This window comes from Gobio gobio, assembly GCF_949357685.1.
Source record: "Gobio gobio genome assembly, chromosome: 16".
In the NCBI taxonomy this organism is placed as follows: Eukaryota; Metazoa; Chordata; class Actinopteri; order Cypriniformes; family Gobionidae; genus Gobio; species Gobio gobio.
In genome coordinates this window covers 52255889-52375888 of record NC_137109.1, presented here as the reverse complement: position 1 = coordinate 52375888, position 120000 = coordinate 52255889, and the positions used below count along the sequence as shown (strand labels likewise).

Genomic DNA, 120000 nt, shown 5'->3' with positions numbered 1-120000 from the left:
CTTATAACTCAAATATGAAATAAAACACTTTTGAAAGAACAATTTTGACATTGAAAGCGAAATAACATCATCTCTGACGATATTTTATTTGTTTAACCGGAGAGAGATTTTACACCTACCGTTCTCCTCAACAGCTTAGGGAGAAAATGGCCGACTGAGGAGAAAATGGCGGACTCTATAATTGACCCTATAGTCACCTGTAGGTGTCCCCATATCCCTGTAGGTGTCCTCATATCCCTGGATGCACTTAAACATTATATTCATGGAAATTATAAAATGAACAAACATTTTGGCACAATTCATAACAATTTTCTTTTCCCTGTTACACCAATATATTATTACAGTATCAACTGAGGGTGCTCTTGCATTTGAGGGTGCTTAGACAATGGCAAACGGCCATTTCTGCGTCTTTCTCTGGCACTTTAAAGCCTTCTTTATGCTTCTTTATTCACACCACACGCGAATAGAGCGTCAAAATCGCGTCTACCGCGTCTAGTTGGACGTTTGAACATTTTGAATCCATTCGCTTTAAACAACTACATTCTCACCTGAAAAAAAGTCTTAAAACTACATTTTGTAACACAATAGTTGTTATGAAGGATTGTCAGTACATAATAATGTACTGTGATTGGTGAGTTTTCTGACTGACAGCTTAAAACCCTACTTTAGGCGCCACCTGTAGACAGATCCTCTCAAAGAGAAAATGCTTTGTTGTACATTCGCAGATAAATGTGTTTTAGGATCATGCCGTAAAAGCGCCGTCACGTTGTTTACATAGGCAGCCGGAATGGCGCTAATGACATTACGGCCGCGAGTTCGAGCCCCGCTCAGAACGTGGTTCTGGCATGATGATAAATAAGCCTACATTACATTATATAGTTAATCCTAAATAGATTTAATTGCGGGTATAACAGCTTAGTATGTTTGTACTGTTATTTGTCTATTGTTATCATAATTACACATTATTCTTGTGTACTGCTATTAGTATTATTCTTGTGTATTGTTATTTACTATTTTTGTATGTATATTTTCAGAACCACACAAACTTGCACCATTTATGGTGGAGAATAAATGTTAAAGAAGAAACATCAGAGTCGTTATTGCATTCTAACTGGATGTGCATTAGTGATTGCAACCAATTACAACAAGCCAAACTACGTACTCCAGAACAATAGTAGTATTTTTACTATGCATTTTCTATGCAGGGTTTCTCATCACGTCACTTTACCATGTGACAGCAGCGAGCAGGCTCCTGATTGGTTAACGCGGCGTGAATTGACGCCAAAGTTCAGATTTTTCAACTCGGGCGTCAGACGCGAATTCGCTTCAAACGCATGAATGCACAAAAAGCACCACTCGCGCATAATGCGTAAATCGCGCAATACGCTCAATTCGCATCCAATTCGCGTCATTCGCGTGAACTGGACGCGCAAATGAGGCGCAATCGTGTCTATCCAGACGTGCATCAACGCGCCTTTCCATTGACTTAACATTGAAATAACTCGCGCCAGACGCTCTATTCGCGTTTGGTGTGAACGCGGCATTAAACCTTGTTTATACTCGACGCATCCGCAAGAGCGCGAGGGTGCGAACGGCAAAAATTATGTCATCGCAGAGCGGACGAGGCGCGCGCGCAGTCAGACGAAAGTATAAACAAGGCTAATGATGCCTTCACGTGCTATCGGAATTATCGTAAATACGGGTTTCCTAGGTAAAAATTGCACATGATCGCCCTCTGGGGGGTATTCCAGAAAGCAGGTTATGTGACATACCTGGGTGTGTTTAAGAATAAGTTAGCGGATAACTTCAACTACGCCATGAAGAAGATTCCAAAAACGGAGGTAACTTTCAGGGTATGTAAGTAACCATGGCAACTCACTCTCTGAACATCACCTGCTCCGGAGCGGCTCATGATCCAGGGTTAGTTTGCTTAAGAGGTATTCAGATGTGTTTTATATAATTAATATAGTTATTAATATAACCAAATTTGTTTCAGTTATATAATATACAATGGTATATAATAATTCTAAAGAATTAAAAATACGTTTAAATGTTAATTCAATTAAAATATATTTATTATTTATTTTATTGTCATCCAAATGTGAGGCTCTGACCGATCCCAGACGAGGAATAGGGTCTGATATAGACAAACCATCGCCATATTTACAACACAAATACACATTTATATACTTTAACCTCAAATGCTCGACTTCGTGTTGTTCTTCTTCGTGGCGTATGATGTCATCACGTCGGAAAGGTCACATGACGTAGGTGGAAGTGCCGCCCCAGTGCCGATAAACTCCATCTCATGTTCTCCATTTTTAAATCATCAACGTCATTGTTGTTTTACCGTTATTTGTGTAAAGGGCGTTTGATTTAGTCTTTGTACATTCACTTTAACACTGGGTCGGCACTTCCACCTACGTCATGTGACCTTTCTGACGTGATGACATCATACGCCGTGAAGAAGAACAACACTGAAGTCGCCCATCTGAGGTTAAAGTATATAAATGTGTGTGTGTGTTGTAAATGTGGCGATGGTTTGTCTAGATCAGACTCTATTCCTCGTCTGGGATCGGAGCCTCTGAAGCTCTTCCTCTGAAACTGCAGTGATTTGGACCTTCAGCCGTTGGTTCCCATTGAAGTCCATTATGAGCAGAAAAATCCTGGAATGTTTTCCTCAAATTTATTTCTTTCCAACTGAAGAAAGAAAGAAATGAACATCTTGAATGAGATGGGGGTGAGGAAACGATCAGGAGATTTTACATTTTAAATTGAACTAATCCTTTAAGCCCTGTGTATTCACTCTTACTTTGTGAAGTTATACTGCATTTCTGAGTTATGCTTGTTTCCTGTGTCTTGGTTATTTTATTTTTTATTCTCTGCCCGTTTTCTGGATGACCTTTTTTGTTTGTGTTTGACCTCTCAGGAGATGGCTGGAGAACTAACAAACACCACCGCATTAACATCGACGTTTACACTGACGATAACATACAAAGAACTGAGGTTAAATACATGTGGAGTAATTAGTGTGAAACAGCCAAGAGACTAACTAGGGAGAGACAAAAAAGTGAAAACAAAACTACAACATACATGGAGTGTGTCGTGTGTTCCTGTGGAGAAACAATGATTGACAGAGTCAGTCAATTATACCCTAAAGCACACTATGAGCACCAAGTTAAGTCATCTTAGCAATTTCAGTACAGTCTACATGAGCAGCAAGTTAAGTGAACTCAAATATACAAGACCTCATTACTCCAGAGGGAATGAGTTTACTCAATCGAGTACAGTCTTACTGGCTCACGACATCAGGAGAGATATGTCTGTTCCTCTTTCACTATTAGCTCTTTCAAAGGTCAACCGTTGTAACTGCCAGCGACTTTATCGGCTCCTACAATGACAATTAAACCAGTTTTGTTTTAACAAATTGTTGAATGTCTTTATGAATCATCTAGGTAAATTAAAGACAAGTTGCTATATATTCTACCAGTACCAAGATAACGGCAATTACAGTGCTATACTCGGCAGTGCAATTGCAGGAATTCAAATTCATCACTTTGAATATTGAGAGTGAGAGGACAGAGAGGCAGAGAGATACAATTTCTACACTGGAAACAGGATTTGAACATACACCGATCAGGCATGATTAACTTTATGACCACCTTCTTAAAGGGTTAGTTCACCCAAAAATGAAAATTGTGTCATTAATGACTGAGCCTCATGTGGTTGGACACCCGTCAGACCTCCGTTCATCTTCAGACACAAATGAAGATATTTTAGTGTAAATCTGATGCTCTGAAAGGCCTCCATTGGCTCAACTTTACACTCTCAAGACCCTTAAAAGACACTAAAGACTAAAGTTACAAAGTCCATCTCACTACAGCGGCTCTACAATAACTTTATGAATCAGCGAGAATAGTTTTTGTGCGCAAAAAAACCCTAAATAACGACTTATATAGTGATGACGATTTCAAAACAAGGCATCATGAAGCTTCGAAGCGTTATGAATCAGTGAGTCGATTCAGCGGTTCAGAGCGTTATGAATCAGTGAGTCGATTCAGCAGTTTGAATCGCCAAATTTCAGCAGTTTGGCGGTTTGACACGCGATCCGAATCATGATTCGACTCACTGATTCCAAACGCTTCGAAGCTTCATGATGCCTTGTTTTGAAATCGTCATCACTATATAAGTCGTTATTTAGGGTATTTTTGCGCACAAAAACTATTCTCGTCTTCATAAAGTTATTGTAGAGCCGCTGTAGTGAGATGGACTTTGTAACTTTAGTCTTTAGTGTCTTTTAAGGGTCTTGAGAGTGTAAAGTTGAGCCAATGGAGGCCTTTCAGAGCATCAGATTTACACTAAAATATCTTCATTTGTGTCTGAAGATGAACGGAGGTCTGACAGGTGTCCAACCACATGAGGGCAAGTAATTAATGACAGAATTTTCATTTTTGGCTGAACTAACCCTTTAATATCGTGTTGGTCGGCGCCGCAAAGTCAACGCCGCAAACTCGTTGTTGTGCTCCTCAAACTCATTCCTGAAGCATTTGTGCTTTGTGGCGGCGCATTATCTGCTGAAAGAGCCACAGCCTCAGGGAAAACCGTCTCCATGAAAGGCTGGACATGGGCTCAACAATGCTGAGGTAGGTGAGACGTGTCAAAGTCACATCCACATGGATGGAGGACCCAAGGTTTCCCAGCAGAACATTGCCCAAAGCATCACTGCCTCCGCCGCCACCCCTTCTTCCAATAATGCACCTGGTGCCATGTGTTCCCCAGGTAAGCCACACACACACACTGGTCCTTCATGACCCTGTGGCCGGTTCTCCACTGGTCCTTCATGACCCTGTGGCCGGTTCTCCACTGGTCCTTCATGACCCTGTGGCCGGTTCTCCACTGGTCCTCCATGACCCTGTGGCCGGTTCTCCACTGGTCCTTCATGACCCTGTGGCCGGTTCTCCACTGGTTCTTCATGACCCTGTGGCCGGTTCTCCACTGGTCCTTCATGACCCTGTGGCCGGTTCTCCACTGGTCCTCCATGACCCTGTGGCCGGTTCTCCACTGGTCCTTCATGACCCTGTGGCCGGTTCTCCACTGGTCCTCCATGACCCTGTGGCCGGTTCTCCACTGGTCCTCCATGACCCTGTGGCCGGTTCTCCACTGGTCCTCCATGACCCTGTGGCCGGTTCTCCACTGGTCCTTCATGACCCTGTGGCCGGTTCTCCACTGGTCCTTCATGACCCTGTGGCCGGTTCTCCACTGGTCCTCCATGACCCTGTGGCCGGTTCTCCACTGGTCCTCCATGACCCTGTGGCCGGTTCTCCACTGGTCCTCCATGACCCTGTGGCCGGTTCTCCACTGGTCCTTCATGACCCTGTGGCCGGTTCTCCACTGGTCCTTCATGACCCTGTGGCCGGTTCTCCACTGGTCCTTCATGACCCTGTGGCCGGTTCTCCACTGGTCCTTCATGACCCTGTGGCCGGTTCTCCACTGGTCCTTCATGACCCTGTGGCCGGTTCTCCACTGGTCCTCCATGACCCTGTGGCCGGTTCTCCACTGGTCCTTCATGACCCTGTGGCCGGTTCTCCACTGGTCCTCCATGACCCTGTGGCCGGTTCTCCACTGGTCCTTCATGACCCTGTGGCCGGTTCTCCACTGGTCCTTCATGACCCTGTGGCCGGTTCTCCACTGGTCCTCCATGACCCTGTGGCCGGTTCTCCACTGGTCCTTCATGACCCTGTGGCCGGTTCTCCACTGGTCCTTCATGACCCTGTGGCCGGTTCTCCACTGGTCCTTCATGACCCTGTGGCCGGTTCTCCACTGGTCCTTCATGACCCTGTGGCCGGTTCTCCACTGGTCCTTCATGACCCTGTGGCCGGTTCTCCACTGGTCCTTCATGACCCTGTGGCCGGTTCTCCACTGGTCCTCCATGACCCTGTGGCCGGTTCTCCACTGGTCCTTCATGACCCTGTGGCCGGTTCTCCACTGGTCCTCCATGACCCTGTGGCCGGTTCTCCACTGGTCCTTCATGACCCTGTGGCCGGTTCTCCACTGGTCCTTCATGACCCTGTGGCCGGTTCTCCACTGGTCCTCCATGACCCTGTGGCCGGTTCTCCACTGGTCCTTCATGACCCTGTGGCCGGTTCTCCACTGGTCCTCCATGACCCTGTGGCCGGTTCTCCACTGGTCCTCCATGACCCTGTGGCCGGTTCTCCACTGGTCCTTCATGACCCTGTGGCCGGTTCTCCACTGGTCCTCCATGACCCTGTGGCCGGTTCTCCACTGGTCCTTCATGACCCTGTGGCCGGTTCTCCACTGGTCCTCCATGACCCTGTGGCCGGTTCTCCACTGGTCCTTCATGACCCTGTGGCCGGTTCTCCACTGGTCCTTCATGACCCTGTGGCCGGTTCTCCACTGGTCCTCCATGACCCTGTGGCCGGTTCTCCACTGGTCCTTCATGACCCTGTGGCCGGTTCTCCACTGGTCCTTCATGACCCTGTGGCCGGTTCTCCACTGGTCCTCCATGACCCTGTGGCCGGTTCTCCACTGGTCCTCCATGACCCTGTGGCCGGTTCTCCACTGGTCCTTCATGACCCTGTGGCCGGTTCTCCACTGGTCCTCCATGACCCTGTGGCCGGTTCTCCACTGGTCCTCCATGACCCTGTGGCCGGTTCTCCACTGGTCCTTCATGACCCTGTGGCCGGTTCTCCACTGGTCCTCCATGACCCTGTGGCCGGTTCTCCACTGGTCCTCCATGACCCTGTGGCCGGTTCTCCACTGGTCCTTCATGACCCTGTGGCCGGTTCTCCACTGGTCCTCCATGACCCTGTGGCCGGTTCTCCACTGGTCCTCCATGACCCTGTGGCCGGTTCTCCACTGGTCCTTCATGACCCTGTGGCCGGTTCTCCACTGGTCCTCCATGACCCTGTGGCCGGTTCTCCACTGGTCCTTCATGACCCTGTGGCCGGTTCTCCACTGGTCCTCCATGACCCTGTGGCCGGTTCTCCACTGGTCCTCCATGACCCTGTGGCCGGTTCTCCACTGGTCCTCCATGACCCTGTGGCCGGTTCTCCACTGGTCCTTCATGACCCTGTGGCCGGTTCTCCACTGGTCCTCCATGACCCTGTGGCCGGTTCTCCACTGGTCCTCCATGACCCTGTGGCCGGTTCTCCACTGGTCCTCCATGACCCTGTGGCCGGTTCTCCACTGGTCCTTCATGACCCTGTGGCCGGTTCTCCACTGGTCCTTCATGACCCTGTGGCCGGTTCTCCACTGGTCCTCCATGACCCTGTGGCCGGTTCTCCACTGGTCCTTCATGACCCTGTGGCCGGTTCTCCACTGGTCCTTCATGACCCTGTGGCCGGTTCTCCACTGGTCCTCCATGACCCTGTGGCCGGTTCTCCACTGGTCCTTCATGACCCTGTGGCCGGTTCTCCACTGGTCCTTCATGACCCTGTGGCCGGTTCTCCACTGGTCCTTCATGACCTGTGCCCGGTTCTCCACTGGTCCTTCATGACCCTGTGGCCGGTTCTCCACTGGTCCTTCATGACCCTGTGGCCGGTTCTCCACTGGTCCTTCATGACCCTGTGGCCGGTTCTCCACTGGTCCTTCATGACCCTGTGGCCGGTTCTCCACTGGTCCTTCATGACCCTGTGGCCGGTTCTCCACTGGTCCTTCATGACCCTGTGGCCGGTTCTCCACTGGTCCTTCATGACCCTGTGGCCGGTTCTCCACTGGTCCTTCATGACCCTGTGGCCGGTTCTCCACTGGTCCTTCATGACCCTGTGGCCGGTTCTCCACTGGTCCTTCATGACCCTGTGGCCGGTTCTCCACTGGTCCTTCCTTGGAGCACTTTTGATAGAGACTGACCACTGCAGACCGGGAACACCCCACAAGAGCTGCAGTTTTGGAGATGTTCTGAATGCATAATTATAAATCTCCCACTGCTTTACTCAGTCAAGGTGTTCCCCAGGGTTCTGTTCTCGGGCCACTATTATTATTACATACATCATGCCTCTTGAGCCCTGTTTCCACTGAAAACAGGAACTTTTTTCCCCCAGACCTGCTACTGTCTGTGTTTCCACTGCGTTCTAAAGTACCGTGAAGATTAGGCAAATTAGTCCAGAGACGTGGGACTGCGCGCGACTACTCCTCCCAGTCAGCGACAGACAGGAATCACTTTTGCGCGACACTGTCTGCAACAATAACAAGTGGAGGAGATTCAAGCAGCACTGCTTTTGCTGGTTATGTATTGGTTTACTAAAGAGGTAATTAACAAAATGGCGGAAAAGAGACGAGCACTGATACTAAAGCGTATTCTGAAAGCTCGTAAAGCTAGATTTAAAATAAGACAACGTATGTTGGTGTCACCGGGTGAAAACCTGGTAAATCCAAAAAGATTCCTCATTGGTTCTAAATCTGGCTCTGTTGAGTGTTGGCCATAACGAGCGCCAGCTGAAGCAAATCAGCTGTGCTTCATTGAAGCATGTGCTCAGGAAAAGGAGCATAAAAAGGCAGTGTTTGCGCAGTGTGGGAGGACGGGTAGGCAGCAGTGTGTGTTCTGACAGCGGCGGTGAAAGAGGAAGGCTGAAGGTTTAATGCCGGATCGGAGTTCTACTGTGAGATTCCCCGAGGCATGCTCATTTAGTGAGTTTTCTGAAGAAACCACGAACAGCAACGTAATGAAGTAAGTGAGAGAGGAAACCACTGCAGGATATTGAGTGACTCACCGAGGAAAAGTTAAGTGCACCCTTCATTTGATTACCCGTTGAGAAAACCACAGTTGAAGATTGACCATCACCAGAGTGCAACTAACCTTTGTTTGTGGGCAGTGTGTGTGATCTTGTTGACAGAACGAAGCGTAGTAACTGGAACAGCTGGGAGGATCGTTGCTGTGTTCACGCTGATCTTCTGAAAACGTTATTCCTCGAGTCATCCACCCTACAGAGAGAAGAGAAACGAGTCGATTAATCACTGTGGAGATGAAGTGAGTTTGCAGTGTCTGAAAGAGTGAAGTGCACACGTGTGAAGATTTATAAGAGTGATTTATGCACAAGTGTGGTGAGATCAAACGACTGCGTTTCTCTCTGAAACTTTGATGGATGAATATTGACTTATGACTGTGAAGATCCCTTCAAATTGATCTGTCTCAAGCTGTGTCCAGGTTCCCACTTGAGTGTACGGTGTGGAGGGAAAGAGCTCAACGCACCCCGAGGACCACACTCCACGAGCACTGTCTGTCCCTCAGAAGAGGTGAGGAAGCCGCTGTCATTCGATCGGCTGTTCTATGAACACGTCCACAAGCCGAGTCTGAGCACCGTCACTGTCTGTCCCTCAGAAGAGGTGAGGAAGCTGCTGTCATTCGATCGGCTGTCCTAAGAACACTTTCACGGGCCAAATACTTACCTGCTCTGTCCGTGGGGAAAGTTGAAGGCGAGAAGAAGCCTCTGTCCGTCCTACAAGCACCTTCTGACGGGTCAAAGAAATTACTGTCCCACCCACGAGTCAGTAGAGAAGAGGAATATCCCCCAGTTCCTCTTCCCAAATCGGGTTCCAGCCACGAACATTCTCAGCACTGTTTTTATTGTTTTAAATTAATAAACAAAACTTACCTTTGAAAGTCATTCTGTTGTCCGCCTCTTGGTATCCTCAGGTGTCTGCTCCTCCGGAGTGTGGTAATCGTCCCTCGGCCCTAACATCGGTTACATTATGATCAGCTATTACGGACATTGACCGTGCGATGGCGGAGACGAACGCATGTCATCGGACAGAAAGAGCAAGACTGATATTTACTGAACGCAGAACGAACCTTGCAAAAGACTTAAATATGCCGGTTGAAATAAAATGCTGCATGAGCTCAACCAATCTCATGTTCAGCGCCCAGTTCAGTTGCTCTTGTAAGTACTTGCCAATATTTCAGTAATAGAGAATGGGAACGTGACGTCAGCAACGCAATGCATTCGTGGTCTTTAGGACCCTGCACTACATTAGAGAATGAGTAGTAGTGGAGGTGGACTTTAAAACTTGTATTATACAGTTAAAAACACATTTGAATGGTCACCGCTTGCTGTGTTATGAACTGCCATAGCCGCTCTTTTACAACCTGCGTGGAAAACATATCTCAAATCACGCGCAATATTTCAGTTTACCAGCTTGGAAATAACAAGAGTAAGTGAAAGTAATGCTACCTTCACGTGCTATCGAAAATTTGACAATTCCCACTTCTGAAGTCGTGATTACGAGCTCATCCCATTCATATTTCGAAAGTGGAGGGCGTTCATGTGCAATTTTTACCAAGGAAACTCCTATTCACGATAATTCAGAGAGCACGTGAAGGCAGCATAACACTCGGAAATAAACAACTTAGCCAAAATGTGTCTTTATAATTTGTATTTATTATTTATAACAGATATATTACAGATGAATATTTTCTGAACCGCTTGAATGTGCTCACACCATAAATAATGCATGAAACGCGTCTGGAAATGCTTCATTGTTCAGCTTCTCTCAGTAGAACGAAATCTTGTACTTGTTCCATTTAAGTCCAGTAAAACTTTTTAGTACTGTAGGCTAAAGCGCTTTCAAATACAAATCATTTCAAAGCTGCATTACGAGCCATAATCTGTTATCCTTTAATGCACGTTAAGGAATTAGGGCGATATGATAGGCTATGTTGATTGAATAAATGATCCACTGGCTGAGATCAAGCTATAAGTATATTTACTATTTTATATATCAGATACAGACTTTTTAGTTAGGCTATTAAAAAATAAACTGCAAAAGACAAACCAATGTGTGGTGCGATAGAAGGCGGCCGTCTGATTTCTCATTGTATGAAACGTGATTAATATGTGCAATGTCCTGGCCGCACGACTGAGCGCTCATGTACGTAAGAGATTCAAATATTAGTCCATTTATTATAAGTGAGTGCAAGCAAGAGTTCATAAAAAGTATTAAAGTAAATACAGTCGTTTTTTCCACTGGTGATTCGCATTTGTTATCATTGTACGCTCCTGAGCATGTCCTAAAACATGGCGGCGACTACCCATAATGCAATGCGCAATGACGTAGTTTCCCAGACTCTATACAAGTCTAGAGGTGTTTCTCAATGTCAAGGATCCTTCCTCTGCAGGACTGGTCCTTCCAAGTCACTTCCTTCAGAGGCTAGGCGAGGCTCCTCTTTAGCATTCGGAGAACACGTAAATGGAACAGGCTAGCAAGTGCACGTCAGCCTCATTACGTCAGTGAAAAGGTCCGTTAGCCATCAATAACGTAATTTGTATAATGGTTGTAATTTGTACTGGCATTTAAAAGTTAAATTTTACTTACATTTACTACGGTTATTACTAATGTTTGGTAACGTAAATACTTACACTTGAAAGCAAATTGCCCCGTTAACACTCCGCCAACGTCCGATATTTTGTATTTTTTGAACAAGATAGCAAAGCTGCGCGCATAGGATTGTGGGTGATTTGAGAACGCTAAGTGCGCGAAGTCTACTCGTATGCATCCTTTCCTGTATATGGCATATCTTTCGAACGAAGGATTCAGACCTTGGTTGAAATTCCGAGGATCCTCGACATTGGAACAGCCCTTCGACGGACGTCGATGACGTAGCATCCTCGGAATTCTGGCTTCAGAGGATCCTTCCTTGACATTGAGAAACGCCTTAGATCTTTAAAATGCATCCAAATAAAAGCAGAGCACAGCCGCACGGTGCTCTGCAGTGGCCAAAAAGGATATAAACCGTGAATTCTGAAGTGATTGAAAACTCAGATGTGGATTCAGACAGCACCACACGACCTTGGTGTTTGTCAAACAGTAATACAGTTAGGTAATTCGGCTGGAGATTTTTACACGGGTGGTGGGAGAAAAACACTGATATTCTGCATTAAGACGACAATAAAATCACTGACTAGCCCCTGTAAATGATGAAGACACCTTACAACCGCAGGACAAACAATTACCGTCCGAATAGTGCTTACGAACCCCGATTGGCCGGCCATCGGTCTCGTTCACTCACCGGAGCTCAATCTTCTAAAACGCCGCGCGAGTGGGGTTTGAAGAGAGTGATGTGGCCTGCGTCTGAGCAGTGCGCCCTGATGCAGCCCTGAATGAGACGCACAGAAATACTGCAAAATAAAAACACGACTTTTCGTCTCGTCTCATTTTCGTCAACGAAAATGAAGAGACATTTTAGCATAGTTTTTATTTTGTGAACCACATTTAGTCTCGTTTTTATTCGTCATCGTCACATGACCAGCATTTCCGTTGCGTCTCGTCTCGTTTTCGTCACGTTATAAAGGTTCGTTGACGAAGATATTTAGTCATACTTTTCGTTGACGAAAACAAAACTAGCCGTTCGGAGGGGGAAATATTTAATACTTCATTTAGACCCTGCGGTCGAAACACACCGAGTACCAGCCCAAAGTTCCTCTATCCTGGGGAAAGTTCTTGTGGTGGAAACGTGGCTTTGGACATATTATTCGTCATCATTGTTTCCACTATCACTGTTATGCTGATGATATTCAAATATATACAGCTTGCCTTGCCGACCAAACTGTCTTCACCAATCACATCGCTATCTGCCAGCTAATCTCCCGTGTACAATACATTCAAAATTCTGCTGCGAGAATATTAAAGGTCCCGTTTTTCGTGTTTTTTTGAAGCTTTGATTGTGTTTACAGTGTGCAATATAACATGTGTTCATGTTTCGCGTGTAAAAAAACACAGTATTTTTCACACGATTTACATATCTGTATACTGCTGTTTCCACTGTCCTCAAAACGGCTTGAAAGATTTCCCTGTTCTATGAAGTCCCTCCTTCAGAAACACGTAACGAGTTCTGATTGGGCCAGCGGTTCCCGTGTTGTGATTGGACAGCAGCTTAGCGCACGCAGAGCGCACGTTACCGGAAAGGTCGCGCCTCTCACCATAACGGGGATGCATGCGCTCAATGATCTCTAAGTGCAGCGGCCCTGGGAAAGCCAAGCAAAGGTGACTTGACTCCGGGATGAAAATAACAGCGTCTCCACGACATGGCGACAAACAAACTATACGAACGCAAACGAACGTAACACTTCCTATTCTCCACACGGGAGCAACAAGACCACGCCCCCTTTTTCGTGTGTTCTTGTGGGCGGAGTTTAGTCGACATACTGCTCTACTGACGTCATTAAAGCAGGAAATACCAGGATGTAGAACAAACCGGCCGCTCGCTGTAGGCTTTGAAAGGGAACTTCTGTTAAATTAAATATCTCGCTTGGCATTGAACTTTGAGCTTTATAATTTTACAGGTATTATAAATGCTCTAACAGCAACATTACACACTAACTAAAGTTTGAAAAATGGGATCACGAAGAACAGGACCTTTAACACACGCTAAACGATCTGCTCATATTACCCCGATTTTATTTAACCTCCATTGGCTTCGGGTGTCTACTTACAAAATTCTTCAGCTTGCTTTTAAATCACTCAATGGTCTCGCTCCACCTTATCTCTCTGATCTACTGTCTCCTTATGTTCCGCCTCCATCTCTTCAATCTTCTGGATGTGAACTTCTTACTGTACCCATAGTTTGTCATCAATGGGCGGCAGGTCCTTTCCCGTCATTGCACCTAAACTCTGGATCTCTCTAGCATTGGCACTAAGGACTGTAACCTCACTCTGTGTGTTTAGATCACAACTCAAAACCTACTTGTTTACCCAATACTATCAGTCATAATGTACTCCTAACGCTATTCTACCAGCTGTTTTCTCTGAATATTTATGTTCTGTGTTCCTATGTTGAATCTACTATGCATTTTTATTGACACTTGATTTTTTGACCCTTAATAACTATGTGCTGTATCTGTGTTTTCAGTTCGTAATTGTACCGACTGCATCTCATTTCTATCTCCAGACTGGGCAAATGTCTCCCATCCATTTAACTGATTAATAAACTATGAAATTACTGTTTATGATTATGTGAATCCACTGTCTATTCTGTTACTGCTTGTAAAGTGTCCTTGAGCTTGGGAAAGGCGCTATATAAGTTAAACATATTAATATTAAAAGAGTTTTTGCAAATGTGCTCATTGAATGCATTTTGTGTGAAAGCAATGAAAAGTATTGGTCCGAACTAGACTTGTGTTCCTCTGAATGTGTGGAGAGTTTTGAACATGTGGCTTCAGTGTTGACTGATGCTTGTTATCAATTGAAAAAACCCATAAATTCTGACCTCGTATGATAACGTTCACAGCTGTATTTGCATCAGGGCTGTGATATATACACGTGCACTGCACTGGACAGGTGTCTGGGAGCTGAGAAGTACTTTACACTCATCAACTCTACATTTACAGGTGATCGTTCACAGGTAAGACATGGTACAATATTTCACACGCGACTTCAAACAAGCTGTCTTGGTTCTCATTTTATATTAGGTATATTCTTTCAAATTTGTGATGTAAATGATTCAAACATTATATAATTCCATGAAGTAGAAGTTATTATATATTTATTATGAGCAGTGATGTGGGTAAGGCATTACAAGTGACGTGACTTATGTAATCCGATTACTTTTTTCAAGTAACTAGTAAAGCAATGCATTAGATAACAAAATATCGGTTACTTTTTCAAATACAGAAGTCACTTTGTTTTCCCATGTATTGACTGACAGCTCTCCTGTCCTCACGTTGAGAGAATCGTGAGTGCAGAGGCTGTCTGTGTTTTCACTGTCAAACGCTAGGAGGTGTTATTACACATCTTCTGAAAGAGTAAATGTCCTGATCAAAACACAGGTGAAGAGCAGAAACAAGCGATAGAAGCATGGGCATCAGAAGAAAAAAAGATGTGGGTGGGTCCTCCCCCAGAACCTTTTTACTGGAGTAGATGCCACTTACATCAAGTGCAAATAACCCGCCTTGTTTACTAAACGTCTGGTTTTGCCAGACAAATTATGGAAGACACCTTATTTTTATAGCGGCAATTGTGTAGGGTTAAAGCACATGGCAGAAAGCTTTGACACACATCGACCTGAGGTTCGAATCTGCCTTTTGCCTAACTCACTCTACTCTCTTTCCCCATCACATATTAGATTAAAAAGCATTTATTATCAATAAAAATTAAGAATATATTTGAAAAATGAAAATAATTCCTCTAACTTGTGTTTAATAAAGAAGCGTTTATCGGATAGGGGTAGGTGAACAGACATGCGCTGAATTGGAGATGGTAAAAGTGAGTGGGTCCAATATCATTGGTCTTAAAAAGTGAGTGGGTCTTGTCTCGCTCACATACAATGGCTCCGACGCCCATGGATATAAGCATTGCTTATGCACATGCAAAATAATGTGATCATTAAACAGCTAAATCAAAATGATATAGGACTGTGAAGCTTTGGGGTGTTGATGGACTCCATCTCCTCCATCTGTGTTTTGACCATTGCTCTGAATCCAATCCCCGAAATTACATAAAAAAGGTAAAATTCCTCCCGTCAGATCAATTTGAATAAATCTTGCATACATGATACAGACAAAACTCTTTTTTCCAGTGTTTGTTGCCATCTAGTGTAAACAGCCCAAACTGTCTGCAGGGTGCTAGAGCACACAGGGCCTGATTTACACACTTTCTCAGACAATATATACTTACATGTAATGTATTTATGTAACTCCGAAGGGTTTCCTGTAAAATGACTCCAGTATTGTGTATTTAGAGATACTGTATGTGTGTATGGGAAGCTTTTCAATTTGGGTCGGACAAATCCAGGCGGAAATCCCCAAAAGTGCTCCCAGAGCTCTGTTCCTTCTTTGATACATTGCATGTTGGGATAGACTTTTGTGAAAATGCAAATGGACATCGGTCTCATCTTCTCGTGACTGTTTGGTGATATTCCACAGATACTGTGACGGAAGGGGATGATGGGTTTCCGCATGCTCATCATCTTTGCTCTGCTACAGATCAGTCTACAGTACGCTGAGGTGAATTCTACCACAGAGGATCTCTCTAACATTCATAGCAATGGTATGTTCATCTCCGGTTCTTGTGTTTCAAAGTTCTGCTCTCCTAAACTAAACTATAATCCATGTGTGAGGCTATACTTAATTATAATTATTGTAAATAATCATTATATAATCAGTCTTGGGTTTGTGTAATTCATTTGGATTTGTCTTGCAGACTCTTCTAATCACCATCGTGCTCGCCGCTTTCCCAGCTTTGCTCGTGGACATCAAATACGTGCGAAAAATAAGCACCAGACCATTCTCGACTCAAGCACTTACTTGGAGTTGTCAGAAGATCCAGTTCCAATTTCTATTGAAGAAGAAGATTATTACATTTGTGTAAGTGGGACATGTGATAATGTTAAGATAGAAACGATTAAAGGTTCAGCAGCACAGTGCAAAGATGCTGATAAGGTATCTGGATATCTAGTGAATAAAGACAACTTTGAAATTTTAGAGTGGAACACATGGGGAGATATACATAATGGCCAGATTCCATTTAAGCCAGCAATGATTTGTAACAAATTCTACATTACTAAAGAAAAACAAGGTTTCGCTTCAGTGATAAAACGCTTTTTTAGAAAGACAGACATTAAAACTGAAATTCTCACCCTATACAATGACATAAAATCGCAGTATTTAGAAATTGATCATTATGAAACCGACAAAGAGGAACTGTTTAGCACGTCAGAAGTGATAAAACAGTTCAAAGCTGAAAACAGGAACTGTGAAATAGCCAAACATGTGGTGAAGTTGGATCAAGGCAGCGACAGATCCCGCTCTTTCCTAAAGGGCCATACGCTTACATCTGGAAGGACGAAAGAGTTTTCGGTCTCTGGAAAAATTCCAAAACTTGAAATTGGTTTAGGTGCAAAATATTCTGTGAAATATGAAGAGAGCCGCTTGACTTCTGAAACGACATCCCAACTTGATAAGGTCCAGCACTCAGTGAGTATGGAGATACAGGTTCCACCCAATCAGTCTTGCTCTGTTAAGATTTTAAGCGAAACCATTATAGTTCAAGTCCCGTACTCTGGTCATCTCTTCCGAGAATACGGGAGCGGTGAAGTACGCACGGCCGATATTACTGACATGTATGATCATCAGGAAGTGGCAGAACTCCTAACATCTGTGAATCCCTGCACAGCCCTGGAAGACGGGACACAATGTTGAAATGCATGAAACCTGCGCAACTTCTGAAAAATGGCATGTTGCCATGTGTGTGTTCATACCAGATTATCAAAAAAAGTTGAACAAAAATGCTTGCTTTCAAAATTATTTCAATAATAACCATTAAATTTTAACATGCTAAAAGTGTTGTTTTATTTTTTATACAGATTTCCTTTTTATTTCTACAAGCAGTTAACAACTAGAAGAGCACTTTTAAAACTACTTACCATAACCAGTTATTCTAATGAAAAACTATTCAATTACAAGAGGTTCAAGAGGTTCCCTTCCCAGTGGAGGTCAGGACAATACTTTTTTGGAAGAGTTATACATTTCCAGCTGTGCAAGCATTAATACTACTTGCTAAAAGAAAAGAAAAAAAATTCAAAAGAGTCATCAAAGATGAGTTTAGGGTTCAGGGTTTTACTTTCTACTACCACTACGGTAACACTTTCTATGAAGCTCACGCTTATAATGATTTATAGCCCCATTTATATTCATAAATAAGTATTACTAATCTATAAATATATTTATAAAGACTCATTAAGACTGTATTATAAGAACGGTTATAGTAGTTACATTAATAGTTTTGCTGCGCATGCTCATAATTCATTATACACTGATTTATCAGTATTTAATAGTCAGTCGTATGAATCCATGAATGTATATAAAGAGAGTGTTATTATATTATACACTCTAAAAAAAAAAGCAGTTCTTCAGAGGTTCTTCAGCGGTTCTTCAGAGGTTTTTCTGAAGCTTCAGAGGTTCTTCAGAGGTTCTTCAGAGGTTCTTCAGCGGTTCTTCAGCGGTTCTTCAGAGGTTCTTCAGCGGTTCTTCAGCGGTTCTTCAGAGGTTCTTCAGCGGTTCTTCAGCGGTTCTTCAGCGGTTCTTCAGAGGTTTTTCTGAAGCTTCAGAGGTTCTTCAGCGGTTCTTCAGCGGTTCTTCAGAGGTTCTTCAGCGGTTCTTCAGAGGTTCTTCAGCGGTTCTTCAGCGGTTCTTCAGCGGTTCTTCAGCGGTTCTTCAGAGGTTCTTCAGCGGTTCTTCAGCGGTTCTTCAGAGGTTCTTCAGCGGTTCTTCAGAGGTTCTTCAGTGGTTCTTCAGCGGTTCTTCAGAGGTTCTTCAGAGGTTCTTCAGAGGTTCTTCAGCGGTTCTTCAGAGGTTCTTCAGTGGTTCTTCAGCGGTTCTTCAGAGGTTCTTCAGCGGTTCTTCAGAGGTTCTTCAGAGGTTCTTCAGCAGTTCTTCAGAGGTTCTTCAGCGGTTCTTCAGAGGTTCTTCAGCGGTTCTTCAGTGGTTCTTCAGCGGTTCTTCAGAGGTTCTTCAGCGGTTCTTCAGAGGTTCTTCAGCGGTTCTTCAGCGATTCTTCAGAGGTTCTTCAGCGGTTCTTCAGAGGTTCTTCAGCGGTTCTTCAGAGGTTCTTCAGAGGTTCTTCAGAGGTTCTTCAGCGATTCTTCAGCGGTTCTTCAGAGGTTCTTCAGAGGTTCTTCAGAGGTTCTTCAACGGTTCTTCAGAGGTTCTTTGACTAAGATGCTATATAGCACCTCTGAAGAACCGCTGAAGAACCACTGAAGCACCAAAATTGGTGCTATATAGCACTAAAAAAGGTTCCCCTATGATTACGAGCCAAGAACCATTTTTGGTGCCATATAGAACCTTTTTTTTTAGAGTGTAGTACAATGACTTTTCAGTAATTCAGATGTATTTCTGCCAAATAAGTGAATATATTGTTATAAATAGGCGTGTTGTGTTCTTTTAAATACTTATTGTGAGTGATAAAACAGTTACTAACCTCTATAAATGCCTCATTGATGGTATTAAAGGGTCATAACACCCAGTCTCATGTTAATCTTGAGTATCTCTAGAGTAGTGTTGATCCTTCATATCTCCCAAGAGTCTTTAGTTTATCATATTTATAAAAGACAGACACACGATTCCGATACATGTTTGAGTTTTTTTCCTCTGCCACTTTGCCTTAGGAGCAATGAGCCAGGGACATGAACTGCAGCACAAGATGAAGCAATCACCTTCACCTCGACCAGAAGAGGTGGCAATAAATAAAACCATCTTTATGGGCAGAAAAGCCTGTAACAAATGTGGGTAACACTACTAATGATCCATCATTAATAAATAACTATGCAGGAAGTAATGCAGGACTAACGAGTACAACATGAACTCTTCAGCTAACTAATACAGAAATATGGAAATAAGTAATATGGAATTTAGGAGACAGTTCCTTGTTAAATAATCAATTATTACTGAATAAGATTACATTACATTTGGACATTATCCTGCTGAGATACAGCTGATAAAAGACAAAAACATATACATAATATATTTTATTATTTTACATTTCTTTCTAATTTGACATGCAATAACTTGGGAATTAAATGTTTTGTTGAAGTTCCCCTACATGAATCATATTTTGTGGTGATGTCATAAAGTAATCAAATGTTTCAGTATTTGGAACCAAGCTAGCCTTTTTGTTTAGCTTTTGAAACTCAGAAGGCGTTTTTAAAATTGTTGTTTTCTGAGTGACATTCACGAAACTCATAACTGCAAAACGGTAACAAGGAGAGTCAAAAGGTAGGTATCGTTTGATTGAAAACTTTTAAAATTTTTAGAAAATTACATTTTGAAAAATTGTCTGCTCTGCGCAAAACTTCACCAAATTAGCTGAGCATGTGCGCCATATTATTCTAAAGAAGCGTGCAAACTTTTACGCAGATCGGGCCATCAGTAGAGGTACTACAGTTTAAAAGGTTAAAAGAAAACACCACATTTCCATGATAAATGAGCTGAAAATGCAAAAAATTATCTTTGCTCTCTCTGATGTGCATGTCAAAACGCTTGATAAAGTTTTTGTAACCAGCAGATCAAAAATCAAGTTCTCAGACCCTATAGTTTATTTTTGATAGGCTTTTTTATGCCCTTTTTAGGCCCTCTGTTATTAGGGGTTCATGCACGAAGTGCTGAAACCCTATTGTAATTGCTAAATTTCCCATGATGCATCATTCTCCATCTAAAACATAGATGTCCATAATAAAGGCTAGATGTCTCGTCCGCGCTGCTGGCCAATGGAGGTCGGCGTCCACACCTGGCGGCCATCTTGTCACAGTCAGCTCGCTCACTCATTGTGTTTTAATGGTGTGTGTACTTTTTAAATAACAATAACTTGCTCAATGTTCTACCGATTTTCAAACTGTTTGGTTTGTTATACACGTCAGAGATGTAGTTATGACGCTGCAAACTTATGAATAATTATTCATAATTTGTTCAAGCATCCATAATTATAGCCACGTTAATAATGTTTGTAAGAAACCAAACCATTTGTAAACCCTCAAGATTCCAGCGAGATAAGAGTATTTGTGTTCAGATCACTCGCCTTACATCAGGAGCCCGCCAGAAAGCTTGCCTGTGACAAGATGGCCGCCGCTGATGATGTTAGAGACTCCGCCCTAAGACATCTAGCCTTTATTATGTATATCTATGGTACTCACACCGACTACCGGCGTCACCGAGGCACGCCCCGATCGGCCTGACGGGGGCGCTACAGCGAGCAAAAGTACGAAATGGCTCATAACTCCTAAACTGTAATCCTTGGCTCAATCCTTTTGGAATCCTTGGCTCAAGGCTGACAAAATACCCAAAAACTTTGGGTATTTTGGCTTTTTCCAAAAACCTACTTTTGCGAACTAGTCCTAGGTTTTTGGCCAGACCGGAACGAAACCAGCGCGGCAAGATTCTCTGGAGTCTGAATGTCAACAGTTATCAATAAAAAGTGCAAATTTAGGTTCACGGTCCCTAAGGGCCGCCAAAACGTTTGAGGTGGGAGGAGCCACTTTTACTTAATTGGCCATAACTCGTCAACGGAACGGCATATTTCCACCAAACTCAGCACGCCTACATAAGAGCTCGTTCTGTGGTCCCATGAAAAAGGATGCAGCGACTGGCCAAAATGGAAAATTTCTATAACGGTATTTCTATGGAAAATCCCATTATACGGCTGAAAGCGGTCCTCTTCCGGCCTGATTTGCATACTTTTTATATATATATATATACATATATATAAATTTACAAATCTTTCTAATGTGACATGCAATAACTCAGGAATGAAATAAGGTAGGAGGAACATTCTTGCGCTCCAGGGCAAAGCGCACCGCTTATATAAGCGCATCTCTATGCACCGGATTGGCTCGCCCCATTGTTGTTTTCATCTCGACTCCGACATCCATTGGTAGAGCTTTAAAGGAACACTCCACTTTTTTTGAAAATAGGCTCATTTTACAAGTCCCTTAGAGTTAAATAGTTGAGTTTTACCGTTTTTGAATCCATTCAGCCGATCTTTGTGTCTGGCGATAGCACTTTTAGCATAGCTTAGCATACATCATTGATTCTGATCAGCCCATTAGCATCTCATTCAAAAAATGACCAAAGACACTTTCAATATTTTTCCTATTTAAAACTTGACTCTTCTACAGTTTCATTGTGTGCTAAGACCAACTGAAAATGAAAAGTTGCGATTTTCTACACCTATATGGCTAGGAACTACTTTCTCATTCCTGCGTAATAGTTGCGGATCTTCGCGGCCGTACCATGGCTGCAGCGGCACAATGATTGGTTGGTATTCTGTGAAACATGGTGGTAGTTACACCTTCAGCTTACTATCACAGCCCTTTACAACACACAGAACCATGGCTAATCACAGCTAAATACACAACACAATTTGTCGGCTGCAAGCCTGAAACTTTCTCTGCAACTACACAAACTTAGTGCCGGTCACATTGAAAGTTACATAGCTGGGCTACTTTCAGACGCTGTAATATCATTGCCAGGGTACGGCCGCGAAGATCCGCGACTATTACGCAGGAATGAGAAAGTAGTTCCTAGCCATACTCAGCAGAGTTTCTAAGCTTTAAAATGATATCTAATTCTTGTTATTCCATTCAGAGATAACACTTGAGTTATTAGTGATGCATTTTATGACCATGTTGAGAGTAAAAAAAGACACTTGCTCACATCTCAGACACGTTAATGTTGTGATTAGTAATAAATTATTAATTCTTTATCATCTGTCATAGTTACATATTAGTTCTTAGTGATGCCAATCTCAGTAATTATTGATTACCTAATAAGGAACTATCACCTAAAGTCGATATTACTTACTGATTAGTTCAGCTTGTTTTTATATTAGTTAATAGTAGTAGCTGAAGTGTTAATGTAGTACTCATTAGTCCTGCATTACTTCCTGCATAGTTACTTATTAATGACAGACCATTATTCTAAGTGTTGCCCAAATTTCAATATCCGAAACAGAAATGCTAGGAGTAAAAACCAGATCCAAAGTGTGATCTTGGATATGTGTGGGTCTCTGCACCCACTGTGTAAAATTTAGACAGTAAGGTTACAGTAATCTCTGGGAAATGCCTTTGTGGGGCAGCAAATATGAATGAGAGAGAATGCGGCAAAAAGCTCGGCAGCCACGATATCCCAATGTAGCTTTCAGTCTAATTGCAAGACTGCTCCGCTTGCCACAACGCCTATGCGTTTCCTCGCGGGGTAACAAGATGCAGATAGTCAGGGATATCCAACAGGAACGGTGGAGGATATGAACAAGACTAGAGACATCCGAGCAGTGGTGTAATAATACTTTGTTGCAGTACCCAAATCAGAAAAAGTTGGGACAGTATGGAAAATGAAAAAAAAAAAAGTGATTTCTAAATTTACTTTGACTTGTATTTAATTGCAGACAATATGAACACAAAATATTTCATGTTTTGTCTGGTCAACTTCATGTCATTTGTAAATATGCATCCTTTCCTGTCATTCAGACCTGCAACACATTTCAAAAAAATTTGGGACAGGAGCAATTTAGGGCTAGTAATGAGGTAAAATGGTTAAATAATGATGTGATTTGAAACAGGTGATGTCAACAGGTGATTGTAATTATGATTTGGTACAAAAGCAGCATCCAAGAAAGGTCTAATCCTTTAGGAGCAAAGATGGGCCGAGGATCGCCAGTTTGCCAACAAATACGTGAGAAAATTATTGAAATGTTTAAAAACAATGTTCCTCAAAGAAAGATAGGAAGAGCTTTGGATTTTTCACATTCAACAGTGCATAACATAATTAAAAGATTCAAGGAATCTGGAGGAATTTCAGTGCGTAAAGGACAAGGGCGCAAGCCTAAGCTGAACAACCGTGATCTCCGATCCCTCAGGCGGCACTGCATCAAGAATCGTCATCATCTAGAAGCGATATCACCACATGGGCTCAGGACTACTTTGGCAAACCTTTGTCAAGTACCACAATACGTAGTTACATCCACAAATGCCAGTTCAAACTGTACTGTGCCAAAAGGAAGCCCTATGTTAACAGTGTCCAGAAGCGCCGTCGACTTCTCTGGGCTCGAGGCATCTGGGATGGACCATCACACAGAGGAAACGTGTACTGTGGTCAGATGAAGCAGTATTTCAGGTATTTTTTGGGAGGAATGGACGCCGTGTGCTCCGGACCAAAGAAGAAAAGGATCATCCAGACTGTTACCAGCAACACGTCCAAAAGCCAGGGTCTGTCATGGTATGGGGTTGTGTCAGTGCCCTTGGCAAAGGTAACTTGCACTTCTGTGAAGGCACCATTAATGCTGAAAGTACATCGAGATTTTGGAGCATAATTCTGCACACATTACAAAGTCCTGGCTGCAGAGGAAGAGGGTACGGGTACTTGACTGGCCTGCCTGCAGTCCCGACCTGTCTCCAATAGAGAATGTGTGGAAGACCCCGAACTGTTGCCCACCTTAAGACTTGTTTGCAGGAAGAATGGGACAAAATTACACCTGAAACACTTCATCACTTGGTGTCTTCAGTCCCTAAACGTCTTTTAAGTGTTGTGAAAAGGAATGGCAACATTACAAAGTGGTAAATGCTTTACTGTCCCAACTTTTTCTGAAATGTGTTGCAGGTCTGAATGACAGGAAAGGATGCATATTTACAAATGACATGAAGTTGACCAGACAAAACATGAAATATTTTGTGTTCATATTGTCTGCAATGAAATACAAGTCAAAGTAAATTTAGAAATCACTTCTTTTTTTTTTTTTTGCGTTTTCCATACTGTCCCAACTTTTTCTGATTTGGGGTTTTATTTGTTGCAGAGTATTTTGTGGGAAAATCTGTACTTTACTTGCGTTTTTATATTTCTGTCAACTTTTACTTTAACTTCACTGCATTTACTAAATAGAATGTATACTTTTACTCCGATACATTTCCCTGAGGCATTTTTGTTACTTACAACAAAATAAAGTCGGAAGAACACAGACTGCAAACAAGTGCTCGCACAGCCGCGGTTGATTTCATTTACTGGGTTAGGATAGCGGCCTCTAGAGGCCAAATAAAAACTCACTGATGTATCGTGGAGTTTGTTTTGACACGTGAAGAAGCTGCATGCTTAAAACATAGACAACAAAATGGCATGTTATACAGTAAATTACAGTAGATGTTTTCATATCACTATAAAGCATGGGCGTCAGAGCCATTGTATGAGCCACTTTTTACGATCAATGATATTGGACCCACTCACTTTTATCGTCTCTAATCCAGCACATGTCTGTTCACCTACCCCTAACCGATACACACTTATTATTAAACACATGTTAGACGCTTTATTTCCACTTTTCTAATATTTTCTTCATTTTAATTGAAAATAAATGCCTTTTCGATCTGATATGTGATGGGAAAAGGGAGTAGAGTGAGTTCGGTAAAAGGCGGATTCAAACTGCGGGTCGATTTGTGTCAAAACTTGTCTTATCCCTACACTATTAGTGGAGAACAGCAGTGTGTTAGCCGAGGCTGAGAGGACGCTAACATTATTAGTAGCTCAAGGGTTAAAACAATGCGACAAAAACACACGCAAAGCTGACCCGACTGTTTAGTGACGATTGTTACCATCTATTTGCATTCGTGTATATCCATTTGTTTGTTTTTATACATTGGTTATCCAGCGAAGTTGCATATTTAAACTGTATCCTCATCATGGAGCCGACAGAAAATCAGAAATGCATTCAATTTCAGTTCTTTAAATCATTAATATAACTTGATTTGAGGTCAAAAATACTTCCGAAAAATACAATTTGCTGTCAGAAACCCTCCTCAGAACAGATTCTGTCACAATATACTTTATTATATTGAAATTTTGTAACTTTTTAAAAATCATTAATATAACTTGATTTGAGGTCAGAATTAATTCTGTAATTCAAATAAAACTAAATTTAAGAAAGAGTTCAAATTGAACACAATCTTGCTGCTCAAACTGTGTATAGAACATTTTTTACTAATATTTTTTGCTCCTTTTGTATTTTGCATTTACTAGTATTTTTATTTTCAATACTCGAGTACATTTAACGTCAAAAAATACTTAAGTACAAAAAATATCACATACTTTAAAACTTTTACTCAAGTACTATTCTAAACAGTGACTTTAACTTCTACCAAAGTCATTTTCTGGTAAGATATCTATACTTTTACTCAAGTATGGCTTTCAAGTACTTTATCTGCTGGTCGTATATAAGTATATGACTTCTATAATATACCATTTATAATATAATATAATATAACATTTTCTTTTTTCCACGTTACGTTACAATGCAATGTATTATGACTAGAATATGTGCGTGTGTTGGGTATTTGTTCAGGTGTATATTTACACATTCTTGGAGAATGGAGCAGACTTTATTCAGATGATATCAGTGAACAAAAGCATTGATTTTTATTTGCCCTTTGCCCTTCATTTTGCAATAATTCTTCCAATAATTTTCCTCCATGACTGAACCAGTGAGTCATGTTCTTCAGGATTACCGCTGTGTGTTAGGAGGAGTATAGCTGAGTTGACTATATAAGTGAGAGCCATGAGAAGGTTCTTTACAGATCTTTACTGCTATCGTCGGTGAAACAGCTGTGTCTTCTACAACATTTTCTGGTAAGGTGATGATTTATTAATCTGGATAAAATCTAGACAACAACCATTTAACAGCTATATGTACTTAAAAACAAATTTAAAAAAGAAATGAGTACATTTTGCCAATTGTATTAATACTTTTGTAACATTAGATCTAAAAACATGTTACTTCATTAAAATAAAAAAGACTGGTGAGCCAAGAAATAAAATTAGTACTAAAATGTAGAAATAGTATGCATGTGAGACTTAAAGGGTTAGTTCACCCAAAAATGTAAATTGTGTCATTAATGACTGACCCTCATGTGGTTGGACACCCGTCAGACCTCCGTTCATCTTCAGACACAAATGAAGATATTTTAGTGTAAATCTGATGCTCTGAAAGGCCTCCATTTGCTCAACTTTACACTCTCAAGACCCTTAAAAGACACTAAAGACTAAAGTTACAAAGTCCATCTCACTACAGCGGCTCTACAATAACGTAATGAATCGGCGAAAATAGTTTTTGTGTGCAAAAAACCCCTAAATAACGACTAATATAGTGATGACGATTTCAAAACACGGCATCATGAAGCTTCGAAGCGTTATGAATCAGTGAGTCGATTCAGCAGTTTGGATCGCCAAATTTCAGCAGTTTGGCGGTTTGACACGCGATCCGAAATCATGATTCGACTCACTGATTCATAACGCTTCGAAGCTTCATGATTCCGTGTTTTGAAATCGTCATCACTATATAAGTCGTTATTTAGGGTTTTCTTGCGCACAAAAACTATTCTCGTCGCTTCATAAAATTATTGTAGAGCCGCTGTAGTGAGATGGACTTTGTAACTTTAGTCTTTAGTGTCTTTTAAGGGTCTTGAGAGTGTAAAGTTGAGCCAATGGAGGCCTTTCAGAGCATCAGATTTACACTAAAATATCTTCATTTGTGTCTGAAGATGAACGGAGGTCTGACGGGTGTCCAACCACATGAGGCTCAGTCATTAATCACACAATTTACATTTTTGGGTGAACTAACCCTTTAATAAATGAATGTATATACATTCCTAATCATATAACAAAAGCAACAATGAACTATGTATTTTGTTTGTTTTTTCAGAATTTTAATCTACTTCTACACTGCCAAAAATATGGAAGTAACCAACACTGAAATCGTCAATACATTGGACGTTATGTGTTGTCCTGCAAAAACACAGCAAATAACAAAGCTCAATGTCTCCACCTGTAAGGATGACGAGGAAATACTCAAAGCTCAAGGTTATAAGTCCATCAATGTTAACCTCAATCAAGGTACTAGTGGACACCAGGTCTTTCTTTGGTTCAAGAAAGAGAGTGACACCAGACCTGTGACCAGGATCGAGTTTTCATTCAGTGACAAGATGAAAAGGGGTCTGCTTGAAGCTGGGTATGAGCAGGTCAACAGGGATCTGAATGCAGGAGTTGCTGGAGATCACATCTTTCTGTGGTACTTCTACGACAGCGATAAAAATAAACATGCCATTCCTATTGTGGACCTCAAGGTGAGCAAAGACGCCAAAGAAGAACCTGCTCTTATGCGAGGTGGCTGGGAGAGACTGGGCTGTGATCTGAACCGTAATGCAGGAGGAAACGTCATCTACCTGTGGGTGAAGAGAGAGAAGCCCAGCTACATACAAGATATCGAAGCAACTGCTGACTTCGGTAAGGTCATGTTTGAACAGGGCTACACCTGTGTGGGTGAAGACACCAATCGTGGCGCTGGTGGTGACAACGTCTTCCTCTGGTATCGCCGCACAACCGATAAGAAACAGGCTCTCACTGCTCTTAATATATCCATCTCCCACCTGGAGGAAGCAAAGCTTCAGAAAGAAGGCTATACAATGCTCCATGTTAATCTCAATGAAGGAACCAGTGGAACCAATGGAAAAGATGTCTACGCATGGTACAAGAAAGGAGGAAGTGGGCCACCGATCCAAGCCATGGTTCTGCTGATCAACTGTGAGGCCTGGAAAGAGTATCAGAAAGCTGGTATCAACTTCATCCAAAAAAATCTGAATGAGGGCAACGACGGCTGCATAATGCACCTAGCCTATAAGTAACAACACAGAATCGTGCTGCCATCACAGGATCTTTTTCAGTTATCTAACTGGCAGCACTTTATGGCAACTGTAAGCACAATTATATCTAACAAATGATTTTAATGTCACTCTATAAAGCATTTTGTGACCGTGGCTGTTGTAATACACTCACACACATTTCATTTGGCCTTTGTGTTTATGTTGTAATGCTTTATTATGAAATAAAATCAACTTTAACCACAACGAATGCTTTGGGTAGGTTTTTACACCTGTGTTTGGGATACATCTAGCTATACGTTATACTGTACCCTCATTACATACTCATATTTCAGGGTCATAATACCCTCACACTAAAGAAATTCACAAATTAATTAAAGGTTTTTAGTCTTCTTTGATGCGCATTCCACAAATGTATGATAGTATCACCAGGAAAGCTGTTTAAAATATGATCTTCTTCATTGTTAGGTACCTGATGTTAGTAAATTAGGTGTTTCTGTTGCTTTACCCTGGCGAAAACAATTATGCTAAGTATACTTGCAGCCAGACTAATTATCAGTATATATACTTCAAGTGTGTTAATGATTAGTTCACTTGAAGTGTGCTATTTTGGATCAACTAATTTTGTACTAAGTATATTTTAGTTGTAATTAAGTTGTGTTAAAGCATAATTTTAAATGTATTTAGTGTACTTTTATGTGCTAAATTGGAACAACTTCAAGTATACTTAGTACACTTTAAGTATAGGGACTAATTACTTGATTAGTGATGTTAAAGTGTACTTTATTTGTGTTTTAAGTACATTACAAATGAATTACCAGTGTCTTCAGAACACACGTGCAATATTGAATATATTATTCTTCAGCTTTATTTACGTACTTTATTTATTAATTTACCTTTGGCTTATTCCAAATACTAAAAAATACACACTTTGTAGTCAATAACAATATAATTTGTTATTACTTAGCTATACTATATACTTTGAATTACATAATGTCGCACAATACAGTATTTTAAATGTGCTACATTTAATGAATTACTTAGGAAACATTTTCCCAATGTTGAATGCTTCAAGGCCATTAAAATGAATCAAATGTAACAACGTAACTAATGAAGAGACATTATTCATTGACAAGCCCAACGGTTGTTATTTTAACTTATTTAACCAATGCCATACTGACACTCTACACACAAATATAAATGACTCTCTGGCTGTGTCTCATTTCGAAGGCTGCATACATTTGTATCACATGCATCACATATTAGGTTGAAATAACCTACAACATCTCCAGGGCGTTGAACACAATATGACTAATAAGTCAAAGTCCAAATCACAGTCTTTGCTTAATTGACATAAGTGCCAATGTAGAACATTATATAGAAACTGTGTCTATTCCTCGTTTAGTGAGGTCAAACATTAAATCTACTGTAGGATCTAGGAAAAATCTAATTGTGATTAAACCAGAAAATCTCAATATTAGTGAACAAAAACAATTTCTAAAACTAGGTCTTCTGAACATTAGATCGCTCACACCTAAGGCGGTTATTGTAAATGAAATGGTCACAGATAATAGTTTCGATGTACTTTGCCTTACTGAAACCTGGCTTAAGCCAAATGATTATTTCGGTCTTAATGAGTCTACTCCACCAGGATACTGTTATAAGCATGAGCCCCGTCTGATTGGTCGTGGCGGCGGTGTTGCAACAATCTATAGAGATATTCTTAATGTTACTCAGAAAACAGGTCACAGGTTTAATTCATTTGAAGTACTAGTGCTAAATGTTACGCTCTTAGATGTAAGAAAGAAATCCGTATTATCTCTAGCCTTGGCTACTGTGTATAGACCTCCAGGGCCCTATGCTGATTTCCTAAAAGAGTTTGCAGACTTTCTCTCAGATCTATTGGTCAACGTCGATAAAGCATTAATTGTTGGAGATTTTAACATACACGTAGATAACACAAATGATGCATTAGGGGCTGCGTTTACAGATCTATTAAACTCCTTTGGGGTCAAGCAAAACGTCACTGGTCCCACTCATCGTCTTAATCACACACTAGATTTAATTATATCACATGGAACCAACCCAACCGACATAGATATTATACCGCAAAGTGATGATGTCACTGACCATTACATGGTAACTTGCATACTGCGTACTGCTGAAATCTGTCATGTTGCGCCACGTTATCGACCAGGCAGAACAATCCTTCCAACCACTATAGATAGATTCTCAAATACCTTACCTGATCTGGCTCAGCTGCTCAGTGAACCCAAACAAACAGATGAACTAGAGGAAATGACTAGCAGTATGAGCACCATTTTCTCTAGTACATTAGAAATTGTTGCACCAATTAGATTAAAAAAGGTTAGAGAGAAAACTAAAGCACCATGGTACAACAGTGCTACACATGTTATCAAGAGAGAAACTCGTAACCTAGAGCGTAAATGGAAACAAACTAATTTAGAGGTCTTTAGAATCGCGTGGAAAGATAGTATGTCACGTTATAAAAAGGCCCTAAAAGCAGCCAGGGCTGAGCATCTCCGCAAACTAATAGAAAATAACCAAAATAACCCAAGGTTTTTATTTAACACTGTGGCTAGACTAACAAATAAACAAGCATCGCCTGAACAAAATATTCCGTTACAGTTTAGTAGTAATGATTTTATGAACTTCTTCACTGAAAAAATAGAAAGCATCAGAAACAAAATTGTAAATGTACAATCTTTAATGATGTCTTATGATTCAACCGCAACTATCGCCCCTCAAGAACTACTACACCGCTTTACAACTATAGGACAGGAAGAGCTAAATAAACTTATCATTGCATCTAAACCAACAACATGTTTATTAGATCCAATACCCACTAAACTACTGAAAGAGTTGTTACCTATAGTGGAAGAGCCTCTTCTCAATATTATTAACTCGTCTTTATCTTTAGGTCATGTTCCAAGAATATTCAAGTTGACAGTCATAAAACCTCTCATTAAGAAGCCACAATTAGATCATAATAACCTAGCAAATTACAGACCAATTTCAAATCTTCCATTTATGTCTAAAATACTAGAAAAAGTTGTGTCCGCTCAATTGTGCGCTTTCTTGCAAGAAAATGATATCTATGAAAAATTTCAATCAGGATTCAGGCCGCATCATAGCACAGAAACTGCACTCGTTAAAATCACAAATGATTTACTTCTAGCTTCTGACCAAGGCTGTATCTCAATACTAGTTCTACTCGATCTTAGTGCTGCGTTTGATACTATAGATCATAAAATACTATTAGATCGACTTCAAAATTACACTGGTGTTCAGGGACAGGCATTAAACTGGTTTAGATCGTACTTATCAGACCGCTACCATTTTGTCTGTCTAAATGGGGAAAAATCAAAGATAAGGTCAGTAGACTATGGGGTGCCGCAAGGATCCGTGCTAGGCCCTCTGCTATTCTCAATATATATGCTGCCACTTGGTAATATTATAAGAAAACATGGAATTAATTTTCATTGTTATGCTGATGACACTCAATTATATATTTCATCACGACCAGATGAAAACGCTAAATTATCTAAACTGACAGCGTGTGTTGAAGATATTAAATACTGGATGACGTGTCATTTTCTGCTATTAAACACGACAACATCAGCAAAAAGCAGTAATGACATGTAGACATGACATGTAAATAAATAATCATACATTTCTCACTGAACACTGTGGAGCCGTTGCACTTCACTAGAGCACCCTCAGTGATTTGATTCTGGAACCGGGCCTGACGTTCGCTACTAGCTACTAGGGGTTGAACGACTTTTGAATTTTTAAAGTCGACATTTATGTGATGGAAGTCGACTACTCACTGATGACGTCATTAATGAACAAATAACCCTGAACCTTGAGCTGAGATGCGAACACGGGTTTTCTTTTGCACAGGACAGCTATGGTATATGACACAGCGCTGCCCATAAGGTTATTGCTCTTACTACATAAAAGCTTCTGTATCAGTGCTTTTATCTATTGGTCATTATATTTCTCACAGATTTCTACTTGTTCTGAATCAGATACAGATAAAGCAGCACAATAAAGATTACATGTATGAAATTGAATGCATTAGTGATAGAGCGATTGCGTGTGAATTAATTCTACCTGCCAGCGTCTCTCTAACAGTGAAGCTGTGAGTTTTAGTTACTATGAAATATATGTTAGAACTTTTCAGTTTCTAAGCCATTTCATTGATAAATCACAGAACAGTGTTGAGAATGCATTTCTGTGCTACTGAATGATTGTGTGTGAGGCGCGAGATCTCCGCGTGATGTGTGTGCGTTACAATGGATGCAGCAGGCATTAGTTTAGAACGGTGATTAACTTACCTGTGTAATAAGCATGCATTCTCCAGACCAATTTTGAGCATCCACATGGTATAATCAAACATATCTTGTGGAAAGCTCTGGGCGTAGGCATTTGTCATTTTAACTGTTGCAAACGTGTGTGCGTGTCAGGAAATGGCTTATCCTGTTGCGCCCTCTATAGGCCAGCGACTAGTCAAGCTTAAAGCATCATGGCAGAGCATTAAAGGGTAACTAAACCCCAGCTCAGCTTAACTCCACCCACTGGCAGTATTTGAAAAATGCTGGAAAAGTGGGCAGAGCCCAGGGGAGACGGAGGGCATGAACCGAGGGCGGGCTGAGCGGAGGGCGTGCACCTGAGACTCGCAGTGACGGATTGATTGACAGCTGTCAGACTCGCGAACTGCAAAGATGGAGAATGACTGGAGTGACACCAGTAGCTTTGCAACAGAGCGGTCATTCTCCTACTTTCACATGAAGTGGAGGCGGGTGAATTGTCTGTAGACACAGAACCGAAGCCTTATCAATGCGAGCCCCTGCCCTGCGTTAACTCCCGATGCCGAAGCAGTAGCGCAAGAGAGAATGACCAAATCTATGAACAGTCAATAAGCAGTGCAAGACCAATAAGTTCAAACCTAATAACCTATTATAAACAGAGTACCTCAAATAAAAGTTAGACTAAATACGCCAACACGTTACGGTATTGTTCGTTACCACGGCAATCACTTGCGTGTCAGGGTTTGAAAGTGCGTACTCAATTATTTGTACACATGACGGGCGGCAATAATGTTGCAAGAAAAGCCTGACGTGTACCAACAACTGCATTATTTAACCGCATTTTCTTCATTACAATGTTAAAGCACGTGTCAAGTGAGTTTCATTCATAATGTTTCTACTGCCGATCACATGAGAGTCCATACTGGAGTGAAGCCGGTCTCATCATGTGATCAATGTGGGCGTGGTTAGCTCACACAGGGGTGTGGATAGTGAGCCTTTGGAAGAACCATCATATGTCATGATGACCCACAACATCCTATAGGAAAATTCAACTGCAGTTGCCACCGTTCAACCTCAAGATGGCAGCACTCAGACAGTTTTACATATAGAACTAAAACACTTTATACCCAAATGTCAGAGCATTTACTCGAATCAATGAACAGCATTATTAAAGGCCAAGGCTTACAGATCATTAACAGAAAAAAAAATTGGGTTTAGGGTTTAGTTACCCTTTAAAATCGACTAGTCCAGATCGATGAGAATTGCTGTGTGCAGACAAGGACGATCTAAAAACGGAAACGTGAAGTCAGAAGTCAGTGCATTGTGTTTGCATATTATCACAGATGGAGTGAAATGCAATATTTGTCAAATACAGCTGCTCGAGTCGCTCGCGGCACTTTAATGGCATCGGCGCTATCTCAAGTTGGACAATTTCTTACTGGAATGCACTGCTTAACGTCAGCCGCCAATCAGTCTGTGCTGCTGAATGAAGTCGAACAAGCCTTTTGGGAACACAGGAATACGATAGAGAGACCAACTCAATGACATCTGCAATGCTTAATGGGACAAGGCAGTCCCTGTAGAGCTTTTTTTGGAATTATTTGCTTGCCAGATTCTTGAGCATCATGGGTTTTTCTCCAGGAATTCTGCTGTTAAAGACTAAACGGTGCAAACTGATGGTTTCAAAAGCATAAAACAGTTAACCAGTAGCAGTCTTTAAATGGTTCATAATTTAAAATTCCCTATGGAGAACATGAAGTTCTCAACTTCTGGAACCCTATGGTTTTATGTTATATGGGACTTGCAAAAGTACACTAGGACTATCAGGTTCACCAGTGGCAGAATGAGGCAGTTTTTCCAAAACCAGTTAAAAGAGACAAGGAAAAACGACAAGTCAGATACAAACAATGATTGATGTCAGTTTTATTGAGAAACTTTCTTTTGCCCTTGAACCAGTACGGGACCAAGTGTGGCCTTGCCTTCCCATTGAACGCCTAGAGAGAAGACAAGTTAGAGCGCTTAAAACAATCAAAAGCAACCGTAAGAGCAAAAGTTACTAACCTCCATAGGGAGAAGCAGCAGTTCCACCATCAGGACCACATGTTGAGTCACAGCAACCACAAACTTGGTCATTTGCGTCAGCAGCAAACCACCTGCAACAAGACAAAGACACAACCTTCAACATGAGCAAAGCTAGCTCAAATAAAGTGCAACATACCCATTGGCGAAGGAACAGGATTTAAGCTGAGCGTCACTGGGGGCAGAAGCAATAGTTGCCTTCAGAACACATGTTATGTAAATCTGCAAAGGATGACAGACAAGTCAGAAAACCGAAGCAGATGGAAGGAGAAGTCGAATTAACGCATGATATTCGTAGTACATACAGAAGGACTGTGGCTCTCCTGGAACATGAATGCCTCCAGCTGGAACTGGATCTTATCAACCTGGGACCGAGGCATGAAGCGGGAGCTGGAAGCTGTAGCCTTGGCATCCACAAAGCACCTGATGACAGTCACCACAAAGAGTAACCCATCAAAATTCTCAACTCTGGGAGTCATGGGTAAGGTCTAGTTGGTTGACATTAAGGATAAAAGGGTAAAAAGAGCAAACAAAACAGCCCTATAGCGTCAAGGGCCTTGACCTTACCCATGATTTTCAATGAAGGAATATCTCGGAAGGGAGTTCACATCAGGCACTTGAGTGGCCACACAGCTGTCCACAAACACGCGCAGAGGAACATGATTGTACTGCTTCACAGATGCCTCGATGTTAATAACGCCACCCAGGAAATAGGAGTATGAAGGCCTCTGGTAGGACCAATCGTCTACAAAAAAGAAGGAACACCCCTAGGAAGAGCCACATTTGCAAGGTCGGAGGTCCAAAGAAAGTGCACTTACCCAACATGAGCTTCAGGGAGAACATCAAGACTTCTTCACCAACCTTGGTTGAGGCATAAGGGACCCATGTCGGCCTCAAGGCATCACTGCTTACATTTTGAAGCCTGCAGTTCATGAAAGTGCCCATTAAATGGTCTCCCAGTTGCACAAGCAGCAGACAGAAAGTCACAGAGACCAATTACCTTTGATAATGGCATTGAACGCCAACAATTGCACCATCGGCCCGGGTAATCGGAGTACCTGCAAGAGCCTCAGGGGTGTAGGTAAGAGAGAAGGTGTAGACAAGCTCATCCTCGTTCATCTGCAAAAGATCGTCATTACCAAGAGGGTCATCCCAAAGACTTTAGATATACGTAGACAGTGCACTCATTGCAATGTTTGGGACAAAGTAAATTGTGCAATACGGCGGAATGCGCAGCTTCCATTTTACAGTCAATGTTTTGGAGACACACACTTAGGATTGGACATTGGCTTTATCAGAGCACAAAAGTTATCGTTCTTGTTTCCCAAGTACCATTCGTATGGGATAATGCACATCAGATGTTGGATTGAAGTGTTATTTAAAAGGCAAGTAGTTTGAAAATTCAGGAGTTCCCTTATTCAAATAGAGATTGTGTCTTAGCTGCCCTGGCATTGAAAACATGACAACCAAATGAACAGACTTTCCTTGAAAGAGACTTTAACTATTCTCTACCAGAACCTATTAAGATGTAAGAGTTCTTACCATCTGCACGCTGTTGCAGTCCTGTAATTCATACTCAAAGATGAGCACCCTAGACTCAGAGTCCTGACCAACAACAGGACATCCACCTAAAGAAAGACCAGTTGGCTGGATCAACTGACCATTGCTAAACAAGTCCTGCTGGACTTCTACAAGGACCCTGTTCTCTCCGCATTGAACCGCTACGCTGCTGGGAGTCACGGGTTGCCTCAACTGGAAGTCCACCGCCAACTCTCTCTGCTCCTCAGGCACGATGGGAAACCTCCAGTCCAAAGGCTTCACTGGACCCTGCAACAGCTGCTTCTCCTGAAGGCCAAAAGGCTCCTGTGCAAGGCCTCTGGAGGAAGGACCCAATGGACTCTGAAACTGAGAAGCCTCTTGCAAATGGTTCCAGTGCCCTGGAGCAGGACTTCTGGAAGCTGAATCTGATTTCGGCCAACTGCTTCTTGGACTTTGACTGCGTATCAAACTTCCCCATGCATCAGGCAGATCAAATGCAACAATCACAACCACCACTAACACACATTTAAGGAACTCCATCCTAGCAAACTTTGACACAAATGCCACAACACACACCAGTGCTTGGCTTGGACATTTTGTACAGATTTGAATGAAGGTGGCTCCTCCCCTTTGATTACCTTTGATTCTCCTCTGGACCTGTAGAGTTTATGCATCTCTGGGACCCCCAGCTCTGCACATTTTGTATGGCTGCGTTTACACTGGCACAAAAAATCTGATTTTTTTTACTCACATCTGACCCAGATCAAAATGTGTTGCACACGTGTAAACACAAAAAAAATTCTGAGCCACTCCCAAATGTGGCTTTATCTGAGAATTATTCCCAAAAACACTGCTAAGAATTGAAAAAATTCTTGACTCAAAGCTGTACTTTAAAGTTAGTTATCAAGCATCTCAGTCATATTTTAAGTGAAGTGTAGGACTAAATCTTATGTGTCAGTCTTAGAGTTGATTTACGACACTTTGCTGTGCCACAAACAGGATTTTGGATGATGTCATAGGCATGAACCAATCACTGAATAGATGTCCTGAATATTCTCAGATAAATTCTCATTGAATTGTGGAATTAAGGGGAGTTTGCATTCAACACACAATAAAGAATTTCAAGAGAATACATTATGATATTCACATTGGAAATGAAAGATAAACACTTTTTCCACCATGTCTTACAAATTACAATTTTTAAACCGGTGTACTGTTAACTCACCTGCCTATATATAGGCTAGATTTAATGATATAATACAAAATAATACAGAATTGGTGGGAGGAAAAAGCTCTACTTTTTGCAGAATCATTTGAACAGCGGAATCTTTTTTTGATAAATGGCAACATGAACCAGCGTTGAAAAAGATGATGCTTTTTCAAAAAATGTTGTCCTTCCTCTCCTGAAAGATTTGTGCATGTCTCTGTCTCCTCAGTGCCATCACAAGCCCCTACTGGCCACTCCTAACCACTAGAGACCTCTCGAGCCGTCTTAAATAACTGGGAGAGGAAGAGTGATTCTTAGCTTTAAGACATTTGATAACTTGCTTTTATACTTAAGTTTGAAATTAGGAGTACATTTCATGAATTCTCAGCACTTAAGACTAAATGTGAGAAGCTTGATAAATACGGGCCCGGGCTAAGATTATTCCTAGTGATTTGTCTGTTACTTCTGCTGTCAATCCTACTAGAAATGAATGCGTTTTACAGTCACTCCTAAAACGCTAAAACAAACTTGAGTTTAAAAGCAAGTTATCAAATGTCTTAAAGCTAAGAATCACTCTTCCTCTCCCAGTTATTTAAGACGGCTCGAGAGGTCTCTAGTGGTTAGGAGTGGCCAGTAGGGGCTTGTGATGGCACTGAGGAGACAGAGACATGTGCAAATCTTTCAGGAGAGGAAGGACAACATTTTTTGAAATATTTGACGACGAGCAGTTTGGACTGAGCAAGCATCATCTTTTTCAACGCTGGTTAATGTTACCATTTAGCAAAAAAAGATTCCGCTGTTCGAATGATTCGGCAAAAAGTATCGCTTCTTCCTCCCACCAATTCTGTATTATTTTGGATTATATCATAAAATCTAGCCTATATATAGGCAGGTCCGTTAACAGCACACCGGTTTAAAAAATTTAATTTGTAAGACATGGTGGAAAAAGTGTTTATCTTTAATTTCCAATGTGAATATCATAATGTATTCTCTTGAAAATTCGTAATTGCGTGTTGAACGCAAACTCCCCTTAATTCCACCATTCAATGTGAATTTATCTGAGAATATTCAGGACATCTATTCAGTGATTGGTTCATGCCTATGACATCATCCAAAATCCACAGCAAAGTGTCGTAAATCAACTCTAAGACTGACACTTAAGATTTAGTCCTACACTTCACTTAAAATATAACTGAGATGCTTGATAACTAACTTTTAAGCGCAGCTTTGAGCCAAGAAATTTTTCAATTCTTAGCAGTGTTTTTGGGAATAATTCTCAGATGCTTGATAAATACGGGCCCAGACGTCCAAATATTGGATATGCATCTGATTTAAAACCACATTTGGGAGTGGCTCAGAATTTTTTGGTGTTTACACGTGTGCAACACATTTTGATCTGGGTCAGATGTGAGTAAACAAAATCAGATTTTTTGTGCCAGTGTAAACGCAGCCATACAAAATGTGCAGAGCTGGGGGTCCCAGAGATGCATAAACTCTACAGGTCCAGAGGAGAATCAAAGGTAATCAAAGGGGAGGAGCCACCTTCATTCAAATCTGTACAAAATGGCCAAGCCAAGCACTGGTGTGTGTTGTGGCATTTGTGTCAAAGTTTGCTAGGATGGAGTTCCTTAAATGTGTGTTAGTGGTGGTTGTGATTGTTGCATTTGATCTGCCTGATGCATGGGGAAGTTTGATACGCAGTCAAAGTCCAAGAAGCAGTTGGCCGAAATCAGATCCAGCTTCCAGAAGTCCTGCTCCAGGGCACTGGAACCATTTGCAAGAGGCTTCTCAGTTTCAGAGTCCATTGGGTCCTTCCTCCAGAGGCCTTGCACAGGAGCCTTTTGGCCTTCAGGAGAAGCAGCTGTTGCAGGGTCCAGTGAAGCCTTTGGACTGGAGGTTTCCCATCGTGCCTGAGGAGCAGAGAGAGTTGGCGGTGGACTTCCAGTTGAGGCAACCCGTGACTCCCAGCAGCGTAGCGGTTCAATGCGGAGAGAACAGGGTCCTTGTAGAAGTCCAGCAGGACTTGTTTAGCAATGGTCAGTTGATCCAGCCAACTGGTCTTTCTTTAGGTGGATGTCCTGTTGTTGGTCAGGACTCTGAGTCTAGGGTGCTCATCTTTGAGTATGAATTACAGGACTGCAACAGCGTGCAGATGGTAAGAACTCTTACATCTTAATAGGTTGTTTGTTGTGGCAGAGAATAGTTAAAGTCTCTTTCAAGGAAAGTCAGTTCACTTGGTTGTCATGTTTGCAATGCCAGGGCAGCTAAGACAAAATCTCTATTTGAATGAGGGAAATCCTGAATTTTCAAACTACTTGCCTTTTAAATAACACTTCAATCCAACATCTGATGTGCATTATCCCATACGAATGGTACTTGGGAAACAAGAACGATAACTTTTGTGCTCTGATAAAGCCAATGTCCAATCCTAAGTGTGTGTCTCCAAAACATTGACTGTCAAATGGAAGCTGCGCTTATGTGAAGAGCTATGCTCTTTAGGAGTCATTCCACCATATTGCACAATTTACTTTGTCCCAAACATTGCAATGAGTGCACTGTCTACGTATATCTAAAGTCTTTGGGATGACCCTCTTGGTAATGACAATCTTTTGCAGATGAACGAGGATGAGCTTGTCTACACCTTCTCTCTTACCTACACCCCTGAGGCTCTTGCAGGTACTCCGATTACCCGGGCCGATGGTGCAATTGTTGGCGTTCAATGCCATTATCAAAGGTAATTTGGTCTCTGTGACTTTCTGTCTGCTGCTTGTGCAACTGGGAGACCATTTAATGGGCACTTTCATGAACTGCAGGCTTCAAAATGTAAGCAGTGATGCCTTGAGGCCGACATGGGTCCCTTATGCCTCTACCAAGGTTGGTGAAGAAGTCTTGATGTTCTCCCTGAAGCTCATGTTGGGTAAGTGCACTTTCTTTGGACCTTCGACCTTGCAAATGTGGCTCTTCCTAGGGGTGTTCCTCCTTTTTTGTAGACGACTGGTCCTACCAGAGGCCTTCATACTCCTATTTCCTGGGTGGTGTTATTAACATCGAGGCATCTGTGAAGCAGTACAATCATGTGCCTCTGCGTGTGTTTGTGGACCGCTGTGTGGCCACTCAAGTGCCTGATGTGAACTCCCTTCCGAGATATTCCTTCATTGAAAATCATGGGTAAGGTCAAGGCCCTTGATGCTATAGGGCGGTTTTGTTTGCTCTTTTTAACCTTTATCATTGAGAGTCATGGGTAAGGTTTAGTTGGTTGACATTAGAATATTGATGGGTTACTTTTTGTGGTGACTGTCATCAGGTGCTTTGTGGATGCCAAGGCTACAGCTTCCAGCTCCCGCTTCATGCCTCGGTCCCAGGTTGATAAGATCCAGTTCCAGCTGGAGGCATTCATGTTCCAGGAGAGCCACAGTCCTTCTGTATGTACTACGAATCTCATGAGTTAATTCGACTTCTCCTCCCATCTGGTTTGGTTTTCTGACTTGTCTGTCATCCTTTGCAGATTTACATAACATGTGTTCTGAAGGCAACTATTGCTTCTGCCCCCAGTGACGCTCAGCTTAAATCCTGTTCCTTCGCCAATGGGTACGTTGCACTTTATTTGAGCTAGCTTTGCTCATGTTGAAGGTTGTGTCTTTGTCTTGTTGCAGGTGGTTTGCTGCTGACGCAAATGACCAAGTTTGCGGTTGCTGTGACTCAACATGTGGTCCTGATGGTGGAACTGCTGCTTCTCCCTATGGAGGTTTGTAACTTTTGCTCTTACGGTTGCTTTTGACTGTTTTAAGCGCTCTAACTTGTCTCCTCTCTCTAGGCATTCAGTGGGAAGGCAAGGCCACACTTGGTCCCGTACTGGTTCAAGGGCAAAAGAAAGTTTCTCAATAAAACCGACATCAATCCTTCCTTGTATCTGACTTGTCATTTTCTCTCATGTCTGTTTTAACTGCGTTTGGAAAAACTGCCTCATTCTGCCACTGGTGAACCTGATAGTCCTAGTGTATTTTTGCAAGTCCCATATAACATAAAACCATAGGGTTCCAGAAGTTAAGAACTAAATTTTGTCCTTAGAGAATTTAAAATTATGAACCATTTAAAGACTGCTACTGGTTAACTGTGTTTTATGCTTTTGAAACCATCAGTTTGTGCTGTTTTTAGTCTTTAGAAAAACACCCATGATGCTCAAGAATTTGGCAAGCAAATCATTCCAAAAAAAGCTCTACAGGGATTACCTTGTCCCATTAAGCACTGCAGATATCATTGAGTCTGTCTCTCTATCATATTCCTGTGTTCCCAAAAGGCTTGTTCGACATTTAGCAGCGCACAGACCGATTGGTGGCTGACGTTAAGCAGTGCATTCCAGTTAGAAATTTTGTCCAACTTGAAAGAGCGCTGATGCCATTAAAGTGCCGCGAGCGACTCGAGCAGCTGTATTTGACAAATATTGCATTTCGCTCCATCTGTGATAAGATGCAAACACAATGCTCTGACTTCACGAAACTCGTCCTTGACTGCACGCAGCAATTCTCATCAATCGGTTGACTGTCTGGACTAGTCGATTTTTAAAGGGTAACTAAACCCTAAACCAACTTTTTTTTATTTTTTAGTTAATGATTTGCCAGACTTGGGCTTTATTAATGCTGTTCATTGATTCGAGTAAATGTTCTGACATTTGGGTATAGTGTTTTAGTTCTATAATATATAGTGTAAAACCGTCTGAGTGCTGCCCTCTTCAGGTTGGGCGACTTAACGGTGGCGACTGCAGTTGAATTTTCCTATTGGATGTTGTGGGTCATCGTGACCTATGATGGTTCTTCCAAAGGCTCACTATCCACACCCCTGCGTGAGCTCACCACGCCCACATTGATCACATGATGAGAACGGCTTCACTCCAGTATGAACTCTCATGTGATCGGAAGTAGAAACATTATGAATGAAACTCACTTGACACTATCATTGTAAAGAAGAAAATACGGTTAAATAATGCAGTTGTCGGTACACGTCAGGCTTTTCTTGCGATATTGCCGCCCGTCATGTGTACAGATAATTTTCATACATGAGACTCACTTTCAAACCCTGACACGCAAGAGGTTGCCGTGGTAACGAACAATACCATAACGTGCTGGCGTATATAGTCTAACTTTCATTTGAGGAAATATGTTTATCATAGGTTATTAGGTTTGAACTTATTGGTCCTGCGCTGCTTATTGATTCAGTTAATTTGAATGAAATACATTGCATGTATTTGATCTTTTAGTGGCTTTCAGTATAAGGAAAGGATTTGACTGTCCATAGATAAGGTCAGGTGTCTCATTCTCTCTTGCGCTACTGCTTCACTAGCATCGTCGGTATCGGGAGTTAACGCAGTTTGAGCCAGCGGCTCGCATTGATAAGGCTTCGGTTCTGTGTCTACAGACAATTCACCCGCCTCCACTTCATGTGAAAGTAGGAGAATGACCGCTCTGTTGCAAAGCTACTGGCGTCACTCCAGTTATTCTCCATCTTTGCGACTCACGAGTCTGACAGCTGTCAATCAATCCGTCACTGCGGGTCTCAGGTGCACGCCCTCCGCTCAGCCCCGCCCTCGGTTCATGCCCTCCGTCTCCCCTGGGCTCTGCCCACTTTTCCAGCATTTTTCAAATACTGCCAGTGGGTAGAGTTAAGCTGAGCTGGGGTTTAGTTAGCCTTTAATGCTCTGCCATGATGCTTTAAGCTTGACTAGTCGCTGGCCTATAGAGGGCGCAACAGGATAAGCCATTTCCTGACACGCACACACGTTTGCAACAGTTAAAATGACAAATGCCTACTCCCAGAGCTCTCCACAAGATATGTTTGATTATACCATGTGGATGCTCAAAATTGGTCGGGAGAATGCATGCTTATTACACAGGTAAGTTAATCACCGTTCTAAACTAATGCCTGCTGCTGCATCCATTGTAACGCACACACATCACACGGAGATCTCGCGCCTCACACACAATCATTCAGTAGCACAGAAATGCATTCTCAACACTATTGCCATACTACTGCAAATGGAAAACAATCAAATAATTAGATTTAATGTGGACTGTCTGACCTTGCCTTACCTTGCAGTGTCTGATAACGCACTTACTCTTCTGGAGCCACCAGACTCTGATCCGCCAGTGAATACTCTTTATTAAAATCATAGACTTGACATGTCCTGTCAAAACTATCAATACAAGTTTTATTGAATACGGCAGAGGGAAGGCACTTCTGCCGATGATGAGACTGTGTCGCTGGACTCCAGAAGGCTTGAGGTATCATGGCAATTTTGTGGAAATATCAAAAATTTTTGTCCATAATGGATAAGAAGTCAGCGATGTGGCGCTAATAGAATATCATATGCTATATTTTCTAGCAGGATCCAGACACTGTGAAGCCTGATAAGCATCCTGGTAACATAGTGAGTATTGCCTTAAGCAAATCTTCGTTATACACAAATCCAGCTGTGCTAATTGATAGGTGTTTTACAGAATTCACAAACTGTCAGACGTCTCTACACAATGCATCTTAAGAGACAGATTGTGCTAGCAGAAGTCAAGATCGAAGCAAGACATGGACCTTGAGATGGAAATGAAATGCAAGACATTGAGGAAACTGGACTTGGAAATCCAAAACCTAGAAGTGACTTCAGTTTACACTGTAACCATGACTGGAACACAATGTATTAATCATCTTTATGTTTTCTCTCCAAAGCTCCAAGCTGACAAGTGATGACAGCAAAATAAAATAAATAAATAAAAAACCCAAACACATTGTGGTCTCCTGCCTTTGTCATGAATCGCCAGTACACTACATAGTTAAGATAACCACAGTGTGTGCTACCAATGCCAAATAAAATGCATGTACACATGAAAGAGTGACATACATTATCCTTTATTAAAGGATAGACTAAATCAAAACAAAATTTAGATACTTGAAAACTGAAATAATGTGCTATGTATTGTTCTCTGACACTTCATAATAACATTGGGCATACTTGGATGAATGACAGTATATCTAGTATTTTAATGCAGGGTAATTAAAAAGATGCAACAAATTTAAATATTTTGGTCTAAATGTAAGTTTTATGTATTTGAATTGCATTACAATTTTCCATCCATTTGGATTGAATAGTTTTAACATAAACAAACTAATGAACTTAATGTGATTCATATTTGTTTATGTTAAAACTATGTAATCCAAATAGATGGAAAATTGTAATGTAATTCAAATACATAAAACTTACATTTAGACCAAAATATTTTTTTGAGTGTAGGATGTTAATATTCTTCCTCCATCTCCTCTTCATCTGTCAGTGGTGCTGGAGTTTGGCTGGCCTGAGTAGAAGTCAAATGTTAATGTCATTCCCCTGATTAATAAATGTAACCGGTGGGATCAGAGAATATTTCATTATGTGAAAAGAGCACAGACCCTTTACACATTTCTGGATTTCAGAAGCTGAAGTCGTCATAGTTGGGTTAACTCTTATAGCGGTGAATGAGAGAATACATTAAATATATATGTGTGTGTGTGTCCCCATTTGCTCAAATAGCAAAAGAAAAACTCTACAATAGTGATTTCACAACTTTCAAAAAGAGGGAAAAAATAGAGTGAAATTAATAGCGGAAGTGAAAAGAGAAAAATATGTTATTTTTCCCATCACTCCTATAGACGCTGTATTAGAAACATCCTCACAGCAGCGGGAACTTGTTTTTTGTAATTTGATGCACAAGTAATATAATACAAAGTATTAGAGTTATAAATGTACATACCTAAAAAAAGGAAAATACAAAAAAACGTTGCAGGATTTACGATATTGATGACCATTAAAACACGTCATCACAGTGAAAAGGGTCTATGTGGGAAAAGCTTCTGCACATTGAATGATTTTTGTTTAATATGTCAAATGTTTGTAAAGTCATTAAACCTTCACCCATGAACATTTTATGCTTAAAGCTTTACCTGATTGAATTATGTCACGTGTTGGAGGCATCTGTGGAGAACACCCTCCATCTGGAGACCAACTCCAAACCTACGTCTGTCTGGAACTGACAAGAGTCCTTCCAAGGGGCCAAGATAAAGTCGTGATTCACCTTTATACGAAGGTGTATGAGACGCAAAGTGTGGGCTGGAACACAGGGTTTCAGCCAATACTGCAGAGGCTGCATATGTAGGTCCAGCAGAATTACTGATGAAGCTGTTGAATTTTGAGGTTTTCATGAGCTTGGCCTGCATTTGGGCTGAATCAAGAACTGCTCCCAGGAAGGCAGATCACGAGCTGGAAGACGGTGAGCTCTTGGCTAAGTTGGAGTTGGAGCCAAGTCCTGAGTCCCAGGCATCCCAAATGGCTGAGGAGCAAGAGATCTGTGAGTGTCTAACTCTAGGTAATTCAGGATGCACACTCCCTTCTGTCTCAGAGGGCCGAATCCATGCACTTTGTGAAAGTCCACGGTGCCAGAGACAGACCGAATGGCAGGACAGTGAACTGGCCACCCCCATTGAGCGTGAATCATCTTGGCAGGCTGGATACAATCTCGGCAACACAATACAGTGAACCTATAGGGAACTCGGAAATCAACATTACCCAATAAATTCTAAGACTAATTGGAGGTTGTTTTAAATATTAAGCATATCAATACATATTCCCAATACTAGGGATGTGCAAGAGTTCTCTGAAGTGACACCAATGACCAATAAATGTAAACAATAAATCGACCAAGATTGAGAGATTTTGCAGAAATTTAAATTTCATTAACAACTATAAATTGGGGCCCCTTTTTAAAATTGTATAATTATGACAACTTTAAGAACAACAATTTTGTTGTGGTTACGAAAATGTTTGAAAACTTAAGAATTTGTATTTGCACAAAAAATTATTAGAATTGAATATAAAATATTTTTTTAAAACTTTCCTTAACTAAAGAACATAAGACAAAACTTAAGAATATTTACATTAATGCATTTGGCAGACGCTTTTATCCAAAGCGACATACAGTGGCCTTATTACAGGGACAATCCCCCTGGAGCAACATGGAGTAAAGTGCCTTGCTCAGGGACACACTGGGGGTGACCACTGGGATCGAACCAGCAACCTTCTGCATATCAGATCCATGGTTTAACCCACTGGACCACCAACTCATATATAAATATAAATTCCTGAAAAGAATTTCTTAATCTGTCAACCTCCAACCTCCAATTTTACTTTAATCCCTGAAGGTGAGATGTCGAACTTGTTGGGTAAATTAAAATATTAAGCATGTATTAGCTTTCCTGTAGCTCAAACAGTAGAGCATGGCACTAGCAACACCAAGGTCATGGGTTCGATTCCCAGGGAAAGCAAGAACTGACAAAATGTAAAATGTGTACCTTGAATGCAATGTAAGTCGCTTTGGATAAAACGTCTGCCAAATGCATAAATGTAAATGTATATATACATGGATAGCAGCGGGACACCTAAACTTGAGAGCCTTCCCGAACCAAAACTGTCGGATAATTTAAATTAGTTCTAAGACAGAAGAAGGACCATTTTGTTTTAGCAGTTCACACGCAAGGCAGCCTCGGATGGCTGTGTTTGACCGTGGCTCTTTCTTGCAAGAAAAATAAATCTTTATAAAGACAATTGGATTAAGGTTTGTCTCTTATTAGTGATGTCAATGAATACATTTTTGCCGTAACAGAGCCTGATTACAAAAACAAAAGTCTCACCATTAAAAGCCATGTCTCAAACACTTCAACATAAATCAGACCAGGCCACCTTCTTCCATTGGTCCGTGGTCCAGTTCTGATGCTCAGTGACACTGTTGGTGCTTTGGGCGGGGTCAGGGGTCAGCATGGGCACTGGTCAGCGGCTGTGCCGCCCCATACACAACAAACTGAGATGCTCTGTGTATTCTGACCAATTCAATTGACCAATTAGAGCAGAGTAGACCAATCACAACAGACTGAATTAAATTCGGAAAGTCATCCTTATACTAACACCATGATGGAACAGTGTGCATTCATACAACAATGCAAAAAAGATTTACTTATGGTACTTTCCCCCCTCATATCCCCCTGAGACGAGAGAATTATGCATTTTATTTCTGGAAAAAAAATTTGGCCAGAGGCTAAAGACTACAGCCACAAGATGGAGCTGTTCCTCATGTTATCAACCCGTCCATAGGGGAGAAATCTCACACACAGACTGTAAGACACAGACGGCCGCACGGACATTCATAACGGAGCGGTGCAGAGCAAAGTGAGTGTTTCAACTTTTCAATGAATTCCTGTGATAGTTTAGCTTCCATATGCGATCTGAAAACGTGCCAGACTGGCGCTTAACGTTCCCTCAGCTCTTCGTGATGAAGGAAATCTGACTCTGCTGCATCTGTGACGCGACTTTCGTTCGGCTCACTCACACTTTATTGAAAAGACACGTTCAGTTTTTAATTGTAGTGTTTATTCTCTAAATGAACAAAATGATTGTATTACTATGAAGATCAAAACGACGGTGTACGGAGTGGCCTTGTAGGGCAGCGAAGCAGTGCATTCTGGGAGTTGTTGTCTTTCATCCACATGAGACAAAAATACATTTTCTGTCTTTTCTCAGTCTAGAAGGCACCAAATTCAAAAATAATTTCACATTTCTACTGCATAAATGACCCAGTTTAAATACAAAGCTTAATGATAAATCACTGAAGTAACCCTTTAAGTAAATATGTCTTTACAACTTTCACCAGTAACGGAGTAATATTTTACCAGTGGTATCTATACTTTCACTCTAGAAATGGAGTCGTGTACATTGTCCACCTCTGCACAAACTTGTACCTTGTACTTGTAAGTTTTCAAGGAGTGGCTGCTCAGGTGAAGGTTCATGTTCTCAGGCTGCTGGCATTTGAAGACAGATAACTTTACTGAAACAGTAGACATGTAAGTACATTTTTTGAATAGATTTATTCATCATTAATAACATTCAATGTATAATAGATTTAAAAGTAAAAGTAAGGCTACAAAACCTCAGTTTGTGATTGTTTCGTGGTCTCAGTGGGTCGCTGACACTGTCAGTTTTTTTTTTCAAGAATCGTTAGGACTTCAGCTGGATTTTCCTAAATTTCACACATCACAGTATATTTGCCATTAGCTGATTTTAGTTCTTTTTTGGAGTGTTTGACTGCTCGTTTATTCTCCTGTCTACTTTATCTCTATCTCTATCTGTATATCTAACTAGTTTACTTTTCCTAATTATATTCCCAATTTCCTAAACAGACTTTGCTAATTGTTGTTTGAATACAATCCAACAGTTGTTCTTACTAAGACTTTTTTAGTAAACTTTACTTAATGTCCAATAATTTGTTGAACTTACTTAAAACAATTAAGTAATCTGAACTATTTGCATGCTATGCCTTCGTTACTTAGAAAACTCAAGTAAACATAACTTGACTGGTTTGAGCACCATTTGGCCAAAGCAAAAAAAACAAGCGGGCGGGCAAAGTGTTTTTGCGGCGGGGCAATTTTTTTATAGACTTTTCACTCATTTCCTCCAACTTCCTCTCACCATAATTGTGATTAGTGTTCCCTTTGGATGGGGACTTGAAACTTCATTCATATTATAGTAATTCACTTTCTATTAATGCAGCAATGCAACAAGAAATCATAGTTGTATGATTTCAAAAGAAGGGAAGTTATATATATCTTTATCTTTGAAGTATATATAAATAACTATATATCATGTCAAATGATGATCTTTTTAAAAAAAATGTGCTAATATTTATGGCTTAACCTTTTAATTGTGTTGATATTATCCCTCTATATTTGTGACAATATCATTCGATCATGCATGAGTGAGTCACACACACACTTCAACATTCAGCATGCAAAACACAACAATGGTAACAAGGATTTGTTTTGTTTTTTGGAATTATTAATAAGACCTTTACTATTTTATTTGCTGTCGTTATTGTGGTTATACTGACAAAAGACAAATAGTAAAATAAAGCCAAAAATAGTCAAACGAAGCAATTAATTTATTCTTGCCGCAATGCACTCTAGGAGTACACTTCCTCAGATCACAGATAGAATTAAGTTGACAAAACTAAAACAGTTTAAGTAAGAGTAACTTAATGCAATTAAGTAATACTTACTTAATTGAATTAAGGCAACGAGTTTGCACAATTTAATTAAGTAAACTGAACAGATTCGTTTTTACAGTGTTCTTTTTATCGTGAATGATTTCCACACAGATTTTCAATCCACAACCTGTAGAATTAACTGACATCCGTCAGGCATTGCTTCAGATGATATATTGTGCCATTTGAAGAAATATGTAATTTTCTCTTTGCACAGTTCCTCCTGCTCTAATCATGGAGACTGCAGATCTTTTATGTAATTCGCTCTTCCGCTGGATAGAGAACCGAAAGGAATGTGCAGAAAAGCTGTTGGAAATGGCGAAAGAGCTGGAAAATGTTCATCAGGGCTGCAACGTGGCTCAGGTGGTTGGAGCTGCCACATCTGTGGCCTCATTCACCGCAGGAGCGGTTGCCACAATCATGACCGGGGGACTGGCCAGCCCTCTTTTGTTGGCCGCAGCAGTGGGCACTCTAGCGGGCCCTGCTGTCAGCATCACCTCCACATTGGCAGAGGCAGGTATCTCCAGAAGTACCTTTAATAAAGCTATTGAATTAATTAAAGAAGATGAGAAGGTTGGGATGAGCATTCAGAAGCAACTGCAAGATCTGAAGGACAGGTGTGGAGAAACACCGCTCGGGGCTCATGCTGATGAGCTGGAATGTGAGGTGGTCACTCGACTCATGTGGGCTCTGGCCAGAAGGAATAAGACTCTGGTACCCCTAGACTTTCTCAGACATTTCAACAGGGCCACGTTCTTTCGTCACATAACACCAGGTGGACTGGCTGAAGCCGAGGCCACGCGCTTTATTTCCCACGCCCTGAGACTCGTTAGTTTTGCTGTGATCACAAGTAGCCTGAAGGTATCCGCCAAAGAAGTGGTGAAGAACATTGGAAGCATTGGCATTAAAGCTGCTGCTAAAGCAGGATCAAGGGTAACGGCTTTGTTTTCGCAAGCATTCAATTTTTAAGAAAATTTTCGCCGCATTGCCCAGTGATTTTGTGATTGTGACTTTCTTTCTAGGTACTGGGTGTGATTGGTTTTGGCATGGGGCTGTACGACTTGATTGTGACGAGTGAAGAAATGGTAAAGGGCAAGCGGGTCACGGAGGCCAGCAAGTTCTTACGGGATTCAGCCAGGGAAATACTGGAAGGCCAACAAAAGCTCAAGGAACAGCTGGATACAATGCAGTATGAGATTTTATTTTCTACACATTTTTAATTTCCACTAATTTCTTGGCCAAAGCCAACATACACTCACCTAAAGGATTATTAGGAACACCTGTTCAATTTCTCATTAATGCAATTATCTAATCAACCAATCACATGGCAGTTGCTTCAATGCATTTATGGGCTACAACAGCAGAAGACCCCACCGGGTACCACTCATCTCCACTACAAATAGGAAAAAGAGGCGACAATTTGCATGAGCTCACCAAAATTGGACAGTTGAAGACTGGAAAAATGTTGCCTGGTCTGATGAGTCTGGATTTCTGTTGAGACGTTCAGATGGTAGAGTCAGAATTTGGCGTAAACAGAATGAGAACATGGATCCATCATGCCTTGTTTCCACTGTGCAGGCTGGTGGTGGTGGTGTAATGGTGTGGGGGATGTTTTCTTGGCACACTTTAGGCCCCTTAGTGCCAATTGGGCATGGTTTAAATGCCACGGCCTACCTGAGCATTGTTTCTGCCCATGTCCATCCCTTTATGAGCACCATGTCCCCATCCTCTGATGGCTACTTCCAGCAGGATAATGCACCGTCACAAAGCTCCAATCATTTCAAATTGGTTTCTTGAACATGACAATGAGTTCACTGGACTAAAATGGCCCCACAGTCTCCAGATCTCAACCCAATAGAGCATCTTTGGGATGTGGTGGAACGGGAGCTTCATGCCCTGGATGTGCATCCCACAAATCTCCATCAACTGCAGATGCTCTCCTATCAATATGGGCCGACATTTCTAAAGAATGCTTTCAGCACCTTGTGGAATCAATGCCATGTAGAATTAAGGCAGTTCTGAAGGTGAAAGGGGTCAAACACAGTATTAGTGTGTGTTCCTAATAATCCTTGTATTTGTCTGAGATTGTACAGTATTGAAAATGCAAACAATAACAAAGGTACTGACTGACTGAACAACTTTTCTCCTTTACAGGGAAATCATCCAAAAATTGTTCCAACTGAAGAACCTCATCAAGGACTTGGGGGGATATTCTCTCAGCATGAATGAGAAAGGACAGAATATAATGGCGTATATCATGGGAACATGTACAGACAACACGGTTCTCTCCTGGCTTCAGGATCCAACTCATCATACTGAAATTTTAAATCTTCTACGATTTTTTCTGGAGAATTTGAGTGACATTTTTGAGGATTTACGAAAGGCTGATGTAAGTCACATAGACCTTACGTTTGTGGCTCATGGCTCAATTGTCGACCACTTTATGCCAGCAGGTGGCCTGGCACCTGCACCTACCATTCGAGACACCATTCTTTACTCTCCGTGGAACTGCAGTATTGATTCCCGTGCTGCGTTTGCAATTGCTCAAAGGTTCATTAGAGTGGAAGACAGAGAGTTTGGCAATACAGCTGCCAATAGGGTTTACTGTGATCCGAACCCTTTGCCTGATCGCTGGAATAGCATGCGAGGATCTCTCCACAACATCCCAGTGATCCATCTATCCCCTGTGACCCCTGGAGAGAATGCATGGGCCCTTTTGCAGCATCTCCGAGTGAATAGAGGCATGGAAATAGATAACTATGTTATTATTCCATATCTTGTCCCACAAAATTTGGTTAACGCATTTGGAAAGATCCCTCTGTTCATATTCATATTTGCTGCATCATATATACTCAGGGTGCTTGGTAAAACAGCTACTGTACATCTGGCTGCTTGTTTGAACCGAGAAGAAAGTACACCAAGGCCAGAAGAGTGGCGAACACAGTATGCCTACACAAGTGATGGAACATTTATGACTGTGAACATAGATAACAGGAACATGAACTCTACGTTATTCAGTGCCTTGAGGTCAATGTTTGACAGAAACCGTATATAAATCACCTGAACAGAATCTGGGTCATTCTTGATATGTTGTACCATGACCTGAGCGAAGACCAGCCAATTTTGTTCATGTCGGAAGAATTTAGATAAAATAAGTGACAGTTTAGGTATTTTTATCCCATCATATTTACTACTGACTCGTTTCAACCGCAACATAAAGATAAATAACAAATGACATACAGAGTATTGTGCTATGATAATTCTAACGGTAACATTGTGGGAAAAAAGTTGGTTTGTATTTAAACATGAAATATTTCTGCTAAATAAATACAGCATTACTCATTATGGCAATTAAAAAATCGGACAAAATGCTGCTTTAAAAATAACTGCAGACAGATCTGCCATATATCAAGTTTATTAGTTTTTTGAAATCTACTAAAATATTTGAGGAAGTCATAAAAAGCTTGATTTTTTTCTGCGTGTTTCTGTGTAAAACTTATGGGTTTCACTTGTATCCAGCATAATTAATAATCTACTGTTAATAATCTGCATTATATAATCATTTTGTGTTTATCTTTTTTATCCATTACTTTGTGTCTTAAACCCTTTCATGATAACATTTACACATTCATAAAGAAATGATAAATCATTTGCTAACTAATATTTTACTAATAGTATGGTTAACACATTAACAGGATATAGTTTTTTTTAATTCATTGTTACTGTAATTAACAAATTATTATTTTTTAAGTAGCTCATATGTAAAGACTTATAATGATTTTTCATCCTTTGTTAACAACTTGTTAAATCTACATAACTGATTTATTTTAAAGGAGTTGTTAATGTTCATCAAAAAATTATTAATTCACAGTAAATAAATGCTCATGTATAAATTAAATTGATGCAAATGTATGGCTTAATTAGTGTCTCTTATAGGAACATGTAATGGTATTATAATGGTACGATTAAAAGGACATAATTAGGTGTCCTCTTTATTCTTTTAATTATATTTTAAATCAATTTTAATCAATGCCGTGATTATTATATGATGATTTTTTGCAAATCCTTTTTATGTAAAGCCCTTTGAATTACCATTGTGAATGACATGTACCATATTAATAAACTTGCCTTGCTTTGACTTTTGTGTGACAATCTGAAGTGAGAAATAATTAGCCCTAATAAAACATTTGTTAAGGATCCATTGCTTTAAAACTTAAAGGGTTAGTTCAGCCAAAACTGTAAATTGTGTGATTAATGACTGAGCCTCATGTGGTTGGACACCCGTCAGACCTCCGTTCATCTTCAGACACAAATGAAGATATTTTAGTGTAAATCTGATGCTCTGAAAGGCCTCCATTGGCTCAACTTTACACTCTCAAGACCCTTAAGTAAATATTAAATAATAGTAAATAAAATAATGTGTGAAAGTAAAACAAGTAACAGGGTATCTGCAAGTTTCACCAAGTCAAATGTAAGACTTTTTAAGACCTTTTCAAGACCATTATTAATTAAATTTAAGACCTATATCACGCAATTAAAAAAAAACGTACAAAAGGAAATGCAGAATCACAAAATAACTTGCAACGCAAATTAATTTATTCAAATTGAACAAAGTATTAGTAAACTTGCACTTCCTCATAGCTCAATCCCACCAGGATTAATATACACACACACTACCGGTCAAAAGTTTGAGAACGGTAAGACTTTTAAATGTTTTTACATTCTGCTCAACAATGCTGCATTTATGTTATAAAAAATACAAAAAAATCTGTAATATTGTGACAGTTGTGTTGTGACTGTTCTCTATGTGAATATATAGTAAAGTGTCATTTATTCCTGTGATCAAAGCTGAATTTATCATCATTACTCCAGTCTTCAGTGTCACATGATCCTTCACTAATCATTCTCACATGAGGATCTGATGATCAACAAACATCTATGATTATTATCAGTGTTGAACACAGTTGTGTAAAACCTTTTTTTAGGATTCTTTGATGGATAGAAAGTTCAAAAGAACAGCATTTATCTGAAATAGAAAGTAAAAAAATGATTTCTGAAGGATTATGTGACTCTAAAGTCTGGAGTAATGATGCTGAAAACTCAGCGTTGAATCACCGAAATAAATTGCATTTTAAAATATATTGAAACATAAAATAGTTATTTTAAATTGTAAAAAAAAAAAAAAAAATCACAATAATACTTTTTTTGCTGTATTTTGGATCAAATAAATGCAGCCTTGGTGAGCAGAAGAGACTTCTCTAAAAGCATTTTTAAAATCTTACCGTTCTCAAACTTTTGGCCGGTAGTGTGTGTGTGTATCTACATTTTTTGTGAGATCAAAGTGACTGATTTTGTGGTGGTCATTTTCAGAAATGTGCATGTTTTTTTCCATTATTAGGATGCCACATTTACCATATCATTATGTTAAATGCACAATAGTCACACATGGCAATAAAACAAAAAAAATGCATGAATGTTGTTTGACAAAAGGACAAATAAATACAACTTAAATATAATGATACAAACAGTGCTTGTTTAGGTAGGCTACTGTTTGATTTTTCCCGTTGTTTGATTAATATTAAAGGGTTAGTTCACCCAAAAATGTAAATTGTGTCATTAATGACTGAGCCTCATGTGGTTGGACACCCGTCAGACCTCCGTTCATCTTCAGACACAAATGAAGATATTTTAGTGTAAATCTGATGCTCTGAAAGGCCTCCATTGGCTCAACTTTACACTCTCAAGACCCTTAAAAGACTCTAAAGACTAAAGTTACAAAGTCCATCTCACTACAGCGGCTCTACAATAACTTTATGAAGACGAGAATAGTTTCTGTGCGCAAAAAAACCCTAAATAACGACTTTATAGCGATGACGATTTCACAACACGGCCTCATGAAGCTTCTAAGCGTTATGAATCAGTGAGTCTATTCAGCGGTTTGAATCGCCAAATTTCAGCAGTTTGGCGGTTTGATACGCGATCCGAATCATGATTCGACTCACTGATTCATAACGCTTCGAAGCTTCATGAGGCCGTGTTTTGAAATCGTCATCACTATATAAGTCGTTATTTAGGGTTTTTTTGCGCACAAAAACTATTCTCGCCGATTCATAAAGTTATTGTAGAGCCGCTGTAGTGAGATGGACTTTGGTGTCTTTTAAGGGTCTTGAGAGTGTTAAGTTGAGCCAATGGAGGTGTAGAAAAGGCCCCAAAGTAATGTTAGTGTTGCTATTATTTAGTACAGTTGACCATAACGTGCTTTAGGTTTCACTTTCACTCCCGTTTATTCAGTGCGTGTAATAGGGTAGCAAAAGCGCGCGCTGGTTTGTATACTATATCAGACGTCACGCAGTTAGTATTCAGTATGATAGAGATCATCGGTCGGTTGGATTATTGTGAGTGACATTTTCCTCAGAGTGTGCGTGAATGAAAGAAGTAAGTAAATCTGCTGCATTACTCAGAGATATTGTATTTCTTTGTCAGCTGTTATTTGATATTCGATATGGATGAGAGTTAGGAGTGTAAAGGGTCGCTACACGATCGTTGTGTTAATTATATCCACGTTCGCACGTTACTTTCTAGCTTCGGTCCATCCGACTGCGTCGGGTTAAATGGGTTTAGACACGTTTATTTCATTCAATACTTGATGTGATGAATGTTAAGTATTCTGTAGTTTAATAAAATATTAAGTGATGTTAGATATCATTATCTGGACCGCTATTGATGCTTTAAAGTATATCATAGACGACAGTAAGTTCTATCTACATTATTTGTAACTTAATGCATGGTAGAAAATCTGATAAGTGTTTGAATCCTTTCTCTCTGCTTACATTTAGAGTTTAAGAGATATAGTCATATTCTGACTACTGTTTATTTTATGTTTGTAATGTGTATTAGTGTTTAAGGAAGAATGAGTGTATGCATATGTTTCCTTTATTCATTTGTATTCGTTCTATCTTTATAGAAACCACACTCGAAATTATACTCACCTTTAAATTCACTTATACAAGAAAGAAGAAGGAATAAACAGAATAAAAAGAACTATCTCTCCTCTCTTCATTTCATACTCTGGAGATTTGGCCCTTAAGTGGTGTTCTGGCCGACACACCTGAGTGAACCTGGTAATAAACCCAGAATTAGCACCTAGACTGAACGTCTACCCATTATCTTCACTTCAGGAGGCCTTTCAGATCTTCAGATTTACACTAAAATATCTTCATTTGTGTCTGAAGATGAACGGAGGTCTGACGGGTGTCCTGTCCAACCACATGAGGGTCAGTCATTAATGACACAATTTTCATTTTTGGGTGAACTAACCCTTTAACGACACATACAGGAGTGGGTATAGGCTAGGCTATATTGGGTTGCTTTCACTTTAAGACCTACAGTAGGCTAATGAGCCTAGAGATTCGGGCGAGCGCTGAAGCGGCAAACGCGTGCACAGAACCATAGTTGCCAAGTCCGCATATAACACGCGACTTTGGGCTTCTTTTTTCAATAATAACCAACTGCAGAACCGCAGAACCCATATACGTCACTCACAACAGTCTGAGAGCAACAGCGCCACGCCACAGTGACGTCACTCACAACAGTCTGAGGACCGGAAGTGGGCGGAGTTAACGAAAACTAAACAATCGGCATGGCGGAAAAAGAGAATACGGTAAACAGTTGTTTTTGTGTTGTGGTTTTAATCTATCAAGTTTATTTGTGTTGTGTATTTGATCCATAGTTGTTGTATTAACACTTTATACAGCACGTGGCTCTAATCTTTTTTTAAACGAGCTTTACGATGTCTCTCGCATCTGTTGATATGGTCTTGCTTTAAGTTACATATTTATTGTTTGTGATTTTACTTTGTTGTTGGCGCTGTATTTTTTATTTAATTACCTTTTCTGATACTGACCAATGTGTTTTATGTGGATTTTTTTCGAATTTATAGAGGCACATTACGATTTGGAGAGGCTCAGCTTTACTTCATTTTCATCAATGCAAGACATTCTGCAACAGTTTTCACTGCCCAATGTTTTTAAACTGACCAGATGGCACTAGTTGAATGCACACCTTCAAATTCACTTCAAAAAGCAGCTGTCCATGAAGGTATGAATGTTTTGAGTGGCAAGAAATAGTATTTATTTGTTATCCCTTTAGAATTAGTTGGTTTTCTGCATGATTTGGTCAAAAATGTCATCTCATCTTCAAAGTTTCAAGTAGATATATTTATATATAAGCACAATGTGCTTAAGCCAAAAAAATACAAACAATATTTCATGTGTCTGAATATGTCCTATTAAAATCAAATCAAATACACAACCAAACATGTGATATGAATTGCCAAATATAGATATTGTTCATTTGGATGACGTTCTGAAAGTTTCTTTTATATTCTGAATTTGCAGTAAGTGGTCATTTTTGCTTGAGAACAATGAAACTTGTCTCTCTTGTACAATTTTTATGGTTACATTATATATAATATTTCTGTTTGATTATGTTGCAGTAAATTGACAAGCAGACTCACCCCAGCACAGGACAATGGAGGCTGATCAAAAACAAGGTTAGTTTTAAAAGGCTCTCATAAAGACATAAGCTACTTATACAGATAGTGTGTTGTTATATCTGTCACATCTTTTCCAGGAATAACTTAATAATGTTCTATTGTTTTAGACTGTTCCACAACAGTTGGTCGGCTCTATTGACTGTGGGATATTCATGTTAATAGTAAGACATTTTTTTAAAAATAAGAGCTTCTCTTCATTAGGATGAAAAACATGAGGGCTTTTCACACTTGAAATAGTAAACCCCGGGTATACAGAATCCTGGGTTATCTCGTTTCACACTGATCATCATTTACCTGAGATGAACAATTAATCCTGGGTATTCATACACTGCCGTTCCACACTGTACTGTACTAAGCCATAGGATAACATCCTTATTTGCAGTTTCACTGATTGGACGAACACTGCACACAATATGTTTACATAAATGCTCAAGCTTTGCATGTCCTCGTATTACAAGTTTATCCTGAATGGACATTTCAGACTATAAAATAATTAAAATGGTCTCTTCTTCACTGCAATTGTTGCGTTTTCTGTCAGCATTTGACGTTTTTCCTCTCCAACGGTGAATTTATTATTTATATAGAATGCACAGTGTTTCAGTGACTGTCCAAAGCACGTAAATATAAAAGTGTGAAATGTTACTTTACCCGGGGTTAAAAGTGTGTTTAGAACGACGATAAGCACAGTGTGAAAGCTTGCCTTTGATTTCTGTATACATTTTGAACTGAAAATGGTTAATTAATTTGATTTGTGACAGGGTATGATTTGTCACAAATATAGACATGAGGAAAATTGAATTTCAAAACTTTTTTACAAACTATTATACATGCTACATCCTTCAACACACGAGATTGTTAAAAAACTTCCAACATTTCATCCCATTTTTTGTACCCTTCTCTCATGAAGGAGCCACGGATCACAGAAGACCTCTGCACTGCAGGCGAACTACCAAACGTTTTCAGAGGTTTCGTGGAGGAGCCGTGCTTTCTGAAATTGAAAGAGGAAGACCAGGAAAAAGCCCTTCAACTTTCACAGGCTGAAATGGTTGACCAACAACTTGCCAAAGAGCCTTTAGTATTTTTTAAGTGTTTGGACTAAAGGAGTCTCAGAATTAATTGTATATTTATGGAGATTTCATTTGATTTAATTTGTCATGTACCTGCTGTGCAATAACTTTGAACCTAGTTCAATATATTCTCTTTGGTCTGATTGTGTATTTTTTAAAGCAAACCCCAGCTAGTATATGATGCCTTTGGGGAAGTAAATAATTTGTGTGTTGTTTTAGGATTTGATTCATCTGAATCTGCTTGAATTATGCATTCCAGTGTAGAATTGTGTAATGTGTATTATGTACTATGAAAAAAGGTTCATTCTGAAATGCTTGAGTAAAAAATATTTTGTCATATAAATAAATGTTCAAATGCTCAATCTTTGTTTTCATTTTTAGTGTTTTAAGCTTTATGTTCAATTGATCTAATATAATCTTTAAAGACATAATATAAATAGAAACTTTTTACTTTAAAAATCCTTAACAAAACGTTGCAATGGGGTTTATATATATATATATATAAACTTACATTTTATATATATATATTAATTTACATTACATATATAACTTGCGTTATAAATATATTCAATGTGTAATGTGTGTATTTTTATGATTTAACTATGTACTATTAATGAAAAGTGAGTATATCTATCTATCTATACCTCTCTACAATTAGAACGTATTAATAAAATACTTGACATTATTAACATGGTTTGAAACGCTCCAATGTATGATTGCTCCATGAGCATTGAGCAATGTATACGAAGATAAATCAGCTCCGCCCACTTCCGGCATGAGATCGTGGTGTGGTGCTGTTGCTCTCAGACTGTTGTGAGTGACGTCACTGTGGCGTGGTGCTGTTGCTCTCAGACTGTTGTGAGTGACGTCACTGTGGCGTGGTGCTGTTGCTCTCAGACTGTTGTGAGTGACGTATATGGTTCTGCGGTTCTGCAGTTGGTCGTGTCTCTCTTTTTTTGGCAAGTCGCGTTAAAAAATCACGAGTCGCGGGTTGCGTTTTTTTGGGCTTATTTTAAAAAATGTGGTTGCTTTTTAGGAAAATATAATAAGCAACTTCGTTTCTTTACACTTATAGTCACTGTTTTGCCCAATACATTGACTGACTCTGTCTTCTCGCAGCCATTCAGTGCAACAATACTAGTGCTGTAGTAATCCGTCCTTTTATATCCCGCCTCCTTCTCCCCCTCATTGAAGAAAAATCGCATTCAACGTGCAGGTATGTGACGTTATAAATGCACGTAATGATTGTTAGTAGACTTAAATAGACGTATACATTTTTTTTTACAAACAATGCCACCAGCAGAGAGATGTACAGAGATGGAGAGGAAACAGGGAGGAGAGGCTCCTAATTTAATTAAAAATATATATTTTTGTAATATATTTAAAATTACAGGCTATTATAAAAAAACAAGTAGGCTATAATAATAATAACAGTAGGTATGGTTCGAATTTATTTTATTATAAATATGTGGCTATATTGCAGCGCTTCCATAGTGCTTGCCTGTGTCCCAATGTGCATACTATATCCATCCTAAATAGTGTGTGACATTAGTACTTTTCAATACTATTTAGGGCAGATAGTGTGCACATTGAGATGTAGGGATTATCTTTTTCACAGTTTGCAGTGTGTGTGTTCACTAATTACTGCCCCTAATATGTGAGCACTAATTTCGACTATGGGTTCCCATAATTGGCCTTCATGTCACTTTTCCTCTTTTTCCATCTCCTCTTCTGTTCACAGCTGATTGGAGGATATTGCGTGTCCTTTATTGCAATTTGATGATTTTTGTAAAATCACATATGTTTTTGCTTTTCAAACTCCGAGAAGTTTCAGTTTAATATGTTGCAGGCTCATTTATTGATAAAAATTTTGGGCTTGTTTTGGAAGCTGTGGTTGCTTATTTGTCTCGCGAGAGTTGGCAACACTGCACAGAACCAGTCTGACATCGGCCCGTGTGTCAGTAGCGAATGAGTTCGGGGTTTACATTGCTTTTTAAACCCTTTTTTACTGCTATCATACTTTTATATGGTCGTTATGCGAGATGGCAGGTAAGAAAGATTCGCCTTCGCTTTCACAATCGCGGAACTGGAAGAAATGGAGAACTGAAGCTGAAGAATAAAATCCGTTTGATGTGTCTGTGGTGCAGTCGGAAAGAGACTAGCGCCAATATAACACGAAAGCTGATTGGCTGCAATATAAGATGCCTGTTGGTCTCTCTCTAGCGAAAAAACGAACTACAACACACACACAGACACACACACACACACACACACACACACACACACACACACACACACACACACACACACACACACACACACACACACACACACACACACACACACACACACACACAGTTGTGTGTAAGAATTACGTTTTAGTGACGCAATTGCGCAAAATAACCGCTGAATTGTTTTATTTTTAACTGGTTCATTGAAACGAACTGTCTGAACGAACCTTTTGCCTAAATTAAACAGACTCCCAATCATTATTAGTGAGCGAGAGATAAATGAATGAAGTCTGTTGAACTGAAAAGGGCTCATAAAGAGGAGTCGATTCACCTCGATGGAAAGAATCGACTCTCAATTATCAATGTTCGATTCCCAGCCCTACTCGATCCAGTTCAGTCAGATATCTCTCTCAGACAGATCCAGAGCTGTATTACTCTATCCAGAGCTGTATTTACTCTATCCAGAGCTGTATTACTCTATCCAGAGCTGTATTTACTCTATCCAGAGCTGTATTTACTCTATCCAGAGCTGTATTTACTCTATCCAGAGCTGTATTTACTCTATCCAGAGCTGTATTTACTCTTCTCAAGGTGAGTATGTTTCTAATAAAGAGCGTTTGAGGCTCATGGCCATTCTTTTTCAAACAGATGCATTTGTTGGTAACTTAGTAAGCAAGTCAACAGGACAGACATAGCCGCTTAATGAACAGATGAAAAAAGGATTTCTGGCGAAGTGACTGGAAAAGTATTGTAATGTAAGAAAGACAAACAAAGGAGCTTTTTGTCGAAAGCTTTAGTGCAGAACGCTGAACATACGGCACTTCCTGAACTCTCCTCGTTAACCCCATAAATGCTGAAGAAAACATCACAGCTATTACACACAGACGTGCAAGTCTCTGTACTTTTATTTTATAAAACATATTCAATCAACTAACACAAACTATGCATCATTTGAAAGCTAAAACACTCAAGATTCATGTTCTGAACTTTTTTAGTTGTTGCAATAAATACACCAGATAGGAAAGGGTTAAATTAAATGCTGAAGGACTTGTAAGTACATGAACATAATAACCGCAGTACTCATCTTTCATACAGTGCAGATCTGGGGTCCGTTCTTCGCTTATTACATCTGAGAGGATTTGACAGATCCCAGATCTTCTTATCGTGATAACTGATGTCTGGCTAATTCGGTTCTTCAAACAAATTTGCGGATTGGATTAAAATATAAGTTATCTAAGATTACTGCGCGTTCTTTTTTAGAGATTTTTTAATTTTGGCGCTATTTTTTTCTCTAAATAATGTTGATATGGCAGCTAGTAAATACACTAAGTTTCATCATTCTGGCATGTGTGGAAAGGGTTAAAACATGCGCGTTACAACTAACCCCACGTTAGGTTGTGCCCCGCGGAAGGAAAAGGGTTAGAGGAAAGGGTTAAAATGAAATGTAAACTGTGAAGCGGTTCGGAATACTCTTGGTCAGGAAGGAAGAAGGCGGGGTCGGCGTGACTGGGACTTGCAACTTTATTAAACAGTCTTTCTCATAAACAAACATAAATCACGCACGAGGGCGCCTCAATCATCAATGGTTCACTCTTCTCTCTTTTAGTTGATCTCTCTTGTACAGCACAGTCACTCAGGTCTTGTTTGGCAGCTCACGTGGCAAGTCCCAGTCGGTCTCTCTCTCCCCACTCTCTCCCAGCAGCCGCTTATATGCGGTCTCTCCACGCCAATTACTGCAATCAGAGACAGGTGTTCGTCATTTGCACTTGACCTACTTACCGACCGCTCGGCTCCGCCCTCTCTCTCCCGCTACAGACCTCGCGGGACCACGCCCACCCCGCCACATACCCCCACCGCCCGTCTCAGGCCGGGGAGCCATCCGGCCTGCAGCCTCCCCCCCCCCCCTCCTGGAGAGGAAGTCAGCCACAGCCATCTGAGCACCCGGCCTGTGGACCACCTTGAACTTAAAGGGTTGTAACGCCAGATACCAACGGGTGATCCGCGCGTTGGTATCTTTCATGCGGTGGAGCCACTGCAAGGGGGCGTGATCCGAACAGAGGGTGAACTCCCGCCCGAGGAGGTAATAGCGAAGGGTGAGAACGGCCCACCTGATGGCCAAACACTCCTTCTCTATGGTGCTGTACATCGTCTCTCTCTTAGAGAGCTTGCGACTGATGTACAGCACCGGCCGCTCTTCACCCTCCACCTCCTGGGACAGGACTGCGCCCAACCCCCTGTCCGAGGCGTCAGTCTGTAGGGAAAAAGGGAGAGAAAAGTTAGGAGCTTGTAGGAGCGGTCCACCACACAGAGCAGCCTTTATCTGGGTAAAAGCCTGCTGGCACCGCTCCGTCCACTGAACTGTATCTGGCACCTCCTTTTTAGTTAGATCAGTCAGCGGGCTGGCGAGCTCCGAATAATTAGGCACAAACCTCCTGTAATACCCCGCCAGCCCCAGGAACTGTCTAACCTCCTTTTTGGTCTTGGGTCTCGGACAGGTCGCAACGGCTGCGGTCTTATCAATTTGGGGACGCACCTGCCCATGACCCAAGTGGAAGCCCAGATATCTTACCTCCACCCGCCCAATCGCACACTTCTTTGGGTTGGCCGTGAGCCCCGCCCTTCTCAGCGTCTTCAGGACAGCTCGCAAGTGCTGCATATGACGCTGCCAGTCCGCACTATAGATGATGATATCATCTAGATAGGCAGCGGCATATGCAGCATGCGGCCGGAGAATTCTGTCCATCAGACGCTGGAAGGTCGCAGGAGCCCCGAACAAGCCGAAAGGAAGGGTGATAAATTGGTGTAATCCAAACGGCGTGGTGAAAGCTGTTTTTTCTTTGGATAGAGGAGACAAGGGGATCTGCCAATATCCCTTTGTTAAGTCCAGTGTCGAATAAAAACGAGCAGTTCCTAGCCGATCAAGCAATTCGTCAACCCTTGGCATTGGATAAGCATCGAATTTTGACACCGCGTTTACCTTACGGTAGTCCACGCAGAACCGGACCGAGCCGTCAGGTTTAGGGACTAAAACAATCGGGCTCGCCCAGTCACTGTTGGACTCTTCTATTACCCCCATGTCTAGCATAGCTTCTAATTCTGCCTGAACGACTTTTTTCTTGTGTTCAGGTAAGCGATAAGGCCGGCTGCGAACAACCACGCCCGGCTCCGTCTCAACGTGGTGCTGAATGAGGTCGGTCCGGCCGGGTAGGGGCGAGAAGACGTCAGCAAATTCTGCTTGTAAACGACTTACGTCAGTGAGCTGCGAGGGTGAGAGGTGGTCTCCTCCCGAGGCCAGAGCGATAGATTGAGGCTTTTGGACCGCCTCCGGCCCGAGATCCTCCTCTCCGCTCACTACCGTCGCAAGCATCACTGACTCCGCCTCAGACCATTTTTTGAGGAGGTTGAGGTGATAGATTTGACGTGCCCCGTCCCTATCTGACCGCACGACCTCATAGTTGAGCTCGCCAACTCGCCGTGTGACCTCAAAGGGCCCTTGCCACTTCGCGAGTAATTTAGAACTCGACGTAGGGAGTAATACAAGGACTTTATCTCCCGGTGAAAATTGACGCAGTCTAGTGCCTCTGTTGTAGAGCTGTCGTTGTCTGTCCTGAGCCTGCAACAAATTCTCCATTGACAGCCGCCCCAAAGTGTGGAGTTTTGTTCTCAGGTCCAGGACATACTGAATTTCATTTTTACTCGCCGAAGGTCCGTCCTCCCAAGCCTCCCTAAGGACATCCAGCACCCCCCGAGGCTGGCGTCCATAGAGAAGCTCGAAGGGGGAAAACCCCGTGGAGGCTTGCGGGACCTCGCGAACAGCGAACAACAGAGGCTCTAGCCACCTATCCCAATTTTTGGCGTCCTCGTGAACGAACTTACGAATCATGGATTTCAATGTGCGATTAAATCGTTCCACCAGACCATCTGTTTGTGGGTGATAGACGCTGGTGCGAACCGATTTAATGCCCAATAATTCATACAGTTCGCGAATCGTTCGTGACATGAACGCCGTGCCCTGATCGGTGAGAATCTCTTTCGGGATTCCCACCCGGGAGATTAAGGAAAACAGTGCGCTCGCGACACTTTTCGCCGAAATAGTGCGGAGCGGAACTGCCTCCGGGTATCGTGTTGCATAGTCCACCAGAACCAATGCAAAGCGATGCCCACGTGCTGACCGTTCCAATGGCCCGATGAGGTCCATGCCAATTCGTTCGAAGGGGACCTGCATCAACGGGAGCGGGCACAATGGTGCTTTTGGGGTGGCCGGTGGATTCACCAACTGACATTCACGACAAGACGCACACCACCTGCGTACATTCTCGTGGATGCCCGGCCAGAAAAATCGGGCCATTAGACGGTTAAGTGTCGCCGCTGTTCCTAAATGCCCGGCCATAGGATTCGCGTGAGCCGCCTGGAAAAGCATTTCCCGACGGCTTTTAGGCACTAACAACTGGGTTGTATCTTGTTTTGTCTGAGCGTCTTGGGTCACTCGATACAACCTATCTTTTAAAACAGAAAAATAAGGATAAGAGAGCGGCTGGTCCGGATGGAGGAGATGGCCGTCGATGGAACGGACCTGAGTAAACGCATGTTTAAGCGTCTCATCCTGGGACTGCTCCAGGGGAAAATCATCGCGGTCTGTGAGGCTGGGTAGCTCAAGACCGCTCTGTTCCCCTGGAAGAGCACCCAGAGGTCCCGAATCCACCTCTCCCACCTGAGCAACCGTCTCTTTCCTTTTTTTACACTTTCCCCAAGAGGCATCCACACACAAGTGCCCCAATAGTTTATTAAATCCTGGCCAATTAGTACCCAAAATTAGTGGATGCCGGAGGTGCGGGTTAACTGCAACCTCAACACTATGCGTTTTACCCCGAAATTGAATATCCACGGGCAACAACGGATAGTCCACCACTTCCCCGTGCACACACCGTACCTTAACCACGCGGCCGTTAACCAACGCCTTAGGTTGAATCAAGCTTTGATGGATGGAGGTCTGGTTACACCCTGAATCCACCAGAGCTTGATAAGTACCCCCCTTGATACTCACGGGTATCTGGTACAGGCCAGCTTGATCGGGGGCAGCTTGCGGCGCGTCGGGGACCCGGATCAATGTCCCCACCTCCATCACCGGACACCGATCGATAAAATGTCCGGGATCCCCACAACGCCAACAAGCCGGCCCAGACTTCCCCGCCACTCTAGTGGCTGGCAGCGGTTCCCCAAATTGGCGCGGAGAGAGCGCCGACGCGGACGTGGTGGGGAACGGGTCGCTGGTGGCTCCCCCTCCTCTAGCTGATGGTCGTGGTACTGCCGGAACCTCCGCGGGCAGCCCTGTCCTCCACCTCGGTGCTGGCCTGGGCGGAAACCCGCTGCGCGACCTGGGAAGAGGGACAGGCTTGGAGAGAAGAGGGGGGGAAGGAGAAGAGAGAGAGAGAGAGAGAGAAGCCGAAGGAAGGGGCTCGCCGACCCCGTGGCACGCCACCATGTGGTCCTCCGCCAACTGGATGGCCTGGGACAGCGACGTCGGGCGGTGGCACTGGACCCACTGCGCGGTCTTCTGGGGAAGCCGCGCGACGAACTGCTCCAGCACCACACGGTCGATGATTCCCTCGACGTCGCCTCCGCCGGCCATCAGCCACTTGCGGCACGAGTCCCGGAGCTGGTGCGCGAAGGTGAAGGGTCGGCCGGACTCGCCGAGGGTCAGGCTTCGGAAGCGCTGCCGCTGTTGCTCTGGGCTCCGGCCGACCCGCTGCAGGATGGCGCGCTTCAGGTCTTCGTAGTCCAGGAGATTCTGGACTGGCAGTTGGTGTGCGGCTACCTGCGCTTCTCCTGACAACAGCGGCAGGAGCCGCATTGGCCAGTCCGTCCGGGGCCACCCCCGGGACTCGGCGGACCTCTCGAAGAGGTCGATGAACGCCTCCGGATCATCCTCGGGGCCCATCTTCGAGAGGTGGATGGTGGCGGCCGAGTCGGTTGTAGACGGGGGGGTGGCCGGAATCTCCCGGACCATCCAGCTCCGGAACAGCTCGCGGTCTTCATGCTGGGCAAGAATGAGGGCCTCAAAACGTTTGTCCTGCTCGGCCCTCACGGCCAGCAGATCTTCGTGGGTCTGTTGGTGAAGACCAGCGAGCGATGACACCAGGTCCGCAAGCTGCGTCTTTGGCGGGGTCTGCATGGCGGCGGCTCTCTTCTTCCTTCCCGGGTTCCGGCACCAGTGTGAAGCGGTTCGGAATACTCTTGGTCAGGAAGGAAGAAGGCGGGGTCGGCGTGACTGGGACTTGCAACTTTATTAAACAGTCTTTCTCATAAACAAACATAAATCACGCACGAGGGCGCCTCAATCATCAATGGTTCACTCTTCTCTCTTTTAGTTGATCTCTCTTGTACAGCACAGTCACTCAGGTCTTGTTTGGCAGCTCACGTGGCAAGTCCCAGTCGGTCTCTCTCTCCCCACTCTCTCCCAGCAGCCGCTTATATGCGGTCTCTCCACGCCAATTACTGCAATCAGAGACAGGTGTTCGTCATTTGCACTTGACCTACTTACCGACCGCTCGGCTCCGCCCTCTCTCTCCCGCTACAGACCTCGCGGGACCACGCCCACCCCGCCACATAAACATGAACATAATAACCGCAATACTCATCTTTCATCTTCTATCGTGCAGATATGGGGTCTGTTCTTCGTACCTCGCTTATTACATCTGAGAGGATTTGACAGATCCCAGATCTTCTTATCGTGATAACTGATGTCTGGCTAATTTGGTTCTTCAAACGAATTTGCGGATTGGATTAAAATATCTGGATTAAGTTATCTAAGATCGCATTCGTGTGTTCCCTGAAGAGGGCAGATGCATCGAAACCACGATCAGCAATGCAGCGATTGGCTGGCGTCAAGACAACGTAATGACATCATATAATTAAAAAAGCCACCTGGCATTGACAAATTACACAAAAACCCTCCACGAATTTCTGGAGCTTTATAAGGAACCAGCCAAACGACCAAACCAACATAAACGTTATGATAAATGTTTTTTTAAAACATGAGTCACAATTATTTATATTCACGATTGTATATGTACTCTGAATGAATGACCTTACCGCTGTCTGATTCGCCCATGTACCCTCATTCTCCATTACTCCACTACTCCAAAAACCAGCCAACAAGCTTAAAGTTAACCCTAGAGCTCTTTACTTGTGTGGCACTGAACTTACTGGGAAACGGTAATGAATAATTAAGTAACTCATAAGCATTAAATTACAAAATAAAGACTTAATATTCTTATGTACAAATTTTATAGTATAAAATATATATATAGTATAGTATATATTTCATACTATATAGTAGGCTACTATTTATACTATATTGCATGGGGCAGAAGCAAAAAAATGTGGGCGGGTCCTTTCACAGAAACATTTTACTGGAGTAGATACAATTTACATTACATACAAATATATCGGCTTGTTTACTAAACGTCTTGTTGAGGCAGACAAAACTACGAAAAACTCAAAATCTTTTGCAGCAACAATAGTGTAGGGTTGAGATGCATGGTGTCAAGTTTTGACGCAAATCGACCCGCGGTTCGAATCCGCCTTTTGCCGAACTCGCTCTACTCCTTTTTCCCCATCACATTTCAGATCGGAAAGGCATTTATTTTCAATGAAAATGAAGAAAATATTAGAAAAGTGGAAATAAAGCTTCTAACGTGTTTAATCAGTGTTTATCAGGGTGTGTAAACAGACATGTGCTCAATTAGAGACGATAAAAGTGAGTGGGTCCAATATCATTGGTCTTAAAGGTCCCATGGCATGGCATTTTTCTATTATTTTATAATGTTTCCTGAGGTGTACTTATATTGTTAGTATGAGTTTTACATCATAAAATGTCATAATTTAGAAATAAAAGGCATTTTTTCAATACTGATGTTTGCCCTGTGGCTGAATGCCCTGTTTCAAGAGGCGTGTCTGCTGTGAGACTTCAGTAAAAACGGCCACTGTTGTGATTGGCTGACAGGGGGGAGGGGGCGTGGTTTAACGAGGTCTACGAGGCACGAGCTGCTGCCAGAGAGACGGATGGACCGGAGTTCACTTCACATCAGTTCTTCTGTCAGTCTCAGTTCAGTGTGAACTGTTGTAGTTACAGCATATACTTCAGGTTATTAGTCTATTTCTAGTCGGAGGGGCTGTCACTCATGTCAGAAAGTTAGTAACTTGAGTAAATTATGGATCAGCACTGACTGGAGACGCGAACCGTTTAGAACGATTCAGTCCGATTTGGTGAACTGATTCGGTTCACTAAAAAGAACCAGTTCAAAAGAAAGATCGTTCGCGAACCGGACATCACTAACGTACCAGAGACGGAGATCAGCGATTGCTAACAAAATTATTTATAGTAACTACTGAGTTATGAGAGCGCTGTCAGTCAGCGCGAGTTTATTGTGTTTGTATCTGAGAGTTCTGAATAAACACAAGTCCCAGTCACACCGAGTCCGTCTTCATCATTATTACCAACTTTGTAACACATGCAATGTACCATTACAGCTGTCGAGATGAACGAGTTACGAGTAAGTGTTGATTATAGCATTATTTTTAGATATGTTCCTATCATATGAAAAGCGTCAGTGACGCGCATTGAGTCCACAGCGCAAACAAAGACACAACAGCAGTAATCGAATGTAATCAAGTTTATTGTGGGGCTAGCTGGCTAGCCCGGATATGCTCACGCTTACCCCCCTTCTGCTTAATCTCACCCGCGTTTGGCTCCTCCGCTGTGGGCCAGATGCAGTACTGGGGGTCGAGGATGTTGAAGGCCGACCGGTCAGTGCAGCCCGAGCTTCGGCGTGTGTGAGGTTTATCTCTAAAGAGATGTGAGTCTGCTGATGTTGGGCAGAAACGACTGTATGCACGTTTTAGAACAGATAGACGCGACGAGGACGTACAAAAACACTGACTCACAAGATATAAAACACGAAAACACCGTTCTGTCGGGAGAGAGAGAAGCCGCTGAGTGTGCAAGAATAATAAATAATTAGCTACACATCAGAAATCACTGATCACAGATCAGAAGGAACTGAAAAAAGACTTCTGTTTTCATTTATACATCCAAACACTGAGAAACTGCCAGCATTCACTCGTTCACAACCCATGATCTCTGGAGCGTTTGCATGGGCGTGCCAGATTCTCTGGGCGGAGGAAAGGGAGGAAACCGTTCCTGCTTGGACGTCAAACCAGGAGACTTCAGGATTGGCTCGTCTGGCCTTTCATTTTCTCAAAGGCAGAGAAAGACAGCCAGAACTCGGGTTTACACCGATCAACATTTCTATCCACTTGGGGACAATATTCAGGCTAGGGGAACTCATATTGATGTTGAAAAACCTCATAAAATTGAAAATTTCATGCCATGGGACCTTTAAAAAGTGTGTGGGTCGATGTCATCTCCTGGCGAAACGCGGGATTTCATTCAATGCACGGCGCGACTCTCACAGTGCATTATGGGTATTCTCTAGCCATCGAGCATACATCGGTTGTAAACTCGTTATTGCGGTGCATTGTGGGATTGAATGAGTGCACTCAATAACGCCCACTATGGTTTCGGACAGCACTAAATGGCTGTTCCCTCAAATAGTGCCCACAGCTGAATCAATCATCCATCCATCTTCCGACCCGCACTGGTCCAGCGCAATATCATGCATACAGGTATACATTCCTTTTTAAAATGATTATTATATTGTTTGAAGAACACATGTTTACAGTCTGGGACAAACTGTGCTTTTGGTCAATATGGCTAATGTTGCCCTTCATGACGACTGTGAGGGGGGGAATGTTTTTATAACTCATTCGTTTACATTATATAAAGTAGGGCTGGACGATTTGGGAAAAATATCTAATTGCGATTATTCTGGTTAAAATTATGTGATTTGCGATATGAATGTGATTTTTTTACAAATGAAAAGTGTGTGTGTATAACATTTTGTGTTTATATATTAATATGACTAATAATAATTATGATTATTATTATTATTGTGAAATAAAATATTTCACAAAATAAGAAATATTACTGTTACAATAACATTTTCATCAGTATTTAAGAATATACTACTACTACTAATAATAATATTTATATTTTACAGAAAATTTATTTTAAAATAAAAACTGCTCGGTTACCTGTTAATATGCAGACAGCCTGAATAAAAATCATTAGAAAGGTCTAAGGATTTATTGTAAATTATTATAAAATCTGTGCTTTTTATCTGTGATATCAATTTCTTAAAGTCTATGTCTTTCATATGAAATATGCGCCTCTTATGCATCCACTGTGGGGAAGAAAACGCCTGTATATTTAAGAAAAACATATGGATTGTCATATAAATTTATTTAGAGAGAAGTATTTTTCTCATTTGTTACCAAAAAGTTTCATTCATACTGGAGGCCAGAGGGCGCCCTCGAGCAGAAACTCCACATTTGCGTTAGAGAAGTTATCCTTTGTTTTCAGGAAATCCCTAATGTGAAGCTAAGCTAGCGCTGTAGCTGAATAAAAGGAAGATAGAAACGCTTTGACTGATTAAACATGAAGACAATAAACACACGACTGCGACAAGATATGGTGTATTTGAGTTCTTCAAGCCTTCTCAGGTATTTTAATAATAATAAAGCAGTGCTGATTGACATAGACTTTATCACTGCCTATAAAATAAAGCGTTGTCTGCCTCATTCTGTGATAAGAAGCCGCATCAGCTCACAAACACTCGACTGACGATATCAAGTGAGTTAAAACATGTTATTAAACGTATTTTGTTGGACAACAGGTTTATGAACACTTCACATTACTAGTTTGTGAAGTTGTTTGACACGTGTTGTTTTTTCAAACGCACGTTATAAGAGCCGCTCTTCACTGACACGCTGGGCATTTATTTATTTAATTAAAATCGTAGCCTTTGCGCTTTTTTAATCGCACATAAGCCAAATCGCGATTGCGGTTCGATTTCGATTAATCGTGCAGCCCTAATATAAAGCCTTAAAGTTCTGCATAATTAAGGGCGTGGCCACTTTGAGTGACAGGTGGATTGCCGTTTGTCTGCTGTCTGTTAGTCATCACCTCAGCTCCGCCCACGTCCCGCCTCTTCGCCCATTTTCTGTTATCCAGGAGTGACTCTGACAAGATCGACCCGACTTTACGCTTCAGAACTGCTCTTCAGATCCTATGAGTGACGTCACGCACACTACGCCCATATTATTTTACCGTCTATGGTTTACACACACACACCTTAGCACAGCTCGCCTCGCAGACTGTATATATAGAGACAAAGCGTATTTAGGCCACGCCCACACCGGGGAGGGAAGCAATCAAACGCTCTCCATTGAGTTTGTATTGCGTGAAGCGCCTCCCTGTCATTTCAGACTTATAACAAAAAACAGTACAATGTCTAAAAGCTGATATGTGACAGGGTGAACAGCAAACAAGCTAATAAACACAGAAGCTTTTATAAGCTGTCGACCCAAAAAAAAAAATATTTGTTCATCTTTGTTAACGTTAGTTAATATAAATCCAGCTGTTCATGGTTTGTTCATGTTAGTTCACACTGCATTAACTAATGTTAACAAGATTTTAATAATGCATTAGTAAATGTTGAAATTAACATGAACAAAGATTAATAAACGCTTTATAAGTGCAGTTCATTATTAGTTAATGTTAACTAATGTAGTTAACTAATATTAACTAATGACCATTATTCTAAAGTGTTACCAAATAAAAATCATCATCCTATAGGCTACAGAACTGATAGTATTTCATTTCTAAAGTGCATGCATGTTCTTCTTTAGGCTACAAAAAGAAGCATTTCGGCTTTGTCACAAGTTAGTCTGTTTCCTCTCATCCGATCCAACACGTGAGAAGCTGAGCTGAACAAACGCTCACTATCTACGCTTGTACAGGACGGAGAGGTGAGCTCGCGCAACTTCAGCTCGCGCAACTTCAGCTCGCGCAACTTCAGCTCGCCCAACTTCAGCTCGCTCAACTTCAGCTCTCTCAAATTCAGCTCGCGCAACTTCAGCTCGCTCAACTTCACTCGCGCAACTTCAGCTCGCCCAACTTCAGCTCGCTCAACTTCAGCTCTCTCAAATTCAGCTCGCGCAACTTCAGCTCGCTCAACTTCACTCGCGCAACTTCAGCTCGCTCAACTTCAGCTCGCTCAACTTCAGCTCGCTCAACTACAGCTCGCTCAACTTCACCTCGCGCAACTTCACCTCGCGCAACTTCAGCTCGCTCAAATTCAGCTCGCTCAACTTCAGCTCGCGCAACTTCAGCTCGCTCAACTTCAGCTCGCGCAACTACAGCTCGCTCAACTACAGCTCGCTCAACTTCACCTCGCGCAACTTCACCTCGCGCAACTTCAGCTCGCTCAACTACAGCTCGCTCAACTACAGCTCGCTCAACTACAGCTCGCTCAACTTCAGCTCGCTCAACTACAGCTCGCTCAACTTCAGCTCGCTCAACTACAGCTCGCTCAACTACAGCTCGCTCAACTTCACCTCGCGCAACTTCACCTCGCGCAACTTCAGCTCGCTCAAATTCAGCTCGCTCAACTTCAGCTCGCGCAACTTCAGCTCGCTCAACTTCAGCTCGCGCAACTTCAGCTCGCGCAACTTCAGCTCGCCCAACTTCAGCTCGCTCAACTTCAGCTCGCTCAAATTCAGCTCGCGCAACTTCAGCTCGCTCAAATTCAGCTCGCTCAACTTCAGCTCGCTCAACTTCAGCTCGCTCAACTTCAGCTCGCTCAAATTCAGCTCGCTCAACTTCAGCTCGCTAAAATTCAGCTCGCGCAACTTCACCTCGCGCAACTTCACCTCGCGCAACTTCACCTCGCGCAACTTCAGCTCGCGCAACTTCAGCTCGCTCAAATTCAGCTCGCTCAACTTCAGCTCGCGCAACTTCAGCTCGCTCAACTTCAGCTCGCTCAACTTCAGCTCGCTCAAATTCAGCTCGCTCAAATTCAGCTCGCGCAACTTCAGCTCGCGCAACTTCAGCTCGCTCAAATTCAGCTCGCTCAAATTCAGCTCGCTCAAATTCAGCTCGCTCAACTTCAGCTCGCGCAACTTCAGCTCGCTCAAATTCAGCTCGCTCAACTTCAGCTCGCGCAACTTCAGCTCGCTCAAATTCAGCTCGCTCAAATTCAGCTCGCGCAACTTCAGCTCGCTCAACTTCAGCTCGCTCAACTTCAGCTCGCGCAACTTCAGCTCGCTCAACTTCAGCTCGCGCAACTTCAGCTCGCTCAACTTCAGCTCGCGCAACTTCAGCTCGCGCAACTTCAGCTCGCTCAACTTCAGCTCGCTCAACTTCAGCTCGCCCAAATTCAGCTCGCCCAACTTCAGCTCGCGCAACTTCAGCTCGCGCAACTTCAGCTCGCGCAACTTCAGCTCGCCCAACTTCAGCTCGCCCAACTTCAGCTCGCGCAACTTCAGCTCGCTCAACTTCAGCTCGCCCAACTTCAGCTCGCCCAACTTCAGCTCGCCCAACTTCAGCTCGCCCAACTTCAGCTCGCGCAACTTCAGCTCGCGCAACTTCAGCTGCCGCAACTTCAGCTCGCTCAACTTCAGCTCGCTCAACTTCAGCTCGCTCAACTTCAGCTCGCTCAACTTCAGCTCGCTCAACTTCAGCTCGCTCAACTTCAGCTCGCGCAACTTCAGCTCGCTCAACTTCAGCTCGCTCAACTTCAGCTCGCGCAACTTCAGCTCGCTCAACTTCAGCTCGCGCAACTTCAGCTGCCGCAACTTCAGCTCGCTCGCGCAACTTCAGCTCTCTCAACTTCAGCTCGCGCAACTTCAGCTCGCGCAACTTCAGCTCGCGCAACTTCAGCTGCCGCAACTTCAGCTCGCTCAACTTCAGCTCGCTCAACTTCAGCTCGCTCAACTTCAGCTCGCTCAACTTCAGCTCGCGCAACTTCAGCTCGCGCAACTTCAGCTCGCTCAACTTCACTCGCTCAACTTCAGCTCGCTCAACTTCAGCTCGCTCAACTTCAGCTCGCGCAACTTCACCTCGCGCAACTTCAGCTCGCTCAACTTCAGCTCGCTCAACTTCAGCTCGCTCAACTTCAGCTCTCTCAACTTCAGCTCGCGCAACTTCAGCTCGCTCAACTTCAGCTCGCTCAACTTCAGCTCGCTCAACTTCAGCTCGCGCAACTTCAGCTCGCTCAACTTCAGCTCTCTCAACTTCAGCTCTCTCAACTTCAGCTCGCCCAACTTCAGCTCGCCCAACTTCAGCTCGCCCAACTTCAGCTCGCGCAAATTCAGCTCGCTCAAATTCAGCTCGCTCAACTTCAGCTCGCGCAAATTCAGCTCGCTCAACTTCAGCTCGCTCAAATTCAGCTCGCTCAACTTCAGCTCGCTCAAATTCAGCTCGCTCAAATTCAGCTCGCGCAAATTCAGCTCGAGCAACTTCAGCTCGCGCAACTTCAGCTCGCGCAACTTCAGCTCGCGCAACTTCAGCTCGCTCAAATTCAGTTCGCTCAACTTCAGCTCGCTCAAATTCAGCTCGCTCAACTTCAGCTCGCGCAACTTCAGCTCGCTCAACTTCAGCTCGCCCAACTTCAGCTCGCTCAACTTCAGCTCGCTCAAATTCAGCTCGCTCAAATTCAGCTCGCGCAAATTCAGCTCGCTCAACTTCAGCTCGCTCAACTTCAGCTCGCTCAACTTCAGCTCGCTCAACTTCAGCTCGCGCAACTTCAGCTCGCGCAACTTCAGCTCGCGCAACTTCAGCTCGCGCAACTTCAGCTCGCGCAACTTCAGCTCGCTCAACTTCAGCTCGCGCAACTTCAGCTGCCGCAACTTCAGCTCGCTCAACTTCAGCTCGAGCAACTTCAGCTCGCGCAACTTCAGCTCGCTCAACTTCAGCTCGCGCAACTTCAGCTGCCGCAACTTCAGCTCGCTCAACTTCAGCTCGATCAACTTCAGCTCGCTCAACTTCAGCTCGCTCAACTTCAGCTGCCGCAACTTCAGCTCAATCAACTTCAGCTCGCTCAACTTCAGCTCGCGCAACTTCAGCTCGCTCAACTTCAGCTCGCGCAACTTCAGCTGCCGCAACTTCAGCTCGCGCAACTTCAGCTCGCGCAACTTCAGCTCGCTCATCTTCAGCTCGCTCAACTTCAGCTCGCGCAACTTCAGCTCACTCAACTTCACTCGCGCAACTTCAGCTCGCTCAACTTCAGCTTCCGCAACTTCAGCTCGCTCGCGCAACTTCAGCTCGCGCAACTTCAGCTCGCGCAACTTCAGCTCGCTCAACTTCAGCTGCCGCAACTTCAGCTCGCTCGCGCAACTTCAGCTCTCTCAACTTCAGCTCGCGCAACTTCAGCTCGCGCAACTTCAGCTCGCGCAACTTCAGCTGCCGCAACTTCAGCTCGCTCAACTTCAGCTCGCTCAACTTCAGCTCGCTCAACTTCAGCTCGCGCAACTTCAGCTCGCGCAACTTCAGCTCGCTCAACTTCACTCGCTCAACTTCAGCTCGCTCAACTTCAGCTCGCTCAACTTCAGCTCGCGCAACTTCACCTCGCGCAACTTCAGCTCGCTCAACTTCAGCTCGCTCAACTTCAGCTCGCTCAACTTCAGCTCTCTCAACTTCAGCTCTCTCAACTTCAGCTCGCGCAACTTCAGCTCGCTCAACTTCAGCTCGCTCAACTTCAGCTCGCTCAACTTCAGCTCGCGCAACTTCAGCTCGCTCAACTTCAGCTCTCTCAACTTCAGCTCTCTCAACTTCAGCTCGCCCAACTTCAGCTCGCCCAACTTCAGCTCGCCCAACTTCAGCTCGCGCAAATTCAGCTCGCTCAAATTCAGCTCGCTCAAATTCAGCTCGCGCAAATTCAGCTCGCTCAACTTCAGCTCGCTCAAATTCAGCTCGCTCAACTTCAGCTCGCTCAAATTCAGCTCGCTCAAATTCAGCTCGCGCAAATTCAGCTCGCGCAACTTCAGCTCGCTCAAATTCAGCTCGCTCAACTTCAGCTCGCTCAAATTCAGCTCGCTCAACTTCAGCTCGCGCAACTTCAGCTCGCTCAACTTCAGCTCGCCCAACTTCAGCTCGCTCAACTTCAGCTCGCTCAAATTCAGCTCGCTCAAATTCAGCTCGCGCAAATTCAGCTCGCTCAACTTCAGCTCGCTCAACTTCAGCTCGCTCAACTTCAGCTCGCTCAACTTCAGCTCGCGCAACTTCAGCTCGCGCAACTTCAGCTCGCGCAACTTCAGCTCGCGCAACTTCAGCTCGCGCAACTTCAGCTCGCTCAACTTCAGCTCGCGCAACTTCAGCTGCCGCAACTTCAGCTCGCTCAACTTCAGCTCGAGCAACTTCAGCTCGCGCAACTTCAGCTCGCTCAACTTCAGCTCGCGCAACTTCAGCTGCCGCAACTTCAGCTCGCTCAACTTCAGCTCGATCAACTTCAGCTCGCTCAACTTCAGCTCGCTCAACTTCAGCTGCCGCAACTTCAGCTCAATCAACTTCAGCTCGCTCAACTTCAGCTCGCGCAACTTCAGCTCGCTCAACTTCAGCTCGCGCAACTTCAGCTGCCGCAACTTCAGCTCGCGCAACTTCAGCTCGCTCATCTTCAGCTCGCTCAACTTCAGCTCGCGCAACTTCAGCTCACTCAACTTCACTCGCGCAACTTCAGCTCGCTCAACTTCAGCTTCCGCAACTTCAGCTCGCTCGCGCAACTTCAGCTCGCGCAACTTCAGCTCGCGCAACTTCAGCTCGCTCAACTTCAGCTGCCGCAACTTCAGCTCGCTCGCGCAACTTCAGCTCGCGCAACTTCAGCTCGCGCAACTTCAGCTCGCGCAACTTCAGCTCGCTCAACTTCACTCGCTCAACTTCAGCTCGCTCAACTTCAGCTCGCTCAACTTCAGCTCGCGCAACTTCAGCTCACTCAACTTCACTCGCGCAACTTCAGCTCGCTCAACTTCAGCTTCCGCAACTTCAGCTCGCTCAACTTCAGCTTCCGCAACTTCAGCTCGCTCAACTTCAGCTCGCGCAGGAAAGCGGCTCTTCATTCCCTTCAGCGTATCTCGTCTCTTCCCTCAGTTCTCCAGTTTCCGTTTGTAACACACAAGTTACATGTTCGCGAATGATTGCGATATAGCCGTATGTGCACTCGGGCGCACGTCCGGAAAAATCGGCAGAAAAATACAAAGAAAACCGGCCAAAAACCGGAACCGGCCCGTCAACCGGTGCATCCCTAGTCAACAGCTTATAAAAACTTCTGCGTTTTTGGTTCTGCGTTTTGTTTAGCTTGTTTGCTGTTCACCCGGTCACATATCAGCTTTTAGACATTGTTCTGTTGTTTGTTATAAGTCATAAATGACAAGGAGACGCTTCACACAATACAAAGTCAATGGAGACGGTTGGATTGTTTCCCCTCGGTGGGCGTGGTCTTCAGATTATGATGCGTGTTTCTCTGTCTCTGTAGGCCCACTTCATGTGCACTTTCGGTCCTGTGGACTTAAAATGGCCGCCGCGTGTCCGTTAAGTCCATGAGACTGCAGGGTGTCCCATTTGTCATTTTAGGTCTCAGAAGGTGCTCACAAGCACCCCCTTTGAGGTCGATATACGCTCTCGATGCGCACTTCTGCCGAGCCCGCACAGGGTTGGATTGAATAATCAAGCATGAAAACGTATTCTAGTACACTCCAAAAACTAAATCAAGACTTCGTAAAAGGGCCTTTCAAGAGTGTGGGAAGAAATAGCTTTTTTTTACAAAATATACCATTTAGATCTGAACTTGGATTGAGTTGTTTGTTATCCTGTGTTGCAGGTTAAGGCAGAATGGCTGGTATTATTCCCAGACACAAAATAAAAGGTGTTGATTTCTGTGGATCAAGCTACTACCATTATATAATCCGCTCTGATCTCGGCTGCTTTATGAGGTCAACTGATTTCAGTGCAGGGTCAGACCTCAGTATTTATGATCTGCACCCCGCCTGCCAAAATGGAGACCATTACTTGGCTGATGTAGATGACCAGTTCTACATCATTAAGGGCACTTCCTACCGCAGGGTCACTGACCTGTCAGCAGGCTATGAATCTGAAGTCTACACCCTTCATCCCAACTGCCAGGGCGGAGATCACTACCTGGCAGCCTTTGACTCGTTTTACATCATCTTCCAGGAAAAGGGCACTTACAGAAGAACATCAGACCTGAGTCAAGACTTGAATTCTGAAGAGTTTCCCCTGCATCCCAATCACAGAGATGGTCTCTATTACTGGGGTCTGCGAGATCACTTCTGCTTCCTCAAGCCAGTCTCAGAGTGGGGAGTTGAATACTGCAAAGGTGACGACTTCCAGAAAGACAGCAGTGTTGGTGTCTATTCTGTTGATCCCGATGTTCTTAACTTCATGCCAGGCGGGCTGTCGATAACCATCGGCCCAACATATCGCAATTGGAAGAACATTCAAACTGTAATCAATGACAGTTCCACACCAGTGACATGGCAAAACAAAATTACTAAAAAAGTTGGATACAATAGGGAGATGATGTCCCAGATCACAAAGAACTGGAAGATAAATACACAAGGCAAGATCTCGTGTGGGAAACTCGCATGTTTAATTGCACGGAAGCAGTTCTCCTTTACACCAGTATTTTTTGGATATTCAAGTGTGAATGTTGAGAAGGAAATCTGGAATGAAGAGATGGTGGTGGAAGAGCAACTATCATTTGAGCTGAAGCCAAAGGAGCATTTGTATATGTGGCAGTGCGAGCTGGGTCTCGGATCAGAACCTGTGTTGTTCTGCCGGGATTTGAAGATTACCAATCAGTCGAACCCTCATTAGTCGGGCTCCAAGAAAATACCTTAAATCTGACTTATTAAGCAATTATTAGGGGCCAAGCACCGAAGGTGTGAAGGCAGTGTAAGGTGGAAAATAATCAAAGATATTTGAAATAGAACAAAATCATCTGCTTTACTGTTAGCAGCCATCGTCGTGACCAAGAGATTTGAAATTTGGGATTTCTAAGGACAAAAGAATGGCTTGCCGGCCAAATGCTTTTCACACCTTTGGTACAGTGGGAGAAGTTTCGTCTGATTGGTTACTTTCAAACGTCTCACGGTTTGGTCTGATTGGTCAGTTTTGAAAGAGTCAGATTTGAATTTGGTGACATCAGGGAAAAGGATAAAAGAAGATCCGAACTGTAGCTCGCTCTCTTTTTCATTCTCTGCTTTCTCTAGAGAGAGCTGCTCTTTAGCTCTCTCTTTCTTTTCTCTCTCTCTCTTTCTCTCTCTCTATCTCACAGGTAACATTCTAGGCAGAGGCCTACTGAGTATAATTAAGGGTTTAAGTTTACATCTATTTGAAACTATTTTAAGTGTAACCATAATTAGAATTTGTGTTTCCTTTTAAAAGAGATTTCTGTCTATGATGTAATTGACATTTTACATTTACTTGATTGTTAATAAATTGTTACATTTCTTATCCTTTCTGAATTAATCTGTAATTATTAACTTTCTCTAATACGGAACGGTATAATTGCAACAAAGGGTTAAAACGGAATGATTAACTGTATGATTAACTATCAAATATAAATGACCAAACAACCAGTTGGCATTCTCTTCTAAATGCGACAACTATGATAAATGGAGTCAGATAAAGAATATTATAATTAAATCCATGTTTCCAGCTGAGACACTGAGCGCGTGCGGCCTTCACGGCTGTTCGCTACCGATCCTTGGAGCGAATTCATGCGGTCTTACAGCAGTTATTGAAATTATTAGCGTTCCTATTTTTCTGAAATTTGGCACACTCATAGAGGACAGTCGGATTTGTCACCATAGCAAATTTGGAGTCTCTAACTCAATCCCTCTAGCGCCACCACTTGTCCAAAGTTGCACTGATGTTTATGCTAATAACTTTTGAACCATAAGGGATAGAGACAAAATTCCCCTATTACGTCATTTTCTAGAAGATTCAAAGATACAGAGATACAAAAATGTGATATTTTTAATTATAACTTCAGAATGCTTTAGCCAAAAATCACAAAACTGGTCTCTTTAGATTCGGGGCATCCCGCTGATACCCAATTTTACCATATCAACCATTTTGGGCGTCGGCCATTTTGAATTTTGTCATAAAGTGCTATATTTTATGAACGCATTGGCGTATCATTACGAAACTCGGCATGTGTCTTCGGCATCAAGCCCTGACAGCACTCAAAATGTTTCGGGCAAGCGCCACCTTGTGGACAAAAGTTATAATACATTTTCCAAAAATGCTAATAACTGTTTATTCAATTTGATTATTGTCATAAAACTGGTTTTAATTGATTCCTTGGTTCATGCCAAGAACATAGATCCCAATTTGACCATATTTGGCCAAACTTCCTGTTCGCCATTTTGATTTCCTTTACAAACCTACTTTTTCGAACTCCTCCTAGACCCTTTGTCAGATTTTCACCAAAATCAAATCGCAACATCTTCAGTTCATGACAGCAGAATATTATTAATTTAATTTCTACAGACTGAACCGTTTTCATATACCGCAGCGATGAAGTGGAGGCATGATGCCAAAATGACTCTTGAGGCTGTATCTCTGCAATACTTTGACATACTGACACCAAACGTTGCCTTTGTCATCTCACTCTGACCACACCACATCAATTTCATAACTGCGCCACCTATTGGTCAAAAGTGATAACCCTTAAATCATATTATTAGTGACTGTATATAGGATTTTTCAGCCATTTAGCCTAAAATCATCTTAAAATGCCTTTAATTGCTCATTGTTGCAGTTGGTCTGATGCTCCCAGCCATGTCTTATTGGCTTATTTGCGCTTGGCCCCGTTAATGGCTGCTCGCAGCGATATTTGTACTGTATATCTGCCGCAAGCATTGCTTTAAAAACGGGCAAAGAGGCTGGTATTGTATAGCAGATATATATATATATATATATTAGGGCTGTCAAAAGATTAATCGCATCTAAAATAAAAGTTTGTGTTTACATAATATATGTGTGTGTATTCGGTTTATTATTTATAAATACACACACATGTATATATTTAAGAAAAAAATATTATTTTTATATATAAAACATTTATATTTATATATATTATAGATATATAAATGTATATACAGTATATACATGCAAATATTTCTTAAATATATTCATGAATGTGTGTGTATTTATATATAAATAATAATTAACAGAATACACACACATTATGTCAACACAAACTTTTATTTTGGATGCAATTAATCTTTTGACAGCCCTAATATATATATATATATATTTTTTTTATTAAACATAACAGCAATTTAAAAGAAAATGCGGCTTTTAAAATAACTGCAGATCTGCCACGTCATATATTTTAAAAAAGCCACGTTATAGTATATTAGTGGTCTTATTAGTTATGTTTTACTTGCTTTCTGTGTAAAACGAATGGGTTTCACCTGTATCCAGCATAATTAATAATCTGCATTATATACTGTAATGCTATTAATCATTTTGGTCATCATAAGTTAATCATCCATTACTTTGTGTCTTACACCCTTCCATGGAAACACTTATACTTTAATAAAGTAATGATGAATCATATGCAAACTATTAGTTAATTCATGGTTTATTAATAGCATTAACCATATACAAATAGTGGGTTCTTCATTCATTGTTACTGTAATTAATACTTTATTTGTTTTAATTAGCTCATATGTAAAGACTATCAACTTGATGCATTTTAACCATGCATTCACAGGAAATTTGAGATGCTCACTAACTGCGTTTCCATCCAAAGTTGGGAGTTTAATTTAAGCACATTTGAGTAAATCGCATAAAATATTTAAAACCGCGTCGGATGTGGTTAAGCACTGCGGGTACGGATTAACTAAATCGGACATCGAGGGATTTATTTGATATGTTAAGAGTAATTTATGTTATCGTACAAAAACTTTATCCGACTCAATTGAGCGCATGTATTTTTTTATGTTAGCATCTTGCCGTTTCCATCCAGCAGTTCTTATGCCAAAAAATGCGCATAAAACAACATTTTCACCAACATTCAAAACTGGTGAACATCTGAATGCATCAGTACGAGAGCTCACTTCAGTCTGTGCAAATCAAAACGCCACAACACCAAACATTGTGTGAAAGCTTTTAATATAATTTGACAGGTTCATCATAAACCACACATTCATAGAAGACAGTAAAACACGAATAAGAACTACAGCTATACAAGAGTGAAGAGCACACACACACACGTAAATCAGGTGTTTCTGACATTGTGACCGCACAAACCAGCGGATTCCTGAATGTCTCAAACAGGTCCTTGAGCAGATCTCCTCAGTGATGTGTGGCCTGTGGGTTGTATGCGGGCGGCAGAACCCGGCGTGAGTTGGCTTTGACCCACGGGTGCTCCATCACACTCTTGAGCGGCAGACGCATGGAGGGACTGTGGCGGAGCAGCTTCGAGATCAGATCACGAGCACCATCAGAAACCACTTTAGGAAACTGCAGATCCACCTGCGACAAACCAGAGAACCAGTATATGAGCAGGGGCCGCTTTCACATAAAGTTAAAGGGTTAGTTCACCCAAAACTGTAAATTGTGTCATGAATGACTGAGCCTCATGTGGTTGGACACCCGTCAGACCTCCGTTCATCTTCAGACACAAATGAAGATATTTGAGTGTAAATCTGATGCTCTGAAAGGCCTCCATTGGCTCAACTTTACACTCTCAAGACCCTTAAAAGACACTAAAGACTAAAGTTACAAAGTCCATCTCACTACAGCGGCTCTACAATAACTTTATGAAGACGAGAATAGTTTCTGTGCGCAAAAAAACCCTAAATAACGACTTATATAGTGATGACGATTTCAAAACACGGCATCATGAAGCTTCGAAGCGTTATGAATCAGTGAGTCGATTCATGATTCGGATCGCGTGTCAAACCGCCAAACTGCTGAAATTTGGCGATTCAAACAGCTGATTCGACTCACTGATTCATAACGCTCTGAACCGCTGAATCGACTCACTGATTCATAACGCTCTGAACCGCTGAATCGACTCACTGATTCATAACGCTCTGAACCGCTGAATCGACTCACTGATTCATAACGCTCTGAACCGCTGAATCGACTCACTGATTCATAACGCTCTGAACCGCTGAATCGACTCACTGATTCATAACGCTCTGAACCGCTGAATCGACTCACTGATTCATAACGCTCTGAACTGCTGAATCGACTCACTGATTCATAACGCTCTGAACCGCTGAATCGACTCACTGATTCATAGCGCTCTGAACCGCTGAATCGACTCACTGATTCATAGCGCTCTGAACCGCTGAATCGACTCACTGATTCATAACGCTCTGAACCGCTGAATCGACTCACTGATTCATAACGCTCTGAACCGCTGAATCGACTCACTGATTCATAACGCTCTGAACCGCTGATTCGACTCACTGATTCATAACGCTCTGAACCGATGAATCGACTCACTGATTCATAACGCTCTGAACCGACTCACTGATTCATAACGCTTCGAAGCTTCATGAGGCCGTGTTTTGAAATCGTCATCTCTATACAAGTCGTTATTTAGGGTTTTTTTGCGCACAGAATCTATTGTCGCCGATTCATAAAGTTATTGTAGAACCACTGTAGTGAGATGGACTTTGTAACTTTAGTCTTTAGTGTCTTTTAAGGGTCTTGAGAGTGTAAAGTTGAGCCAATGGAGGCCTTTCAGAGCATCAGATTTACACTAAAATATCTTCATTTGTGTCTGAAGATGAACGGAGGTCTGACGGGTGTCCAACCACATGAGGCTCAGTCGTTAATGACACAATTTACATTTTTGGGTGAACTAACCCTTTAACATGTAAATCACTTGCACGAAACGCTTCATTCGTGTCCGGTGTGAACGCACCATAAGGATTAAAAATTGTTCCATAAGAAATATCGAAACTTAAGATTTTTAAGAAACCATTTTCAGCAGAAATAAGAGGCGGTGTAATAAACCTTAGTGATGCGCTTGTATGTTTCGGAGTGGCTGGCCGTCTCGAACGGAGGGTTTCCCACCAGACACTCGTAGCACAGCACGCCGATGCACCACAGGTCCACCTTCTCATCGTGAGTGTGGCCCTCGATCATCTCCGGGGGAAGATAGTCCAGCGTCCCACACATGGTGCGGCGTCTGAAACACACGCCACAGCTCATGATGCACTCGCTGCACTGCCACTCACACTCTTTTTCAGCAACCATTTTCCAGTACATTTTCAATTTACTACGCCGGGAATAAAAGACAAGGATCATGCCAAATATTGCTTTCTAAATCACGCCAAATATTGCTTTCTAAATCACGCCAAATATTGCTTTCTAAATCATGCCAAATATTGCTTTCTAAATCATGCCAAATATTGCTTTCTAAATCATGCCAAATATTGCTTTCTAAATCACGCCAAATATTGCTTTCTAAATCACGCCAAATATTGCTTTCTAAATCACGCCAAATATTGCTTTCTAAATCATGCCAAATATTGCTTTCTAAATCACGCCAAATATTGCTTTCTAAATCACGCCAAATATTGCTTTCTAAATCACGCCAAATATTGCTTTCTAAATCACGCCAAATATTGCTTTCTAAATCACGCCAAATATTGCTTTCTAAATCACGCCAAATATTGCTTTCTAAATCACGCCAAATATTGCTTTCTAAATCATGCCAAATATTGCTTTCTAAATCACGCCAAATATTGCTTTCTAAATCACGCCAAATATTGCTTTCTAAATCACGCCAAATATTGCTTTCTAAATCATGCCAAATATTGCTTTCTAAATCATGCCAAATATTGCTTTCTAAATCATGCCAAATATTGCTTTCTAAATCACGCCAAATATTGCTTTCTAAATCACGCCAAATATTGCTTTCTAAATCACGCCAAATATTGCTTTCTAAATCATGCCAAATATTGCTTTCTAAATCATGCCAAATATTGCTTTCTAAATCATGCCAAATATTGCTTTCTAAATCATGCCAAATATTGCTTTCTAAATCATGCCAAATATTGCTTTCTAAATCACGCCAAATATTGCTTTCTAAATCACGCCGAATATTGCTTTCTAAATCACGCCAAATATTGCTTTCTAAATCACGCCAAATATTGCTTTCTAAATCACGCCAAATATTGCTTTCTAAATCACGCCAAATATTGCTTTCTAAATCACGCCAAATATTGCTTTCTAAATCACGCCAAATATTGCTTTCTAAATCACGTCAAATATTGCTTTCTAAATCACGCCGAATATTGCTTTCTAAATCACGCCAAATATTGCTTTCTAAATCACGTCAAATATTGCTTTCTAAATCACGCCGAATATTGCTTTCTAAATCACGCCAAATATTGCTTTCTAAATCACGCCGAATATTGCTTTCTAAATCACGCCAAATATTGCTTTCTAAATCACGCCGAATATTGCTTTCTAAATCACGCCAAATATTGCTTTCTAAATCACGCCGAATATTGCTTTCTAAATCACGCCAAATATTGCTTTCTAAATCACGCCAAATATTGCTTTCTAAATCACGCCAAATATTGCTTTCTAAATCACGTCAAATATTGCTTTCTAAATCACGCCGAATATTGCTTTCTAAATCACGCCAAATATTGCTTTCTAAAATCACGCCAAATATTGCTTTCTAAATCACTGCAAATATTGCTTTCTAAATCACGGCAAATATTGCTTTCTTAAATCGCGCCAAATATTGCTTTCTAAATCGTGCCAAATATTGCTTTCTAAATCACGCCAAATATTGCTTTCTAAAACACGCCAAATATTGCTTTCTAAATCATGCCAAATATTGCTTTCTAAAATCACGCCAAATATTGCTTTCTAAATCACGCCAAATATTGCTTTCTAAATCATGCCAAATATTGCTTTCTAAATCATGCCAAATATTGCTTTCTAAATCATGCCAAATATTGTTTTCTAAATCATGCCAAATATTGCTTTCTAAATCACTCCAAATATTGCTTTCTAAATCACGCCAAATATTGCTTTCTAAATCACGCCAAATATTGCTTTCTAAATCACGCCAAATATTGCTTTCTAAATCATGCCAAATATTGCTTTCTAAATCATGCCAAATATTGCTTTCTAAATCACGCCAAATATTGCTTTCTAAATCACGCCAAATATTGCTTTCTAAATCACGCCAAATATTGCTTTCTAAATCACGCCAAATATTGCTTTCTAAATCACGCCAAATATTGCTTTCTAAATCACGCCAAATATTGCTTTCTAAATCATGCCAAATATTGCTTTCTAAATCATGCCAAATATTGCTTTCTAAATCATGCCAAATATTGCTTTCTAAATCATGCCAAATATTGCTTTCTAAATCATGCCAAATATTGCTTTCTAAATCACTCCAAATATTGCTTTCTAAATCACGCCAAATATTGCTTTCTAAATCACGCCAAATATTGCTTTCTAAATCATGCCAAATATTGCTTTCTAAATCATGCCAAATATTGCTTTCTAAATCATGCCAAATATTGCTTTCTAAATCACGCCAAATATTGCTTTCTAAATCATGCCAAATATTGCTTTCTAAATCATGCCAAATATTGCTTTCTAAGTCTTTAAAAGCCGTCCAGTTTATCGCCATTACTTAACAATCCAGCATTTTTCAATATGAGCTCTTAATCATACATTATGACTATGGAAGCTTGTTTACGCCACAGATTAGAAAGAAAAAAGTAATTGTGACTTTTTATCTCGCTATTCTGACTCTCGCAATTGCGAGTTTACATATTTGTGATATAAACGCGAAAATTGTCGCAATTCTTTTTTCCTCAGAATTTGACTTTATAACTTGCAATTGCAGTTTAGATCTCACAATTCTGAGAAAAGAAGTCAGAAGTGCAAGATATAAACTCGCAACTGCGCAAAAAAGTCAATTGTGAAGAAAATACCTGCGAATTTATATCACGCAATTCTGACTATATCTTACAATTCTGACTTTATATCACACAAATGTGACTTTATATCAAAATTATGTGATTACGGAGCAGCTCACGGGTTAACATTCACTGAGCAGTTATAGCATTAGCAAGACTAAACATCATTATTCAAATACTACTCACACACATCAAACTCAGCATTCCTGAACATGTGCTAATTGTTTGGGCCAGCGATAAACTCGTTATACTCGGCTAAAGAAATAAATTCTTTAAAAATAAAAGTTTCCCAGACAACAACAAGATTTTCCAGGACATTTTACATTTTCTCTAATTTTCCATGTGTTTTCCAGGACTGGAAAATGTTATCAATTTTCCAGGTTTTCCAGGACGAGTGGGAACCCTGATTGCGCAGGTTCTGGTGTATTATGGGGTGTTTGTTACCGTAGTGATGGCGCATGGACGGACCAGCCGAAGTCTGCGATCTTGAGTTCTCCTCTGAAGCCCAGCAGAAGGTTCTCCGGCTTAATGTCTCTGTGGATCACCTTCTTCTCGTGACAGTAGTTAAGAGCATCAGCCAACTCCTCCATGTACTAGAGAAACACACAAGATCAGCGTCAGCATCAGCCACACACACCAGACGAGGATACCGGCGGGCGTTTGATCACTCATTAGGGATGCAACAATACAGTTAGTCCACGGTTCAATACACACCTCGGTTTTTACCCACAGTTTTCGGTTCGGTTCGGTTCTGATGGCTTCTCAAATTTTTTTGTTATTCTATTCTTAGGCGACAGGAACAGCAAGAGGTTAAGGAGAAAAAAAGACTTTTATTGCAATACTCTTTCTTTATTTTACCTTAAACTTAAAACTTTACTTAAAAAAAAAAAAACTTGTATTCCTAGTGTATTGTATAATATCATATATATATATATATATATATATATATATATATATATATATATAAGGGCTGTCAAAAGATTAATCGCAATAAATCGCATTCAAAATAAAAGTTTGTGTTTACATAATATATGTGTGTGTACTCTGTTAATTATTATTTATATATAAAATACACACTTTCATGTATATATTTAAGAAATATTTGCATGTATATACATTTATATAATCTATAATATATATATAAATATAAATGTTTTATATATAAAAATATTTTTTTATATTCTTTTGACAGCCCTATATATATATATACACTGGCAGCTCAGAGCTGTACAGCAGCATTAAAGTATGAAATTGAATGAATGTAAAAATAAAACACTACACAGACTTCACTATAAAATATACACTGATTCTTTTTAAAGCTGCTGTATTAGTTTTTCAGTCAAGAGCAGTGAGTGATTTTCTCTTTGTCTTTTGTTGTTGTATTAACATTAAAGGGATAGTTCACTCAAAAATGAAAATTCTGTCATCGAGAAATGAATACAGGTTTAAACAATATTAGAGTGAGTAAATAATGACATCATTTTACAGGTGAACTGTCCCTTTAAGGACGGCGTGTTCACTATAGACTGCGCCGCTGTCAATTAAAGACCTGCACGCATCTAATACACACACACACACTGATTTTACTTTCACTTTAGACACAACCGACTGTGTTTATGTTAACCTTGTGTGTATTTGACAGTATTAGCGCAGTAAGACGACTACTGAGTCCAGTAATCACGTGTTTGACAGGCGTTTAGTGCGCACGCTCGGAAAAGCGCATGTTAAACCGCGCACGCGAATGAGCCGGCAAGGCTTTAAAACGCATGCAAATAATGAACTTTGGTGATTGTGAATAACTCTAGTGTTCTGTGAGTATAACTCCACCACTAGCGTGTGATGTGAATTGAATGCCGTACCGAACGGTTCAATATTATATTGAGAATTGTGGCATCCCTCTCACTCACAGTGGCGGTGCGCTGATCATCGAAGCGTCCGCAGCGCTGGAGCTCTTTGTACATCTCGCCGCGCGGCGCGTACTCCAGAATCAGATACACACGCGTGTTGTCGAAGAAGTAGTTGTAGAACTGCAGGATGTTCGGATGCCTGTTCACACACACACACACACACACACACACACACAGAGATCAGGATCATCTCACGACAGGAACGCTTCTAAAGGAAGCACCAGCAGCTCAAACACACACACCTGAGATGCGACTGGATCTCGATTTCTCTCCTCAGCTGATGTTCGACTCCTTCCTTCTCCATCTGGGATTTGAACAGGACCTTCAGAGCCACGATGGCCTTCAGCTTCCGCTCTCTCGCCAGGTACACGTTCCCAAACTTGCCCTTTCCGAGCGGACGGCCGATGTCGAAGTCTTTCACGGAGAACTTTCTGGAACTGCAGTTATTTTTATTAAACACACTGGAGGAAACTCTGAGGCTCTCGAGTGTTTTCCACTACAAACATCCAAACATTGAAGACACATTTAACTGAAGTGTTTGAGACGAGAGAGTTTATGCATAAAACAAGAACAAACATAAGTTTATTTGACTGACTCTTGGCAGATATTAGTTCTTGTGTTAAGCATAAACTCACCTAATGGTGATCAATTTCTCAGAAACATTAAACGGTTAGTTCACCCAAAAATGTAGATTGTGTCATTAATGACTGAGCCTCATGTGGTTGGACACCCGTCAGACCTCCGTTCATCTTCAGACACAAATGAAGATATTTTAGTGTAAATCTGATGCTCTGAAAGGCCTCCATTGGCACAACTTTACACTCAAGACCCTTAAAAGACACTAAAGACTAAAGTTACAAAGTCCATCTCACTACAGCGGCTCTACAATAACTTTATGAAGACGAGAATAGTTTCTGTGCGCAAAAAAACCCTAAATAACGACTTATATAGTGATGACGATTTCAAAACACGGCATCATGAAGCTTCGAAGCGTTATGAATCAGTGAGTCAATTCATGATTCGGATCGCGTGTCAAACCGCCAAACTGCTGAAATTTGGCGATCCAAACCGCTGAATCGACTCACTGATTCATAACGCTCTGAACCGCTCCGAACCGCTGAATCGACTGACTGATTCATTACGCTCCGAACCGCTGAATCGACTGACTGATTCATTACGCTCCGAAACGCTGAATCGACTGACTGATTCATTACGCTCCGAAACGCTGAATCGACTCACTGATTCATAACGCTCCGAACCGCTGAATCGACTCACTGATTCATAACGCTCTGAACCGCTCCGAACCGCTGAATCGACTGACTGATTCATTACGCTCCGAACCGCTCCGAACCGCTGAATCGACTGACTGATTCATTACGCTCCGAACCGCTGAATCGACTGACTGATTCATTACGCTCCGAAACGCTGAACCGACTCACTGATTCATAACGCTCCGAACCGCTGAATCGACTCACTGATTCATAACGCTCCGAACCGCGGAATCGACTCACTGATTCATAACGCTCCGAACAGCTGAATCGACTCACTGATTCATAACGCTCCGAACCGCTGAATCGACTCACTGATTCATAACGCTCTGAACCGCTGAATCGACTCACTGATTCATAACGCTTCAAAGCTTCATGATGCCGTGTTTTGAAATCGTCATCACTATATAAGTCGTTATTTAGGGTTTTTTTGCGCACAGAAACTATTCTCGTCTTCATAAAGTTATTGTAGAGCCGCTGTAGTGAGATGGACTTTGTAACTTTAGTCTTTAGTGTCTTTTAAGGGTCTTGAGAGTGTAAAGTTGAGCCAATGGAGGCCTTTCAGAGCATCAGATTTACACTAAAATATCTTCATTTGTGTCTGAAGATGAACGGAGGTCTGACGGGTGTCCAACCACATGAGGCTCAGTCATTCATGACACAATTTACAGTTTTGGGTGAACTAACCGTTTGACAGTCATTTTGCTTCGAGTGAACTCTTAACTAAATTTACACAAATGTAAATTAGCCCATGATTTCCTCTCCCTCAAGCCATCCTAGGTGTGTATGACATTCTCCTTTCAGACGAATACGATCAGTTATATTTAAGGCTGTAATCTCCCAGTCGATACATTCTGGCTCGACCAAAATTCTGATTGGTCGATTGTTTGCAGTGTTCATTCAATCAGTTTTGCCGCTTTCATTTGATCAAGTGGAAAGCACGAATTGCTAATGGGGGTGTTTTCAGAGCAGCCCTGTTTCACAGGTAACACCCCCTTGTAGGGATGCGCGGTATACCGGTACTGGAAAAATACCGGTATATATTTTATTTCAAACGGTACGATATCATGATTTTGCTCATTTCGGTATATGCTGCTGTTCCTAAGTTCACCGCTAGGTGGCAGCGCGCTACCCAAACTGATGTGAAACCGGCAAATGTGGCAACAGAACAAGATGAATACAGCAGTTGAATCTCACTCAACACGCACAAAACTCATTAATAAAGAGAGTAGACGTGAAATTTGGAATTACTTTGCTTATAAAACTGCTGAAGAACCATCAAACCTTGCCAAGCATCGTCACTTCATTCCTGACTTGTAAGAGATCGACAGGTGAGGGCATAATTCTAACCATCTAATTTAGACATTTATTCTTTTAACACTGATTAACGCACATACATAAGATCGTATAGTTTAAATTAATATCCAGCGTTCATTTCAACCAGTGACGTTTAGACCTCATAATATCTGCACGCATACTATTGCACTATTTACATCCGCGAAAGACATAACCAACTGTGTTTATGCTACTACTCACTAAAGATTGACATTTTTGACAATTTTGTGTGTATTTGACTGAGGAAAAACAACTTAATTTGGAATGCGCGAGCTCTTTAGGCGTGAGTGTGTGTGTTTGGTGTTGGCATGAGCGCAAAGAAAACTCTCTCGTCCCATATGTATTATGAAATGCTCTAAAATCGCTTGCATGTTCAAATTGGTGAGGTTTAAAAAGACGTGGGCAGTGATTTCCGTCAGTTGTCCCGCACCGGAAGCGAAAGTGTTGAATCTGAGCGCGCAGATTGCTTTTAACGTGCAGGTGCGATGTCTTTTGGGAGACACGCTGAAATTACTTACAAGAAAGTTTCCAAATGACTGATTGATGTGATAATCTTTGTTGATTAATTTAATAATAAACATTTGCGGTAATTTCTTGCTTCATAAACCCAAAACTTGCGAGAGTGAGTAAAATTATGCGCAATACCCGCATCAAAATTCAGACCCTGTATGGTATCGATTTAATATCGGTACTTCGGTATTAGATTGTGGTACCGTACCGAAGACAAAATGGTGGTATCGAGCCATCCCTAAACCCCCGTTTCCTCTTCTTTTGGATTAGCCCAACCCACTGGAGAAGAGACAGATTGAAGTAACGTTAGGCTGCTTTGCTGTATTATTTATTTAATTGTGAGAGTGTTTTCTTAGTCAGTCTCTTCTACCATGTCAACAAAGACATCGGCAGTGTGGCAGAATTTTTTTTTAAATAGAAAATGGGAAAAAAGTCGAATGCAAATTTCGCAAGCCAGGGCTCTACATAGCGACCATTTTGGGCGCATTTGCGCCTGAAAATTACTGTGTGCGACTGCGAAAAAATATTTAGGCGCACCGGTGCGAGTGACCCGATCGCTTCTCGTGAATAAATGTATAATACAATCGGAATAAAAACTACAAACACTGACTGACTGAGCAACTGTTACGTTTCGTGCTGCAATCAACTGCTTTTCATGCCTTCTGTCAGCGGAGCATGTGCAAAAAACGTGTGTGACGGACTAACACTTCACAGATTAAATGGTGAAACCGCGGTCTATGAGTGAAACGGGTGTGACGCGGCCATGCACTTACCAGACGCCTCGCGGCTCGCGCTGATGTTTCTTTGCAGCCAAACTTAACTAGAAATACCACATTTGGATTATCATAAACAAGGTCGGAAATTAACAGGGGCTTGGGGCAAAAATGCCACCAAAAATGAATTAAAATAATTTAAAAACGCTCCTGTATGAGTTCTTGATTTAATCTTTATCAGCTGCAGTCCATAACATTTTTTGAGTTTAAAAATGACTAGATGCATATGAGTGAGTACATCCTGAATCCATTTTCCAACCCGTGTTTTTATCTTACCCTGAATCACTACGGCAGCGGTTTTCAATAGGTGAGGCGCGCCTCCCCTGGGGGGCGCCAAAGAGCCACAGGGGAGGCGCGACGTGAAGAAAAAATAAAAATAAACCATATACTCGCGTCGCGGTATACTGGGTAAAAGCTACGCGGGATACTCGCGTCGTGGTACAAACGAGTTGACTGATTACTGACAAGTAGTAATGCTGACAGATTAAGCAATGGCTCCTTCTGGCTCAACGTGTGCACAGGTGCTCAAAAAACTGCAATACAATTATTTTTTTAAGGGGTAGGCTATGTTTATTTTTTTCAATCATTTTAAAATTAATTGGAGAATTAACTTGAATGTGCCTAATAGCCTATGTGTTGTAGCCATTAAATAAGCGCATTTAGTTTCATATGTTAAAATATTATGTTATTTTTTTCCATCTATATGTTGATTATGAAAAGCGAACACCATGAGTAAGAGGATGCATCGGGGACATGGAATGGGTCAGACATGACCACTTCATTAAGTTTCGTTTTTTAGAAAGACTTTCTTTAGTTTAAAGTGAATTTCGTTTTGTATAAATTGTATCTTAATTTTAATAAATGTTTATTCAACAAATTGCCTGGATTTAATAAATAAGAAGCAAATATAGCCGCGATCAATTGCATTGCACGCGTGAACTGGAGAGCATCATAAATTCATAGGCCTATCTCTTTAATTTTTTATTATAAATTAATCGAAACTCAGTTTATGCCTCATAGACATGAAAAATATTTAAGAAAGCTTTACATTTCTTTAAACGAAACTATTCAAAACGAAAAGAAATAGGCTAGCTAACGTTACTCAATGTAATCCATGATGTGCATTTCTCTCTGTAGGCTTCTTCAATACGGAGATGGCGATCTTCAACTTAATTTTTGCAGCTGACACAGACAGAAAAGACTAGTGTAGGCCTAATACAAATCAATGCACGAAATCGAACTTTTTTATTTTAAATTTTTATTTTATTCAGCTCGAATGGGGACTTGAAGCAGAGACTAAATGCCGATCACGCGTTTCTGGTTGTCTGTGGAGAGCGAGTTCCCTCAGATCTCCACTAAGGCTATGCAAGTCCTAATCCCCTTCACCTCCACTTACTTGTGTGAGTGTGGGTTTTCCGCACTGATCATGATTAAAAATAAATACAGATCAAGGCTGCAGGTGGAGGACGACTTGCGTTTATTTCTCTCTGCAGTGCAGCCCCGCATCGAACACCTCTGCGCGTCAAAAGCACGTCCTCATTGTTCCCACTGACATGGGCGGTTATTCAAAGTTCAAAATTAAAATTCAAATGACGTGAATGACACGTGCAAATGACGTGAATGGTGCATTTTGTTTATTGTTTAAATCTGAATGTATGATTATAAATAATTTTAGCCAAAAAACATTGTAATGCAAATCTTTTTGAACATGCCTTCAATGCAGTTGACTGTTATGTGTTATGCGCTGTGAACAAAAAGCGTTGTCGTTCATTGATCAGAGAGCTGTCCATTGTGCTGATTTTGTTCGAGAAGATGTGCATTAAAATGTGCGCTTAAAGAGATAGTTCACTTTAAAATGAAAATTCTGTCATCATATAGCCTACTCACCCTCAATTTGTTTCAAGCCTGTATGAATTTCTTTCTTCTGCTGCACACAAAGCAAGATATTTTGAAGAATGTCAGTAACCAAACAGTTAACTGGTCCCATTGACCTCCATAGTATATATATTTTTCCTTACTATGGAAGTCAATGGGACCAGTTAACTGTTTGGTTACTGACATTCTTCAAAATATCTTGCTTTGTGTGCAGCAGAAGAAATTCATACAGGCTTGAAACAAATTGAGGGTGAGTATATGATGACAGAAATTTCATTTTAAAGTGAACTATCCCTTTAAGACCCAGACACAAGTTTCACATTTTACACATTCACATGTTAAGCATGTTTTGTTGACTTATGGTTAGGCCTACTGATGTTCTGTGATTTTTAAAAGTAGCCTCAAATAGGCCTGCATAAAGTTGGAAGTTATTTGCTGTTGCAAAGATTTATGAATGCACTTCTTAAAAAAAAAAAAAGGAAATAAAATACAATACAATATGAAAAAATATTTACATTTTATTAGTTGTTATTGAAACTCATCATTGCCAGGAACACACAGAAGATGGCATTTACTGCCGAGGCGTGTGTGGGTTAGAGCAGGCGGACAGGATTTTGGGGAAGGGGGGGCTCGGCTGTCCTTACCTACTCTAAGGGGAGGCTCACATTCACACAATTTGAAAACCCCTGCACTACGGTACATATAATAAGTGTTTCTATTCTGACTATTCCAGTTCGGGTCGCAGCGCTGTGGAGGAGCACAGTCCCTGCGTGACTCGTCAATCGTCATAGACACACACAGAGAGAAGTAGATCCGGCTGTTCTTCCGCAAGACGCACGCAGTTCTGTTTATTAGCCAAAAGTTACGGACTGCTATTGCTCCGACTCGAGTATTGGCATGATTGCAAATGTGATACTGATCTTGTACAAAAGTCCAATAGACAAGTTGATATTAAGTAACAACGTTTAAGCCACAATAATGTTTATTTCGTAAAAATCAAAACTACACCAGTTGTGCATCTCCAAGCGGTTCGATCGAATGAATCTGCGTTTGAACGACTGACACATAGACTTGACGCGCCACCTACTGGCTGTTTTATTTTCATATTTATACTTTGCATGGACTTTTTATTTAAAATATAAATATTTTAACTAAGTTTAACTTGTACATAGCCTATTTCTAAATTCAATAACTTATATTTAAAACATTTATACAACATTATTTACCCATGAGCTGCATGTAAATGTATCTAACACCATTTCAGATAGAGCTTCTGCGCCACTTCTACTTTTGATGCTGATTTAATTTGATTGGTAACAGTCTGGTTGTGTCTTATTGCTCTAACTGAATTTATTGTTGAAATTAACATTTAAAAAAAAACTTTTCTATTTTAAATGAAGAAATTGACAAAAGATGATGCATACATTTAATAAGATTAGAAAACATTGCTCTTATAATGGTAAAAATGCCCCTGGACATTAATTTAAAGGGACAAAGATCATCCTGTAATGGGAAAGTTATAATTGGAATACGTGTTATTGATCAGAAAGTGTATTAAGTGCTCCTAATTTTTTTAAATTAAGTAAAAGTTAAGTGCTCCTCAAGAAAAATGTTAGCGTAGAGCCCTGCAAGCAACAGTTTGCACATCACAGCTTGACGACAAACATGTCATATCAGCTAAAGCGGTAAGATAACTCGTCTGCGTAAGGTTGCCCCGTCCCTTTTATTATTGTGCAAACTGCAAATATATTTCTAGTATTATTAATTGGATTTGGGCCCTTTATTATTGTATTTTTTATTTGGAGCCGAATGCGCGATGCACTGTTTGTATTAGTTTTGAGCCTATGCTTTATTTCTCAGTTATGACTTTATTTAGCTTCTGCTCTTGATCTGGCTTGTTTAATAAATATTCCTTTTTTATTAAAGTGGACGTGCCTTTTGTGTTTAAGAGTAAAAGCTTTATGTTAATAGTCTATTCGTGTCTCAGCCGCGAAGCTGAGCTGATCCTGTTCGAGCTGAAATCATAGCGTCTGTCAGTTATTATAATACATATGACAAAAACAATTGTCTAAATTATGTTGCATATTCCTCAAAAGTCCGTGATATCACTAGTTGACAACATAGTACTATATTTTGGGAAATCATAGGCTGTGATATTGCGCAGGTGAACGTGTGTCAGACACATTTCAGCGCAAAATAATCAGCTCAAAAACTATTTAATATACTGCAAATAACCTACTAGCTTATGTTTATTTATAATTCATTTAGGCAGGCAACAAGCCCACCAAGTACTGCACACAGTGCACAGCTAATTAATTAAACGTTTTTTTCCTAACGTAATTTTTAGTCGAAAATTTCAGGACTTCAGTCGACCAAGATTTTCTTTGTTTGCTTACAGCCCTAATTATATGAATAAAGTCCTGGCTAATCCAAGCTTTATAACGGCAGCCGTATTGGCGGAAGCGCAGCGGATAGAGCAAAACAAAAGCACCGCTCATGAATTAGAGTCGAAAACAAAAGCTTTTAAAGGTGATGTCTAAAGGCCTGTACACACCGGGACGAATATCGCGCGCGCTTATCGCCAGCGTTTTTCGTGCCGTTTTTCGGCGCGTCTTGAGTGTTCACACCCAAGCGATTTCCACTGGCGCTGCGCCGAGTGAACGTGCACATTCAGTAGATGCGCTCCCGGTACACAAGATGGTGCTGCAGCACTTTAAGCCTCTGACACTCGCTTGTCACACAGAAGGAGAAGAGAGACAGTATTTACGTGCTTGCCAAAACCATAGACATATTATGTCTATGGACAAAACCATTCACACACTTTTTGCTAACTGGCAAGCAGCATTAGCAGTTCATCTTCTTCTTTGTCTACTTACTACTTCTTCGTCGTATCAATGTGTGCTCGGCAAGACCGATTTTGTGCTTGAGCGCCACCAAGTCGTGTTTTACTGTCACTTCAGCAGCTCCAGGCACGTGAACAAAAGCGCTGATCTCATTGGTCGGACAGTTTTTTACGCGCCGCGTCAAAATAAAAAAACGAACCCGAGGCGTTTTTTTTTTAAAAATGACGCTTTTACGCCTGGCGTTTTGCGCGTCGGTGTGAACACTCACATTGGCGCCCATTGTTTAGTCCCGAGGCGTTAAACGTCGGCGATAAACGCGTGCGAAAATCGTCCCGGTGTGAACAGGCCTTAATGCTATTTCATGCCTGACGCTGTTTAAGAGTTGAGTCTCATAATAAACATGGCCAACATTTCAAAACACGAGCTGGACGTGTGACTGTATTTCTGTGCCAAATACACTCCTTCAGGATTTCAGGAGGCGTTTTGTGAGCACACACACACACACACGCGCATCGATCAGAGCTTCGATTGGGTTAATAGTTGGACCTGTGATTATGGTTTATAAAAGTTATAAATATGGATTTTTCTTCGCTTCAGAAGGCCTTTAATAAGCCGTTTTGATTATGGTTATGATGGATGGATGCACTTTTTTGACCTTAAAACTCTCATTTAACACTCACTGCCCAAATTTAAGCTCGGAAGATTCAGGATATTTAATAGAATTGTGTTCGTCTGAGAGAAGAATGTCATACACACCTAGGATGGCTTGAGGGAGAGTATATTTTCATTTTTGGGTGACCAATTGAATCTTCTACACATTTACAAATTGTTGTGCATCTTCATAATCCTACAGTAGTTTTAAAGTGAACTCACTTTGAGCTCGACTTCACTGGAACTCTCCCAGGACCTGAAAGAACACAATCTATCAGCGGCTGTAACAATCCCACGCAACAACACGTGTGTATTAGTATGTCTATTAGAATTAAAGGATTAGTTCACTTTTAAATAAACTTTTGCTGATCATTTCCTCACCCCCATGTCATCCAAGATGTCCATGTCTTTCTTTCTGCACTCGAAAAGAAATGAAGGTTTTGGATGAAAACAGTCCAGGATTGTTCTCCATATAATGGACTTCAATGGGCTCCAAACGGTTCAAGGTCCAAATAACAGTTTCAGTGCAGCTTTAAACGACACCAGATGATGAATAAGGGTCTGATCTAGACAAACCATCAGAGAAATCAGCTATTATTTTACCTCTTAACAGACGAACGTGATCATCTCTGAGCTCAGCCATAACTTCCGCTAAGTGAGGTCAAAATACGAGCATGGTCATAGATATATCAATTGTAGATGCCTCATTCTACAGATCCGTGCAGTCGCTAATGAGGCATCTATGTATATATCTATGACCACGATCAAATTTGACCTCACTTAGCGGAAGTTATGGCTGAGCTCAGAGATGATCACGCTCGTCTGATAAGAGGTAAAAATAATATCATAAATACTGCTGGGTTTCTCTCAGAAACTGATGGTTTGTCTATTTCAGACCCTTATTCATCATCTGGTGTCGTTTAAAGCTGCACTGAAACTGTCATTTGAACCGTTTGGAGCCCATTGAAGTCCATTATATGGAGAAAAACCCTGGACTGTTTTCATCCAAAACCTTCATTTATTTTCGACTGCAGAAAGAAAGACATGGACATCTTGGGTGACATGGGGGTGAGTAAATTATCAGCAAAAGTTTATTTAAAAGTGAACTAATCCTTTAAGCTAATTTATAATCCATCACCTGCCAGACAATAATGTAAGTGAAGGAATGTCAAACCACCTTAAACACTGCAATCATCCACATCTTCAGTTAGTTTTACCTGTAACAGTGTGTGTGTCTGGATTCATCTCACCAGCAGCCTGAACAAACACAAACACACACACACATGAGCATCACACACACACACACACACACACACACACACACACACACACACACACACACACACACACACACACACACACACACACACAGCAGCTGGAGAAGGGCACGTGATCTCTGTAAACTGCACTATGACTCGCTAAATTAATATAAATAATAATGTACAGAAATGGCATGTTATTGTTGGTATTGATTGTTATCACCTGTGTTTGCAGAGCTCTGGGTTCCCTGTTCTCTTTATTCTGATAAATAAAAAAAAAACACAGACATCTCAAACTGAACAAATAAAGCACTGATATCAATAAAAACATGACATATGTGGATAACCAAAGAAATACAAATATTAACGTACTAAAGCATAACGTCCGGCTAGATTTCGCGCTGGTTACGTTAGTTTCGCTCGGACAATGACGCTTAAATCCTTGATTTGATACAGATGAATCCCTTCCCTACACTAAACATCTCCTACACACACATATAACTGCATTTATGCTCAAATGACATTATTAATATGCGATTATTATACCTGCATTATGATGATTCTTCCGTCCTCGCGTCTGCGCCTCAGCTCTTCCGTTTAACCGCCTGGATTTTTTAAAATGGAACCCAGCTGTTCTGCTATTGGCCCAACCGCCATAAACGTCTCGCTGATTGGCCTATTAAAGAGAGCGTTCATTGGGCAGAGACCTGTCAATCACTTTGGCCCCGCCTCGGCGATTTTATACAAACAACGGACGTATGTGACCACAAAACCAGTCATAACTCATAAGTGTCGATTTTTTTTAATTGAAAGCAGAATAAATAAGCTTTCCATTGATGTATGGTTTGTTAGGACAATATTTGGCCGAACTATTTGAAATTCTGGAATCTGAGGGTGCAAAAAATCTTTGAGGAAATATTGAGGAAAATCTCCAAATAAAGTCCTCAGCAATGCATTTTACTACTAATTATACTTTTTTTTATTTATATAAGGGACAAAAAATGCTTTGATAACCGTAATTATGACATAAAAAGTCCAAATTATGAGATCATTACGACATTAATGTCATCCGCTGATATTTTTAATCCCATTTTTCAACTTTAAATGTCATAATTTCCACATTTTAATTCATAATTTGTACTTTTTGTGTAACAATTCTGATTTTCATGTGACAGAAATAGGCTTCTACACTGTAAAAAAAAAAACATATTGTTGGTTTAACTTAAAAAAGTAAGTAACCTGGTTGCTTCAAGATTTTGAGTTCATTGAAATTATAAATTTGAGTTAATACAATGAAGGAAATTGGTTTAATAAATAGAAACTCAAAATATTATTGTATCTGAACCACATAAATGTAAAAAAATGTGAATGAAAATAGCACAATTTGGCATGTTTCACTGCATTATTAAAAATAAAACACACAATTACGCAATATGCTTACAAAATATTTGAATGAAGGGTGATGTCGATTCTCAAATTAACATTGTATTAACTCAAATTTTTACTTTCAATGAACTCAAAATTTTAAGGGAACCAGGTAACTTAATTTTTAAATATATATTTTTTCACAGTGTATAAATATGTGCACAAGTTCTGTATAAAATGCATATTAAGTTCCCAAAGCTATAAAAGACAACAATGCACACAAACTCGCTGTGAAAATGTACATTTAATTCCCTCATAACACACAGAAACAGCTCCACATCTCTCCACTTCTCCTCCTGAAGTGATACACTCCTGTAAAACACTGAAGAGAACACAGACCATCTCCAAACTCTTAATATACTGTTTTTCATACGCAGGGTCTTCATATCCTGAAGAATCTCACACTGACTTCAGTGAGATGAGCAGAATGAACTCGAAGAGCGCTGGAAACACACTGTAACACACACAAACACACACACACACACACACACACACACACACACACACACACACACACACACACACACACACACACACACACACACACACACACACACACACACACACACACACACACACACACACACACACACACACACACACACACACAAATGATGAATTATGACTAACATAGGTCCATTCAGATGGAAAATTTCAATTTTCATTAAACATTTTAATATACCAAAGCACTATGTAGAAATAACGCATTTATATTTTACAATCATGCATTTGTTGGACAATTGTTAGTCAAAAGTATTTGAGCTACAGGAAAGCTTATATAACACTTATAAAATGATTTTAAAGTGCCCTATTGTGCTAATATTGTAAAGCTCCTGGTGTTGTTTGTCAGGTTCTCCTGCATCAGCTCAAACACACTTGAGTTCTCTCATAATCTCCACTGCAGCATCAGCTCTTTTCTCTCAGTGTCTGAAACGCTTCATCTCTCTAAGCTCCGCCTCTCTGAGAACTGCTCTGCTCTGATTGGTCAGAAAGCAAACGCTCATTATCATATCTGAATCTCAGCTCGTGATAGGAACAGTAATGATGGCGTGTGTTTGACCGTCTCCTCATGAACAACACCAACCAAACTCTTCCAGTCTCAGAGACGACTACAGTGAGTGAGGGCGGGGCTAAGAGACGCTGTTCAGCCAATCACGACCAGAGGTGGGCATTATGCTAATTAGTTACAACTACAGTGAGTGAGGGCGGGGCTAAGAGAAGCTGTTCAGCCAATCACGACCAGAGGCGGGCATTATGCTAATTAGTTACAACTACAGTGAGTGAGGGCGGGGCTAAGAGACGCTGTTCAGCCAATCACGACCAGAGGCGGGCATTATGCGAATGAGTTACAACTACAGTGAGTGAGGGCGGGGCTAAGAGACGCTGTTCAGCCAATCACGACCAGAGGCGGACATTATGCTAATTAGTTACAACTATAGTGAGTGAGGGCGGGGCTAAGAGACGCTGTTCAGCCAATCACGACCAGAGGCAGGCATTATGCTAATTAGTTACAACTACAGTGAGTGAGGGCGGGGCTAAGAAACGCTGTTCAGCCAATCACGACCAGAGGCGGGCATTATGCTAATTAGTTACAACTACAGTCAGTGAGGGCGGGGCTAAGAGAAGCTGTTCAGCCAATCACGACCAGAGGCGGGCATTATGCTAATTAGTTGCAAACATCTCTATTACACACTGCATGACAGGGAATACCTGAAAAAGCATAATGAGGCTCTTTAATGCTATAAAAAGAAGATGTGTAAGGAGAAGACGGACCTGCAGAGGCTGAATATGATCCAGTATGTCCAGCAGGGCCACTGTTGGAAAACAAAGAAGGACAAACTGACGCAGGCGCTGGAGTGAGCGACCACAGCTGAGCCGACGTTAAGAGAAACACCTCAGCCAATCAGAGGAGACAGAGGAAAACCCTCGGCCAATCAGATGAGAGCGGCACAGATGAATGTAAACCCATCGGATCAGCTCTTCTGTTTCAGCTTGAATAAAACTCAAGCTCTATATACAGTAGGGATGACACAACTCTCAATATAATATTGAGCCGTTCGGTACGGCCTTCACGGTTCAGTACACGCTTGTGAATTGTGTTTTTTTCGGTTTTGCATTTAATTAATTCTTTTTCTACAAATTCTATCATTTGCCTCCATCCCAATACTGAACAACACCACATTCACATCACACGCTAGTGGTAGAGTTATACTCACAGAACACTAGAGTTATTCACAATCACCAAAGTTCATTATTTACATGCGTTTTAAAACATTTAAAACATGCGCTTTTCCGAGCGTGCGCACTAAACGCCTGTCAAACACGAGATTACTGGACTAAGTAGTCGTCTTATTGCGCTAATACTGTCAAATACACACAAGGTTAACATAAACACAGTCGGTTGTGTCTAAAGTGAAAGTAAAATCAGTGTGTGTGTGTGTATTAGATGCGTGCAGGTCTTTAATTGACAGTGGCGCAGTCTATAGTGAACACGCCGTCCTTAAAGGGACAGTTCTCCTGTAAAATGATGTCATTATTTACTCACTATAATATTGTTCAAACCTGTATTCATTTCTCGATGACAGAATTTTCATTTTTGAGTGAACTATTCCTTTAATGTTAATACAACAACAAAAGACAAACAGAAAATCACTCACTGCTCTTGACTGAAAAACTAATACAGCAGCTTTAATAAGAATAATGTATATTTTATAGTGAAGTCTGTGAAGTGTTTTGATTTTACATTTATTCATTCAATTTCATACTTTAATGCTGCTGTACAGCTCTGAGCTGCCAGTGTAAATCTTTATATATATTAATTTTATATTTTACAATACACTAGGAATACAAGAGTTTTTTTAAAGTAAAGTTTTAAGTTTAAAGTTTTTTAATTCTTTTAAGTAAAATAAAGAAAGAGTATTGCAATAAAAAATAGTCTTTTTTCTCTTTCACCTCTTGCTGTTCCTGTCGCCTAAGAATAGAATAACAAAAAACTGATGTGACAAGCCATCAGAACCCAACCGAAAACCGTGGTTAAAAACCGAGGTGTGTGTTGAACCGTGGACTGTAGTGTTGCATCCCTAATGTACAGTATTAGAGACAGCAGAACGAATCACTGATTGTACCTCGTTGCTCTAGCTTTGAGGTGAAGAGTGTGAGTTGTTGAGTGAAAGGGTAAGTGTAAAAAGTGTAAGGATACACAGAAGGGCCTGATTACTGCTGAACATGGAGCCTCCAGACAGAAACCCAGACAGCTCAATGAGGAACAGAGCCAGAGTCACCGACAGAGCCACCACCAGCCTGACACACACACACACACACACACACACACACACGTTACTACAGGAGCCTCATCAGCACAAAACACCGTCTATATATTGAGCTGTAATGTTCTTGTGTTTTAAGCTTGTCTATGTGTGTGTGTGTGTGTGTGTGTGTGTGTGTGTGTGTGTGTGTGTGTGTGTGTGTGTGTGTGTGTGTGTGTGTGTGTGTGTGTGTGTGTGTGTGTGTGTGTGTGTGTGTGTGTGTGTGTGTGTGTGTGTGTGTGTGTGTGTGTGTGTGTGCGTGAAAAAAAATGTATTGCTATGTCTGTTCTATTATGTGAATTCTATGTTCTTCTTGTATGATTATTTATAAGGCTTAGGGTCAAAAGAAAAAGAAGAAGAAGAAACTATTTTTTCTTGACCTTTATTCTTTATTCTTTGTTCTATGATCATGTTCTTTCTCAGTTATATCTCCATGTTAAAGGTCCCATGGCATGAAATTTTCATTTTATGAGGTATTTCAACATTAATATGAGTTCCCCTAGCCTGAATATTGTCCCCAAGTGGATAGAAATGTTGATCGGTGTAAAACCGAGTTCTGGCTGTCTCTCTCTGCCTTTGAGAAAATGAAAGGCCAGACGAGCCAATCCTGAAGTCTCCTGGTTTGACGTCCAAGCAGGAACGGTTTCCTCCCTTTCCTCCGCCCAGAGAATCAGGCACGCCCATGCAAACACTCGAGATCATTAACGTTACTTGTGAACGAGTGAACTGGCAGTTTCTCAGTGTTTGGATGTACAAATGAAAACAGAAGTCTTTCTTCAGTTCCTTCTGATCTGTGATCATTGATTTCTTATGTGTAGCTAATTATTTATTATTCGTGCACACGCTGCGGCTTCTCTCTCTCCAGACAGACAGAACAGTGTTTCCGTGTTTTCTATCTTGTGAGTCAGTGTTTTGTACGTCCTCGTCGCGTCTATCTGTTCTAAAATGTGCATACAGTCTTTTCTGTTTAACATCAGCAGTCACATCTTTAGAGATAAACTTCACACACGCCGAAGCTCGGCCTTCAACATCCCCGACCCCCAGTACTGCATCTGGCCCACAGCGGAGGCCCCAAACGCGGCGTGAGATTAAGCAGACGGGGGGTAAGCGTGAGGGTATCCGGCTAGGCTAGCCAGCTTTCCCCACAATAAACTGGATTACATTCGATTACTGCTGTTGTGTCTTTGTTTGCGCTGTGTAAGTTACTCAATGCGCATCACTGACGCTATTCATATGATTGGAACATATCTAGAAATAATGCTTTAATCAAACTTACTAACTCGTTCATCTCGCTGTAATGGTACATTGCATGTGTTACAAAGTTGGTAGAATAATAATGAAGAGGACTCGGTGTGACTGGGACTCGTGTTTATTCAGAACTCTCAGATACAAACACAATAAACTCGCGCTGACAGACAGCGCTCTCATAACTCAGTAGTTACTATAAATAACTTTGTTAGCAATCGCTCCGTCTCCGTGATGTCCTGTTCGCGAACGAATCATTCTTTTGAATCGGTTCTTTTTAGTGAACCGAACCAGTTCACCAAATCGGACTGAATCGTTCTAAACGGTTCGCGTCTCGAGTCAGCGCTGATCCATAATTTACTAACTTTCTGACATGAGTGACAGCCCCTCTGACTAGAAATAAACTAATAACCTGAAGTATATTCTAGTAACTACAACAGTTCACCCTGAACTGAGACGTGCTGAGAGAACTGATGTGAAGTGAACACAGGTCCATCTGTCTCTGGCAGACTCGTGCCTGCTCGTGCCTCGTTAAACCACGCCCCCTCCGCTCATTTAAAATGCAAAGATGTCAGCCAATCACAACAGTGGGCGTTTTTACTGAAGTCTCACAGCAGACACGCCTCTTGTAGCAGGGCATTCAGCCACAGGGCAAACAGCAGTATAGAAAAAATGCCTTTTATTTCTAAATTATGACATTTTATGATGTAAAAATCATACTAACAATATAAGTACACCTCAGGAAACACTATAAAATAATAGAAAAATGCCATGCCATGGGACCTTTAAATGTTTTATTCATTTTATTTTTTACTCTTTTCATGCTCTTTCCTTTCTTTCTTCTGTATTTTTTCCTATTACTGTTCTGTAAACATACACTCTAAAAAAAAGGTTCTATATGGCACCAAAATAGTTCTTGGCTCGTAATAATAGGGGAACGTTTTTAAGTGATATATAGCACCAATTTTGGTTCTTCAGAGGTTCTTCAGAGGTTCTTCAGCGGTTCTTCAGAGGTTCTTCAGCGGTTCTTCAGAGGTTCTTCAGCGGTTCTTCAGCGGTTCTTCAGAGGTTCTTCAGCGGTTCTTCAGGGGTTCTTCAGCGGTTCTTCAGAGGTTCTTCAGCAGTTCTTCAGCGGTTCTTCAGCGGTTCTTCAGAGGTTCTTCAGCGGTTCTTCAGAGGTTCTTCAGCGGTTCTTCAGAGGTTCTTCAGAGGTTCTTCACCGGTTCTTCAGAGGTTCTTCAGCGGTTCTTCAGAGGTTCTTCAGCGGTTCTTCAGAGGTTCTTCAGCGGTTCTTCAGCGGTTCTTCAGAGGTTCTTCAGCGGTTCTTCAGGGGTTCTTCAGAGGTTCTTCAGCGGTTCTTCAGAAGTTCTTCAGAGGTTCTTCAGTGGTTCTTCAGCGGTTCTTCAGAGGTTCTTCGGCGGTTCTTCAGAGGTTCTTCAGCGGTTCTTCAGAAGTTCTTCAGAGGTTCTTCAGCGGTTCTTCAGAGGTTCTTCAGCGGTTCTTCAGGGGTTCTTCAGAGGTTCTTCAGCGGTTCTTCAGAAGTTCTTCAGAGGTTCTTCAGTGGTTCTTCAGCGGTTCTTCAGAGGTTCTTCAGCGGTTCTTCAGAGGTTCTTCAGCGGTTCTTCAGAGGTTCTTCAGAGGTTCTTCAGAGGTTCTTCAGTGGTTCTTCAGCGGTTCTTCAGAGGTTCTTCAGAGGTTCTTCAGCGGTTCTTCAGAGGTTCTTCAGCGGTTCTTCAGAGGTTCTTCAGCGGTTCTTCAGCGGTTCTTCAGAGGTTCTTCAGAGGTTCTTCAGTGGTTCTTCAGAGGTTCTTCACCGGTTCTTCAGAGGTTCTTCAGAAGTTCTTCAGAGGTTCTTCAGCGGTTCTTCAGCGGTTCTTCAGAGGTTCTTCAGAGGTTCTTCAGCAGTTCTTCAGCGGTTCTTCAGAGGTTCTTCAGCGGTTCTTCAGAGGTTCTTCAGCGGTTCTTCAGCGGTTCTTCAGAGGTTCTTCAGCGGTTCTTCAGAGGTTCTTCAGAGGTTCTTCAGCGGTTCTTCAGAGGTTCTTCAGAGGTTCTTCACCGGTTCTTCAGAGGTTCTTCAGCGGTTCTTCAGAAGTTCTTCAGCGGTTCTTCAGAGGTTCTTCAGCGGTTCTTCAGAGGTTCTTCAGCGGTTCTTCAGGGGTTCTTCAGAGGTTCTTCAGCGGTTCTTCAGAAGTTCTTCAGAGGTTCTTCAGTGGTTCTTCAGCGGTTCTTCAGAGGTTCTTCAGCGGTTCTTCAGAGGTTCTTCAGAGGTTCTTCACTGGTTCTTCAGAGGTTCTTCAGTGGTTCTTCAGCGGTACTCCAGAGGTTCTTCAGAGGTTCTTCAGAGGTTCTTCAGCGGTTCTTCAGCGGTTCTTCAGAGGTTCTTCAGCGGTTCTTCAGCGGTTCTTCAGAGGTTCTTCAGCGGTTCTTCAGCGGTTCTTCAGAGGTTCTTCAGTGGTTCTTCAGAGGTTCTTCACCGGTTCTTCACCGGTTCTTCAGAAGTTCTTCAGAGGTTCTTCAGCGGTTCTTCAGCGGTTCTTCAGAGGCTCTTCAGAGGTTCTTCAGCGGTTCTTCAGAGGTTCTTCAGCGGTTCTTCAGCGGTTCTTCAGAGGTTCTTCAGAGGTTCTTCAGCGGTTCTTCAGCGGTTCTTCAGCGGTTCTTCAGAGGTTCTTCAGCGGTTCTTCAGCGGTTCTTCAGAGGTTCTTCAGAGGTTCTTCAGCGGTTCTTCAGAGGTTCTTCAGCGGTTCTTCAGCGGTTCTTCAGAGGTTCTTCAGCGGTTCTTCAGCGGTTCTTCAGAGGTTCGTCAGAGGTTCTTCAGAGGTTCTTCAGCGGTTCTTCAGAGGTTCTTCAGCGGTTCTTCAGAGGTTCTTCAGCGGTTCTTCAGCGGTTCTTCAGAGGTTCTTCAGCGGTTCTTCAGAGGTTCTTCAGCGGTTCTTCAGAGGTTCTTTAGCGGTTCTTCAGAGGTTCTTCAGAGGTTCTTCAGAGGTTCTTCAGCGGTTCTTCAGAGGTTCTTCAGCGGTTCTTCAGAGGTTCTTTAGCGGTTCTTCAGAGGTTCTTTAGAGGTTCTTCAGAGGTTCTTCAGCGGTTCTTCAGAGGTTCTTCAGCAGTTCTTCACCGGTTCTTCAGAAGTTCTTCAGCGGTTCTTCAGAGGTTCTTCACCGGTTCTTCACCGGTTCTTCAGCAGTTCTTCAGAGGTTCTTCAGAGGTTCTTCAGAATTACGAGCCAAGAACCATTTTTGGTGCCATATAGAACCTTTTTTTTAGAGCGTATATATATATATATATTCCTGTTTTATTCCTCTTCTTATATCCTATTTATTTGATTATTTTGTGTAGCTATTGTTTGTTATTCTTGTTTATTCTCTTTTCTATACGTTATATTCTTGTGTCCATTCTTTAAATGTTCTTTCCTACGAATATTTTATTCCTGTTACATTTTCTATGCCCTTTATTCCTTTATTCTAATGTCTGTTCTATTATCAAGTTCTACATTTTATCCCAATATTACATTTTCTATTCCAATTCCTATATTCTATTCATTTGAATGAATCTTGTATTTTCTTTGATCATATTCCTGCTCTATTAACATGTTTTATGCCAAGTTTCCTATTTCTAAAAATTCTATTCCTGTTAAATTCTAATCCATGTATTATTTTTTTGTCATCATGTTTATTGCTTGCCATTTCTTACATGAATTATATGACTATTATTTCTTGTTGGTTCTGCTTGTTTTTGCTCTTATCTTTATTTTATTTTTAAGTCCATTATTCCCATGTTCTTTCCTGTGTAAATCTGATCCGTATATTTCTATTCCCATATTCTATTTCATGTTTATCGTTTAAGTTATGCTTGTGTTTGTCTTTCTTACACTTGTGTTATTCTTCTGTTAAACGATCTACTCCGTCTATTCGTGTATATCATGTTCTTTTCATTTAATCATTTAATTCTGTTCAATTTTCTATTCCTGTGTTCTATTTATTTGATTTTTTCTTGTATTTTCTGTTTATTATCCTCTTTTCTGTATTTTTTTTAAAACTTTAAAAATAAAGAAAAGAGCATAATAAGCAGCATAATAAATAAATAAATAACTTATCTATTCCGGTGTTCTTATATACATTTGTATTTTATGCGCAGAGAGTCGTAAGAATCATGTCACTGGCATGCTGTTGGTTGGTTGTGTGTGTGTGTGTGTGTGTGTGTGTGTGTGTGTGTGTGACAAACAGAGCTGTGATTCTGAACTGCTGGTGTGTGTTTTACCGTGTGTCTTCTGTTCTGAACTGCTCTTCAGTGAATTCCAGTGGCAGACATGACTGGATGTTATTCTCCTGTAGAACACACACACACACACACACGCACACGCACGCACGCACGCACGCACGCACGCACGCACACACACACACACACACACACACACACACACAAAACACTCTGAGTTGTCATGTGACTCTCTAGGCAGAATTGTTAAATGTTAGAGCTGTCTGTGTGTGTGTGTGTGTGTGTGTGTGTGTGTGTGTGTTGTGTGTGTGTGTGTGTGTGTGTGTGTGTGTGTGTGTGTGTGTGTTGTGTGTGTGTGTCCTCACGCGGGACCAGAAGATGGTGATGATGATGACCAGGTGCGCGGCGAGCGTGAGGAAGCGCGCGGGCACGAGACTCTTCACCACAGACATCCCGCCTCCACACACACCTGTGGAATGAGCAAAAAACACATCTATAACTCACACACACACACACATACACACACACACACACACACACACACACACACCTCCAGAACGAGCAACAACACATCCATAACTCTCACACACTCTCTCTCTCACACACACACACACACACACACCTACAGAATAAGCAAAAACACATCCATAACTCACAAACACAGACACACACACAGAGAATGAGCAACAACACATCCATAACTCTCACACACTCTCTCTCTCTCTCTCACACACACACACACACACACACACACACACACACACACACACACACACACACACACACACACACACACACACACACACACACACACCACACACACACACACACAGCGATAAACACAGACAAACACAAGTGTGTGTAGATCTCCGCTAGTCGCGGTTTGTCTCTAAATCTGTCCGAAACCCTTTAATGTGTGTGGCGGTTATTAACTGACACTTCTTCTTCTTCATTAATGATCATAGTGAGGATGAAGTTTAGCACAAACAGATTTATTTACACTCACACGCTCAGCCACAGACGCGCTCGTCAGCGTTACTACAGCAACGGCCAACTCCTCGAGCAGCTCATAGCGCCACCTGCCGGCGCGGAGGTAACACACACACACACACACACACACACACACACACACACACACACACACACACTCACACACACACACACACTCACTCTCTCTCTCTCTCTCTCTCTCTCTCTCTCTCTCTCTCTCTCTCTCTCTCTCTCTCTCTCTCTCTCTCGATCTCTCTCTCTCTCTCTCTCTCCTCTCTCTCTCTCTCTCTCTCTCTCTCTCTCTCTCTCTCTCTCTCTCTCTCTCTCTCTCACACACACACACACATACTCACAACGAAGGTGCTGGAACCCTATTGTGTTTGTATGATTATCTTCTTCTACTTCTTATTTTCTGCCCTAAAAGTTCATCGTGTCAGAGTCCGACCCCGAACACACGCCGTCTGACACTAGGGGGCGATAAGGCAATTCACAATTTGGATCAAAACTTTGGAATCAAATCCTTGAATCAAGCCCTACAAATATCTCCGCCTATAAAATGTTCCGCCATTTTGAATTTGACACACACACAAAAAAAATACTTTTTGAAATTCCTCCAAGGTCGTGGTCCGATCTTTACCAAAAAAGGCACACATCAGCTTGAGCCAGCGCTGGAAATAAGTCACTAAAAGAACTGAATGATTCGTCAAAGCATTGCAAAGTTATAGGTTAATGAATTGGTCAGACAACAGCCATTTTAATGACTGCACAGTGAAACGATCGATTCATGGCAAACAAGTTAGCTCTTCATCACATTGTCATTAGCAGATTTGAGTAAATAGTAATCTGGTAACGTCCCAGATAGCAATGAGTCGGCGGACCACCGGCGGTGATCCGGCGGCTGTAGAAGCGTCAGAATTGCGTAATCGCAAACAAGTTTGACGGCGCACCGCCGGCGGCAGCCGCTTTTTAAAAGCGGCAGCCGGCTTCCTACCGCCTTCGTACCGCCGCCGGCCCGCAGGCAAACCGCCGTTCCGCCGCCTTTATACCAAAAGGCGGCCCGTCGGAGGCAAACGCTATTTTCGAGCGATCTGCCTCCGCTTATTGTGTAATAAATATATATATATTTATTTATTATTCATAATATTTGTAACATGCAGTTTATGATGGATAATAATTGAACAAACCAGATAAATTCCCATTTGGCATTTTTATTCCACATTTCAAAGTACATTAACTGTCAATGATACAAGATAATATAAATGAAATATAACAGACAATAAATAAGCTTAAATAGGCCTATAAATAACAAAACATTTTTACTAAAGAACCTGCATGTTTCCAATTAAATTTTGGTTAAAAAAAAAAAAAAAAAACAGCCTTACAAGCAAATTATAACACTTACAATATTTGTTAATAACAAATAGGTCAGCTCTGGGAAGAATTACCATTAAATATTATATCAAATAATGAGGATATTTGGTACCAAAGAATGTGCAGGATACCAAATAAATCGAGGTATAACATCACATTTAACAAGCCATTTCTAACAATAGGATAAATGGTAATAATTTAGAGTAAAGCTCTGGAGAAGAATAGAACAGTAGTAGAACAGAACATTATAACAAGCCTGACTATGGGTTCTCCGGTTTTCCCCGACCTCCAGAATGAGGCAGCGCAAATTGGCTTATCTTCAGTGATTTCTTGTGCGCCTATATAAAGGACAAACAACCTCGCCATCCCATATCTATCCAAGGAGCTGCCTTCAAGGCAGGGTCACAGGGAATAAAAAAAAAGTAATTTCCACAGTGAACAGTGTGGATTGGGTGAGTGTAGCCTGAAACTTCTGGCTTCTTTAGGGGTCTTGATGTTACTGACTGCAGGATAAAGAAAGGGTTCCAGGTGTCAGTAGTCAGCCTAGGTGTAAGAGGTCGGCTGTGGGTCCCTCTCAGCTGTGCGGCGTCTTTTTCCACCTTCACGATCAGATGCTCCTTTCAGGTAACGCATGGCGCTAACCTGGACCGCCTCATCAGTGGCATCCTGGGTTGCCGGGTTCTTCCGGATGGCTCCTGTAGAAAATACAGATCTGTCATTCCATGTGAATGTCATAAGGCCACACACATCTACTTAAATATATAACAAATTTATATATTTATATATATTACTTTGAACAATGGTCTTCAGGAACATGGATAAAACATGCTTTATCCCCTACACCCGTCCAGGTTGTATTAATGGAAAGGTGATTAGAGAAGATACTCTGAAGTATTCGCCACACGGTTGTCTTTAGGTCCCTCCCACATTTGATTGCCAAAAACCGAAGCTGAAAATACAAAAAAGTGTTACAAATTACATATCTCTGAAGCTTCTCATACATAAATATAAAAATGTGACAGGCTGTGGATTCAGACTGTAGAATATGCAGTGTACAATCTTAAATTTTACTTTTTAGATTACCCTAAAGCATTATAAACAAAATCAGCACACTTACAAATCGTTCCTGGAGCTCTTTATCCTGCCTCAAACTGTTGTCAAGCCCCCTGGCAGGGATAACTCTCCAAAAGACACATTGGCACTGAAATGTTGCAGCATAGTGTCCATTTTGTTGTCCATGCTACGCACAACATCGCCAAACTCTCCAAGACGTCGCAGCATTAGGGTCTGATCTGCACCTACAGGGGTTCACAGAATAAAAGAATAAAGCAGTCAGTCCTGGTCCCTCAACTACTAAACTATGACATTTACAACTAGGTCTACTACATGTACAGGTGGCCCCAGTGGGAATTAAACCAACAACCACAGGTGTTGTTTGCAAGTTGTACCTGATTGCCCAGTACGAGCAAACGTCATCAACATTGTCCCAACTTGCTTCACCTGCTCATGAAGTGAGCCGCTGTCATCCGAAGCTACAAAATGAAAGGCATTTGGTAATTTTGGACCTATATCACAGTCAAAAAAGTAAAATTTAAGAAAGAGTGCATGTTCTCACCTGCTTGTGCATTGCTTTCCCTCAGGGCTTGGTTCTCATTCTGGAAATCTACATAAAAATATTTTATTTTAATTATATTATATTATATTATATTATATTATATATATATATATATATATATATATATATATATATATATAAAACAACAACTACAGGCACAATTTTCCATACTGTTAAAGTTTCCAACATCTGCAATTTCCTGTTTGTCCATCTCAACTCCTTTCAATATTCTTCTCCTTATAGCCCAGTAACTAGACATTGTGACTAACAATTTATTTACCTTGAAAGCCGAAACGATTGTCCAACAGTAGGTCTCGTGGATGAAGATAACCGATTGTGCTCTGGTCAAGGTATCTGCAAGAAAATGTGAACAAAACCGCATTGTTAACGTTATATACAGAATATACAGTAGCTATGCTGTGGGGGGAAAAACTGGTCAGCCAAATGTGGAACAGTAAAATGTATTCATTCAGTATAGTGATTCAAGTAAACTGCATTGTCCTCAAACATAAAAAGTACAGCAGTTCAGAGAAATAACTCATAAATGACCTTAAACGCTAGAAGAACAGTAGCAACACAGCACATGTTAGCTAACACTTGCTAAAACTGACCTAGCAGCATGCTTGTTCGGACTAACTCAATCATTTAAATAACCTATATACATCATTCTGTTTTGTTAGAAAACACCAAAAGTTAAACTTAAGTCTTTCTAGATGTAAAGCTTTGGCTAACTTACCTACAGTAGCTAGATACATTTTAACATGTAGAACATGCTTGAACTCAGTGTGTAAAAAAGGCGAAACAGCACGTGTTAGCCAACACTGTGCATTGTGCACTATATCAGCGTGCGTGTCTGAACAAACTAATTAAAACAACCTACCGGTATATACATCAAAAATGAACATAATATTGTGTGACACAAAAAGGAAACATGTACTTACTTAAACGCTCGTAGTCGAGGATATTTTCTGATCTCCTCTCTTCAAATACTAAAACCATGTGATGAGCGGCCGCTGTTGGTAAATCTGTATGTTTTACCGGTTTGTCTTCCGCCTTTTTTAGGTATACTGCCCCTCTCGGCCGGTGGAGGTACTTCTCTGTTTTTTATTTTTTTATTTTTATTTAAATTAGTACATGTATAGACAAGTACAATACAAAAAGTACAATGAGAGAAAAATAAAAATAATAAAGCATTGTGGTACAGTTCCGAATATGTAGAACAAAGAATAACAACAAATGTAACACTGTATATAAAATAAATCATAAAAATAAGAATTCTGAGATAGAAAATACTTTATAATATTAAGGCAGTCACATGAAATTGAAAAGCTTTCAGGTTTCTGTTTTTGTAAGCTTTTTGTTTTGCGACCTCATGTTTGAGAGGGTTTCAAAGTTGTAAAAATCAGCTTTATAAGAGGTAATATTAGAGGGCTTCTTTTGAGTTATTCTTGTCTTATGAATGTAGAATTTTTCCTAAATAATTAACAATATATTTTTGTTTTTCAGAAAAATATGGGTTTTGAAAACAAAGTAAAATGTCATGAAGTTAGTTCAAATTTTTTGTCATGTCTATTTTAAAGTCAGTCCAAAAAGAAATAGAAAAAAAGGGCAATACAAAAATAAGTGTTATCCTAAAATGAACTTTCAAACTTTCTTAACCCTCCTATTATGCTAAAAAAAAACAAAAGTATTACATTCATGGGTCAAATTGACCAACACTGTTTAAACACACTCGACATGCAAATAATCAAGTGAAAATTTAAATGTAATTTCCTAAACCTAACCTTATCATGGAATCAAGAGTCAAGAATCTGTTATAAACCCTAATGGCTTTGGAGCAAAAAAACTAATATTTGATATAATTCACATATAGGCTATTATGATTTTATAATCGCTTCAAATGTGAGAACTAGTTAAAATGCTGTCAGTTCCACTCTATTTCCCAACAAGCCAAACATAGCCAACGTGGCTGGTCGAATTTGAGAGTAGAAATCCTTGTATTTCACAGCGGCTTGCCGCCAGCCGGCCGCGGTCCATTAGGCGGAGGCAACCGCCAGAGAAAATGAAGCCGGCGGCCCGCCGGCTAGTCGGCCGCGGCATCTCGCAAGAAATGGGAGTGACGTATTCGGCGGCAAACGTTTCATCACCGCCAGCGGGACGCACCTATAGCCGACAGCTTAGAGCCGGCGGCAAAAAGAAGCCGTGCCGATATTTTTTGCTATCTGGGGTAAATAACTTTAAAAGCTATTTGGACGGAATTTCTTTATCTTTCTGGGAGGTGGGGTGATTTAATGAGCTGAGGTGGACAGTAAAAAGCAGATTTACTTGAGTGCTGTACTTAAGTACACTTTTTGAGTATCTGTACTTTCCTTGAGGAGTATTTTTTCTGGAAACTTATGACTTTTACTTCACTACATTTGAAAGACAAATATCGTACTTTTTACTCCACTACATTTCTATCAAGGCCCTCGAATTAGAAAGTCGTATCCGCTTTGTTTTTTTTTTTCAGTTATCAGTAATCACTCTTGTAGAATCACATGAAGTTCAATGATTTCCAAGTATTTTTTGAACACCAATGGCAAAATAGAAGGCGGCAGTTCCCAGATGCGCAAACATAGTCATACTTAAAAGTTAAAATTCAGAAGAGCAGACGTGGATAAGTCTGAAAAAGTGCACACAGAAAGCTGCCTCTCAGACGCCAGAACACAAATACTGAAGTTTAGTTCTACTAATTCTACTAAAATCTTATTATAGACTAAAACTAAAACAATTAATATGCCTAAAATGTTATAGTCAAAAGACTATGACTAAAATTAAATCAAAATTTGCTGTCAAAATTAACACTGGTATGAAATATGGTTGGTCAAATGATTTTTATAGTTTTACCCGCCAAGTTGCTACATAGCCTTGAGGATAGACCGCTAACACATAACGCTTGACAATGATGTTAGTTAGTATGCAAAAGCGTAGTTGGGCTAATAATGTTACCCAGTGATGCCAGTAACGCGTTACTCTAATCGGACTACTTTTTTCCAGTAACGAGTAATCTAACACGATACTATTTCCAAACCGGTAATCAGATTAAAGTAACTTATCAAAGTCACCGTGAGTTACTATTTTTGTCATTTTCCTTAGTAAAAATATATATTTTTGCCTTCTTGTTGAGTCTCAGCGCTGTTCCTGCATAGAGAATAACGACATTTGCTGAAATCCCACTCCGACATGACATTTCTCTGTATTGTAGGCTACTATACTTGTTGTAGCCATTAAGAAAAGGTATTTAGTTTTATATTCATGTTGAAATATTATGTTATTTTTTTATGTCTATGTTGTCAATCTGTCAATCTATGTCGATTATGAAAAGTGAACAGCATGAGTGAGAAAGGACACATCATAAGATGCGCAATGCCAGGACACACGGAGTGGGTCGGACATGATTGTGACCACTTCATTAAGTTGTGTTTTGTAGAAAGTCTTTCTTTAAAAGTAAATTTTGTTTTGTATAAATTGTATCTTAATTTGAATCAATGTTTCATTAGCCATTCCGGGTTGAGTGAGCAGAGCTTAATTGGTCAGTATTATTAAACTGCAGACAAAGATTTTGGATAGCTAGGTTGGTGCAGTAAACATCATATTCTTTATAGGGCCCAAAATTGCTAGCGGCGGCCCTGGATACTGTACAGAAAACGGCATTACACGGTCTTTAAAGGGTTAGTTCACCCAAAAATTTTAATTCTGTCATTATTACTCTCCCTCATGTCGTTCCGAACCTGTAAGACCTTCGTTCATCTTCAGAACACAACTTCAGATATTCTTCTTCTTCTCTACGGTCTTACGGGTCGACATGAGGGTGAGTAATTAATGTATGAATTTACATTTTTGGGTGAACTAACCCTTTAAGGAGGGCGTTTCCCCCACTCTATATTGCAGACAGAAATGGGAGATTATAACATCCTGAAACAATAAAAACATGTAAATTAAGATGCTGCCCAATTAAAATGAAAGATGATAGCGAATAAGATAACACAGCCTCTGTTGTTATTGATTCTTTGCGGACGTCTATTGGAAGTTAAGTTTGGGCCACAAAAGCGCGCATGCGCAGTAACGTTTGTTTATGTTGTTGCCGTTGAAACCGTTAGATTTCTTATTATTATGCCGCCATTGAAGTCTATGGCAGCCCATAGAACCGTTTGCGGGAAAGTTATGAAAATTGGCACACAGATAGAGGACTGGCCCAACATTAACCACACCGATTTTGGAGTCTCTAACTCAATCCCTCTAGCGCCACCACCTGTCCAAAGTTTCACTCATGTTTATGCTAATAATTTTTGAACCCTAAGGGATAGTAACAAAATATTTTTTTCCTTCGATTCATTGGCTTAATTGCACACTACGTCATAACATTTTTTCCGCCATTTAGAATTTTCCGAAAAACTACTTTTGCGAACTCCTCCTAGGCCGTTGCTGTGATTTTCCCAAAAATGTAACCAGATCATCTTCAGACCGTGCTGACAAAAAGTTATGGAATTCAAGTCAAATTGTTTTCAATAAACCCACAAACAAATTTTACGTAGCAGTTGCGAAAATAGACTTAAAGCTATATCTCCGCAATGCTTTATCATATTCAAACCAAACTTGGTACATGTCATCACAAGCATAACCTGAGGCAACATGCAGTGTTTCGGCACAGCGCCACCTACTGGTCCGGAGATATGAAAAATGCTATTTTTGCCTATATCTTCTGAACCATTTGTCCAAAAAAAAAGTGGTCTGGTTAGATTCAGGACATAACGAGTCGTCTGATATAAATTTTGGCTGTCGGCCATTTTGAATGATGTGCTAAAATGCTGTTTTATGAACACATGAACGGATTGTTATGAAACTCGGTATGGGTCATCAACACGATGCCCTGAAGGAGCCTGAGAAGTTTCAAAACAGCACCACCTAGTGGAGAATTGTTTTTTTTTCAAATGCTTATAACTTTGATTGAGGTTGACTTATTTTCACGACAGTCATCTCTTTAGACTCTTGAATCGTTGCCGAGTCCAACGATACCAGACTTGCCAGGTTTCGGTATATGGTTTGTGCAGCGTTGTAATTTAACGCTTATAAAACGTTAGCTGATATCTTCGAAACCGCTAGTCCGATCGAGACGAAACCAGCGGCAGAAGTTCAGAAACATAGGTCGATAGCGAAACGCTAATGCCCAAATGTCAAAATTTTGATAGTAAGGGGGAGTAAAATCCAATCAAAGTCAGGTGT

At 41.4% G+C, this 120000-nt stretch overlaps 5 protein-coding genes and 2 long non-coding RNA genes across 10 annotated transcripts; 3 read left to right on the top strand and 4 right to left on the bottom strand.

Moving 5' to 3' along the window:
* Nucleotides 1–34066: 34066 nt before the first annotated feature.
* Nucleotides 34067–36627, bottom strand: LOC307140119 (zona pellucida sperm-binding protein 3-like; the record flags this gene model as incomplete). Its single annotated transcript, XM_079839364.1, has 7 exons — nt 34067–34142; nt 34688–34770; nt 34854–34971; nt 35116–35293; nt 35367–35470; nt 35549–35667; nt 36091–36627. 7 exons carry the CDS (start codon nt 36625–36627, stop codon nt 34067–34069), a joined length of 1215 nt encoding a protein of 404 aa, XP_079695490.1.
* A 2285-nt stretch (nt 36628–38912) lies between these two features.
* On the top strand, nt 38913–41179 carry LOC307140118 (zona pellucida sperm-binding protein 3-like; the record flags this gene model as incomplete). The annotated part of the gene is made up of 8 exons (XM_079839363.1): nt 38913–39449; nt 39910–40028; nt 40108–40211; nt 40285–40462; nt 40599–40716; nt 40800–40882; nt 40948–41039; nt 41109–41179. 8 exons carry the CDS (start codon nt 38913–38915, stop codon nt 41177–41179), a joined length of 1302 nt encoding a protein of 433 aa, XP_079695489.1.
* Nucleotides 41180–56951: 15772 nt separating this feature from the next.
* Nucleotides 56952–59232, top strand: LOC307139664. Of its 2 annotated transcripts, XR_013818150.1 has the most exons (5): nt 56952–57058; nt 57338–57495; nt 57893–57949; nt 58060–58113; nt 58860–59232. It is a non-coding gene; the product is annotated as an uncharacterized lncRNA (long non-coding RNA). The 2 variants fall into 2 exon arrangements; XR_013818151.1 differs by lacking the exon at nt 58060–58113 and having other exon boundaries at nt 58860–59230.
* A 2386-nt stretch (nt 59233–61618) lies between these two features.
* LOC307139509 (uncharacterized protein) lies at nt 61619–80681 on the top strand. The gene is made up of 2 exons (XM_079838506.1): nt 61619–61841; nt 79025–80681. Exon 2 carries the CDS (start codon nt 79036–79038, stop codon nt 80038–80040), a length of 1005 nt encoding a protein of 334 aa, XP_079694632.1. The 5' UTR covers nt 61619–61841; nt 79025–79035; the 3' UTR covers nt 80041–80681.
* Nucleotides 80682–83337: 2656 nt separating this feature from the next.
* On the bottom strand, nt 83338–101196 carry aurkb (aurora kinase B). Of its 3 annotated transcripts, XM_079838169.1 has the most exons (9): nt 101122–101182; nt 100799–100837; nt 100534–100573; nt 99539–99572; nt 90304–90498; nt 90062–90200; nt 88599–88747; nt 85213–85387; nt 83338–83715 (listed from the first exon to the last, which is right to left on the bottom strand). In XM_079838169.1, the coding sequence occupies exons 1-9, from the start codon at nt 101125–101127 to the stop codon at nt 83536–83538; spliced, it is 957 nt and encodes a 318-aa protein (XP_079694295.1). In that variant the 5' UTR covers nt 101128–101182; the 3' UTR covers nt 83338–83535. The 3 variants fall into 3 exon arrangements, with proteins under 3 accessions (XP_079694295.1, XP_079694297.1, XP_079694296.1); XM_079838171.1 differs by lacking the exon at nt 100534–100573 and having other exon boundaries at nt 101122–101196; XM_079838170.1 differs by lacking the exon at nt 100799–100837 and having other exon boundaries at nt 101122–101172.
* Nucleotides 101197–102275: 1079 nt separating this feature from the next.
* On the bottom strand, nt 102276–111823 carry tmem107 (transmembrane protein 107). Its single transcript, XM_079838716.1, has 6 exons — nt 111769–111823; nt 111128–111231; nt 110805–110872; nt 105200–105300; nt 103774–103870; nt 102276–102454 (listed from the first exon to the last, which is right to left on the bottom strand). Exons 2-6 carry the CDS (start codon nt 111212–111214, stop codon nt 102400–102402), a joined length of 408 nt encoding a protein of 135 aa, XP_079694842.1. The 5' UTR covers nt 111215–111231; nt 111769–111823; the 3' UTR covers nt 102276–102399.
* A 1405-nt stretch (nt 111824–113228) lies between these two features.
* LOC307139802 lies at nt 113229–116939 on the bottom strand. Its single transcript, XR_013818173.1, has 7 exons — nt 115680–116939; nt 115019–115092; nt 114739–114786; nt 114572–114655; nt 114241–114421; nt 113915–114072; nt 113229–113818 (listed from the first exon to the last, which is right to left on the bottom strand). It is a non-coding gene; the product is annotated as an uncharacterized lncRNA (long non-coding RNA).
* Between the last annotated feature and the right edge of the window lie 3061 nt (nt 116940–120000).

Excerpts from the sequence above, each read along its gene's own strand:
- LOC307139509 (XM_079838506.1), top strand. The coding sequence starts at position 79,036 with ATGGCTGGTATTATTCCCAGACACAAAATAAAAGGTGTTGATTTCTGT.
- aurkb (XM_079838169.1), bottom strand. Across the intron at positions 90,201-90,303 it reads GAGATCCAGTCGCATCTCAG|GCATCCGAACATCCTGCAGT; the intron begins GTGTGTGTGTTT and ends GTGTGTGAACAG. Across the intron at positions 83,716-85,212 it reads CATACAAGCGCATCACTAAG|GTGGATCTGCAGTTTCCTAA; the intron begins GTTTATTACACC and ends GGTTTGTCGCAG.
- tmem107 (XM_079838716.1), bottom strand. The coding sequence starts at position 111,214 with ATGTCTGTGGTGAAGAGTCTCGTGCCCGCGCGCTTCCTCACGCTCGCC. Across the intron at positions 110,873-111,127 it reads TCACCATCTTCTGGTCCCGC|GAGAATAACATCCAGTCATG; the intron begins GTGAGGACACAC and ends TGTGTTCTACAG. Across the intron at positions 105,301-110,804 it reads TTCAGAACAGAAGACACACG|GCTGGTGGTGGCTCTGTCGG; the intron begins GTAAAACACACA and ends TGTGTGTGTCAG.